General features: G+C 40.9%; 3 protein-coding genes across 7 annotated transcripts; 2 read left to right on the top strand and 1 right to left on the bottom strand.

The window, feature by feature from the left end:
- The first annotated feature begins 1,479 nt into the window (after positions 1-1,479).
- On the top strand, positions 1,480-45,470 carry LOC121851512 (SH3 domain and tetratricopeptide repeat-containing protein 1-like). 5 transcript variants are annotated; one of them, XM_042345382.1, is made up of 20 exons: positions 1,525-1,532; positions 7,221-7,387; positions 13,260-13,370; positions 13,573-13,662; positions 15,328-15,402; positions 16,080-16,207; positions 17,251-17,356; positions 17,612-17,755; positions 18,960-19,158; positions 21,292-21,365; positions 22,298-22,493; positions 22,938-23,071; positions 23,506-23,547; positions 24,494-26,191; positions 27,213-27,393; positions 29,529-29,679; positions 30,722-30,844; positions 31,726-31,876; positions 36,162-36,358; positions 37,006-40,095. In XM_042345382.1, the coding sequence occupies exons 3-20, from the start codon at positions 13,295-13,297 to the stop codon at positions 37,261-37,263; spliced, it is 4,023 nt and encodes a 1,340-aa protein (XP_042201316.1). In that variant the 5' UTR covers positions 1,525-1,532; positions 7,221-7,387; positions 13,260-13,294; the 3' UTR covers positions 37,264-40,095. The 5 variants fall into 5 exon arrangements, 4 of the variants coding, with proteins under 4 accessions (XP_042201315.1, XP_042201316.1, XP_042201313.1 ...); XR_006085904.1 differs by lacking the exon at positions 1,525-1,532 and adding an exon at positions 45,429-45,470 and having other exon boundaries at positions 7,114-7,387; positions 37,006-37,376; XM_042345381.1 differs by lacking the exon at positions 7,221-7,387 and having other exon boundaries at positions 1,480-1,532.
- An 844-nt stretch (positions 45,471-46,314) lies between these two features.
- LOC103187180 (von Willebrand factor A domain-containing protein 2-like) lies at positions 46,315-65,347 on the bottom strand. Its single transcript, XM_042345391.1, has 13 exons — positions 65,337-65,347; positions 63,586-63,649; positions 61,917-61,991; positions 60,942-61,075; positions 58,556-58,665; positions 58,216-58,407; positions 57,983-58,116; positions 56,665-56,809; positions 53,499-53,554; positions 51,524-51,631; positions 49,043-49,060; positions 48,370-48,939; positions 46,315-47,511 (listed from the first exon to the last, which is right to left on the bottom strand). Exons 2-13 carry the CDS (start codon positions 63,635-63,637, stop codon positions 46,949-46,951), a joined length of 2,157 nt encoding a protein of 718 aa, XP_042201325.1. The 5' UTR covers positions 63,638-63,649; positions 65,337-65,347; the 3' UTR covers positions 46,315-46,948.
- Positions 65,348-75,887: 10,540 nt separating this feature from the next.
- Positions 75,888-95,257, top strand: LOC103187172 (probable RNA-binding protein 46). The gene is made up of 5 exons (XM_007906561.2): positions 75,888-76,009; positions 80,081-80,252; positions 86,299-86,766; positions 91,050-91,844; positions 94,897-95,257. The coding sequence occupies exons 2-5, from the start codon at positions 80,102-80,104 to the stop codon at positions 95,097-95,099; spliced, it is 1,617 nt and encodes a 538-aa protein (XP_007904752.1). The 5' UTR covers positions 75,888-76,009; positions 80,081-80,101; the 3' UTR covers positions 95,100-95,257.
- Positions 95,258-115,076: the final 19,819 nt, after the last annotated feature.

Genomic DNA, 115,076 nt, shown 5'->3' with positions numbered 1-115,076 from the left:
GTTTTATAAAGATTCTTACAGCACACAATTCCAGGCATGCTGTACATAATAATAATAATTCTTGCATTTGATATAGCGCATTACCACAGCGCTGAAATACCTCTAAGCGCTTCACAAATATATTGCAAAGTGGAGTGTGTATTTTGTGGGTGAAACAGTGTTCCACAAACAGTCAGGGATTGAGTGACTGATTTTTTTTTGAGAGATTATTACCCCGGAAGGTGTTCCGCCAATTGACTAATGACTGGGTTCCTGTTAGGTAAACAGAAATGTGCGGAGTAAAGGAAACTTGGTCAAGGTTTTGCCCTGCATGCTGTTGACAGCCCAGCCCAGCTAGATGTATCCATGAAGAGATCCAGCTCAGCAATTTGTTTGAGGCTATGCGGCGACACCAGATTCAACAAGGACATGTCATTCAAATCACTGACACAAGAACTTTTTCCAAACTCAGTATTCAAGTGCTTTCCTGCCAGTTAGAGTGTACAAAACAGCTCCTTCCAGCAACAGGAAATGCTGACTAGGTTCCTGGGCATGAGATATCACTACTTAGACACAAAAACAAAACATTTTCTGCCACAATCGCTTTTCAAATGGCCAGGTTTCATGTGGTATTTAAAATCATATAAGGTTTAAAGCAATCTAGGAAAGTTATGAAACGTAAGCCTTGTCATGTTCTAAAATGGGCTGTACTCTGGTAATACCTTTACAGTTTAATAAGTTTTCAGGAAACATTCCTATATTAAGGAATGCAGGAAATTCATGTAAGCCATCTCTTATCAAGTAGAACTGCACCTTGTTTGGATAATGTGCATGTCTTTTGCAGGACTTTTTTAACAACATGATTTTTTCAACTTTAGGTTATGGCTTTTTTTTAAAAAAATTTACATTTTCTAAACAATTTTCAAACCTATGAATTGGAGGCCAATGGCTAGATGACTCTCTCTTTCCTTTCCCAAATAAGGAAACAAATGTATTTTAATATTCTGTGGCTATCTTTGCCAAAACAAATCCTGAAACTGAAGAAAAGTGCTACTGATTGATTTCTGCTCATTTACAAAATGAAATCTACCATTCTAACCCAGTTTGATCTACACATGACTCCAGTCCCACACTAAGTGACTGCCTCTTGATACCCTGTGTAATGGTTTAGCAAGTCACTCAGTCTGAGCAACCAGGGGCAGGCAACAAATGCTGACCATATTCTGAGCTGAGTGAGTTCCAAAAAGTACAGTAAACTCTGAATCATGTTGGGATGCTACATTGTGATAAGGAATTGTATTAAATGTAATTATTGTTATTACTACTACAATATGTTGTGCAGTAAATCTAATAAATAGTCCCAGTGAGTTCTATCTATGACAAGAATATAAAATAATGGTTTTAGACTTACTCCCATGATTTTGGATATAAGTGTTTATTTCTGTCAATAATCAACTTTGTCTTTGTTTTCAGGTTGCTTTGGTTAGTTAAATTGAACATGGTCAGAGGGTAAGAGCAACAAGATCAACATTCAACTCTGGGTGCCGAGAGAGGTAGGAACCAACTGTTTTTTTCCATGTCATTTCTGTAAGCATTGCAAACTTTAGCAGAAAATGTTGAGAGTTTTCTCTTCTGTTTAGTTTCTCCTGTAGAGGCCACCACTCATCAACATGAGAAGTTGGCAGTGTCCTCCCAGACCTCTGCACATTGCATGTTTAAGCCGGTACTACAAAGTGTAAGAAGTAGCAGAATTAACTTCTCCCACCCTTCTGTTGGTGATGCATCATTCTACAGGCACTGATATTGAATTTGGTGTAGTGTTTGATTAATTTGGTTTATTCATTCACAGGAGAGTGTCATCTATTACCTTCCATAAAGTTACTCAGCTACTGTCTTATAGTCTTACAGCAAGTGAGCGAGTTTTAAGACTGGATCATGCACCTTCACACAAATGTTATAAAATATTCATTTAAAGAGTTATCAGTGCATATGAACATAGGAACAGGAGTAGTCCATTTAGTCTGTCAAACTTATTCCACCATTTTATTAGCTCATGGCTGATCTGCAATTAAATACCATTTCTCTGCCCTTTCACCACATCCTTTGATATCCCTGCCACCAAACATTAATCTACCTCTTAAATATTTCAAAAATCGAGTTTATAATGGAAGAACACTGCAATAGAAATCTATTCCATTTGTGAAGACGGCCTTAGTCATTTGTGAGTAATGAGGTATTTTACATCTATAGAAAATGTGTAAATTTTCCAAAATATATGTGCATTGTCCATATAAATTCATAGAGAATACCAATGTGGAAGGCCAGTTCACCAGGAGAAATTCCCTTCTCTTTCAAATAAACAGAAAATGAGCAGATGATAAAATAGAGGTAAGGATTACATAATCATTTGTTAGGATATTAATTTTATTGTTATATGCAGAGGATAATACATTATGTGTGAAGAATGACAATTTGGCCTAAAAATCACATTAATGCAAGAGAGGTGTTGATCTTGTAAGCTATTTGAACTCATTGTTTCCATTTTAGTATCAAGTTTTCTCATTTTGTATCCTAGCCAAATAAATCCAATTCCTGGTCATTGTATTTATAACCTCACTTGGATGTCACTGAATTTGATAATAATTGTTGCAATATTCCATTTCAATTTAAATGCAGTCTTTCCAGGTTAAAAAAATTGGTACAGGCTAAAAAAAGGACCTAAAATCAGGAATTTCAAGCATTTTAGACCTTGTTGCTTAGATTTTATTATAATATTAATAATCCTTGCATTTGATGTAACAAGTTATCACATTGTTGTAACATCACAAAGCACTTCATGGGTTTTTACTGTATTTGTTTTTACTGTGTATTTGTAGTGAAATACAAATATTGTCCCACAAGCTATCACTTTATCCTAAGACGTTTCTTATAATTCGATTGTAGAGTTTGTGGGTAAAAAAATTATGCGATGAGTGTTGGTCAATAAAGCTATCGCTGTGGAGCTTGTTGGCACTTTCTGACATGATACAAATTAATCTCATTCTCTCATCTATTTTTTTTCTTTCCTATCTTGCTTATTTTTTTCCCCTTTGATCTGTGTCCTTTAACTGTTTTTTTCTCTTTTTTTTACACATTTCTACTTCTTCCCTCAATTAATCTCTTTCAGTTTGCTTTTTTGAAAACAAAAAAAAACATTCCCAGACTTTGCCTTTAGATCACCTTCCTCTGCAATTGAAAAAGCAGCTCTGGAAACTGTGGTATCCTGGGGTGATGGGCACAGCTCCCTCTCTCCAGCTAAAGGAAAGAGGATTCTTTTTGTTGACATAAAACAAACGCAGAACAAAAAATAATGTGCTTGACGACCTTGAATTTGTACCTTTTGTTTGAATTGGCAAATTCAATATCACAGAGTTCACCTCTCTGGAGTATAGTACATTTCACTAAACAAGGTCGGAATCAATTTGCACTGACAGCAGTATATTGCATGTAGCTTTAACTATACTTGTGACATTTAGATATAAAGATAAAATAACATCAAATGTTTTTAGATTCAGCTCAGATGGTGGTTGGGGTAGCACTCCTTCACAAGAGATAATAAAAGAAGTTTGGATGTAGAAAGTCCTTTGGTCCATTTGAGCTCACCCTTTCCAAAATAATAATCCTTGCATTCAATACCCATTTTACCTTCCTCTGTTTCAAGCATCCAACTGTTTCTTAAATTACTGTCCTGTTCCAGTCATTGATTTCCCTCTGAGTGAAGAAACATCTTCTGGTATCTGTCCTGAAATTGTCCTTTGCAACTCTTAACCGTGTCCTCTTGTTCTGCCATCTTGTGTTTCTCAAATAATTGTTCTGGTTTTACTTTCTCAATCACATTTAAAATTTTGTATACCTGTGTAAAGTCACCTGTGAAACGTACTCTTTCAAAAGGACTAAAGAGCCATAGCTTGTCTATTTGTTGCTTATTACTCATTTTTCTAACACTGGAGACTGTCCTCTCCCCTGCATCTAGGGTCTGGGTTAGACAACCCATATGTCGTGACAACCAGAAATGTATGCAGTACTCCAGGTGCGACCTGGCCAGACTATTGTACAGTTTGAACATGAAGTCTCAAGATCTGAACTCCTCATAGCTTAATGGTTAGAGCTCTTGCCTCACAAGCAAGAGGACTTGGGTTTGATTCCCAGACAGGATGAAATATTTGGGCAATTTTCCTTACTCCACATGCCTCTGTTCACTTAGCTATAAGTAGGAACCTGGTTGTTAGTTGATTGGCAGATTGTTTTTCTGGGAATAATAATCTCTTCAAAAAAATAATAATATGAAACAAATAATAATAATAATTTGGTCACTCAATCCATGACTGCCTGTACACAGTTGGCTGCCACATTTTGCCCACAAAATATACAGTCATATACTAAACTTTGCTATATATTCTGTGAAGCACTTTGAGACATCTTGAAGACATGAAAACACGCTATATCAAATGCAAGGATTATTATTACATAGCCCAGCATCCTGTGTGCCCTACTTATTGTTTGGTTAGGGAGGGAGAAACTGACTAGAGTCCTTACTTTTGGTGGCAATTCAGTAATCCCTCTCGAAACACATATTTCGAGGACAGAAATTGGCTCTGCATTATTGCACGGGCTTTGTTTTCATTGATTGACTTTTCCACCACTGTCAACAACAACAACTTGCACTTATATAGCAGGGTAGCATCTCAGAGTGCTTAACAGTGGCTGAGCCTGACTCTGAGTCAGGGTGGGGAGGGGGCAGGTGGCAGTAAGCATGGTTAAAGAAGAAGGTTTTCAGGCAGGACTTAAAATGAGTGCCATGAGGTTTTCAGGTGAGTGCGATGTCCTTAGAAGGCACACTGCTCTCACAAAGACATGGTTGAGACAGACAATTCACCCAGTGAAAAATGGCAATCCACATGCTTATTTTACCCTAATAATAATAATTCTTGCATTTGATACAGCGTCTTATCACGTCTTCTAGACGTCTCAAAGGGCTTCAGGGAATATACTGTAAAGTGAATTGACTGTAAAGTATATTTTGTGGGCGAAACACGGCAGCCAATTGCTCCACAAACAGTGTCCCACAAACAGTCGTGGATTGAGTGACCAAATAATGATTATTATCATTGTATTTTGCAGGAATTATAGCTCCTACTAGCTTTCGTTCCTCTCTGTTGTACCCTCTCAGGCACAATTTCCTCATTCCCTCAGTTCCCTTGCTGATTTATTTTATCTTCTCTTTTTCTGACTGGATCAGCTAACTTTATTTTGCTGCTGATTTTGTCCTCCCACTGTTTCACATCTCTTTGCCATTCGGTTGTATTGTTCCCCTCTTTGTTTCACTGTAGCTACGACCCTTTTGTTCTTTCTCTTGATCTGTTGTTCTGCAGTCAGCACCACTTTAGTTTTGTTCTTGCAGTTGGTGTGGGGTGGGTGTGTGCCTCGGTTAGGCTTTCAACAACAACAACAACTTGGATTTATATAGCGCTCTCCACGCTGGGCGGTGTCTCAGAGCGCTTCACAGTAACGGATCCCGGGACCGAGCCAGGAAGAGGGGGAGGGGGAGGAAGGTGACCAAAGGCAGTTACTCACCTGAACACGAAAGCTATGCGGGACTGTCTGAAAGGATCGCAGGCAGAGAGGCAGCTGACGATGCTTTCAGCGCAAATGTAGGGAATAAGATTTTTGATCCCAGAGAGAGAGAGAGAGAGAGCAGTGTTCATTTATCTGGAAGAATAGGCTTGATCTTGAGTAAGGAATTCTCTCCCCACATTAAAGAGATTCCACAAAACCAAACCCCCCCACCCCCACCCCCCCAAAAAAAAACCACCTTTGCACCTTCTGCATCTAACACAAAATCCAGATGTTCAATCCTTTATTTCTGCCACAGAATGAAACAACTTTTGGAATCCAACTCTAAAGCGTTAAATGATTTAATCCACATTCCTCTCTTCAGGTTTATTTTGGAAGAGCCTTTAAACATGTAAATGGGGAAGGTGTGTCTGACCCACAGAGGTGCTCTGAGGAGGAAATGTACAGCTCCAAAAAGTGTGGAGGGGAAAAGCGTTCAGATGGAAGTTGTGTCCCCGACCACTCCCCCCATCACTCCCCCCCCCCCACTCCCCCCATCACTCCCCCCATCACTCCCCCCCCCCACTCCCCCCATCACTCCCCCCCCCACTCCCCCCATCACTCCCCCCCCCACTCCCCCCATCACTCCCCCCCCCACTCCCCCATCACTCCCCCCCCACTCCCCCATCACTCCCCCCCCCCACTCCCCCCATCACTCCCCCCCCATCACTCCCCCCCCCCACTCCCCCCATCACTCCCCCCCCACTCCCCCCATCACTCCCCCCCCCACTCCCCCCATCACTCCCCCCATACTCCCCCCCCCCCCACTCCCCCCACTCCCCCCCCCACTCCCCCATCACTCCCCCCCCCACTCCCCCCATCACTCCCCCCCCCACTCCCCCCATCCACTCCCCCCCCACTCCCCCCCACTCCCCCCCACTCCCTGCGGAGCTGAGGTTGTTGGTGATTGATTAACCCTCTGGTGTTGGACTCGGGGAGAGCAGCCACTGGCGATGCTCCAAACAGCAGATTGTGTGGGTTTTTCCCGTAAGGTTTTACGTGTTTTAAAACTTTGCGTGTGTTTGTGGGTGAAACAACCCCTCCACCCCCCCTCCCCCCCCCCTCCCCCCCCACACCCCTCACCCCCACACCCCTCCCACCCCTCCCCCCCCCCTCCCCCCCACACCCCCAGCAGCAGCAGCAGTCAGGTCAGGGCAGAGTGGGCTCAGTTGAGTTCGCTTTGGCAGCATTTGTCCAGGAACAAGTGACAGAGACGAGAAGTTGCGCAAACACTTGTGGGAGAGGGAGGAAACTGCTCAGCGCTGAGCTGCGAGGGCCAGACTGGGCTGTGCTGGGCTGAGCTGTGTTGGGCTGTGCTGGGCTGTGCTGTGCTGAGCTGTGCTGGGCTGAGCTGAGTTGGGCTGTGCTGTGCTGAGCTGTGCCTGTGTTGGACTGGGGCTGTGCTGGGCTGAGCTGTGCTGGGCTGAGCTGAGCTGTGCTGAGCTGAGCTGTGAGAGCCGGGGGGGGGGGGGGGATCGAGTCCCCGGGCAGATGATGGAGAGTGGGGGTCAGGGCGATGCTCCTGGTGTGGGAGAGTTCCCCTTGTACACCATCGAGGAGGAGAGATCCAGCCTGATCTCTGTCAGCAGCGCCCGGGATCGCTGCTTGGAAAGCGCCCAGGAACAGGAGGAGGAGGAGGAGGAGGAGGAGGATGGATCAGGTCACTCCTTGCAAAGCAATTCCTCTGGTGAGGAGAAACTCCAGGAAAATGCAACCACAGGAGACAGCAACACATTCGTGGTGGCAGATTGCAATGGTAACACTCATGTTTTTTAATCCCCCCCCACGCACACATACACACACAAACCCTTGGAGTATTTATTTATTTGATTTCCTCCCTGTTTTGAAAGGGTAAACATACCTTTTGTGCAGTGGGAGTATTTTAAGTTTAATGATTTGTGGGAGCAAACCTGTGTGTTTCCAACGATAACTTTGTTTTACCACTTTAAAATGTAATCTTCTTGTTGTTGTTGTTGTTAAAGGTTATTCTTTGAACTGTTAAAATAACATGTTTGGTGGTGGTATAGATTTCCACCTGGGCCAGTGACCAGGCTGACCACGACATCATCAACAGCAAATTACACGAGTATAGCGCCCTTCACGTCGGAAAGACGTCCCGGGGAGCTGGACAGTCGTGGGATTTTCGGACCCGAGCTGGGAGTTGGGGTCAGGGCAGGGGGCGTAACACAAAACAAGTGTCATAGATGCAAACCAATGCGGAGAATGACTGCAGCACTCTCTGGAGTCCCGAAGTCTTGGCTCTTGGCAACCTGCGCCTAATACTTTCCGGAATTAGGTAAACAGGATGTGTCCCTCCGGGGAGAGAAAGCACATCCCGTTGCAACAATCCATCCCTGGAATTTCCGTGCGTGGGTGGGAGGCATGGAGTTCTCTGGTTTGGATAATCATGAATGTGGTAATGGGTTTCCGCATGTGTCAGACACCCAGCTGACCAAATACAAGTATGTACTAATTACCATGTGTTGTATATTTCTCCCCCTCCGCCAACACATGCTCAGCAATAGAATTATGGTTGGTCGTCAAGACTGTAATACGATTGTAATAGAACTTTATAGGATGAGATTATATCCCAAAACGTTGTGATCACTCCAGTTTTGTGTATTTGTATTTATCCTGTAAACATTCCTGTATATATGAACACACATGCTAAGGGTAGGAACTGTTTGGATATAAACATATTTTTATTGGGTGTGTATCAGGCAGACAGACATCTAAAGTGAAAGATAAGGTAAAGATCCACCTGTTATCACATCAAATGGACTCTGCTCTGGATTTGGAGTTAGAAAAACATGGTTGTGGAGTCTTGTAGCTTGGTGGTTAAAACACTTGCCTCACAAGTGACAGGCCCTGAGTTCAATTTCTGGACAGAGTGAATCGTCGGACAAGTTTCCTTACTCCACACACCTTTGTTTACCCAGCAGTAAGTCGGAACCCAGTTTTTAGTTGATTCGTGAATCACTTTTCCGGGGGTAATAATCCATTCAAAGCAAAAATAAATTTTAAAAAATTTGATCACTCAGTCCATGACTATTTGTGGGATGCTGCTGTGCGCAATTAGCTGCCGCGTTTCGCCCACAAAGTATACAGTCAATTCACTTTACAGTGCATTCTGCGATGCACTTTCAGTTGTCTCGAAGATGTGATAAGGCACAATATCAAATGCAAGGATTATTATTATTAAATCAGTCAATCGTTAAGAAGACGAGATCTCAAAGATCTAGTTAAAGCACTTTTATTCAGGCATCATTTACTCTGCATCCAGTTAGTTATGCCATACCTGACAATGGAGGCCCAAACTAGACAGTGTTTTATCTTGGATCAGCACAACAATTCACACAGAAACATTAACTCAGAAGATTCATGTTGAGAAGAAGAGCAGCAGAAAGCTTGTACTGGATGGAAGTGATGAAAGTGGACACCATCATTGTTCCAGTGGAGCAGTGCCAGGATTTCCAAGTCAGCATGGTAAGCTTGTTGGTTTTACTTGTAAAATCAGTACAAACTTTACGAATATATTATTTATACATGGCTTGCACATGTTTAACATGAATGATGCTTCAATTTAAAAAAAACTTTTGATGAAAAATGTAAACCTAACAAACTTTATGTATCACATACTTCACGTCACCATCCTTTTCTTCTTGCTTCTCATCTGTTTCATCTTTCTCAGCAGACGATGAAGATGTTCCCAGGAAAATGATTTGTCCCTGGTCCAGGGAATGTCTCCCCATTCGAGTCAATGGAGTCGCTGCCATGAATCACCTTTATTTACTGAAAGAGGCTTCTGTCTTCACCACCTGTTATTGAAGGACTGCCAACTCTTGCATGGTTTTGCATGGATGGGGGTGGGGGCAGTAGTGGGGGGTGGGGGGCAGAAAGCAGGGTGGTAAAATACACAGTGTTTTGGAGAAACCAATGGTAAACACATTAAAAAACAGTGTGACAATGAGGGAGGGTTGGGTAGAAATAATAACTGAAACACTAATTAAAACTCCACAAGGTCCCCGAGGGATATGGAAAACTGATAGGATTAGAATATGGCAATCATCAGTTTCAGTCTTTGCAAAATTGCTTTATGGAAATACCTTCACTGTCATTGCCCTTTCTCGATTTTGTTCATGCTGGTGATTGAAAAGCTGCACTTCTGGGTTGTCTGGTCAGACAGGAACAAATCTCTCAGGGCTAGGCTGGAGGTAGGAGGAGTAAAAGTAGCTTGGTATTTCTGACGTACTCCTTTGTTGTTTCAGAAACAGCTATACATAGAGAACAATTTATTACTCACAATGCAGGGCTATGAAGTTAATATTGTCTTCATCTGGAGCAGTTTCAAAGTTAGTTCACTGAATTAACTGTTTGCTTCTGGTTGCATAAGTGGCACAAGAAGTGACAGTGAAGGAAAAACAATGCTGAGACCACCAACAACAACATTTTAACAACAAATTATATTTGTATCGCGCCTTTCACATCAGCAGGACTTCCCAAGACATTGAAATTTTACATTAGAATAGCACCTTGAGAGGATGCCTTAAAGTATACTGGTAACTTGTTGTACAATTCTTTACAATTGGGGAAAGATTTGCATTAGGACTAATTGTTTCATGAAAGGAATTTCCAGGATAAGAATCTAACATATGTGAAGAATGCATTGTGGAATTTAATTAAAAACGTCTGACAGTGAGTTACGATCAATACTAAGAGTGAAACAGACATTTTATCTCATTGCAGTATCTCACTTTGCTTTTTTATGTTTGATAAATAATTAAAATTAAATATGGTCAAACCTGTTAAAGCAACTACCTCTATTCAGCAACCACCTGTTATCAACAACCACTCTGGAACAGTCCCAACTAATTTTCCATAATAAACCACCGCTATTCAGCATCCACCTGTTTAACGCAACCAGTGGCCGCTCTTTTTTTTGGCTCTGTCAGTGTACAGAGATTCTTTTCAGTGGCCAGTTCTAAGTCAATTTAAGTGTAATTTAACAGCAACAACTTGCATTCAAAACCTTCTACAGAACAATGCAAATGTAGTCGTCATCCTCTCCTCCTTCCCCTCACCTCGCTCCCCAGAAAGGTGGCTGGCAATTGGTCGGTCAGCCACGTGCGAGTGAGCATGTGTCTAATTGATGGAGGAGGACATTTCTGTTTGCAGTGTGTTTGGAGGCAACATGGCTTGAGCTCCGGGAGATGAGTCTCCTCTTATATTTAGTCTTGTTATATGAATAGTTTGGTTAATTGAATAATTTTCACTGTAAAATTGAGTATTCAATTAACAGAATTCACTGTATTAATATCCTAGAAACGCACAATATATTGCTTAGTTTTCTGGAATGCAATTTAATTGAGTATGACCTCCTTCCTGCCCTCCCTTTATTAACCCTGCCTCTCTCTGTTTACTCATTTGCCTGCTTCTTTAGGAACTGTTCAGTAAAGGGAAATGTGTTTTCATTAACTTAAAGTTTTAAAAGCCTCTGAAGCACATTACAGTTGTTAAACAAAAGTTAAAAAGCTTAGAAAAAGTACAAAAGTCATCCTGCAAATTCCTGTTAGAAGTCGTTTTGTGTTAGTAATGATGTCAGTCCGGATATGCTCTTGTCTCTGATAAGGATGTATTGCACAAATCTCTGCAATCTGCTGTCCTGGCTTCAACACTCTGGCTGAGAGATAGCAGAGGAGACAAAGATAATATTGAAAAGTGTTTATCGAAAATTATTTGCTCAAAATATCAAGTTTGTTTATAAATGTTTGAATATTTGGTAGTTTTAATTTTTTTAGCCCTTGCATTCAGGAACTTTGCTTTTTTAACAGTCAGCATAGCTCAACTATGCCAACTCCGTGCTTGTCGGCCTTCCCAACTCTTCTCTCCACAAGCTGCAGATTATCCAGAGCTTTGCAGCTCTTGTTCTCTCCCACATCAGGCTCCATGACCCCATCACCCCCACCCTCTCTGCCCCCACCCTTTGGAACTCCATCCCATATTCCCTTCGTCTCGCTCCTTCCCTTGCCTCCTTCAAGGCATATCTCAAGACCCTCCTTATCAACCATGCCTATACAAATATAATGTTGTATTGTACTGTATTGGATGCCTTTTCTTATGATATCCCATTGGAATGCATTCAAAACTCTAGAAGTGACAGAGCCATTGCACTATCCGATTCCACAAGCATATTTTTATTTTTACTTCATTTCTCTCTTTTTCGCTGCCTACTGAAAGAACTCCAAGCATCAGTGTTCAAAAGGGTTTAAAAATGAAGAATGTATTGTCTTGCTTTGGGACAGATACACTACAAGAAGATGAATCGTGTATTCAAATAATGATTAGAAGGACCTTTGAAAATCGACGGAAGTTGATTCTTTGAGACTTATTTCATACATATTCTAGTTAAAAGTGGCAAGTTAATAGAACCAGCCCAGTATAGTGAATTCAGATCTCTCAGGCTCAATAAAATTCAATGAAGATGAAAGTTTAATTTAAAAAAAGTACATGCTACAGACTTTTTGTGGTGATTGAAGAGAAGGTTGTAATAATTATAATAAATTCTTGCATTTAATATAGCATCTTATCACATTGTTGTAACGTCTCAAAACATTTCTTAGGATTTTATTATAAGTAAAAAAGGCTGTGCAGGTGAACCAACAATGCACACAGCAATGTCCCAGAAACAGCTATGAGGTGAATTATTAATTTTACTTGGGGCAAAGTAACAATGTCCCACGAGGTACAGCCTCCACATTTACATCAAACGATCGGAGTATTCAAATCTGAATTATCTGATCAATGCTAAAAATAAGATTCTGTTTTTTTAAATAAGCTGGGGTTTTAATTTCTCTCAGAACCTGATGTGTACAACAGACCATTAATAACTTTTCAGAACATTGTGTTATAGAGTTACAATAAAAAGAGAGATGTAAGGTTTGATAAATGTAGTCATGACTGCCTTTAGTAAACAGGAAGTTTAGTATTGAGGCAAAGCAACAGAGTGCATGGATCACATTTCAAGTCAGTCAACAGTTTCTGTCAGAACCAAGATAAGGGGCTCAAGCACTTAGGATACACAGGATGAATGTGTATCCTCTTCCCTGCTTCCAGCTACAGCTGAATATATTGTGAGATGGATGAGTTAAATGCAGATTTAAGTTGGCATTCTAACAGAGTGATCGGCAGATAAAACTGAAGGAAATGTGAGATTTAGAATTGTTTCCATTTTTGAAATGCCTGGAAGTTATGTGACTGAGAAATCTGCAGTCAGGAGCCAATCATTAGGCTGCCTGGAGTCAGGCATATTGACTGGAGCATCCGGTTTGGGATACTGGCAGTGAGATTGTGGATGAATACAGATGCATTAGGGATTGAAACTGCCAAGTACATTACATGTGGGACCCTTAGAGTCAACGTAGAGATGAGAGAGTTATCGTGTTAATCAGCTTGGCTTTTCACTAGAGGCTTTCCACTTTTCACTGAGGAGCCCCAGCAGTAAGTTCTTTAATTTAGTTTGAGGAATGTGTCTGCTGCAGCCTCCCTGTCCACTATTTAATTGTGAGTTACTGATAACTCAATCATTACATGTAACCATTCTGATGTTGTTTGCCAATTATTTTCTGCAGGTAAGGCAGCCTTCTGTTCTTCTGCAAGCTCCCCCATGCATTGGTCCAATTTAACCCAAAACTCTGTGGAGTCAGATGAGAATTCAGAACCTGAAGAGCGAGCAGTTCCAGGTAAACACATAGTGAAAAGCATTCTTTCAAGTAAGAGGTAATGTCGATCTGTAAGCTGATTGAAAACTCAAACCGATTAAAGAGTAGGGTTGTTGTACCAGAGAGAGAATCTCGCCTGGCTTGTAACACAGTGAATTTATTGTTTCCATGTTGTGAGGTAATTTGAATGACTGTACATTCTTTCTGTTTCAATACTTTCTAGTGCGGAGTCCGTCAGAAGAAAATGAAGTGTCTCTTTCTCTCCCTAAACAAATCTTACATGATTCATCAGGCATGGAGAATAGGGAATCAGGTAAGGGATAGGGAATTTCAGCACATCCTGAAAAGTGCCAAAATCTTATCCTTTTGTAAAGTAGCACTCAGGTGTGACAATGTTAATGATGTGAGAAAAATTGCACAGCCAATTCACTGTGCAAAAGCATTGAGTAAAAATCAGCTGGTCAGTAAAGTTACTAACCTTGATGGTCTCTGCTTCTTTTAATGAGATTTTCCTGTGTTTTTCCCACCAAATTTTCTTCTCCATTTTTCTCCCTCTCGTCCCCCTCTCCTAAAAGCATCTGACTCATTTATTCCTTTAGGTTCAGCTAATACATATCCTCATCCGCACCAAACGCTTCACACCCATCTCCCCAATCCTCACCAGGCTGCACTAGTTTACTGTCTCCAAACGCATCGACTTCAAGGTCCTCACCCTGACATACAAATGCGTTCATGACCTAGCACCTCCCTGACCTACTTATAACTCACTCCTCTGCCTGGCCCCTTTGCTCAGCTAATGCAGGCCTGCCCACATCCCTAATCCCCTCCATGCTACCATCAATAGTGAACCTTCAGCTACCATGTCGCTAATCTCTGGTACTCTGTAGTTCAATCCCTGCATCTGTCCCTCTCTTTATTTCTAAATTCCTTCTGAAAACATACCTCTTCCACTGCACCTAATGTCGCCTCCCTACCCCTTTTCCCTTGCTCGGCTTTCAACCCCGCCACTGCACTGAGCTATGAGACGTAATCCTATGTGAAAGATGCTTTAGAATTACAGATTATTGTTATTGTGCTGTGTGTACATTTCCACTGGTGAATACATTTCCTTCTGCTGCCTCACCCAAGTTGTCTTTATTCATGAGTTACAGTGACTGTCAGATGGCAATTAACCACAGAAAGACTTAACAGCCAAGTTCATTCATGTTCTCACTTGACGTTGACCCCTTTGAACCTCTAGCAAAGATCAGTAGATAATGATGAGGAGTGGGACCCAGGCTGATTTTCAGCTCTCTATCCTAAAGACAATGAAGCCAAGTTGAGGGTCCAACCCAAGGAGTCCTGTAGCTCAGTGGTTAAAGAACTTGCCTTGCAAGCGAGACACTTGGGTTCAATTCCAGGCAGGGCGAAACCTTGGGCAAGTTTCCTTACTCCACACGCCTAATCATAATCCCTCAAAAAAATAATAAATTGGTTACTTCAATGAACGACAGTTTGTGAGACACTGCTGTGCGCAATTGGCTGCCGCGTTTCGCCCACAAATATATGGTCAATTTACTTTATAGTCTATTCTGTGAAGCACTTTGAGACGTCGAAAAGATGTGAAAAGCGCTATTTCAAATGCAAGGATTATTATTATATTATAAGGTCAGCATACACTGATTCAAACTGCCAACTTTCTGATCCTGCATAAAATAGTCCTCCACTGGACCCTGAATTTATTTATGAGCCCATTTGATTTCTCTGTTTGTAAACAAGCAATGCTGATGTCAGTAACATTACCAGCCAATTTCACATGCTCCCCCTGTAGGTAAATTGTGGAGAGAATTGCTGGTCATTGTGGAAGGTGACAGTGAAGAAGAGTGTGAGGATGGGGTTAGTGCATAGCAAATCAAAAGTTGTAAATGGAGAGCAGGTAAAGAATAACACTGTAAAATGGTGCAAAGTAACATTCTCAAAGGTAAATTAATGCTTGCAGAGCTAGATCGTCCTGAGAAAGACTCACTCAACAGTTGTTCCACATTATCGCTGGTTGAAAGTGGAGTTCCGACAGGTAGGATTCTCTTGTCTTGCCACTGTTTGTGTTTAAAAACAATATTAGCTTTAATAAGATTTCTAGGTTATATTATGTGTCATGGATATGTGTTTGGGTTCATTATTAAAGAATGATTTGTTTTTTTTAAAGAAAACAAGGTTTTGTGCTCTTTAAATTTAATTTGAACTCTGAGCCACATGTTGGTGAGACAGGGGCTTAGATACACAATTCCCAGCATGTAAAGCTCCCATTGGGCCAATGAGAGAATCAGCACTTCCCCACAGTTAGAACAGGAGGGGAATCTGAGGGTAGGCCAACCCAGTTTGTTCTCTTTTGTGAGCCATTCATCAACTTGGGCAAATTAATAATAATAATAATCCTTGCATTTCATATTGCACCTTATCATGTCTTTGAAAAGTCTCAAAGCCCTTCATAGGATACACTGTAAAGTGTAATGATTGTGCATTTCGTGGGGAAAACAGCAGTGAATTGTGCACAGCATTGTCCCACAAATAGCAGGGAGTAGAAGCCTCGGCATGTCACAAAGGAGACCTAAAGGAGAGAAAGCAAATAAAAATTGTCATGCATTTTCAGGGTAAAATGTGACTAGTACTATAAATATAGACACATTTTAAAGATGTAATGTGGTAACTTATCCATTGAGAAAACATTTAATGCCATTGATTCATTCATAGCTATTTCCCTGAAATTGATCATAAAGAAACAAATCACTCGACTTCCCGATACTCAACTGCAGGAGACGCTCAGAGCAAAACTACGCATTCTGGAGAATGAGAGTGGAGAGGTTGCAGCCCTTCTCAGTGTAAGTCTGCTTGGCTTTTGTTCAAGATGCAGCACTTCCGCAGAATGCTTAAATGTGAAGCATTTTGAGTTATGTCTTTGGAGATGATAAACTGCTACAATTAAAGTACTGTATGCATGTTTTATTCTTTCTATCAATGCTTTGCATCATTGTTACATCCAATATTCTGAAAGTAGAAGCCCAGTCAATTAACTCCAATTTCTGTGAATGTAACATTGTATTTAATGAGAAAGAAGGTGCAGTAATGGTCAGCTGATGAACTGACGATGGGGGAATTAAGTAGAAAGAGGAAACGAACAAACCAGTTTTGGGACAAGTTTCATGTCCTGACCTAGATAACTGTAGCATTCTTTGCAAATGTACTAGAAGACGTGGAGGGCGCTATATAAATCCAAGTTGTTGTTGTACTTTATTATTGAGTACATCTAATATTTTTTTCATTACAAGCTGTTCAATTTGGATGCTTTGACATTTGTAAATAGTTTTCATTGGAAATATCAACAATTGTTGTGCACGTGAGCAGGTAAATTGCTCCAGTACTGATCCACCCATATCCTCTACTTTATTCCCTTGCAGTCAGCTCATCAATGAAAGAATTACCCCATCCCATGGTGCAAAACACTAATAAATGAACACAAACACTCCCTAAATTGTACCACCGATCTTACGTAGCATAAGAAAGGTACTGTGCAGAAATTTGACTCTTGTATGTTGCATAGTGAGAGTTGCTTGGGAATTAGAAACCACACACCAGTGATCCATCCTCATTAATGATGCAATGCTCTGGATGACAATAGAAGTTTAACACCATGGTAATGACATCCTAAATTCACTATTTGATTACCTGATTTGATTACATTGATTATTTACTGACACAAATGGAATGTGTTGCCACTGGGCAGAAATGTGTAAACAAGGAAGACTTGAGGACAGTGAGGAAACTTCTGTGTGAAATTTGATGAGCCTAAGATTATCAGACTGTGTTCCCGGAACCATAAATTAGCCTGTTGTAGTGATCAAGTCAAAATGCTACCTTGTTTCAGGAGCTTTCGGCCAGGCTGCTGTCAATTCACAGTGATCAAGACTTGATTTTGGTCACTTTTAAAACATTTGAAGAAATCTGGAAGTTTTCAACATATTACTCGCTAGGTAAACCATTTCCTTTTTTTCCAAACGTTGTCTTTTGGCACCTTGTCACTGAATTTCAATGATCTATAATATCACGATTTTATAGACATTTTAAGTTGATGTTAGACGTATAGTTTTTTCTCTGTTGTGGCAATGATTTGGAGTTGCTACATTCAGCCATGGTGTAAAAAAAAATGTCACTTCATAGACAGATTGATGCTCATCATCTTACAATATATTGAACCTGTATATCCCTCCTTCTCTTCCTGTGGGCAGGCTTTGTTGGCCATTGCTTAGAGAACCTGTTGTTGGACCAATTGTTCTGGCTGAACAACCTGGATGATGAAGACGTCAGGATTGAGGTCCAGACAAATGGAGAATCCTTGGAAATAATGTGGAAAGGCCTCCTCCTACAGGACGGTGAGAATGTAAACATTCCAATGTCGCAAACAAAACAAGAACTGGAATTCCGAATTTAAATAAAAAGATTACTTAACATAAATAATTAAACATTGAAACATTCAAAGGAAGATGCTCTCAATAGAGTTTAGTAATTTATTAGAACTATATTGCTGTGCTAATATTTATTTTTAGCTATAGTTGAATGATACAAGATCCACCTGTATGGTGAGCAATATGTGTGCCATTTGCTTAGGTACCCCTAAATTGTCGGATTAGGGTGCGGGCTTTCATGTTGTAACAGACTTTGGAACCAGGAATGTAGAGGATCGCTAGTGTAGGGTAACCCACACAAACCATGAAATCACTCCATAGGGGCCTGTCATTACCCCTGAGAGGGGTCGGAGCCTGGACTGTACAAAAATTGTAAGCCGCGACCAGAACTCCAAGCCAGTCTCTTGAAGGAAAGCCTCTGGTTCTGCAAGGCCAGGAAGAACAAATGAAGCCTGCAGCTTAGTCACATTGCCAGGCTGAGATGGTGTAGAGATGGCATAAGACTGTTGAGTGGCATAAGACTTTAAGAAACTGATAGACTACAGAGATGGGAATACCTGAGCAGGGTGGAAAGTGAGTGAGGTGAAATATAGATGGCAATGCAAATGTGAATTTGAAACCTGGCATGATTTTAATTCATTGTGTGCAGACATGTTGAGTTTTATCGATTTTTAGCTAATTCATTACGGGGTGCACTCTTCACATGTGCAGTATTTCATAGGTGACAGATGTGTGCGTGTGTGTGTGGTGGGTGGATTGGGGGAGGAAGGAGGTTCATAGGAATAGATGAGTAGCTCCATTGTCTGATTTGTACAAATACATTACTGTAGGCTGTTTGTAGTGAGGCAGACTGTTTGTAGTGAAGTCTGTGATCTGGACCATCTTGCAGTGCTACTTGCGTAACAAGCTGCAGAACTGTTTTGGGGGAAATAAAAATAAATTGAGTAAATTGAATGATAGATTTCTATAATAATAGGGCATGAATGTATAAATGTTACACAGCTTGGAAAAAAGCTAACAAATAGTTCTACATTTCTTCAGATATTAACCCATAACTTTAATTTAATTTATATCTTGTAACTGTTTGTGTCTAACCATTGTCCAGATTTTATTTGTAAATCTCTTGATGCAACCCAAATATTGATTATGTTTCACTATGTTTTTCCTTAAGGTTTGTTCTTTGCAAGGTGTCCATTAAATCTTCAGAAATGTGAAGAAGTTGACCTGGAACTCAAACCAAATGATTTTGTTGTTGTTGCGGATGCTAAACCCAGTTCTAAATGGGCAGGACATTCTTTGTTCAGTGGCAAAAAGGGTTTGCTACCAAAATCTTGCTTCCAAAGTCTGGAGCTTCTCATTCCTTTCCACCAGTAGGTAGCAATATTTTTCACCCACCGTTTTAAATTGGAATGAATTTAAGTAACCAAAGTAATAGGGATGAGTGTGAGATATATAGTTTTAGAGATGGTGAGTGGTTTACAAAGTCCCTTAGCGTATTGGTTAGAGACTCGCCTCACAAGTGAGAGGACCCAGGTTCGATTCCCAGGTAAGGCGAAACCTTAGCAAGTTTCCTTACTCCATATGCCTGTTTACCAAGCAGTAAATAAGAACCTGTTTGTTAATCAATTGGTGTAAAAATCCCTTAAAACAAATAAATAGCTAGATAGCTGGATGGATGGAGAAATGGATAAAGAGAGATAGAGAGAGGGAGATAATATAGATATAGATAGATGGATGGGTGGGTACATGAGTGTATGGATAAATAATTTGGCCACTCAAATAATGACTGTTGTGAGAGATTGTAGTGGATAATTGGCTGCCACGTTTCATCTGCAAAATGAACAGTCGGTTCACTTTAAAATATATTCTGTGAAGCGCTTTGAGATGTCTCAACAACTTGATAAGGCGCTGTATCAAATGCAAGGATTGTTATTATGTTTTTGCTAAACAAATCTAAAAGCCAAAAGTTTTGATTCAGCTTCCTTGATCATCATGGGGTAATGTCTTCACCTAACCGATTGGACAGCCCAACATCAGACATGTATTCATCCTCACTTGGCCTGAGAGCTCAATCGCTCTTGAACCTTCCAAATTGTAAATTCCATCCCACTTATCGGATATCTTGTAGGACACATCAATATAATAGTCCCTGAATCACAAATATGATTATGCTAAAATATTTTGTAATATTCATCCATTCCCAATTCTTCTCTATTGAACTCTGCCTCCTTTCCTCCATTATCAACATTCCCTCCAATCCCAGTACTGTAATGTAACTGCACCCATCCCTGTATCCTAAATACTGTTACCAAGAAGATAGTCACGCAATTATTTTTAGAAGGACGTCGGATCCACAGGATCCACTTCTTTTTACAGTCATTCAGAATTTCTTTTGTTTGTAATGCAATATCGACCTTCGCATTTGAACCTGACCCTGGAATGCTTGTTGTTGACATTGAGCATCAACAGTGGAAATGTGGAAACTCCAGATAACTCAACCCTGTGGCTTAACTCATCAATAGCACTTAAGTCATCAATATCCTGCACGCTCTCCGTGCAAAATATTAATAAAGGATTTCTCTTTACTTGACACTCTGCTTAACACGTAACGCGTTGCATTCTAGAAATGATTGTAAATACTTACAATGCAAAATTGATCGGATAACTTGTCCTATAAGATGGTATCTTGCATTGAAGAGGCCACCAATCCTAACCTGTGAAGGGTTGGGCGCGCATGCTCAAATGCATTGCAGAGGCCACTGCTCTACTAGAGGGCCGGATCATCCTGCCCTGTATCCTACTCTATCCTGTGACAGCATATGGTGGGAGGCCACAGCTCAGCCCTCCATAGACCAGAGGCCTCCGAGATGCATCTGAGCACAGGTCACAGGCACTCGGTGGAGGTTGGGCGCATATGCTTAGATATGGTGTCAACGGATACTGGCTGAGCGAGCGAGAGAGAACGGCACTGTGGGGCCTGGGAGCATAGGTTTTATCAAATAAACTTATACTTAACTTCAACAAGTTTTAACAAATACACTGACAGTCCTGGGGGTGAGGCTGCTCCATCACACTGACAGCTGCTCGCTCTGTATGGGCGCAGTGCTTGTTGGCGTATACATGCTCACAGCGCCCCCTGTGGGGCAACTATGCCTAACTTGCCACATCTGATAACTCATCACTGAGCAATTTTGCCTTAGAGTGACGAGTTATCTGGTATTTACTGTATTTCCTTCTTTAGTGAACACAAACAATCTATAAATTAAGGCACGTACAACATGGGAATATTTTGCAAGTTGCCATTAACATTCGGAAATAATAATGATAATCCTTGCATTTAATATAACACCTTTCACTTCCTAAGGAGGTCTCAAACATGTTTCACAGAATTTATTGTAAAGGGCAGTGACTGTGAACAATTCCCTTTCAGAATTCATATGGTTATATCTCATTATATTTTATGAAGTAATGCATTTGACAAAATTATACTTGATGTTTTCTAGGTGGTTTTTCAAAATGTTTACTGAAGATCTTGGCATACACAATGATCTGTCTTCAGAATTTTCTTACCCACTTGGTAAGATCCTTACATTTTTACACATAAAAATGTTGTTTAGAACAAGCATTCATTTTAATGTGTTATTTTTTGTGCAAATTAAATTGAGTGAAATTCCACCTGGGTCGAGATTCACTCTATTTTAACATTTCAGAGAATCCAGAATTTGGCAAATTGAATTAAGTCTTAACCAAATGTCTCTTGTTCTTAATAGAACTCACAGCAAACCAGCATTAAAATTTAGACTTTATTTAAGAATAGTTTAATATGTGGATACTCCAAAATGCTAAAAATAAAATAGAGTAAATCTCGGCACAGGTAGAATTTGAACCCCGTTATTTGCTAAATCTAGCCTATGCATTCTTCCTCAATTACAATGGAATATCCCATTTAGACTCCAGTGTTGAAGTGCACCAGTTACTGTACATTTAATAATGTAACTATTATGCAACTGTATTGAAGATGCATCAGAGACGCTCACAGGGAACTACTGTGTAGAACTAACAAGAACAACAAGTTGCATTTATGTAGTGCCTTTCTTGCAGGGTAGCGTCTCAAAACACTTAGATGAAAGCCTTAAACAATCTATCTCCATCAAACGAATCATTTAGAAAGAGAAGAAATGGAAGAGGCTCTGCGGCAGTCTGATTTTAAGCGCTCCAAGATGCTACCCACATGAAAGGCGCTATGTAAATACAAGTTGTTGATCTCATTGATGTAATGGATTAGGCCCATTCTCACAGTACTCCTCAAATACGAAAATGATAGAAGCGTGCAAATATAAGGCTTACTTCAAAGTTCCCAGGCACTATTTGAAAGAGCTATACTGTACTTGGGGTTCTTAGATGTTTGCTGCATAAGAATATTATCAGTAACATTCCATTAACACAATAGCTGCTAACCTCTGGAAAAGCTACATGTAATTTGAAATATGTTTTAATTGTTTTCTATAGGTAAGGGCTCCTGCATCGCAATGGTTGATTATGAAGGTGCTGGGCTTGAGGAGTTGAGTTTCCAAATAGGACACAAGATTGAGATCATTGGGTTGCTTATCGCCTGCATGCAGTGGTTTCTGGGCAAAAATGAAACAAGTGGAAAAATTGGATTTGTGAAAACAAATCACGTGAGACCCAAAGACTTTACTCCACTGTAAGTATTTACAGATCTTAATTTTGGGAAGTTGCAGTGGCTCACAATATTTTATTTAAAATATTTGATGGATTTAAGATAAGAAATCAGAATTCACTAAGAAAATTGGAAGACAAGATCTAAAATAACTTAAAGCTTCAGAGATATTGTTGTTGGAGTTCTGCTCGCACCTGCTTCTGCTCGAGTTGGAGAAATCACAGAGCTGGAGATAGTGGGAGGGTGTGCTAGGGTATGAAAGAATTTAAAGGTGATCCTATCGAAGGTACCGATATCTGTGTATGTGGATATAGGAGTGAGTGAGTGCTAGTAAGATTGATATGATTTAATAAGATATGTGTCCCAATTTGAATAAATGTATGACAGTGCTGCCAGTTCTGCAGTTCATTAAGATTTAAACCAGCTTCAGACAGACAGTGTTACCAAAGATTTACCATCTTTTCGTAGGACAAATGATCTGTTGTTCATTGATGAAGCAGAAAGCTCCTTTTTCACCGAGCAAGAAAAGTTCAACGAAGAAGATTCCATGAAGTTGCTAAAGCAACTGACACGGACAGACATCAGTAATGTATATCAAATGGGTGAGTCAACCTGCAACAATGTGACTAGTCTTACATTACAGTACTGTATTTGGTTCTTGAAGGGTCAGAAAAATACCACTGAAGCTACTGATCGCTGCGGGCAGGTTGTTTGTTAAATAACAACATTTATATTGTGCCCTTCACGCAGGGTAAAGTAAAGATTGTCCGTAACCAATGTTTTACCCTTTGCTGTAAAATTACAGAAAAGTCACAAATTTGCTTTGAAAGTTATTTAAGTCTCTTCTACAAATTATTGTATGGAAAGTGGCTGCTGTGTTCACAGTCACAATAACTTTACAGTAAATCCTGTGAAACAATTTTGGCCATTTCAATGACTTGATGAGACGCTACATCAAATGCAAGGACTATTGTTATTAAATGAAGTAAATATATTTCACTGGCTATTCTAATTTTTGTTTCATTTCTGAATCCAGACAAATTAGGGCCATTGAACCCACAGTACGAGGATGGAAAAGGTAATAAAATAACAATCTGCATAATATAATTCAGCTCTTAACTTAAAATGTCTTTGTCAGCCTGGCTCAGTTGCTAGCACTCTTGCCTTTGGGTCAGAAGGTTTTGGGTTCAAGTCCCACGATCGGAGCTCATAATCTAGACTGACATTCTAATGAGTCCTGATGTTGCAGTGTTTCATTCTGCTGTGTGCAAATCGGCTGGCTGGCTGTAGAATAGTCAAAAAAACTACCAACAAAAACAATGAGAGTTATTTTGTTGATCTCCTCCTACCATAGAACTCACAGCAGCAGGTTTGCTCCTCAAAGGTGCGAATCCCATAGCTGGTCTTGGTCTCAGTGACACCGATTGGGTAGTTGGTATTCCACAAACCAGCACTGAGACACTATGCTCCACCATTCAAAATACCAGAGGCAATGTTGACATTCTCAGGCCCAAACCACAGTTATTGGGAGGGAAGGAGCCTCCGATTGTGGTGACTCAGGACCACTTCACAGAACACTGACGTAACTCAGCTTATAATAAAATTCCCATGTTAACTAGATCCCACTGTAAAAATAAATTGTCGACAAAGAATAACCACATGACTGAAGTACCAATGGGGTCCCAGTGCCTATTGAACCCTGCCCCAACAAGAAAGCAACAACAACAACTTGCATTTATATAGCGCCTTTCATGCCGGACGGCGTCTCGGAGTACTTAACACTGGCAGAGACCAATGCCGAGCCAGGGGGAGGGAAAAGGCACCACATCATCAGAGAAAGGGAGGAGGAAAAGGAAAGAAAATAAAGGAAAAAATTTTTTTATTAAATTTTCCACAGTTTGACACAAAGCATTACTGGGTATTCCATAGAATTTAATGGAATTAAAGATTTAGTGGCACCGCTTCTTAGATCTAATGATGCACATGTCCACTTGCTGTAAATAACTATTATTTTTGCACAACAGAGCAACACATTCCAAGTGTTAAAGAAATGGATTTGATGAAAGCTCAGCTCAAAGGACCTATAAACAGCTCAGAAGGTACACAGTGCAGCATATCAAACAATAGGAGCCAGGCTACTAGAAAGGGCTCTTTCGTTGCTGACAACGATTCAACACTGGTGTCTGAGGAAGCAGAAGAACAGTGTTTCTGTATCAACCACACAGAGGGCTTGGACAACCCTGAAACCTTTTACCCTTTGTTGCTTTTTTTGAACAGCAAGGGATACAGCAAACACTTTAAAAAACTTTACGACTCCTGCTTTTCTTTTCTGAAGTCCACTTTTCATGGCTACAGTGACGAGGAGGAAGTGGTACATTACCTTGAGGTAGCGAGAGAGGCAGCAAGAAAGCAACGAATGCAGTGGGCCCAAACACGTGTCTGTCTTCTGTTGGGCCGAATGTGCGCCAAGAAGCACAAATTCTCACAGGCCAGAGTGTATTTTGAAGAGGCAATAAGTTTGCTGAAAGGGGAATTTGCAGATCTGTTTCTATCAATTGCTGTGTACACGAACCTTGTCGCCACGTACCTCAAGCAGAATAACAAAGAAAAATGCACCTCTGTTTTTGAGAAGATAGCAGCCTTGCTACTGGGAATTCCAGATTATATCTGTAGCACAGATATGGAGTCTGAAATCCTTAAATATGTTTTAAGGCATGCCGTATTGAACAAAAATCAGATTGTTGAAGCCAGGGCATGTTTTCTTCTAACTAAGCTTTACATACATCTTAAACAGTATGAAGATGCATTGCCTTTCATTGAACGACTGCAGTTTTTGAAAAATAGTTTCATGGTAGGAAACACCACTTCTTTGGACTTTCACTTTTCCCTTGGATCATTGTACAGTCAAAAATGTTTGCCAAACCTTGCTCTGAGCTGTGCAAAGCTTTCATGCTCACAGCACGGTAGGACGTTAGTGGATTGTTTGAAAAGCACAAACTTTGTTATGATAGATGCCTCAAAGCTGTGTGGATCAGGGGGAGCCATTCATGTGATTCCAACACAGGTAGCAACTTACCTTAAACGGGCACTTACCTTAGCAAGCAGACCTGAACAGGACAATATTTGTCGAACTATTTACCTCAGTTTGTCAGAAATCTACAAACACCACAAAGTCTACAGCAAAGCAGTTCTTTACATGACAGAAGCCATTAACACAGAAGCCTCTGTTGGTACTGAGGAAGTGATTGACGCACAAATTTCCCTTGCATGTTTGCACATTCTGAATAGTCAGCCCTCTAAGGCTATTGTCCTTTTGAACATGTTGTTGGAGTACGTTCGGGATAGTCCTGTACAGCGGGGGGTTGTTTACAATATGCTCGCTATAGCTAAGAGAAGAGTGAACAACGTCAAGGAAGCTGCTGAGAACTACCGTCAAGCTTTGTCTATCTCTGTGGAGACAGGCCTGAAATTTAACCAAGCCATTGCCCAGGCCAATTTTGGATTCCTTTGTCTCTGGTCAAAGGCCTACAGTCTGTCTGAACAATTGATATTAAAGTCAATTCATCTTTTCTCTGAACTACCAAACGTTACCTCTGATGAGAATTTTATTCACGTTCTGATTGTGCTGGGACAATATTATATTGATCAGCAATTAAAAGACAAAGGGATATTTTATTATGAATGGGCACTTCTGATTGCATTGAAAGGGAATCTTATTGAAAGTAAGTACCATATTGACTTTTTTAAAGAAAAATTGATATCCACATATAGTGTATTTTGATTTATTCTAGAAGCCTCTGCAGGTCATTTGCTCACTTTGGCAATCAGTCAAGTTGGGAGAGGGCTTGGCAAAAGTTTACACACTACAGGGGTTTATTATGCCAACAGTAAATTCATTCTGTTGTGAAATCCTGAACAAATGCATCGTTATAGTAATGCAGGTTATTTGGAATTGAGCTATAATACCAAGGTCTTAAATAATCAGGTAACAGGAGAAAAAAAAGGAGTCTCATGAAAAAAAAAGATTCTTTTTACTGAAGGTTCAATCCTGTATCTTAAACATCCAGACACACAGCACAAAATACTGTAAATCTCCTGACTTGGAAACAAGTAAAAACATGTTTGTTGTTATAATATTAAGTTATACTGCTGTGATAATATAAAATACGGAGATATGGTATATTTAGTCAGTTAATGAAAGATTGTTTTTCTTTATAAGTTATCTGAATTCTTATCACAATGTAGCAATGAAAATTAAATGACCTGTCAGGGAGACTGATTACAAGCTCACATCAAGGTTTGAATGATCCATTGTAAATCATTAGGATTTGTATTGCGCTCGTAGTTGTACCAAGTCAGAGGAACATTATACTGTAATTAGAAAAAGAATAAAAAGCGCTTTTTGTCATTGACAATACAGTAAAACCAAAATGTCACTGCAGTAACTCAACAACAATAACAATTTACATTTATATACCGCATTTCACTTTGGAGGATGTCTCAAAACACTTCACACACAGACTCCCCAAGAAGTACATTGGATAAAATCTGTGATACTGATTAACTTGTGCATAAAGTAAGAGCTCTTTCCCTCCCTACCTGTCTGGCTCCTCCACCTATCAAAACAATGGAGCACATTCACTTAAAAGAAAGCCTAAGTCCAGGGAAATGATTAGAAATGGGGGAAAGCTCTAACCAAGCACTTTCTATACTTATTGCTTCAGTTTTTCTCCTTGAATCTAGGCCAAGTACAAGTCACACAGTTGCTCTGCCAGTTTTACAGTTCTGATTTCCCGAACGAGGCCCAATGCATCATTTACAATGAGTTTCTGCTTTCCCTTACTCGCAAGCTGGCAGACAAGGAACAGGAAGGCCATGTCCTGCAGAACATCAGCCAGCTCTACCTCTCTCTGGGAACGGAACGGTATGGGATAGATTGAACAACAACAACAGCAAAATTACATTTGTATAACGCCTTTCATATCGGGAGGACGTCCCAAGACACTGGACATTCAGAGTTTCAGACCTGAGCTGAGGGTTGGGCTGGGGGAGGAGGGAGGGCGGGGGGGAAGCAGGGAGATCGAAAGCATGATCGAAGAGGAGGGTCTTGAGGTGGGTCTTGAAGATGACAAGGGAGGGGGCGAGACAGAGGGATTGCGGAATGGAGTTCCAGGGGTGGGTGGAGAGTGGAACGCCCGTCCGCTGATAGTGTGGTAAGCAATGCGGGGACATGAAACAGGCCTGAGCCTGCTGAGCGGATGAAGTGAACAGGGTGGTAGGGGGTTAGGAGGTCGCAGAGGTAGGAGGGAGAAAGACGATAGAGGGCTTTGAAGGTGAGAACCAGGATCTTGAACTGTATCCTCTGTGTGATGGGAAGCCAGTGGAGTTGGGCAAGGATGGGGGTGATAGGGTCGCAGAGCCTGGTGTAGGACACGAGCTGCAGAGTTCTGGATGATCTGCAGCCTGTGGAGAGAGGAGTTGGGGAGGCCGACAAGCAGTGAGTTTGCGTAGTCGATCCTCGATGTAATGAAGACGTGTATGAGGGTTTCGGTGGCCTGTGGTGTGAGACAGTGTTGGAGCCGGGCAAAGTTGCGGAGGTGGGGGAAGGCAGAACGGGTCATGGCGCGAATGTGAGAGAGAAAGGATAGTTGAGGGTCGAACAAGACCCCAAGGTTCCGGACTTGCTCAGTGAGGTGGAGTGTGTAACCATGGATGGTGATACTGTCAGCGTCTGAGGTGTGGAGGCGCTGACGGGAGCCAATCAGGAGAGCCTCATCTTGTTGACGTTCAACTGAAGAAAGTTATTTCTCATCCAGGACTTGATGTCTGACAGACATTCTGTCAGGATAGCAGTGGTCCTGGAGTCAAGTGTGGAGGCAGAGAGGTAGAGTTGGGTGTCATCTGCATACGTGTGGAAGTTAACCCGATGTCTGTGGATGATGTCACCAAGGGGGAAATGGTATCTGAGGGAATATTTCTGTCTGGGTATAGGCTTACGACATCTTTTTCTCAGCATTTTAAAACATGCAATTCCTTTAACGATTCTTAAATTCATTCTTAATTTTGAAGCTTTTTTTGGTATTTTGGTAGTTTGTCAAAGAGGCAAGAAAATTGGCTTTAAATCAAAATTAAGAATTATCAAAAGTTTGTATGCTCAGAAACGCTAAGAGAAAAATGCTTGCCTGGACCTGGGTGGAATTTCTACCCACTAATGTCTTGAAGATTTCAGATAATAATAATAGTCCATGCATTTGATCTAGTTCTTTTCATATCAGGAGTGCAACTGAAAATGTTTCACAGGTTTTACTGTTTTGTCTGTTTTGTCGGCGAATAGCATAGTTCTGATTGGTTTTGTTATTTGTGTGCAAATGGTAGGAAGATTTCCTTTGTAGTTACTAGGGTCTAAATTGCAGCAGTTGCAAAAGGAATTTGGCCATTCTGTGGCCAAACATCTGAACTGCACACAGCTCTGAAGTCAGAGCTGAAATCAGAATCCAAGGGAGTTCCAGAGGGTCTGCCGTGATACATATAGAATTTGTTATTCCTCACTGTTCTGTAGTTTAGGGAGATTGACCCTGTGTATGCAGTGATATAATGCCATGACATTATCAATATAAGATTAAAATATATTTATAACATTGCTTTACAAAGGGACAAATCAATTACATTTACTGAACAGAGCAGAACAGTGCTCAGCAGATGGTCTCCTTGGAGTTGAATTGGCTTCGAGGTGACATGTTTAGCAACAGAATGTTGGAATTGAGCAGTCTCGGTTGTTCAGTTCATGGGCCAAGCCGGTCCACAGTACCCCAGGGTACTGCTGATGGCACAGCCAGGCTGGCTCATCGGCAGGATTTGGAAGGGAAGACTAGTCATTGGGGGCAGGGACTCTTCCCACTCAGCTCCCATTAACCCTGCAAGCCCAAGCTCTAACTGGTGGGATGGTCCCAGCTGGAGAAGCAATAGGAAAGCTTGCCAGGCAGTGCCCAAGCCTTGGCTCTTGGTCAGATAATCCACCCTGCCATCCAGTTCTAACTCTGTTTATCTTTGTGAACTCAGAGCATTTCGGTCAGCTCTGGAATATACCAAAAGGAGCCTTGGAATCTTCATTGATCTGAAGAAAAAAGAGCAGGAAGCTTATGCCTGGCTTCAAGCAGGGAAGATTTACTACATTCTGAGAGAGAATGAATTAGTGGACCTCTACATACAGGTAATGAGAAACTACAAAAGGCACATGGGTGAGTGCCAGTGACTTTCCATCCAGCTCAGTTTAAACAAGGCTTGGAAGGTCATTAACATCAATCGTTGTATATTATATCTATTTATCATGACAAGGCTGTCAAATCTATTAATGATTAAGGATTATTTTGTGTAGTATACTGCAGGTTCTATTAAACAGAGTCAGCTACAAGGATATGGAAAAAGGCAGGTAAGTGGGACTGAAAGGATTGCCCTTGATGACGTCAGTACAGACCCGATAGGCTGTGCCATAAATTTATAAAAATATATCCAATTTAATTCTTGTGGTTGTGCAGCGTTTAGTATTGTGGAGGTATAATCAGTATCTACTGCATATCAAACACTTATCAATACTATTTCCATAGAACCATAGACATTTAGGGCATATAAGAAGGCCACTTTGTCCATTTTGTCTATGTTGGCTGCCTTAAGAGCAATCCTTTCAGTCCCATTTACCTGCCCTTTCCCCATATCCCCATTGCTGACTCTTTTTAAAATATTTATCTAGTTCGCTCTTGAAGGCCAATATGGATTCTGCCTCAACCACCACTTCATATCTTGACTGCAAAATTGTTGATCATGGAACTATAGAAAGTGTTTAGCACACAAAGAGGCCACATGGCCTATTGTGTTTGTGCTGCTGCTCGCTCCCCTACTAGAATTAAATACTCTGATCCCTTTTAATTTAAGCAAAACAGCCTGGTGCTCTGATGAGAAAACAGTAGGGTCGTTGCTTTTTTTGGAAGAATGAGATCAGATGGGCTGACAAGCCTTCTTCATCCGAACTGATTTTGTGATCTATATTCCTGCTGTTTTGCAGACATGTTACTTTTGGAAGTCATGATGTGTGCTGTGTTCTATCTGTTGTTAAATGTAGCTTATATTTAGCAGTGCATTATATAACCTAGCCTTATATCAATAGTTTACAGATGCTCAATACCTAAAAAGCTCAGTAAGAGCCTCATTGTGATTTCTCCACAATAATGCTGCTCATTGTTTAATAACAATTTAAGGTTGCACATGATGCTGCTGTCAGTACGGAAAAATTAGACTTTGCACTGGAAGTTTTTGAAGCAGCAGGAGATGTATTTTTTAATGGATCCTGGGAAAGAGAGAAAGCCATATCCTTTTATAGGGTAAGTGCTGTCTATGTATATTCTGCTTTGGCTACCTGATGTTCTTTAAATCTAAACTGTTGTAGAATTGTGTTTAATTTATCAGTTGGAAGGTTGTGTTTGTAGGTCCGGTTAATCATGTGTAAATGTTTCGCCCACAAAATATACGGTAAATTCACTTTACAGCACATTCTGTGAAGTGTTTTGAGACGTCTCGAAGATGTGATAAGATGCTATATTAAATACAAGGATTATTATATTATATTAAAGCTACAAAACAATCTAAAGTGAAGTTCACTCAGGTATCACATCACACTCTGCAAATGGAATTCATTTTTGTTTGTATGTGAGAACTAAGATTTTGAACATTTTATCCATTTCCAGATCTTTTGCCTGCTTTGATTCCAAATATCTGTAGAAACATAGATATTAAAATACAGACAGATATTATCCTTTTCCGATGTTCCCCTCCCTCTCCACTCTGTAGCACAGTCAGGCCAATTCTAGATTCCAGCACACCTATTATTGCACTGGGTGGGCTCAGCTAACTCAGCCGAATCTAAACATTGAACCAGGGATTGTGTATGACTTAGCTTCACTGTGGCAATATCAGCCAAGCCATTAGGAAACAAGGATTGGGTTCATGTCTAAAATGATTGATTTGATCTTAAGAGAGAGAAAGATCCCTGTTAAAAAAATACTCTTTTTGGGGAAAAAAAGGTTGAGTCAGTCTTAAGACTATACATTGATATAGCAAATGTTATAGATTTCATGGGTCATGAGAGACGAGACATCTTACAGTGATGACTGCACTGAAGTCTGAATGGTTTCTGTCTGGTTTCTATGTTACACTGAAATCAGCTGTAACAAATTGCTTCAGAGATCTCCCTTGTGTGTTCCAGGATCGAGCGCTTCCACTTGCCATTAAGAGTGAAAACACAAATGTAGAGCTCCGACTCTGCAACAAGCTGACAGAACTACTGATGCATGGGAAGAGCTACGCAGAAGCCCTGGAATTTGCCCAAACTGCTCTGGCACTCAGCGTGTCCCTGGGTAACCGAGATCTTTCTCTTTCTTTCCAATTCAACAACAACAACAAACAACAAATTAAATTTGTATAGCAAATTGGGGAGGGGGTTCCAAATTTCCACTACCCTTTGCGTGAAAAATTAATTCTGGTGAATCTGCAGTGCACCCCCTCCAGAGTCAATATATCGTTCCTGAGGTGCAATGCCCACTCACAACGTAACTTGGGTTTTATGAATGGAAATCCCTTGAATCTCAGGTCTGAGGGGATATGGACTGAGCTGAGGTCTCACAGTTGACATGAGGTACAGCAGTTTCACTGTAGAAAACCTAAGCACATTGCGGATTCTTTTTCCAACGGTGCACAGTCAGGGATCTGCACTCTTTAATAATACTTTTAGTTCACCCTTTAATACATATGTTTATGTTTTCATAATAGAACCACAGAATGTAATGAATCCTAGTATGTTTACCGTTCAGAAGGAGGCCATTTGACCTGTTGTGTCTGTGATGGTGCAAGTACCCAACCAGAGCCATCTGCATATCGTACTAATTCCACTTCCATCCCTTCTCCTCAAGTTGTCAGGGCAAAGATCATCTCTACTTAAGATGCTCAAATATTTAAAACTCTCATGAGTCTCTGCAAAGTGCTTTGAGATGTTCTCCTGCGTGAAAGGTACCATATAAGTGCAATTTGTTGTTGTCTTTCCATATAATGGTGTTGGAAAAGCATTCTGTTGGTGTAACCGTTGGAAAGAGAATCCGCAATGTGCTTAAGTTTTCTACAGTGAAACTGCTGTACCTCATGTCAACTGCGAGACCTCAGCTCAGTCCATATCCCCTCAGACCTGAGATTCAAGGGATTTCCATTCAGAAAACCCAAGTTACGTTGTGAGTGGACATCGCACCTCAGGAAGCATACATTGACTCTGGAAGGGGTGCACTGCAGATTCACCAGAATTAATTTTTCACACAAACGTTAGTGGAAATTTGGAACCCTCTTCTCAAATGGCTGTGAAAAATTAAAATTTTCAAGACTGAGATGGACAGATATTTGTTAGGTGAGGGTATCAAGGCAAGGGTGGGTAATTGGAGTTGAGGTACAGATCAGCCATGATCTTATAGAATGGCGGAACAGGCTCAAGGGGCTGAATGGCCTTCTCATGTTGCTATGTACCTATGTTTTTTTCCAGTTCAATTGTTTTTTCAACCACCAAAACTTTCATGGCTAACTCATTCCAATTGTAACATGTTCGCAATGATTCGTTTGCTGTTAGGATTAGTTTTAGTGGGAGTTACTTAACTGACGTCAGCAAATCAAGAAGGAGCAACCTTTAGATAAATTGAGCAATTAATTCAACCTAAGGTTACTGCATTCTTGGCTCTCACTCAGATATTCTGTAATGGAAGAGAAGAAAGTTCTACATTCTTCACTTTTTAATGCTGACCAGAAAGCAGTTTCACAAATACGATTGTGGTCTTGAAACTAATTGATTCCTGCCTGTGATCTTGAGACTAACTGAGTGAAGATTGTTTAAAATTCACCATGTAAAACATTCATTTGATTGATTATCTGGTCTGTGTACATTATCAACCCTACAAGCTCATCCAGGGTTACAGGTTGATTCTTCTACGATTGGTAAATGTACCAGCCTTGTGGTATGAGCATTTAATAAGGTTTTTCCCATTTTAATTCCACACAGTGAAGGTCAATTTTTTTTAACTAATGGTCAAAGAAATGCCAAGATTTAAAATGAACTGCTCTCAATTAGCAAAATAATTTGTTCCCATTGACCTGTGAGACCCACTGCTTCATATGATTTCATTGATAGAGGTTTTAGCTCCACACTTAGCTAGTTCTATTTTAATTATAGCACTGGTGCTTCATTCAGCTGTAATGACAAGTGAATCGACTTTTATGCTTGAGAAGGAAATGGACAAATTGATCCAGACAAATTGTTCACTATTTGAAGGATTCAGACAAAAGTTTCAAAATGAGATGGTTAGGAATGAGAAAGGAAGTCAGGCAAATTGTTTTGCACGCAAGGTGATAAACTCATTGAATCAGTTACCAGGAAAAGCCATTGAAATGTACAGTGAAACTTAGGTCAACAACAGCACGCTGGACGAGATCTCAGAGAGCTTCACAATAACAGATCCCGGTGCCGAGCCAGGGGGAGGGGGAGGAAGGTGATCAAAGGTGCAGTCGAAAAGAAAGGTCTTCAGCCGAGACCTGAAAATAGGAAGAGAGGGGCAGAGGCGAAGGGAGTGAGGAAGGGATTTTAAGAGCCTCGGGGCATAGTGGCTGAAGATACGGCTGCCGAGGGTGGAGCGGAGGACTCGGGAGACAAGGAGGATGCCAGACCCATAGGAACGACGACAATGGGCACTGTTTTGAGGAGAGAGGAGGTCAGAGAGTGGAGGGATTGGAAGACAAGGGTGAGGATCTTGAAGTCGATCCTCTCTGGGATGGGGAGCCAGTGCAGTCTGGCAAGGACTGGGGTAATCGGGGAGCGGAGTTTGGTGTGGGTGAGAATGCGAGCGGCAGAGTTTTGTATAATCTGGATTTTATGGATGGTAGTGAAGGGAAGACGGGTGAGGAGGGCATTTGAATAGTCCAGCCGAGAGGTGACAAAGACATGGAGCAAGGTTTTAGCGGCTTTCAGAGAGAGGTATTAGCAGAGACAGGCGATGCGTTGGAGATGGAAGAAAGCGGTGCTGGTGAGGGACCGGATGTGGGGGAGGAAGGATAATTGGGGGTTGAACCTGACGCCTAGGTTGCGTACGGGTTTGGAGAATTTTTGGGGGAGGTCAGGTAGGTGGAGGAGGTGAAACCTATGAGATTTTAGACGTTGACAAGAGCCAAAAAGTATGGCTTCCATCTTGTCAACGTTCAGCTGAAGGAAATTTGCGTTCATCCAGCTCCTGAGGTCTGACAGGCAGGCTGACAGAACATCAGGGGACTGGGGATTGCAAAGAGAGGTGGAAAAATAGGGTTGGGTGTCATCCGCATACATGTGGAAGTGTGCCCCATGTCTGGAGATGACATCCCCAAGAGGGAACATGTAGATCAGAAAGAGGAGGGGCCAAGGATGGATCCTTGGGGTACCCCACAGGTAACCGGGTGAGAGCGGGAGGAGAAGCCGTTTGTGCAGATGTACTGCTGGTGGTTTGTGAGGTAGGATTCGAACCAGGCGAGTGCGGTCCTTCTGAGGTGGATGATGGAGGAAAGGCAGTCAAGGAGGATGGCGTGATCGACTGTGTCGAATGCGGCGGAGAGGTCCAGGAGGACAAGGAGGCAGAGGGAGCCCTGGTCACAGATAGAGAGGATGTCATTTGCGACTTTCACAAGCGCAGTCTCTGTACTGTGGGCAGGGCGGAAATTGGACTGGAGGGGTTCGAAGAGGGAGTGGAAGGACAGGTGTGCGCGAAGTTGGTTGGCAACAACGCGTTCTAGGACTTTTGCGAGGAAGGGCAGGTTAGAAATAGGGCAGTAGTAGCTAGGGTTGGAGGGATCTAGGGAAGGTTTTTTGAGGAGGAGGGTGATGACAGCAGTTTTGAGGGGGGCAGGCACTGATCCGGAGGAGAGGGACTGGTTGATAACGTTAGCCAGTAGTGGGCAGAGGAAGGGGAGCTGGGTGACCAGCAAGTTAGTGGGGAGGGGGTCGAGGCAGCAGGTGGTGGGTTTCATTGAGGTCAGAAGGAAACTAGAGCCAATTAAGGCAAGAAAGAGGAGATTGGGGCTGAGAAGGAAGGTAGCTGGGTTTAGACTGATCCAGGATGGATGTAGGGTGTAATATATAAAAAAATATGTGCCAGCTTGGCTCAGTCCTGGAACACTCACCGCTGAATCAGAATGTTGTGGGTTCAAGTCCATGTTGGGATTTGAACTCACATAGTCTAAACTGACACTCCAATGCAATGCTCGAGGGGGTATTGCATTGTCCATTGTATAAGTACTTCACAGTTCATGTTAAACCGAGGTCTTGTCTACCTGTTCAGGTGGACGTGAAAGATCCCGTGGCACTGTTCAAACGAGAAGGGAGTTTCTCCCGGTGTCCTGGCCAATAATCCCCCAAATAAAATTGGTGATTTGTTTCACAGCTGTTTGTGGGACATTGCTGTGTGCAATTGTACTGCTGCATTTGCCTACAAATACACAGTCACTAAATTTCACAGTAAAATCCTGTGAAGCACGTTGAGATGTCCTTCCGATGTGATTCGAGCTATATCAAATGCAAGGATTATTATATTATTATTATATATGGAATATTTCCCTTTTTGTAAAATTTGCTGTTTTCTTCTCTGGTAGGAAATATGTTGAATGAACGCATTGCTTACCATCGACTGGCTATAATACATCAGTCTCTTGGGCAATGCGAGCTGGCTGAACACTTTTATTTGAAGGCCCTCTCCCTCTGCTCGTTTCCACTGGTGTTTGATGAGGAGACCATGTACTATGTCAGAGTGTATATACAACTAGGAGACATGACCTTCTATAACCTCAAGGTAAGAATAAATATTTTATTATATTATTTTATAAATATTATATTATTATTATAAATACAAAATTACAACTACTAAACTCCAATAATATATAAAAGTACAAGCTGCTCTAAAATGAAATCCTTATCCATTGCTATCTTAGCTCTAGGATAGACCTTTCCAGTGCACTCTCCTCCCTATCGCCACCTTTTTTAATAATAATAATAATAATACTTGCGTTTGATATAGTGCCTTTTCAAGTCATTGAGACGTCTCAAAGCGCCTCACAGAATATATTATAAAATGGATTGACTGTATATTTTGTGGATGAAACCAATTTTTTTTTGTAAACCAAGTCATTTAGAACTCAGACAGATTGACACCTTATTAATGACTGGAATGGATAGCCAGGTAGGATGTTGGACTAGTTGAAGAATAAGCTTGGTCCTGTAATGGAAGGATGGCAGCTTTCTGGAAGGATAAGATCAAATTGACTGAAGAGCCTTCTTCATCTGAAGTGATCCTTTGAAGTTACTACATTCCCCTAAATTTTAAAAGGAGTTGCTTTAAATGCGTTCATGATTTTGACTGATTATTATTCGTTCTTACTCACAAGTTTGAATAACAATCTAACGTCAACCGTATCTGTGCGTTTCTGTTGTTTTTTGCAGGATCCACATGACGCAGCTGGTTACTATCATTTAGCCCTTGCAGCGGCCATGGACCTGGGCAATAAGAGTTCTCAGCTGAAAATCTGTACCAGACTCGCCACTATTTACCATAACTTCCTCATGGATCGCGAAATGTCACTTTACTTCTATCAGAAAGCCAGAGCATTTGCCGTTGAACTGAACATTCGAAGAATAAATTTGTCACCAGCCAAGTATTACAAAGCCAAAGCAGAGATGCCTTCAAAGTCCCATGTTTAAGTACGAGTGGCTCCTCTGTTGCTTTGAAGTGATCTGCTGAAAGGTCTTGCATATCGTGAGTGCAACAAAGTGCAGAGCTTCAGGACTTTGATTATTGTCTTTAGATGCGAAAGGTAAGCAGCTACATTGAAGCTTCCTTTTCAGCTCACCTGCACAAACCCTGCCCTCAGCTCACTCTGCCTATTTACTGAACCGATAGCCTGACATTTTGATCCCTACCTCCAGCTGAAATACCAGCCAGAACCACCACACTTCACATCTAATTAACAATAAAAGCTTTGCCGCAGCCTCTTTGTTCAATATTCATTCTTGTTAAAAAATATATTCTTGGAAAGTGTTTGTACATAACTTGGTAACTTTGCACCTTTGTGAGCTGGGCAGTTGTAACAAGCTTATTGTTAAAAAAAACTTTATACTTAATGTGCAGTGAGTGCAGTTGGATCTGCAGTTAAAGAAGAAAATCTTCAATATTCAGCAGGGTTGAGCCAAGACCATTCTTCACTTTATAAGTGAAATTGCTCAATTTGGCTTCATGTGTGATACTCAAGGCATGTAACAACTCCTGCTAATTGTGGAAAATGGGAAATGTAGAACTGTTTTGTGAGTGAATTTCAACTGCAGCATGCAGCCTGGGAAAGCAATACAATAGTTGAAGTTTGAGATTTTCCCCCATGGAAGGATGAGCTAGACCACAGCAGCATATGACACACTCTCGACTTGTTAAAGCTGGAGTGTTGAAGTCACTTATAATAAATATATATTTATATATATATCTTGCATTTGATATAGCGCTTTTCACGTCTTCTAGACTTAATCAACTTAATTAGACTTAATCACGTTAAGTTTACTTGATAATTAACCAGACATTATACATTGGATAGGTTGACCCTAACAATTTCTGAAGATAATTTTGCTGGTTATCTGTTTCTTAGAATTTCTTTTTTTTTAAAAACAAGGTCCCTTCAAGCAAGTTGTGTGTGAATGACACTGCTGGATTTTGCAGCAGGCACAGGGCTCAGATTACTTCTGGTCAGAAAATGGCTCTGTAAACAAGCATTTATCATTGCCTCCAGTGTTTGTTTGTGGGGTAGCCTAGAAGCCACTTCCAATTGGATTTCAAGTGCCCCACAAATAACAGAGCCCCCTGCTTTATAGTGCAAAACTGCTACCAAAGCCAAAGTGAGGAGTCTCCATCAGTGGCAGTGCTGCAGTTTGTGTTGTTTTAGCTGCACCACTGCTTGCGAGCTGACACCAACAATTTACACTTATATGCCATCTTTCATGTCAAGAGAGTGTCTCAAAGCATTTTGAAAGACAGTATGGGAGGCTGAGCTGGGAAGGAGATGGGGACAGTGGAGGGTGGGGGGTGAAGTTGCAGCTGGTCGAAGGTGCAGTTAAAGAGAAACTTCTTTAAAAGTCTTTTCAAAATAGAGATAGAGTGGGGATGAAGCAAAGGATTTTAGAAGAGTTTCAGAAGACTCGTCCAGAATGATTCAAGCAAACTGATCATAATAGCTGATCTGTAAAAGTATATTTCATCCCTTTATTTGTGCAAATCCTACTATGATCATCTTTTATAATATTCACACTCACTATAGATAGCACAAACCTACATTTAGTTACATTAGGCCTGACCGAAAACTTTACTTTTACCAATGAATGCTGATTACTGGAGTTTTGAAGTTTTGATGTAATTCTTTCCCTGTCAATACTATCCCAAGGAAACTTACAACCACAATCTATGTTTCCATTCTGAGCGATAATGTAAAGAATAATTGAATTGTGGTTCATTGAAATGTTCTTAGGCCTCATGTTTGGAAGACTTTGTATAATTAAACTAAACAAGAGAAATGATTTAGATTTTCTCAGTCTATTACATGATCTAAACATTTCAGTTTTGGCATTTTCTCTGGGTAACTCTGCTTTTTTTGTCTATTTACAAAATGTAGCTGCCAGTCATTTCTTTTAGGCAGCAAGTAGGTTGCTAAAGGAACCAAAAAGGCATCCCAATGCGTTATATCATTCAATAAAGCAGACTTTTGTTTTTATTGTTGAAAGCCGATGGCAGGCAAATATTGTAGAAGACCACCACTTGGTTACTCCCAGTTGTGTTTAACTCTTTCTAACACGCTGGTGAATGTTTGGACATTTCTGCAAATTTTGGTTTGGCTCCCAAGTTGCTTTTATGCCAGAAACATTATCATATGATACTTTTGAAATATTGGTGTATAGGTTTGTTGTTGAGTGAATTAATCAAAGCTAATCTGGCATTGAGGGTTTGCACATTTTCCATTGCTGCTGCTCGTGTTGCTGAAGACTGGAACACTGAATAGGAAGCCAGCACTAAGTACTTGGAATTCTTCTTAGATTTGGATTTGCTGCTTGGAGTTTGGGTTTGATCCAACAGACTTTCATTAAGGCAGGAACCAAAGATTTTCATTAAGAGAGGATAAGAAGGGCACATCATAGGTGATATTTGCAATGTTTCTTAATGTCTTCAATATGATAAATAATACATTGATCACATTGTGAAATGCAGCTGATTTCATCCGCACATTTCATAAATTGCTGGAAATCCTCAAGCTGCTGACTTTCAAGCTGATTTGTTAGAAAGTCAGGCTGAAAATGTTAATATTCAGCCTTACTCAACACTAAATAATGTGTGATATTAATAAAAGGATAATGCTCTTGTGGAATTAGTTACAATATCTGGGAAATCTTTGAACCAAATAGTATAAAGGTGTTCATGAGCTGACGAGGTGTGTTTTTGGAAAGAGAAGTGATTGAGGGGTGAGGGTAAGAAGAGGTGGTAGATGAGTTCTGAATTATCAAGAGAACAAGACCCTTTCCTGTCCCAAAAAATGTGTGTCCAGAAGTGCTCTGTCCTTGATGTCATTTTGTAGCTATGCCATTTAAAAGGAAAAAGATGGCTTGCACAGGCTTCCTGGTGTCTGCCATTCACCTTATGAGGGCTCAAACTTGTGCTTGTTGAAAGTCAAATGACTAAGTAGTCATTATCCTCCTGATGTATGTGTGTGTGTGTGGAGAGGGGGGTGTGGTGGTGGGTAGATAAGTGGGGTTTCCTTGGAGCTGGTGACATGTTTCGTATTGGCACGCCAGAATTGAGCCCAACCTCTGTGGCAGTCACGGTAGTCCAGTTTCTGAGCCAAGTGGGTCCTCAGTACTCTCAGCACTGCTGATGACAGCACAGCCAGACTGGCTCATCGTCAGGGCTTGGAAGGACAGACCAGTTACTAGGGACAGTGACTCTTCCCACTCAGCTCCCACTCAGCAAACCAAAGCCCTAATAGGTAGGATGGTCCTGGCTGGAGAAGCAGCAGGAAAGCTTGCAGGATAGTGCTCTCAATGGCAAGCTACGCATGCAGTTTTAGATGGTTAGATTCTAGCAGTACCCCACTGCACACTCTGGGGTCCCCAAGCCTTGGCTCTTGCCAATCTGCGATTAATACTTTCTGGAATTAGCTAAGCAGGATGTGTCCTCCAGGGAGAGACTGTTCATTGCATTCCAATAAGTATCTCTGGAATTTTATGTGTAGGTGCGATGCATGGAACTCTCAGTTTGATTTAGATATCTTAAGCATGGTAATGGGTAAGAGACCTATTCATTCAATTCCATTCTCCAGTCAGTTCCCTATATTCTTATATTTTTCCTTTTCAGATGTTTATGTAATTCTCTTCACAAGAGATAGCATGTTTCATTTCACATGAGATGCCATGAGAGATTCAGAAGAAACTTGCACTTTGTCCCCTTTGATATCACCCTTTCAGCATAGCCACCCTATCACCTTCCTATTACAGCAGCAACAGAATGTGCTCACAATCAAGGTTGGTAAATTTATCAACAAGCACAGAATAACTCTCAGATGGTTGAAAGAACAAGCATTTTAGAAGCTCAGTGATAACAAGGGAAATCAGTGATTGGGTCAATAAACCTTGGAGATACTGCAGGTGCTGTTCTTTGAAGGCTAGTTTTCCATGAAATGATTTGGACATTAATAGCAATGCACATTGCTGTCTTTGTAGAACAGTTAAAATGCCAAGTTTTTATTACACTGCCCATTCTTAAGCTTGGTGCCAGCACCTTTGAGTTGATTTAGAGCCATTCAATCAGATGTTATAAAAATATAAAATAACAATTTTCTTCTGATCAAAATGTCTAAATAGAATAAATTGTCCAATTTTTTTAAAAAGTATGTAATTTTGCAAATATATGGTGTTTCATGTACATTTTTTGCTTGCAGAATTTTTTTTTGTTCTGTGCATAATGCCAAAACTTAATTATCAATTACATATGCATAGCTTTGTATGATTTCTGGAGGTCTTTCTGTGAATTATCAAAGTTCAATTCATTTTGAAAAGTACAAAATGCCCCAGCTAATCAATAAGCACATTTTAGTTTCAGCATAAATGCTTGAATTAACTTGTTTTAAATAACTGAGATAATGATTTGTTTCCAGTGAGTGAATTCACTGATATATCAGCCAAAAATCCATTGAGATTTTGTGACACATATTCAATTTCAAGATGTTTGTTCCTGATGTACTGAAATCCAGAAAAAAGGTCTGATGATTGACATGATGATGTGTTGAATAATACAGAATTAAAAAATATCCATTTAATTTAAAGTTCAGTAAACTTTGTATTTTTGTATTCCAAAAGTAAAAAAGATAAGACCTTCTCATTTCAGGTGAATAGGAACAACAACAACTAACAAATTACATTTCTATAGCAGCTTTCACATTAGGAGGACATCCCAAGGTACTAAAACAAGAGGAGTTAATCCATTTAGCTTCTTAAGCCTGTTCCACCTGGCTTAGTTGGTAACACTCTCGACTCTGAATCAAAAGGTTGTCGTATTGTGTCCAGTAGAACTTGAACTCACATAGTCTAGCCTGACACTCCTAATCATTGCTGGGGTGGGGGGGGGTGGGGTTGCATTGTCGGAGGTGCCTTTACCTCTTATTATCTTTCCTTCACAAATGTCCGTCCATCCGTCCTTTAAAAAAACGTCTGTTCTTTAAGAAGCAGTTCAACATGCAAGCATTTGCCTTTTCACTTGTAAATTGCTATCAGGTTATTAAAGGAGCGTGGAGAGGAAGAACAATGTCATTTGCTTCATTTTTCTAAACTTTCCTTATCTTCCAAAGTTATGATACAACTTAGAGCCAAAATGTCACAGAAATGTACGACACAGAAGAGAAGAGGCCTTCCAGCCCATTGTGTCTATGCCAGCTCTCTTTAGAGCAATGCTTTCAGTCCCTACTTACCTGCCCTTTCACCATACTCCCGTAGCTGACTCTTTTTAACGATAGAACTTTAAAACGCAATGATTTTGACATGAAAACTACTCAGTATTCTATCAGGATATTCACAGCATAACTTACCTCAGAATGTACCTGATTAATATGGTGAATAGTGCAAAATAGTAGAAAACGTTAGATTTCAAACTGTGATAATTATCGCGTCACATTTTTCACCATGTTTCAAAATTGGAGCCAGTAATGTTATTTTCTTTCATTAAATAATGAACAGACTTCAGAAAATGCACAGGGATAGGGGATTTTTAGTGCCTCACAATACATACAGAGATTACTTACTTAATTTGCAATGATTTTTCAGTATGCTTTAGAACAGAAATGAGCAAAAGCATATTCTTGTATAAATCCTGATAGTAATTAACTATCCCTCAATTTCTTTGAAAAGATACGAAGATATTTTAAGAGAAGGCAGTCATTTAAACTTTAGTATAATGAGCAGTCAGGCACCTATTCCCTAAATGCATGGCTGTCAAAAGATTTTTCTGGCTCAGACTGATTGATTGCGGTCTTAAGAATTTTCTAATCCAGTACAATTCTTTTTTAAAAATATGCTAAACTTATACCTTAGAGCAAGCTTTTCATGACAGACAAGCTATTTTAAATATATCTAACATTTCAGTGTGAGACCTAATGGATCTGTAATGATCAATTGAGTAATAAGAAGTCAAATCACTGCTTGGAACTTCAAGTGTTTAATGCTGTGTTTATATTTCTTGGTGTGAATTTGCTTGTTCTTTGGCCATCCAATTCAATCCCTTGAGAACTTTCAAATGATCTTTCAACATTTATGAATGTTGCATTTACAACATTTACACTACACCCCAAAACACAAAAAAAGGTGATGTAAGGTGCAAGGCTCCAGCAGAATTCACATGCAGTGATTAATATTAAATCTATCAACAGTTTGTCACAGGGCCATACAGACCTTTCAAAGCATACATTGCAAACAAATCAGATAACATTTCAATGCACTAGGGACAGTACCCCATATATTACTAGGTCATTTTTTGTTAGTTTATTCAAAAATAAAATGCTCTTCCTGCATTCTGAACAAAAAGTGGGCTGTAGAAATATTTAACTTGTGACTTTGCCTTTTTGCTGAGCATTTGTTCTTCCATGTTGAATTTGAGGTTGCAGGAGGTCACTTTGGACAGTTTGAACTCTTTAGCTGTGTTGCGTAACACAGAGGTTTAGCTCGTAAAACAAAACATTTTTGTATTAACTGTTCTGTTTGCTAACTCTTTCGTTCATTGCTTATAATGGAATTTCCAAAGAGAAGAATGAAGATATTTAATGAACAGTACATGTTGTCATCCTATTCAGAATGTGCTCTAATAAGGGAAAGCCATTTTGAAAAATTTAGCAAAAGGTTTGCCAACTGAGCACACTTGTTTAAAAATCCCAAGGAGTTATTGAACAGCAGCCTTTTTTTTAAATAGGGTAGAAATATTTTTTAATTATATACAAAAAAAACTCTTAAGAAGTTCCTAAATAGCTTTAATTTTTAACAGTTGAGAGATATGTTTTCATTAAGATCAACAAAGTTGAGGTCTGTCTCTTTTACACTGGTTTTATAACAGGATCAGGCAGAATTCTACCCTATGGTGGGCAGTAGGCCAATAACCCGACAACAGACAGCTAATTGGAAAATTGTTTAAAAATGAAGGTAATTTACAACAACAACAAAATTACATTTATAGAGCGCCTTTAATTAAAAATGTGACTGGAGAAAGCCTGATACTGATTTGGTATTGAAGACAAAGAAAGCATACACTTGTAGCAGAACTGAACCATTCCATTTTACAATGAATGTCACTGTAACTTTGTTTTTGGCAGAAGAAATAAGCACTGGAACCCAAGTGTATCATTTAATAGATTTATTTATGTTGTACATTAATGTTTATATGTCAGTGTTATGTTAAACAATGTACATGTACCCTTTGGGGAAATAAATTGGCATTTTAATATTGTACTTCGTGAAGATAGATTAAAGGAATGTTCAATACCGTGTTTCATTTGTCATTGGGTGTTCATTTTAATATGTACAAAGTTCAAACTGATAGCAGATTCTCAGGATAAACTAGAACAACACTTTCGAATTACATTTGATCTTTCACATGTAAATAAGAAAGTTGCAAAATTTTACTTTAGGTTTCTATTAGTTTCTTTTAGTAAAGCAGGTTTTTACACACTGAATTCATTGCTGTTTGTAATGAGTGCCACAACAGTGAGCTAAATCACCTTAGCCACACATCTCTGTGCTATTTACTTTTATACGTTCATGCTTTGTAATGCTGTTAATAACTAATATTATAGCAATAAAGCTATTCAAATACTAGGCCAGGAGTAGCTGTATTACTGCAATGTATATATTTTAAATATGGTCACTCAATCCACGACTGTTTGTGGGACACTGATGTGCGCAATTGCTGCCGCATTTCGTCCACAAAATATGCAGTCCATTCACTTTACAGTATATTCTGTAAAGAGCTTTGAGACGTCTAAAGGACGTGATAAGGCGCCCTATCAAATAATCAAGGATTATTATTATTATAAACTACCTAAGCATTTAAAATAAAGCAATTAAAATAAGTACTTTGGAATATCCACCCAACCTGAAAGGCACTATATTGAATCCAAGGATTATCATTATTTCAAGTAAAAAATAAAAAAAACACATCTTAATTCATTTTGTCATATCCTTATCCCCATTCTACCTTCTATACTTAATTTTCTTTTTTTTTAGTTTTTCTAACACATTTTAGTTTCCTTTGTATTTTCCAGCCATTTTCTAAATGTAGTAATGTTTTATTTTCTTCTTCATAGAATCATAGAAATATACAACGCAGAAGGAGGCTGTTCATCCCATTGATTCTGCATCTGGTCTCAGAGCAAGCCATCCATCCAATCCCATTACCCTGCCCTATCTTGGTCAGAGAGGTCTGAACCACCAGGCATCACACAGGGCTCACACACTGGATACTTGATGAGAAAATGCAGCTATGATCCAGGCTTAACACTAATAACAATTTATATGCAATCCTTCCTGCAAAGTCCAATTGTTTTTGAAGCTCATACCACTGGAGATAAAAAAAATAATAAATATGTGTATCTTGTGCCGATCGCTAAAAATAGCAATCTTTTCATTAGGTCTTTACAATGGGAAATCTCTTAAAATGACATCATGAAAAAACTGTTGCTTTCAGTGTAAGAGATCCCAACTTGTTAAATCCCAAAGTCATACGTGGGATTTCTGTTGATCTGCCAATCAGTGAAATCTACACCAATCCTGATATAATTTTAATTTAAACATTTAATCTTCTTTGTTGCTGTTACTGATCTGTTAACAACTTGCTCTGTTCTATGTTACTCTCTGTGTTGTGTAACCTCATCAATAGGATGGAGGAAATCTGGTCCAGGTGCTTGAATTCCTCGCAACTTCCAGTGCTCGGAATGCCGCTGACTGCAGCTTCCTCAGATGGCCTGGAGCCAGAAGCTTCACTGCTTTGTTCCCTTGACATCAAATCTGTCAGATCCAGTGAATGGGTCATTTCAACTATGAGAGGTCTCACACCTACCCCCACCCCCTGAAGCAACTCCTAATGTAGTCACTCAAGGAAATGAGCACCAGATCCTCAAACTGTGGCAAAGAGAACCATGTGAAAGAAAAGGAAGAATTTGCATTTCATAGTACCTCAGATGTCAAAACAGTTCAACAGTATAAACTGTTTAGAAGGATTTTGAAAGCAGCGAGGGAGTGTGTGAGGTGAAGCAATTTAAGAAGAGAGATCCAGAGAGAAGTAAATGGCGGAAAGCTCACCCACTAATGGTTGGTCAGAGGAAGGGGATGTGAGTTAGCAGAGTGGAAGGGGTGGATAGGTGAGTAGAACTGCAGGAGTTCACTGAGGTAGGGTGGGACAAGGGATGTGTGTTTTTGAAAGTTAGACTGAGGATCTTGAAATCAATAGGAAATCGGTGGAGCCTGGTGAGGAAAGAGACAAAGGGCTTGCATGCTTAGTAATGGAAAAGGTACAGGCTGTGGAGTTCTGGATAAACTGGAGCTAGGAAGGCCAGCAAGAAAGGCTTTGGAGAAATCCAAATAAATGTGATCAACGCATGGAAGTTAGCTTTGACTCCATTGAGTTAAGAGGTGAGTTAAGGTTGAACGCAGATGATGTTGCAGAGGTGGACCAAAGTGAACTTAGTCAAAGGTTGTAAGGAGAGCTGAAGATCAAAGCAAACATCAAGATTGTACACAGGCTCTGTGAGCTGGGATGAACAGTCGGGAAGCTACAAGAGGAGGCCGAGCAGGAAGGCTTTGGTTTGTTGACATTCAGTTGAATGTCTTACCACTTACTTTCACAGATTTTTCGTACCAGATTCATTTCAGAATGTTTAACATCTTCATAGGACCACAAAGAAATCATGGACTTTGGGTTTCCTGCAATTCTAAGCAGTGAGGCTGATTGAGCATTCCCCACTCCTACTGCTATTATTATGATACCATTTTGTCTCAAGTGTTCAGCACCGGCCAAAGCGTTGTCTGTGCTCTGACCATTCGTGATTAATACAACAACCTTCTGAACTCCTGGCCTCACTCCCCTCTGGATGCTCAGAGTATCCTCCAAGATATATTGTAGAGCCTTCCCAGTGAGAGCATTCCCATGCAGGAATGGGGCTGAATTGATCGCTCTTTTCATTTTTCCTTCACTGTCAAAGGCATCCAAGTTAAAGAGGGTTCGGGGTTTGTCACTGTAGATCACCATCCCAACCTGCGTAAGTTCTCTGTCAATATCAAAATGGGATATCACATTCCTCACAAAGCCTTTTATGTAACGGAAATTCTGTCTTCCAACATTGTTCGAAGCATCCACAGCAAATACCAAATCCAAAGATTTGGAAAAGCATCCTGTTAAACAGTGACGAAACAGCATTAATTAACTAATTGGTGCTATACTGTCCACTGTACACAAATTATATAAAGTAGGTTTTGCATTTGCCCTCATTTGCATTATTATCACAAATGGTCATCAATGTGAGATGCAGACGATCTGTGTTAAAAATTGTCAAAGTGAGGAGAAAATCAAGTTGCAGGTGACACAGAAGAACAACTCTACACTATTGCTAGTTGCTCAGCTACACTCTATTCAACCATCAACATATTTAGTCACATTTTCAATGGCCAGATAGAAGTGGTTGTTGTTAAAGTTGTACTAACTGCAGTGTCCGTAGAATAAAATGGGCTTCATCACATTTGGGCTACAAATAGATGCAATTCTTCACTCCCCCTCCACCCCACCCCTTTTCACACCAGCACATTCTCCATTAACTGTGAATGAGGGGAATTCCAGAACTGTATGTTCTCGCTGGTGTGTTTTAATACATCACTGTAATACAGTTGTTTACAGAGGATATAACTGATAGAGGAATCACTGAGAGCCAATGTATTTAATACAAAGAAGGCATTTTAATTTTTTGCAAAGCACTGATGTAGAGTCATAGACTCTTACAGCACAGAAAGAGCCCATTCTTCTACCTATCGTGCCTGTGCTGGCTCTTTGAAAGAGCTATCAAATTAGTCCCACTCCAGCGCTCTTACTCCATAGACTTGCAAATATTTCCTTTTCAAGTAAATATGTATTATAAAGTCTCCATACAGCCTGCTAACAGACTAATCAGCCTTAACCAGCAAAGAATAAGCATCATCAGTCTCACATTAGGGATCTATGCTGAAGAGCAAGATACTCAAATTAAATTAAAAACTTACCAGGTGTGTTCAATCCACATATTTTGTTCCTCAGCTCTAAAACCTTATTGTGCAGCTCCTGGGCTCCGTTAAAGGTAAAGGCCATCCTTGTGTCTCCAGCTATCTGGATTAGTTCATTTATCATACTGCTTATCCCAACAGAGAGGATCAATATTTCCCTCTCTTTGGCATACTGTGCTGGGAAGATCAGAGAGTCACGTGATTTAGAATTGGACAGCACCATGAGAACATGGGGAATACTGTTTCTGAAGCCGTCGCTGGTCTTGAAGCCATATTCAGCGACATACTGCAAAGCTCTTCCTGTGAAGGTGTTGCCTCCTTTGAAGCGAATCCAATCGATTGCTTTCAGCAAGTCACTGAAGGTGCTGTACTGTCCCATTCCAATCTCCATACGAACACTGTCACTGTATTGGGCGAACCCCACTGAGACCATGGCTGATGAAGCCATGATAGACTGAAGAAGGAGTTTAACAAAACCTTTTGCCTGATGGAATCCTTCGAGGCCCATATTCCATGATCCGTCCACCAAAAAGAGCAGATCGACAGTACAGTCCGTAATGGCAGCGGGTTCTGCATTTAGCACATAAATACATAGGTTAATGAGATCAAGTCAATGCTACACTCTCTGCAATGGCACATTCCACTGAATCAATTGTTTTATTTAGGTACTTACTCAGGTATTTGTTTCCAGCTGTGTGATAAAACAAAGATATGTTATCAGCAAAGAAAAGTGTTTCATGAATCTTATACTACTGTTCTTTGTGTGGATTTCATATGAAGATAAACTCTCTCCACTAGTGGTGCGTAACAAATACACATCCACTTACATTTTTAACAGTTCACTGCACACCCAAAGCATGTCCCAGGCTCCACATCAAAACACATTTCTTACGCTTGGTTCACAATACACATATTCCAATGTGAATGTAAGCCAGTTAAAATATCCAAAGGTTCAGATCTTCATTATAGATATACAACAACAAATTACACTTGTATAGCACCCTTCACGGCGGGAAAACATCCCAGGGCACTGGACAATCAGGGATTTTGGACGCAAACTGAGAGTTGGGGTCAGTAGGGGTGGAGGGCAGGGGGAGTGGAAGAGTGACCAAAGGCATGGTCGAAGAGGAAGGTCTTTAGGTGGGACTTGAAGGAGGGAAGAATGGTTTTGAGGCAGAGGGATTGCAGGATAGAGTTCCAGAGTGTGGGGGCAGAGATGCTGAATGCCTGACCGCCATTGATATATATTATATCCTACATAGCTGTAATGTCACCACAGCATAACTGTGTGAAATAATAACAATAATATTCTTCCATTTTAAAGAGCATCTCTCAGGTCAGGAGGATGTCTGAAAGTGCGTCACAACATATTCTGTAAAGTGTAGAGACTGTATATTTAAGGATAGCAGCCAATTTGCACAGAGCAATGTTCCAGAAACAGCCATGAATAACTGATATTATCTGGGGGATTGCTGGCAGGAAGACTGGGAGAAACACCCTTCTCTTTTTGAATCATGACGTGGGATCTTTAACATCCACCTGGGCAGGCAGACAGGACCTCATTCAAAGGATGCCCGCACCAGCAGCACTGCATTCGAGTGTCAGCCTAGACTTTATGAGTTTAAAGTCCTGACGTAGGGCTTCAACCAATGCCCTTCTGATTCAGAGGCAAGAGGGCAAACAGGCTGACCACTAAATGGTATGATATAGTGATGCAAAAATAAGATTAACATCAAGCATCAATTAAATCACAAACCCTAACCCAAATTAATAGTTAAAAGTTGCTGAATTAAACTATTTGGGATTTACAACAACAACAACAAAATTACACTTGTATATCACTTTTCACGTTGGGAGGAAGTCCCAAGGTGCTGTTCTAAGTATTCTTCACAGCTACAGGTTGAGTTATGTCTGTCCTAATAATACATGTGGAGTCCTGTTGCAAGTGAGAAGACCTGAGTTTGAGTCCCAGGCAGGATGATACGTTGAGCAAGTTTCCTTACTCTATACGCCTTGTTTACATAACAGTAACTAGGAACCCGGTTGTTAGTCGATTGCCGGATTATTTTTCCGGTGGTAATAATCTCTCCAAAAAAATAATAATAATAAAATAATAATCATTTGGTCACTCAATCCACGACTGTTTGTGGGACACTGTTGTATGCAATTGGCTGCCGTGTTTCGCCCACAAAAATACAGTCAATTCACTTTAGAGTATATGCTGTGAAGCGCTTTGAGACTTTTCTAAGACATGATTATTATTTATTATTTAATCGTGGAGTCCTGTAGCTCAGTGGTTAGAGAACTCGCTTTGCAAGCGAGAGACCTGGGTTCGATTCCCGCCAGGGTGAAACCTTGGGCAAGTTTCCTTACTCCACACGCCTGATAATAATCCCTCAAGAAAAAAATAATAAATTGGTCACTTCAATCCACGAATGTTGTGCGCAATTGGCTGCCGCATTTTGCCCACAAATAAATTCACTTTACAGTCTATTCTGTGAAGTGCTTTGAGACGTTTAGAAGACGTGAAAAACACTATATCAAATGCAAGGATTATTATTATTATTATTTATTATTGCAGCAAATAGGCTCAGTAAAAAACGTCATTCCAAGTTTTCTGCCATTTGCATACCAGGTCAATATTTAAAAATATTTGGAGAAGCCTTGTGATGAAATGCAGATGTGAGGGAGAAGGGAGGGACTAGAGAGATACGGGAGAGGTGATTAAGAGGGGTGTATGCTCATTTGGAGTATAAACACAGATATGGACTAGTTAGATAAAATATTTCCATGCTGTAACATTTTATGTGTATCTATGTCAACCCACAACTGGGTAGTAATCAGGATTCTGACTTATTCTGAAGTTGCTGGGAACACTCTGCAGGTCAGGCAGCATCTATGGAGAGGAAAATGAGTTAACATTTCAGGTCAATGATTCATTTTCCTCTCTCCATAGATGCTGTCTGACCTGCTGAGAGTTCCCAGTGACTTTCTGTTTTTATTTCAGATTTCCAGCATCTGCAGTATTGTGCCTTTTTTCTGACTTCTGAGTTTAACTTTAGTTGAAATGAAACTAGTGGAAACCTGGTGTATTGTGTCACTCTGAGGAAGAGAAACATTGGGAAGTCATAGACCTTATTGGAAACAGACCCACCACAGTTTTTATCCCCCCCATACCCAAGGGGACACAAGCAGCTGTACTCATCTACAGTCTCCATGATGCAGGTACCACCATTCAGACATGGGCCTGAATCACAGGGATCTGCAATAGCAAACACAAGCAAAATCATGTTGTCATATCTGTGGAACTACTGTGACAGGAAAGACAACCAATTCAACAACAACAGCAGCAACAAAATGACATGTATTTAGCGCATTCCAAGTCAGCAGGACGTCCCAAGGTGCTGGATAGTCAGCGTTTCGGACCCGAGCTGGGGATTGGGGAGGGTGGAGGGCAGGGGGGGGAAGCAGGGTGACCAAAAGCATGGTTGAAGAGGAGGGTCTTGAGGTGGGTCTTGGGGAGGCAAGGGAGGGGGCAAGGCAGAGGGACTGCGGCATGGAGTTCCAAAGGGTAGGGGCAGAGTGGCAGAAGGTCTGCTCACCAATGGTGGGGCAGGCGAGGTGGCGGACATGAAGCAGGCCGGAGCCCGCTGAGCAGAGGGAGCGGGCAGAATGGTAGGGGGTTAGGAAGTCACAGAGATAGGGGGTAACAAGGCCATGGAGGGCTTTGAAGGTGAGGACCAGGATCTCGGACTGTATCCTCTGTGTGATGGGAAGCCAGTGGAGTCGGGCGAGGGTGGGGGTGATAGGGTCATGAAGCCTTGTGCGGGAGAGGACATGGGCTGCACAATTCTGGATGGAGGGAGGAGTTGGGGAGATCGACAAGCAAGGAGTTTGCATTGTCAAACCTCAATGTTATGAATGTGTGGTTTCGACAGCCTGCGGTATGAGACAGTGGCTAAGCCAGGCAATGTTGCGGAGGTGGGGGAAGGCAAAGCAGGTCATGGCACGGATGTGGAGCAGAAAGGATAATTTCATCTTAACTCTAACCCCAACTGTAAATTCAACCCATTCACCAGAAATAATATACCAAATATTTGGTGGCCTCAGATCATTATTAATTTGGGGTAGTAATGAAGTGTCCTTGTTAACTTGGTTTATATTATTTCTTCATCCAAGTTCACTCCAAATTTGAATTTCTTGGCCTTTTGTCCTACTGCTTGTGGTATGCTGTTCCATGGATTAGCTGTTTATCTACAATAGTAACTCACTTCTGCAAAGCAATTCAAGACATTTCTTTTACAGGAAAGCAGCTGTATAAATATAACTTGTTATTATTTCTTTCTTGCTTCTTTTGCTTTGTTCTTTCTGCTTGTTTCTCTTTGCTGTAGGGGACAGCTGTGTGTCTCTTGCCTCTGAAAGACCAAGTGCTGAGAGTTTCCATCTCTGACTGTGGGGGAAGCACCTTGCCTCCACTTTGGACCACTTCCATGATTTTCCAGCTGAGGTTAGTAACTCAAAGCTGAGGTCCAAATTGCACTATGGTGAATCAAACTTAATATCTGTTTGATACCTGCTCCTTGCTGTGAGGAAGAGCCTCACAATATGACAATGAAGTTGAAGAAGGTAGTAACAACAACAACAAATTACATTTGTGTAGCGCTTTTCATGCCGGGAGGACGGCCAAGCACTTTTATACTATGGTATATATTGCAAGATTCACAAATGGATTAGCAAATAGAGAATCCTGGATATCTCGCAGTAGACCCTCTGCAACCCTGGTTCATGCAATTCAGCATGATCAGCTGTTGAGCACAGTTCCAGATGGATAGCTGTAACCCAGAATTTGCTATTTATAAATCCTTTTTGCAAACTAACAATTTATAACCTTTTTCCTTCAATTTCATTGTCTCATAATGATGAGGATCTTCCTCACAGAAATGAGCATGTATTACCCTGGGCCACTGTGCTATATTACGGTAGCAAGTTACAGAGCAAGATAATCGGGGAGTGGCGTGTAGCAAGAATAGACCTAAAAGCAGGAAGGGGAGCTAGTGCAAAATAGCTTAGGAAAAACCTTGCCATAGGGAAAATATAGGTAAAAATTGATACGCAGAACATGCATTTACCTGGGCAGACAGTGCGGTGGCATCGGTTTTGAATCCTATGAAATACCCTTTTCCAACTAGAAAGATTGAAAAATTCCAATTATTAATATTAGGACCGCTCTCCTTGATCAGCTATTTAAAATAATCCTGACTATGCAATACAGTGACAAATGTGCAGATCACCAGGTATATTATTTCATATATATATATATTAATATAGAGATCTGTAATTGTTTTGTGAAAATACTGAATTGTCTACCCACAGGGTGTGAAATAGCCTTGCAGAAATGAAGCATTACATTTTCCACCCTATAATAATCCAACAACAACAACAACAACATTACATTTATAGAGCACCTTTCACGTCGGGAGGACGTCCCAAAGTGTTGAACAGTCAGGTGTCGGGGCCCGAGCATGGGCTGCAGAGTTTTGGATGATCTGCAGCTTGTGAAGGGAAGAGTTGGGAAGGCCGATGAGGAGAGAGTTCCCATAATGAAGCCTTGAGATGACGAATGCGTGGGTGAGGGTTTCGGGAGCCGGGTGGGGGGGGTTGAGGCAGTGGCGGAGGCTGGCAATATTGTGGAGGTGGTGGTAGGCAGTGCCGGTCATGGTGAGGATGTGGGAGAGAAAGGACAGTTCAGGGTCAAACAAGATACCCAGATTCCTGACTGGCTTAGTGAGGTTGAGTGTACAGCCGTGGAGGCTGATGCTGCCAGCGCCTGAGGTGCGGAGGCAATGGCCAAGCCAATCAGGAGGGCCTCGGTCTTGCTGACGTTGAGTTGGAGAAAGTTGGCCCTCGTCCAGGACTTGATGTTGGACAGGCAGTCGGTCAGGACGCCAGTAGTCCTGGAGTTGAGGGTGGGGGCAGAGAGATAGAGTTGGGTGTCATCTGCATACATGCGTAAATTTACCCCATGTCTGCGGAGGACATCACCAAGGGGGAGCATGTAGACGGTGAAGAGGAGAGGACCGAAGATAGAGCCCTGAGGTACACCACACGAGACAGTGAGGGGGCTGGAGGAGAAGCCGTTTGCTACAACAAAGTGGTAGGAGCTGAATCAGTCAAGGACAGAACCTTGAAGTTTGAGGTGGGAGGAGAGGCGGCGGAGGAGGATTGAGTGGTCCACGGTGTCAAAGGCGATGGAGAGGTCGAGGAGGACGAGGAGGCAGAGGGAGCCCTGGTCACACATGGTCAGGATGTCGTTTGTGATCTTGACCAGAGCAGTTTCCGTGCTGTGGGCAGCACCCTAACCTGATAGGAGGGGTTCATGTAGGAAGTGAGAGGAGCGGAAAGAGCGAAGCTGGGAGGCAACAGCTCTCTCAAGGACCTTGGATAGGAAGGAGAGCTTTGAGATGGGCCGGTAGCTGGATAGCTGTGATTGGTCGAGGGAAGGTTTCTTTAAGGTGGGGGTGATAGTGGCTGTTTTGAGGGGGAAGGAACAGTGCCAGATGACAGGGAGAGGTTAATGATGTCGGCGAGTAGTGGGGCAAGGAGGCGGAGCTGGGATTTAAGGAGAGGGGTGGGGATCAGGTTGAGGGAGCAGGTGGTGGACTTCATGGAGGTTACTGTGTTGAAGCAGAGGAGGGAGTGACAGGTTCAAAGGTGTGGAAGGAGGGATGGGTAATTGTCGGATGGGTAATTGTGTGGGGTGGGAGTAGGGAGGGGTTGGAAGTTGGGAGGGCAGTAGCAGCTGAGTGGATTCCCTTGATTTTCGACTCAAAGAAGTCCAGCATTTTCTCGCAGTGGGAGTCAGAGGAAAGTATCTGTGAGGCGTGTCGGGGAGGGCGGAGGAGCTGGTTAATCGAGAACAGGAGCCTGGGATTGCCTTTCACCTCTAGCATTAACCTGGAATAGAAGGATGATTTGGCTGAGGCGAGAGCGGAGCGATAGGTTTTGATGATGTCCAGCCAGATGTGGCGGTGGACTGTTAGGCCGGATTTGAGTCAAGTGCGTTCGGCAGCCCACACCTGTCCCTTAAGCGAGCGGAGGTGGCTGGTGAACTAGCGTGAGGATCGGGAATAGGAGGCAGTTGAGGGGGGCAAGGACGTCGAGTGCGGTGGAGAGGGTGCGGTGGAGAAGAGTGAGTGCAGCGAGCGGGTTGCTGTGAGAGGGGGAGGAGATCAGAGGACTCCAGGGCAGCGGAGAGGGATTGCGGGGAAATCTTCTTCCACGGGCGGTAGAAGATGGTAGTAGGTTTGGAGGCAGCGGGGAGAGGGATATGGGAGTTGAGGGAGATGAAATGGTGGTCAGAGATGGCCTTGTCAGTGATGGTGACATCCGAGACGCTGAGGCCCCAGGTGATCACCAGGTCATTAACAAGCAGAGAAGTAAGTAACAGAAACTCTGTTTATAAGAACATATGATGGCATGGAATAAAAAAGGCAATTCAGCCCATCAACCTCACTCATTCCACTGAGTATGAAAAACTTATCCTGTTATTTGTTCCACTTCATCCATTCCACTCACTGGGTGAAAGCTCAATACTCCTTGATCAGCAATGGGAATGAAGCAAAAACTCCAGAATACTTAAATTCTTAAATATCCCCAATTCCACTATTCAAATCTATCCAGGTATCCTGCATGCAACATTCCTCCGCTCCAGGCCAAAAAACTGACCCAGCAGGTCTGAGGACCTCTGAAGACCATTCATAAAATCACAAGCAAGATCTGATGATAAAGGCCCTTACTTGATCTGATTTATCCCAAATGTTTTTCCATCATCAAGCTGCTTTTTAAACAATTCCAATGTCCTAGGCTCGATTGCTCTTCCTGGTAACCCATTCCAGCTGTTTAGAGTCTTCTATGTAAAAAATGCTCTTTTGTTCTAAAATTACTCTTCAAAAACCTCAACCTGTGTCCTTTGTTCCTACTTCCTTGGCATATTTGCAAGTATTGCTCAGGGTTTACTTTCTCCATCACATTTAACACTGTATGCACCTCAGAAAGTACAAGTGAAATGTACAAGTTCAATGCCCTCCTAAAACTGGAGCTTTTCTTAAAATGTCTTTAAAAACTCATTTAAAATATTCAGGCTTTCTGTCTTTATGGATTTTTTTGTCCAAATGTGCTAGATATATTTGAAATTGCCTTCATTCTGCAGCGTCCCTATCAGGAATAAAATCAAATCAAAATAACTAATGCGCAAACTAGGTTTACACATTGTCATCAAGAGCTGTAGACACCAACTTGTAAAATGGACAGAATGTAGCCATGGGTTTTCCATGCTGCTTGCCACCATCCTTTTTGCTTTTCCAACAAACATGCTTCCCATGATATTCTTTTTCTGCGTCCACTGTTGTTCTCAGGCAAAACTGTGACACCACCCTGCAGGCTGTATAAACCAGAGAAAATTGTAACTGAACTATCCTTGTACTTGTTATGCACTTCAATGCAGAATAGAAGTAAATCGAAAAAAAATGACAGCAGTGCTGAAACAAGGATTCATGCATTTCAAGAGGCTTCTCATTCCGAGTGGGGTTAAGTGTAACCAAAAGTGATTGCGTCATGAAATTAAGGTTTTGTTGGATTGGATGGTATAGTGGACAAGCACATTTATATTTCATCTCCGGTATCTGTTTCTATTGTCTGATGGAATTAAGTTCTCCTTCAATTTGTTGTCTATAAGTATTTTTTAAATAAAATTGTTTGCAGCAGTCTCAACCTATTTTTTCATTGGTTTGAGCAAAAGCCTGTGCCTAGATTAGCAATCTGATTTATGAAGGTCACAGGACACAAAACTATAACAACCACTTGCACTTGTACAGTACTTTTCATGTAGGATGAATGTCTCAAACTACTTGCTAGATAAGTGATCCGACAGAGATTTATTGGCCACAGGCAAAGTTAAAGAGATATGTTTTTAAGATGATTTTAAAGGCAGTGGGTCAGGAAGCAAGTTTTTTGTTGTGAAAATGTAGGAGAAAGTTATTGGCCACAGGCAAGATTAAAGAGATATGTTTTAAGATGGGTTTAAAGGCAATGGGACAGGAAGCAAGGCTTTTTGATGTGAAAATGTAGGAGAAAAATTGGACGAGGAGACATAGTGGCTGAAAGCTTGGTGGCTGCTCGTGGAACAGAAGGACTGAGGAGTGATAATAAAGCACAATTTGAAAAGTGGTAAGACAGGCAGAATAATAGTGTGAAAGAAATGACATCAGAATGGAGGGATTTGAAAGTCTATAATCTTAAAATCAATCCAATTGGAAGTCAATGGAGCTTGGCAGTGATGGGAACTATCATACACCAAATGCTAAAAATAACCATTTTTTCATTTTATGTTTACAATATGACACTCAAAGTGAGAAAATGTCTTAATATCCCTCGATGAGCATCCAACCTTACTTAAAGGAAAACACTTCAACTTCTATATTGACCCCTATATATGGGCAAGCAAGTTCTTTCCAAAATACAATATATATATGTGTTTGCATGAGGAATGGACATATCATACATGGACATTACTGGAGTTTGCTGTCTTGAAGCTCTAGAGATCTATGTTGCCTACCTGGGTGGATGTCAGAACAGACTGTAGACTGAGTCAGTGTAGTGAACAGACCATTGATTGCATCGTCATAGTTTTCCGCATAGAACACATGTAATTCACTGGGATTGCTGGCTAAACTTTTCAGATCTTCCCACCTACAAACAGCGCAACAGTGAGTCAGAGAAAGACTCATCAGCTTTACCGAAGAATACAATCAGCATCACAGAGATCACTAAACACAGTAAAACACTTACGATGGATGCTTAATCCCAACAGCAAATACGGTCATTCCACTGTTCCTGGCCAACCTCAATGGAAGTGTTGCATTGTCTTGAGATTTACCGTCGGTGAGAATCACAATTATTTTCGGTGCACTTTCCCGTGCTCCGTGAAACCCTTTACGTAAGACGTACTTCATTGCTCTACCAATTTCAGTACTTCCACCCCTATGTGAAACATGGAGAGGGGGCAAGAGAGGAATGAGTTAATGCTTTTGAGTGAGATGATGCAATGAGATACAAAATGACAGTTGCACATTCCAGAAAAATATCTCTTGTGTATGTCAAGAGTTTCATCTAAATCGGTCAGACATGCCTGAAGATAATTCTTTTGATAGCTTCTTTTGCTTCCTCTTTTGTCGAGTAGATCTCCAACCCAAACTCTAGTTTAGGTTTTGTACTGAACTGGATCACTCCTATACGCACCTGTTCAAAAGACCATAAGATGTTTATAATGGCACAATATTGAGCAATAACAATTGGGAAATGGGCAGATGCTACAGCATCAGTTTAGAATAACAGATTACATCAACAATTAAATAGACTGACCGGCATCATTTGTATGCTAAATGTGCTCAAACTTGAGTGTTTTCCGACTTGTTAATAATAATCCTTTCATTTGATATAACGCCTTATCACGTCGTTGAGACATCTCAAAGCTCATCATTAATATACTGTGAAATGTAGTGACTGTGTATCTTGTGGGTAAAACACGGCAGCCAATGTACACAGCAGTGTCCCACAAATAGCTATGGATTGAGTGACCAAATTGTTGACAGTTCGTTACCTGAAACTAACCCCAAATCGTACAATTCATAAAATACGATCATTAGATCCACGTAAAGACAAACATAAACTTGCAAATTGATATTTTCCACAGACTATACTAATTAATGGTGAGTGTCAGATTTAAGATACAATATACATTACCATAATCTAACTAACTGAATGCATTGGAACATGGAATGTATAGGACTAGAAACGACTATTGTAGTTCATCCTGCTCATCCCAACATTTGAAAACCTGCTGACTTGATACTTCACAAGAGTAACATTTGCAAATTGTATTGATACCTCTGTTGAGGAGCTGCTCATACACCAAGGTCAAGCAAGGTGAAATCCAGTTAAACTTCGATTCTTGATTAAATGAGATTTGAGGATAAGAGGACATGAATTCAAGATTGTGGCGAAAGGAGTAGTAAAGGTTTGGAAGGTTGTCTTCCAGAGGATTACTTGGGCATGGAATGCTTAGCCAAGGGTAGTTGTTAGCGTTTGTTAGCACATTTAAAAAAGATTAGAGGATATGGATTTGAAAGTCCTGTCACAACAGGGAGCCTTCAAATGTGGCTCAAGTTGATAGGATGAAAGACTTCTTTCTTCTGACTGTAAAGTTTCTGTGTGAACTGCCTTTTGAGTTTGTGTTGCACATCAGTTCATGGAATAAAATTAATAAGGTGGCACTAAATTTATAATCTGGTTAGAAAAACCATTGGTATCGGTAATATGAAACAATATAACATTATTGCAGTAAGGCATTTTCTTGTAAGACTGGAATCACATTGTTCAGTGTAGTTTAGAAGCAGTTTGAATGTATGTAAACTACACAACACCTAACTACAACATGTTTGTCGATGACATCAATGGGAAAATTGGTCCATTTCTCAATATTGTCATTTCTTAGGATGATAAAAAAAAGCCCAATTTGAAATGATTGCTTTAAATTCAGTCATCCATGATAAATTTATAGCGTTTGCCATAATATCACAGATTGGGGGAGAGGGGATGGGGTGGGCGGTGAAAACAGCCTAACTCAGTCTTAGTCCACCTGAAATTAGCATATCAGAGTACTTCAACAATTTACGCATATAGGACGTAAGAATAGGAGGCACATGCGCTCTCTGGATGGGATAGAACTTGCCAGGGGTTGAAGCTGAAAGAGATCTAGGGGTGTTACTTGATTTGGGATTGTTCTTTTCCATTAAATGTGACTCACACAATTGAAGCTGTCCTGGAAAAATAATCAATACAAAGCACACAATAATCAGCAAATTGTAAAGTTTGAATTGACTTGTCATTTTAAAACTCACAAAAAGATCTCAATGTCTACATGCTACTATTTTTCCTGTATTCCATGCTAGACTCTTTGTTGTCAAAAAAGGGAGCTGACAAAGTCTGTGAGGCTACAAAAGAATTGTTCTCACATTCCAGATACACACCCAGTACTGGTGGGAGAGGGGTAAGTGAAGGAGAGATAAATCTGCCAGTGTCTTGGTTCTTGATACCTATGGGACGTATGTGATTGTGCAGGGGGTCACTGTCGCTTTTTAAGCATAAATAACTTGTTTACTTCCGGGTTTTACAATAAAATATAATGTAACAAAAGCTGAAGTTGCTGGAAATACTCCAGTTATAATGTAACTGGAGTTCTGTCAGAATAATTATGACTTGTTATTGGTTCTAAAGGTTAACTGAGTCTCTTGAGCTTTCACTTTACAGATGCACTAAGATTGCACTACTAGGCTGCAAACAATAAGTGGCAGTTTAATTTACCACAAACATATTGACGGTCAGTGGACCTTATCAAATAAAGTAAATCATCAGCATAGATGCACTTTTATTTTCCCATATCTGATATGAGTCATTTCAATACAAATTTTAAAACTAACTTTATTGTATTAATTTTCTGCAGATAGACCTCTTACCCTGTCAGGATTAATGTCGAGAATATCACACAACTTGGTGGCAAAACGTTTTGATCTTTCGAAGCTTCCTTTGCCAATGCTATAGGATCCATCCATCAGCAATAAGACATCAATAGCTTCTGAGCATTGAATTACTAAAAGAAAATAGGAAAGATACAATTTAAATTTAGAAGAGTCAATTCGTCATGCAATTTTGATAGTTGTACATTAAAGACTGACATATCCATTTGAATTTATCCATAATTTCAAACCAAACTTGGCGGATTAATGCTGCTCTTACAAGCAAAATTTTAGGTACATAGGAATGGACAAGATCAGAAAATACTATTATGATCCATCTAACTAGTTCCAATAAAGAAATCAATCATACAATACTCTATCTCTCATCCCCTGCAATTGATTCTTCACCAAATACATATCTAATTTCCTTTTGAATTTGCTGACACAATATGTCTTTCTGAATAGTTCAATTTAAATATTCATCACTCTGTGGAAAGAGATTGCATTGAATTATCTGTTCACTTGCCTTCTTTGGGGACGTTGCTCTATCAGACACAGAAAAAACATCATTATTGTCACATTGCAAGGAATGAAATTATAGATTTTGTATGTACTGATGCAATTTACATCACCAGGATATGATGCTTGTCAATTAGTGAACAACAAGAGCAATCCATTTTTAGGGTTACACCCTTATCTTTACTATAAGTATAGAAGTACCTCATAGGTATTTTATATATTTTACATTGTTGGCTTTAAATGCAATCAAACAGATAATTGCCTATCCATCTTACTGTGTTTCAACTGTCACATGGCTGGGATTCATTAGATATTGAATGCTTCAATCTATTTGTAATAAAGTAGAAGCTAGTCTGCTTGACTGGACTTATTTATGTACCTCCCAGGTGAGATTCACACTTAGCTTTTGTATTACACTAATCTGAAGTTTCAGAACAGTATGAAAATTCAACTTACACTTTCCTGAAGATAAAATCTTTACTATTGTCTCCTTGTCAGCCATTAGCTTCTGCATGGCACTTCCTGGGGAAACTGGTCATAGGGGGAAAAAAAATTATAGAGAATAAAGTTGCAGTTGAGATTCTGAATTTCTTTTATATTGAAATTTCAGGTTGGATTCAAATTTATTTTTGTGGAGTCCTGTAGCTCAGTGGTTAGAGCACTCGCTTTGCAAGCGAGAGACCTGAGTTCAATTCCAGGCAGGGCGAAACCTTGGGCAAGTTTCCTTACTCCACACTCCTAATAATAATCCCTCCAAAACCCAAAACAATAATAAATTGGTCATTTTCAATCTACGATTGTTTGTGGGACATTGCTGTGCGCAAATTGGCTGCCGCGTTCGGCCACAAATATACAGTCAATTCACTTTACAGTGTGTTCTGTGAAACGCTTTGGGACGTCCTCCCGACGTGAAAAGCGCTATATCAAATGCAAGGATTATTATTATTATTATTATTATTTTTATGCAAACAATTCTTACGGTAATTAGATGCACTAGGAAGACTTGTAACTTTACTGGGACACTGATGGGTTTTAATCTACTTCTAAAAAGGAGAGATTAGAATTTTTTTTACTATAGAGAGTTGTTGGGAATGTGGGATGCCCTGCAATAAAAGGGTTGTGGAGGCAGAGTCCACCGTGGGTTTCAAAAGGAAAGTAGATAGATCCTGTATATGAAAGTTACAGGTGAAAGGGTATGGGCAGAAGGCAGGGTGCAATAGGATTGAATGAATAGCTCCAAAGACCAGTGCACACTTGATGGGCTGAATGGCTTCTTTTTGTGCTGTAAATTTCTATGATTCTATAAATCCTCTTTATCAATTGGCCACATCATTTCAGCAAAGTTAAGCATCTGACTCCAGTGCTCCAATTTAACATTGCTTGGAATGCAGCAATGCAAACAGCATATACACTACATGAAAACTTATGAACAATTCCATGGTTCTTAACAGATTCTATTGTAAAATCTCACATTTTCACCCCAATATTACAATAATAACTTGTAATTTATTAGCACCAGCATAAATGTTTCAAAGTGTTTTGTAAACTATTAATGAGGTTAACGATAGAAGTGAATATAATACAGGCAAAGTATAGGCAAAGTTGTTATAAAGGACAACACTTCGTTAAATAATCATTAGGGTCCAATGTCTCAGGTCCCACACTTGTGTGTCAGCATAGCTCAGTTGGTAGCATTCACACTTCTGAGTGCACTGTGGTGGTTTTGGTGGTAGCACATATATCACCCCAAGAAGATAAACAGCGGCATCTGGTAGTAATGCAGATGTTGATGGCTTTATGTAACTTGTGGCTAACAATGCCAAACTGTAGTCAGGCTTCTGGAGTGGAAATTGTTCTTATGAGCTCCAGCAACTTGTCAGGATATTATATGTGACTAGCATTGGATCTGTCATGGAGAGTTTTATACTATCACTCAATACAAATAGAACCATTTTTTCAGCAGCAATCCTTCAACATAGAGAGCACGAACACACATTCTGAAAAAGGTTTTAGATTAATGATGGTTTGTAATAAAATTTCAATGACTACATACGCAGCACATCATAAAACAAATAGTTATCTGACAGTTTATTTCGAGAAAATGAAGTTGAAAAAATAATCCTACCTAAAACCATGAGTAAAAGCCCAAGACAGAAACTTTGACTGAGATGCATCATCTTGAAATGTATCTAATGGATAGATACAAAAATAAAACACAATAGATATTAATCAATACATGATGTTAGCTCAGCTCATCATCTTCCGCAATGGTTCAGTAATTCAATTTCCAATATCAATGTGAAACTGAATGGAGTAGGGGAACTTGCTCAATGTTTCACCCTGCCAGGAAATCAAACCCAGGTCTTCTTTTGGATGCAGAAACTCAAAAAGGAAAAATAAGGTTATATTGCAGCAATTGAATGAAATGTTATTTACAGCAAATATTGGTCAGAAATATTTTCAACAGCTTGCTTCATCTAGAAACCAAATTTTACAAATAATTTATCATCTTTGCATCTGGTGTGTTTGGTACTTTTGTGGGAAACATTTTCAAAGCAAATTAGCAACATGAATCCTATGGGTTCTGACTTTGTCAGTTAATGTTTCAATACTTACAAAAGAGTTGGGAAATTTACACAGTCACTACACTTTCCAGTAAAATCCTATGAAGTGCTGTGAGACATTTTGATGAAATGAAAACTTGCTATTTGAAATCCAAAGATTATTGTCGTTATGATGATGATGATTGGGACCTCCAAAAGTTGCTAAAGTACAAAAGAGTGGCTGAGAATGAAAACTGCTGTATGCTTTCTTTTGCTGTCTTGTCTGGAGAGCTCCCAGACCCTACATAAATGCAAGCGAGGTTGCTTTTTGTTATGTTGTTTAAAAAGATATTTGAGAGCTCTGGTATTCACGGGTAGCCTTTCGGTGGAAGCAGAACACTTGGAGCAGCAGTAAAATCCCAGGACTGTTGAAAGGGATGGAAATGGCACATTTTTTGGCCCCTGGTTTTTGATGCACTTGAAATCCTGGATCACTCTGTGGATCAGTAGTCTCCCTACTCGAGGGTCGCCTTCGTCTCAGTTGCCTCTTCCTTTCTCCTTGGTCATAATCATAATCATAATCATAATCATAATCATAAGCTAGTTTGAGGAGCCAGTTCTCATGAGCAACCAGTCAGTCACACCAGTGGATTCCCCAGTGCACCATCACCAGAGAGAGACAGAGAGACACACACAGTGAGAGGGGCAGAAACTATTTAAACTATTTGTGACAAACGGCCTCATGTTTTTTTTTGTGTGTGTGTGTGTGTTGATGAATAAAATCACATTAAATCGTGAAGTGTGACAGTAAAATGACAGCATCATTTCGGTGCCAAACAAAACATTGACTGCGGGTTAGATTCAAAACACAGAGCTATGTCCCTCTCTGGGAATAAAGCGACTGGAGATGTCACTCAATAACATCGAAGGCTTCTGCAGCAAAGTGAAATGCAGGTTCCCCTGGTCTTTGGGGAGATATTAAATGATTTGAAATGACAACGATCAGTGAATGCAATTGTCACGACGACTGAAGACTATTTTGTGTCTGATGCATTGGGGCATTGGGTGGGAGAAGACATGAACAGTCATGGATTTCACCCCCGACGTTTGTGAGCATAAACAACTGAACCTCCTCCACAATCGCACCAAGTTTCTCAACACAGTCCACTCTCATTTTTTTTTGAAAAAAGTTGAATATTACTCATAAATTACGAGCCGCTGTGTTGTGGTTTTAATGCAACAGCAAAACGTGAGGTTAAACAATTTAAACAGGTCGGGATGACTGTGCAAAGTGTGTGTATATATATATATACCTGAAGAGTGAGAGACTCACCTGTGCAATGCCCTGACCATTGGGGTGGATGAGGACCTGCCACTTGCAGAGCTTTACCTTCTTGTCAGTTTCTGGCTCATGTTCCCACTTTGCAATGCAAGTCAGGCAGAGAGGGATAGAGAGAGAGAGAGAGGGGGAGAGAGAGAGAGAGAGAGCAGCCCTGAACCTGACCGATCTGCAATTCATCTGCAATTCACTCAAATTCCTACTGTCACTTTCTTCTGACACCTGTAACGCACTGCAAAGCCCTGCAGTCACCCCCAGAGGTTGAGCGCACACCCTCCTTTCGCTGATAAAGCGTCGACGAGAGAGGAAACATCTTTATTTATTTGCGTGGCTTTCATCCAAGAGGTTTAGGAACAAGGCTTATAGGTTTATATTTGGGTAACACAATGCATAAATCATCTTTGCATTTGATACGTGAAATGCTTCCACTGCTAAAGGTTATTTTGTTTTGTTCATTTATTTTTCTTCCACTGCCAGGATTTGATATTGTTGCATCTTTCTTTCTCTGCTAATGTTTGTGGTTGGACTCAAGTAAGCAAGACTAGGCTTTCACTGTGATATTTTTTGTAGCATTGCTGAAATATGCACCATGTGTACACTGTGTATAGAATAATAAATATGCTCAACGGTATCGATATTGTGGGAGACTGAGATACACTGAATAACCTACAGGAACAAAGTTCCAATATCAAAATCTTTTTAACTGTGAGCTCTATTATCTTGGCAAACACCTACCACAAAATACACAGTTAAGCCACTTTACTGTATATCTGGTGAAGCGCTTTTATATATATACACAAGTTGTTATTATTATTATTATTATTATTATTATTATTATCTGGAGCAGGCACAGGAACCTGAAGGAGTTGGGGACTTTGATTTGGGGGCAGATGCTGCCTATGCTTTAACTATATAAAAAAAATCATTAGTCTACCCATCATCAGCTATTAAGATATAATATTGCACACTTAATATTTCCTAGAGCTACAGTACAGTCAGCCACAGACTCTAGTCACTGCTTGCAGAGAATCCTAGCAAGACTAATGTCATGGTGAATAGCACATGTGCATTTGGGAATGATGAATATTCAAATCAACAATGACAATAAATTATTTTGATCAGACCTGGAATCATATTTCTCTGGAATTCATCTGTAATAGTGAGCTCTTACTAATTTAATCTATGTAGGAGGCCACAATTGTTGTTCTGAGTTACTTATGCATAGAGAGACAGACACAGATTAAATGTTACAATGAGTATGTCCCTTCATTCAAAACCAAATATTGGCAAAATACATTGGCACACTTCACACGTCACACACGATCAAATAGATGCATTAAATGATCGGTATGGAATTATCCTGTGTGTCAGCCTGGCTCAGTAGTAGCACACTTGCCTCTAAGTCAGAAGATTGTGGATTCACACTCCAAGGCAGTGCTGGAGGTATGTTTCTTTGTCGGAGGTGCTGTCCTTCAGAGGAGAGGTTAAACTGAGGTTGTATCTCCCTGTTTTGGTGGGTGTTAAAGATCCCATGCCACTATTCAAAAAGAGTGGGGAGTTTCTCCTGGTGTCCTGGCCAACAATTCTCCAAATACATTTGGTCGCTGTTTGTGAGACGTGGTTGTGCAAAAATTGACTGCCGCACTTTGCTTGCAAAATACACTGTCAATCCACTTTGCAGTATATCATATGAAGCAATTTGAGACATCACTACACTGTGAGACATCACTACACTTGAAATCTTGATTTCAAGATCCTCATCCTCACCTACAAGGCCATTCACGGCCTTGCTCCCTCCTACCTCTCCAACCTACTATCCCCCTACCTACCTGCCCGTACCCTCCGTTCCTCTGGCTCCGGTCTGCTCCACGTCCCCCGCCCCAATCGCACTACCATCGGTGTTCGGGCTTTCAGCCTCTCAGCCCCCAGGCTCTGGAACTCTATCCCCCAGTGCCTTCGCCTTGCTTCCTCCCTCTCCTCCTTCAAGGCCGGTCTCAAACCTTTCTCTTTGACCGAGCCTTCAGCTCCCCTCTCGACTCTCTTCCCCCTCCTCGCTCCCTCCCTTCCCTCCCCTCACCCTGACCATTTCCCCCTGCTCAGGTCATGACCCAACTGTGCAGCGCCTTGGGACGTCCTCCTGACGTGAAAGGCGCTTTATAAATGGAATCTTGTTGTGGCTGTTGTTGTTGTGATATGGCACTGTATCAAATGCAAGGATTATTATTATGTCACATTGGAGCCAGTTCAGCTCTTACGACATCCCGCTCTACTTACCTCCCTGCAAGAATAGACACTAATTGGTCATTTGTTATCCGACAAGCCCAAGTTTGAGTCCTCACTTGATGGATGGTAGGTACCAGAAACTTCCTGCGAGCTTCCTCTGAATCACACATGCTACCAGTACATCTTGTATCTGTCTTTATATACTGATAAAACGACAATGTCTGCGCTTCAAGAAGGATCTCAATAACCAATTGATGTAGAGACATGATTTATACCTCATTGGAAAGGTCTTGCAACTGGAAGTGTCGTGGGCATATTTGTTTTCAGGTACCTCCTATCGTTCATGAGTTATTTTCAGTTTTGTGTTATTTGCTGCAGTTACACCTGGTGGCCGCCGAGTCAAAGTGGCGCTGTGGCATCGTGCATCAGAGAGCATGTACTTATGTACACACAAACTGCAGTTACACCTGGTGGCCACGCCAGCTGACCGTGGCGCTGTGGCATCCTGGGTCACAGAGCACGCATTGTAGCCAAGCAGTGGGAACAAAGTAAAGAACACAGACAAAGCTAAGCCGCGGCAACAACAAAATAATTACATAAGAACATAAGAATTAGGAGCAGCAGTAGGCCATTCGGCCCCTCGAGCCTGTCCCGCCATTCGATAAGATCATGGCTGATCTTCAGACCTAACTCTAATTACCTGCCCTGTCCCCATATCCCCTAATCCCTCTATTTTTAAAGATGCTCAAGGAATGAGTATCTACAGCCTTCTGGGGTAGTGAATTCCATAAATTCACTACCCTCTGAGTGAAGACATGTTTCCTCAACTCTGTTCTCAAAGGCTGACCCTTAATTTTAAGACTGTGACCCCTGGTTATAGATTCTCCTACCAGGGGAAACAGACCCTCAGTGTCTACTTTATCAGCCCTTTAAGAATCTTATATGTTTCAATAAGATCTCCCTTAATTCTTCTGTACTCTAGAGAATACAGCCCTAGTTTATTCAGCCTATCCTCATAGGTCAGACCCCACATCCCAGGAACTAACCGAGTGAATCTAAGCTGCACCCCCTCCAGGGCAAGTATGTCCTTTTTTAAATAAGGAGACCAAAACAGCACACAATACTCTAGGTACAGTCTCACCAAGGCCCTATACAGTTGCAGCAAGACTTCCCTACTCTTATACACTAAACCTTTTGCAATGAACTCTAACAGGAGTCCTGTAGCTCAGTGGTTAGAGCACTCGCTTTGCAAACGAGAGACCTGAGTTCAATTCCAGGCAGAGGGCGAAACCTTGGGCAAGTTTCCTTACTCCACACACCTAATAATAATCCCTCCAAAAAACAAAACAATAATAAATTGGTCATTTTTAATCTATGACTGTTTGTGGGATATTGCTGTGTGCAATTGGCTGCCGTGTTCGCCCACAAATATACAGTCAATTCACTTTACAGTATATTCTGTGAAGCGCTTTGAGACATCTAGAAGACGTGAAAAGCGCTATATCAAATGCAAGGATTATTATTTATTATAACATGCCATTCGCCTTCTTAGTTGCTTGCTGCACCTGCAAACTAACTTTTTGAAACTGGTGTACAAATCCCAAATCCCTCTAAACACTAACTCTATCTAATCTCTTCCCCCTCTAGAAAATAATCTGTTTTTCTATTTTTTCTACCTAGGTGAATAACTTCACACTTCCCCACATTAAATTCCATCTACCACCTACTCGCCCACTCCCCTAGCCTATCTATATCTCGTTGTAATCTTTTTGCATCATCCTCAGAGCTTACTCTCCCACCTAGTTTAAGTGTCATCTGCGAATTTAGATATGTTACATTCAATGTCCTCGTCTAGATCATTGATGTAAATTGTAAATAGCTGAGGCCCAAGCACTGATCCTTGTGGCACTCCACTAGTCACATCCTACCAATTCGAGAAAGACCCATTTTTCCCTACTCTCTGTTTTCTACCCGTTAGCCACTCTTCAATCCATGCTAATATGTTCCCATTAATCCCGTGGGCCTTAACCTTGTGCAATAGCCTTTTGTGTGACACTTTGTCAAATGCCTTTTTAAAATCTAAATATACTATATCTACTGGTTCCCCCCTATCTAACCAGCTAGATACATCTTCAAAAAACTCTAAAAGATTAGTTAAGCATGACTTCCCTTTTGTAAAGCCATGTTGACTCTGCTTAATCTTGTTATAGTCTTCCAGGAATCCCATACCACCATATTTAATTAAGGACTCAAGAATTTTCCCTACCACTGATGTCAGACTAACTGGTCTATAGTTCTCCATCTTTTCTCTCCCACCCTTCTTAAATGGTGGTGTTACGTTTGCAATCTTACATTTTAAAATTAAATTTTGAAAGTGCCGAGTCCTCCGACTGAGTTGTCCCAAAAGGAGACCTCCCACAGGAGTTCTCCCAGATAAATATAGATAAAGACAAAATGTCTGTCTGTGTGTCAATCTACATTCCATATTGGATCCTTTGGTTGCAAGCGAAGCTGCAAAGGGTACAGGTGGTATGAAATATATTCCTTGTGAAAGTAGATTAAATTTATGTTTTAATTTCCACCCAATTTAAAGGTTTAAATTTGTACTATTGCATATTGCCTCATACTTGGAACCTTGGAAGCACCACTTAATCAAAAAAATTGATTAATTCAAATTAAACTATTAATGGGAACTTAATCCTATTTAATACGATATCACATAAAAACTGTCGACAAGCATCTTGGCTTCAAGGTTTACTGAGGCAACCTGACAAATTGCTGTTTTAACAATGTGTACATTCCTTGCTTTGAATATAGCATTGCATAAGACTCTTCTGTGTTAAGATGTGCATCAGTGAAAACACCAAATGTAATTCATGACAAAATCAATTACCTGAAGAAAATTGGACTGACCTAATAAAAAATGAGAAAACACCGAAGGCAACTAGGTTTATATAAAATATAAAGAAACTTTTCTTTCTATTCTTTTTGAGTCTTTCCAGTACATTTTTATGTATGTCATCTAAACCGTATAATAGAGTTCTCCTTACTTAAGCCTCTCTGTCATTTTGAGCAATGAGCAGCCAAGTAAAAACATCTTAAAGCATTCCACTCACAGGGTTTGCTGTGAGGGTCAAAGGTTCATTACTTTGAATATCTTGTCAGCTGCCCATAAACCACTCAGGTTAACATTCTCAGATTACAAAATTCTTTTCAGAAACAATTTACATTTTCTAATGAAGAATAAAAAAGCAACGTTTATTTGCAATATTATATGTAATGCTGATACAGTCTGGTATTTCCATTTATTCTACATATATGTGATACCTTTTGTTAGTTACCAAAATAAAATATTTGTAAACTGTATAAAACAGTTTGATTGAAGTAGGGTGTATGGGATTCAGACAATCTGGTTGCTGGTCAGAACTGGGAAGCTGATTCCCTCTTTAAGTATTCTAGAGTTGAGAATTTCAATAACTTATCAGTTCACAGCAGTGCAAGCAATGACCTGTTGAGGAATTTGCAGATTTCTTTGGCAAAAGGAGCATGAAGGATTTCATAAAAAACATATTTGTATTGGAAATATAGAAGTTAATAACTGAGAGTTCTAAGAGCAACATTGCAATTTGAAACAGTAATGTCCAACTTCTAGAGAAAATAGGCATTTTAATGGACACAAAATACAACTAGGGAGATCATTCCACAGGAAATACATTTTAAAAAAGAGAAAAATGTAAAACAGAAAAAAAAGTTGAATATGGATCATGGTAATGCAACCCTGGTGAGACATATGTCTTGAAGAGGCTGTACGCCCAATAGTTTCTGCTCCAACTAAATAGTTGGCTTAAGGTACAACTCGTGCAGTTTTCATGAAATAAAGCAGTGGTGGGCAACCTACAGTTCACAAGCTCACAAGGCCATCGAGAAGCCCACCCGAATAATCGCATGTCCAGTGGATATAAGCTAAGTAACTTGGGCTCCCAGTCACAATAAAATTACAATTGTTTTGTATGAAGATTCAGATGAACAGATCATACACAGAAAAAAATTGTTATTTGCAGCAGCTAACACATAAACCTACTGGGAAAGTGCACAGTTCAGTGAATTGGATCAATATATCACATGTACAGCTTGTAAGAATGAGAGGAGGTAGAACAGTGATTTAATGTTGTAGGCACTTTATTGATGAGTGATGTAAAAGAACACTATCAGGCTTTGGGAATTCAAATCATTTAAGTTCTTAAATTAATTGTTTTAAATTGTACTCTGTGTATGGTGTGTGTGTGTGCTTGGGAGTTGGGGTGGGTGGGGGGGTGGGTGTCAAGTTATTTCTAATACATATACAATGTCTTTTAATCTCATAAGATAAAATGTACTCTTAGATTTGTTTCTCTGTCTCATAAGTACATAGGGTGCATTTGTGAGACACTTTTAAGTAGAATTTGAATCATTTTGGAAAACATAAGCAGATTGCTAGAATCACATAAAATGTTACTATTGAGAAACATTACTGTGCGATAGCCTGAAAAAAATAGATACCTTATTCAGATTTTTTCTTGAAAACCATGGTTATCAAACTCTTTAAGCAAGAAATTTTAATTATTTTATCAAATATACAGATCAATTGAGTGAATGCTCGTTTATTTTTTGTTGTTGTTGAGAAATTATAACAATAGCAATGGAGAACATACAATGGAAACATACAAAAGCAGCTTCAACTCCAGCAGTAGAAAATGAAAGGTTAACAAAACATTCATATTTATACCACCTTATCATGTTGAAACATCTCAAAACATTTTGTGAGTAATCAGTATCACGTGTAGGGCCATAGGATCTTCAATGTTCAACTGGAAACAGGTAGATGGGATTTCAGTTTAAAGTCTCATCTGAAAGACAACATCTTCCCAAAGTGAAAGGTGCTATGCAAGTATAATTTGTTGTTGTTGTTAATGGTACTGAGGCTACAGAAGAATGCAAAGTAAAGCCAAAAGATTTCAGGCACGCCTCTTGATGTTCATTCCAATGATAGTTTTAGTTATAACCCTTCATACTTGCAGATATAGAAAAAGAGAAACTTACTATAATGCAAATATTGGTACAAGCACCTCCTCAGGGTATATTATGTCAGAGTGGATTAAACAAAACATAACCTTTCATCTCTCTTACCTAGCTTTGAATCCAGTACACAAGAATGAGATGATAGTCTCCTATCTGTGATGGTTGTCAGAGCCCCTGGTGAGATTGTCAATCTCAGTGTGGATTCCAGATCACTTTTTCTGTCCTCCCTCTAGCAGTTGACACAGTAAAGACTGATTGAAACTTACCCCATAGAAGAGTTCAGAGTCCAGCCTTGTAGATATCAAACGCCTTTAACATCACAATGTTTTATTCCAGGGCTTTGTATTACTTTATTATTTTGTTAGTTATCTGTCTGCTTAGAGCACAACCAAGTGATTTTGTTTACAGTTGTTTTTTTGTTTTTTGATGCGTTCTGAAGCAGGTATTTCCACTATGATATATATCCATTATTCAATAATGTTGTTGTAATTACCTATTTATAACCAAACATGTCTGGCTATTTAGAGGGCAATTTACTTTACTCTTTAACTAACTTAGATTTGTGGATGATTGACATCTCAGTTAAAAGGTTACTATTCCATATTTCAAATAAACTGAAATGCCTTTTTCAAGTAACAGATATTTGTTTAGTTGTTGATATTGTTAAAACATGTTTCACTTCAATTTACTAGCTTGTGTCTCTTCCTTTCCATTTCAATGTATTTCTTTCCAGATTCCCAAAGCTACTGACACCTTTATGCTCTTTGCTGCAGAGCTTCTTATAGTTTGATCCAAAAATTTACATCAAATCATAATTATATATTCCTGTATATTGTTTAACATTTCACCATTGCTGCCTATTGTTTTTTCTTTTTATTACTTTAATTTTAACTAGGTTTCTAATCTTTAGCTATCTCCATTCCTCTTCCCCCAATACATTGTGACAGCCTCAGATAAGATCACGCTCCCACTTACAAGAGTTATTCTCCTTAACAGTGACCATGCCTGACCTTGGATTTTAAGTTCTCTTCAATCCCCTTGGCAAATGCTCTCATAGTGTCTGAGGTCACGGGTGAGTGATTGCTTCAATAAGCTGTCACATTTCATTCTGGGATCAGTAGAACTAGTGTTACCTTATGCTTAAGTAGCCAAACCATTCTAACAAGTCAATTACACACACACTACATATTTTTTTCTTATAACATCTTTATTTGCTTACTTAATTCGGAAAAAGAAGTGTTTTTTTCTTTTTCATTTTGTGTGTTAGCAACAACATCACCAAGCTCATACATAACGGATAAGACCTGGATATATTGGTACAGCAATATTGGTAGATTATAGAATGAATATCTAGTCACTTATAATCTCCACATCGGTTAGTACCTCGAGGATCTCAGGTCTAATCACTCAGTGCCCTGGATTCCAGTATCTTAGCATTTTAGTCCTGACACTGATTTCCCTTGAATCTGCTGCGCGCAATTGGCTGCGGCGTTTCACCCACAAATATACAACAACAAGATTGCATTTATAGAGCGCCTTTCATGTCGGGAGGACGTCCCAAGGCGTTGAACAGTTGGGTCGGGACCCGAGCAAGGGGGAAATGGTCAGGGTGAGGGGAGGGAAGGGAGGGAGCGAGGAGGGGGTAGAGAGTCGAGAGGGGAGTTGAAGGCACGGTCAAAGAGAAAGGTCTTGAGACTGGCCTTGAAGGAGGAAAGGGAGGAGGCGGAGAAGGCACTGGGGGATAGAGTTCCAGAGCCGAGGGGCTGAGAGGCTGAAGGCCCGGCCACTGATGGTAGGGCGGTTGGGGCGGGGGATGTGGAGCAGACCGGAGCCGGAGGAACGGAGGGTACGGGCAGGTAAGTAGGGGGATAGTAGGTTGGAGAGGTAGGAGGGAATGGCCTTGTAGGTGAGGGTGATGATCTTGAATTCGATCCTCTGGGGGATGGGGAGCCAGTGGAGGCGAGCGAGAGTGGGAGTGATGTGGTCCCGAAGCCTGGTGCGGGACAGTACACGAGCTGCAGAGTTCTGAATGACCTGCAGCTTGTGGAGGGAGGTGGCGGGAAGGCCGGTGAGGAGAGAGTTCCCATAGTCCAGCCTTGAGGTGATAAAGGCGTGGACCAGTGATTCAGCAGCGTGAGGGGTGAGGTAGTGCCGTAGTCTGGCGATGTTCCGGAGGTGATGGAAGGCGGTGCCAGTTGTGGCGCGAATGTGAGGGAGAAAGGACAGCTCAGGGTCGAACAGAACCCCGAGGTTCCTGACTGGCTTTGAGAGGTGGAGAGTGCAGCCTTGGATGCTGATGCTGTCAGCGCCTGAGGTGCGGAGGCGCTGACGCGAGCCAATCAGGATATGCAATCAATTCACTTATATTCTGTACATTCAAGTATATTCTGTGAAGCGCTTTGAGACATCTCGGAGACGTGATAAGGCCCTATATCAAATGCAAGGATGATTTTTGTTATAGTGGTCTGTCCTTCCAAGTCCTGCCAATGAGCCAAGCTGGCTGTGCTGTCATCAGTATTGCTTTGGAGTAATTGTGGACGCTCCTGGCTCAGCAATCGAAGACTGTGGAGCCAGTCCCCACATTGGGACTTTGAACGTGTTGTCCAGGCTGACATTCCAATGAGATGCTTAGGGTCCCTCATTGGAGGGCATTGCCGTACCTCAGGTGAGACGTTAAACCAAAGTCTTACCTGTACCCCGCCTTGTCTAACCCCACCATTGGCGGCCTGGCCTTCAGCCACTCTACCCCCACCCTCCGGACCTCCAACCCCCAGTCCCTCCGCTCCGCTCCGCTCTCTCTTGCCTCCTTCAAGACCCTCCCACCACTTTGACCGCGCCTTCGGTCACCCTCCAACCCCCCCCCACCCTCCCTGCCCTCCACCACTCCCGATCCCAACCACCAGCTCCGGTGCGGGCGGATCCATGACTGCCCGGCGCCTTGGGACGCACTCCCCACGCGAAAGGCGCCACACAAATGTAAGTTGTTGTCGCTATTTATTATTGGTGACTCCCACGGTCGACCGCACAGGGCACCCCCCCCCCCCCGCCTCCCCGTGACGTGTCCGGGAGGCCAGTCTAGGCCCCTCCCCCCCCAACTCCGCTATGACATCACTGGGCGTTTCCTCTCCCTCCAACCGCCCGCTTCGATTGGTTCACCGCCACCGAGTGAGCGGAAGCGAATGGCGGATTTGCTGCCGGCTGATTGGCCTGTCCGTCCGTCAATCAGTCAGCGTGAGGCAGCTGGGGTGAAGGCGGGAAGTGGGTGGTGGGGAGGGAGGGAGGAGGCGGGGGTGGGGGGAAGGTCACCGACGCGACGATACATAGGAGACGGCGGCCGCGCAGAGAGAGAGAGAGAGAGACGGTGCAGACGCTGAGGGAGCAGAAAGGTCAGCTCGACGCGACTTCGCGGCAAATTCGATTTCTTTTGTTTATTTTTTTTTGGAGGGAAAAGGGTAGGGGGGGTGACGGGTTCTTCCTTTTCCTCCGCACGAGAGAGAGAGAGAGACCGTTTAAAAAAAAAAAAAAAAAAAAAATTCTCTTTATATTTTTGGAAAGAAGGATATGAGAGATGAATAAAATGGCCGCGCCGACAATTGGCGCGTGTGTGAAAGCCACCTGTTGTTTCCCTCGTGTTCTGTCGCCTTCCCGTGTGTTGCGGGGTCTTTCCCTTTTATATATATATATATATATATACGTATATATATATATCCCCTTTTATACATGAAACTCCTCGGTATAAAGCGAGAGGCGAGCGGTTTAAATTGGCCTCGTCGTCATTGTCCTGAACGTGCAGCAGCGTCGAGTGATGTCGCAGTTGAATTGATTTGGAGATCGTCTCCCTCCTGTTTCTAAGAGCTATCGGCTGTGAGCCAGAGAGCGGCGGACAGGAAACCACGGGAGGGTCTGTAGGAAAAGGCTGAGCAAAGCCCCTGCCCCCCCCCCCCACCACCCACCACCTCAGCCCGACCGAGCCTCGGGCCACGCGGCCGCACTTCTCGCGCCGCTCCCGCCCCGCGCCCAGAGCTCAACAGAGACAGAACACACAGCCGTTTAACTGGCGACCCCACACCCTGTACACACCCACCCCACTGTGTACACACCCTGTACACACCCACCCCACTGTGTACACACCCTGTACACACCCACCCCACTGTGTACACACCCTGTACACACCCACCCCACTGTGTACACACCCTGTACACACCCACCCCACTGTGTACACACCCTGTACACACCCACCCCACTGTGTACACACCCTGTACACACCCACCCCACTGTGTACACACCCTGTACACACCCACCCCCACTGTGTGCACACCCATCCCACTGTGTACACACCCCACACCCTGTACACACCCACCCCACTGTGTACACACCCTGTACACACCCACCCCACTGTGTGTACACACCCCACACCTTGTACACACCCACCCCACTGTGTGTACACACCCCACACCCTGTACACACCCACCCCACTGTGTGTACACACCCCACACCTTGTACACACCCACCCCACTATGTGTACACCCCACACCCTGTACACACCCCACTGTATACACACCACACCCTGTACACACCCACCCCACTGTGTATACACATCACACCCCGTACACCCCAGAGTCCTGTAGCTCAGTGGTTAGAGCACTCGCTTTGCAAGCGAGAGACCTGAGTTCAATTCCAGGCAGAGGGCGAAACCTTGGGCAAGTTTCCTTACTCCACACAGAGCCTAATAATAATCCCTCCAAAACAAAACAATAATAAATTGGTCATTTTCGATCTACAACTGTTTGTGGGACATTGCTGTGCGCAATTGGCTGCCGCGTTCGCCCACAAATATACAGTCAATTCACTTTACAGTGTGTTCTGTGAAGCGCTTTGGGACGTCCTCCCGACGTGAAAAGCGCTATATCAAATGCAAAGATTATTATTATTATTATTACACACCCACCCCACTGCATGCACACCACACCCTGTACACACCCACCCCACCGTGTATACACACCACACCCTGTACACGCCCACCCCACTGTGTATACACACCACACCCTGTACACACCCACCCCACTGTGTATACACACCACACCCTGTACACACCCACCCCACTGTATATACACACCACACCCTGTACACACCAACCCCACTGTGTATACACACCTCACTGTGTATACACACCACACCCTGTACACACCCAGCCCACTGTGTATACCCACCACACCCTGTACATGCCCATGCCACTGTGTATACACCCCGTACCCTGTACACACCCACCCCACTGTATATACGCACCACACCCTGTACACACCCACCCACTGTGTATACGCATGGCATCCTGTACACACCCACCGCACTGTATACGCACCGAACCCTGTACACACCCAACCCACTGTGTATACGCACCACACCCTGTACACACTCACCCCACTGTGTATACACACCACCCTGTACACACCCACCCCACTGTATACGCACCGCACCCTGTACACACCCACCCCACTGTGTATACGCACCGCACCCTGTACACACCCACCCCACTGTGTATACACACCACACCCTGTACACACTCACCCCACTGTGTATACGCACCGCACCCTGTACACACCCACCCACTGTGTATACGCACTGCACCGTGTACACACCCACCCCACTGTGTATACACACCACACCCGTGCAGCGTAGCTTTACTAGGTTAGTACCAGGGATGAAGGGGATGAGTTACGAGGATAGGCTGACCAATTTGAGCCTATATTCTCTAGAATATAGAAGAATTAGTGGGGATCTTATAGAAACCTATAAGATCATCAAAGGGCATGATAGAGTAGATAGTGGGAGATTGTTTCTCCTGATTGGAGAAACTAAAACCAGGGGTCACAATCTTAAAATCAGAGGCAGCCCTTTCGCACTGAGTTGAGGAAGAACTTCTTCACTCAAAGGGTAGTGAATGTAAGGAACTCACTACCCCAAAGGGCTGTTGACGCTCAGTCCTTGAACATATTCAAGACTAAGTTAGATAGATTTCTTATTGCAAAAGGGATTAAGGGATATGGGGATAAGGCAGGGTTATGGTATTAGCTGGAGTTAGATTAGAAGATCAGCCATGATTGAATGGCGGGGCAGGCTCGAAGGGCCGAATGGCCTACTCCTGCTCCTACATGTTATGTTACACCCTGTACACACACTCCACTGTATACACACCACACCCTATACCCATACACCACCGTATACACACCACACCCTGCACACACCCACCCCACTGTACACACATTGCACCCTGTACACACACCACTGTGTACACACACCACACCCTGTACACATTACACACAAACCCACTGTGCAAACACACACCAAAGTGTATACACCCCATATACTGTACATCTTGTACACACATATCATGTATATACATACCCAGTAAGCAGTGTACACTCCCCCACTGTATACCACCACAGTATGCACACACTGTGTACATATGTACAACCTGTACATAATGTATACACCACCACACTCTACACACAGTGTATTCACATCGTGTACACACCTCTACACTCTCACAGTGTACGCATCCTGAAAACACAGCCACTTTGTACACAAGTGTACACACACACCACAGTGTATACCCCCCACCTCACACACAGTATACGCACACACACCACAATGTACACACACAGTGTATATACTTTGTACATACTGTTTTTGTTCACGTGGAAGTTACCAGGCATGAGAACGTTACTCTTGAGAAATGGAGGAATGCTCTTTTCTCTCTGACTAAAGTATATTTTAAAGAAATCAGGCTGAGTAATTGCTTTTTCGGTACTTTTTTATTTTCCTTAAATATAAAAGACAAATAAAAATGGGTCAGGGCACGGGAAGGATGTTTTCAAACACTGCTGCTATTATGCTTGCCTACAAGAAATACACAATGACTTCTATATTTTACAGTATATCTTGCGAAGCGCTTTGAGACATGAAAGGTGCTTTATCAAATGCAAGGATTATTATTTTGTTTATGGATGTGAATGTGTAACTTGATTAGTTGTATGATTTTAAGAGTTAAAAGAGTAATGCTGATATAAAAGAGTAAAGTAATGTTCAGTCAACTGCAAACAGTTTACTACAATTCAGTTGATTGGTGCAGTATAGTACAGCAAAACACCAGATAACTTGTGACTTCAGGATAAAAGGGCTAAGTGACGAATTATCTGCAGTTAAGCATGTGCATAAATACGTAAATTAATGCAGCTGAGATATTGACAGCATGATGACTGAAATGGTAGTGACATGTTAAACCAAGCTGAACTTATCAAGAATTTACAGTAACTACTTTCTAATAGTCTGAAAATAGATGAGAAATATCTGTTATTTTCAATATACTTGATATCACGTCATGGCTATAATGAATAGTGGTGCAGAAATATATAGAAAACTATTCTGAAAACCCATTTTGTCTTGGGTTTTTAATATAGATTTGAGTACTCCCTGTGATCATGACAGCAGAAAACCTAGACGTGACAAATGGGTCCAATAAACTTGGATCAGCGAACCAGAATGAAGCAGCATTGCTTGCTCTGATGGACCAGACTGGCTACACCATGATACAAGAAAACGGACAAAGAAAGTTTGGTGGACCACCACCAGGTAAGAGCATCATATTAAAGAAATGCAAATGTTAGAAGGTAGACCATCCTCACAGCTCCTTTTTCTTCCTTTACTTCGTCACATACAAGGCATCCACAAGTTCTTGTAAAGATGCAATGTCCACAGCCTTCAGTACAGTCTAGGAAACTGGCATGCTAACTTGAAAGCCAGGAAAAATGTACATTTGTAAATATTTCAAAATAATCATTTTATACTCTATTTTATTTGATTCACGTATAATAACATTCCAAATCAAGATGAATAATTAAATATTTCTATTTTTTACAGGTTGTGAAAAATGGAAATACAATTGAATATCCAGCAATAGATTAATTCATTCAGTAATGTTTGGATCTTTATGTGGAGAAATGGTAGAAATTATAAGAATTCATTTGAAATTGTATTGTGTCATGAAGTGGGCTAGAGAATACTTTTACCCCCAAGACCTGGATTTGAATCAAGCCCATACTAGTTCTTTAATGAAATAACTAAGAAAATAGATAAATAAAGGTAAGGCTGTGGATGTGATATTCTTGTTTTTTCAGAAGGCTTTTGATAAAACGCTGCGTAGGAGGCTTGTTGAAAAAATGAAGGCAGATGGCATAAGTGGAAACAGCAGCGTGGGTAGAAAGTTGTTTAAAGGATTGGAAACAGATGACAGGAGTATATGGTTGTTCCTCAGAATGGAGAGATGTAATTTGTGGTGCTCCCTAGTGGTCTGGCATGTATTAGGATCAGACACTGTTATTTTCCATTTATAAATATTGTGGATTCTGCTGTAAGAGGCACAATTCCTAAGTTTGCAGATGACAAAAATAGGGAGTGTATCTAACAGTGAAGAATATTGTATGCAACATCAGGTGGACATAGAGAGGTTAGCTGATTGGACAGAGAAATAGCAAATGAAATTTAATGCAAATAACAACTTGCATCTATGTAGTGCCCTTCATGGAGTGCACAACAGCAGCGTGGCCTTGACCCAAAGCCGGTGTGGAGGGGGGGAGGTGGCCGATGACTGAAGGAATGGTCAGAGGAAAATTTTCAGGTGTGATCATGGGCAGAGAGCGATTGAGGCAAAGAGTTTCAGAGATTCTGGGTATAGTGTCTGAAAGCATGGCTCCAATTTGTGGGGACAAGATACGTGCAGCAGATCTGTGCCGATTGAAACAAAAGCAGTGGGGTGTGAGCAGATCAGAGAAGTAGGGAAGTGCCACTCCGTGAAGTGATTTGAATACAAGAGTGAGGATCTTGAAATTGAGCCATTTTGAAACAGCGAGGCAGTGGACCCTGGCAAGTACTGGTGTGTGCAGAGCCAAATATGGTTGAGGACACAGACAGCAGAGTTTTGAATCATTTGAACCTTGTTAATAGTAGGACTAGGGGGATTGGTGAGGAGTGCATTAGAAAAATAGAGGAAGGCAGGTAATGTGGAGGTCGAGGAAGGCAGTCCTGGTCAGGGCTCAGATGTGGGTTAGGAAGGATAAGTGCGGATTGAACCTTGCGTGTTTGTTTTGGATTTCTGTTGTACCAAATATTATATTTGGTAATATTTGAATGCGTTTGTTCCCTCGTGCATGCGTTTATCACCTCCCGCTTGGATTATTCAAACAGATTTCTCACTGGTCTCCCGAACTCACCATTCACAAGATCCAGCTCATTCAAAACTCTGCTGCCCGCATACTGACCTGGACCAAACTTCATATCTACATCTCACCAGTTCTGTCCAGGCTCCACTGGATCCCCATCACCGAACGGATAGACTTCAAGATCCTCACACTCGTGTTCAAATCTATTCATTTCCTGGCACTTTCCTACCTCTCCAACCTCCTCACTCCCCAATCCACAAATCGGTACTTCCGTTCAACTGGCACCGGCCTCCTACTCGTCCCTCACACCCTCTACTCCACCATCGCAGGTCACGCTTTCAGCCACTCCGCCTCGAAACTCTGGTACACTCCCTCAATCCCTCCGCCTTGCCCCTCTCTTCCCCTTTTTCAAGTCCCATTTGAAAACCTTCCTCTTTGGCCATACTTACGGCCACCTCTCCCCCCCCCCACCCCCAGCTCGGAGTCAGGCTCCGCCACTGTTAAGTGCTCTGAGGCGCTACCCTGCATGGAGGGCGCTACATAAGTGTAAGTTGTTGTTTATAATTTTTTTTAAAAAAGGGATTGAACCTTGCGTCAGGTTTGCTACAGGCTCAGTGAGTCGGAGGGATAGGTATGGAGGATTAAGAAGTTCTTAACTTCACAAATGAAAACTGAAAAGATAATCAGCTTTTTATATCAGAAATGGAAAGGTTTTAAAGTTTAAAAAGCATGCTACAATTCTATTCCAGTTATTCAGTGCTAGTAATGCTTAAAATAATAATAATAATCCTTGCATTTGATACAGCGCTTTATCAGTTCTTCTAGATGGCGTCTCGGAGCACTTTATCTGGAGGATTGTTGGCCAGGACACTCGGAGAACCCTTCAATTTTGAGTAGTGCCACGGGATCTTTAACATCCAACTGAACAGAACAAAGGGACTTTGTTTTAACATCTCATTGGAAAGACGGCACCTCAGACAAAGGAGCACTTCTCTTAGTAGCCTAGACGGTGGTTACTTAATCCATGGCTGTTTGTGGGACACTGCTGTATGCAATTGGCTGCTGCGTTTCGCCCACAAAATATACAATCAATTCACTTTACAGTATATTCTATGCAGTGCTTTGAGACGGCTGAAAGACGTGATAAAGACCTTTGAATTGCTCAGCCTGAACTATAACATTGCTGCTTCTCCTCATGATGATCCTCGTCAGTGGACTAACCATGCCTCGCTGCTCCCCCCCCCCCACTGTTCAATTCCTATCCTTGCTTGACCATTCCACAGCCTCCCTCTACTCCAGCCTGCGAATCCTCCATCAGGGCCACCGTGGCAGATGCCGCAGCTGTCCAACAGCAGCCACTCTGACTGCTCTATCCCCCATTCTCGTCGCAAGGCTGATCGGTTCCTGACCACGGGTAGCTAACCTCTCCCTGATCCACATCCCCACCCTCCCTGTCAGTCCTCACCCTCGCTCCTCACATTCCACCGCCAACTGTCCCCTCACCATTGGTTTACAAAATGTCTGCTCTCTCCAACAAAACACTGACCATCCAAGACCTCATTGCCGACGAAAACATTCTCACCCTCACTGAAACCTGGATTACTCCAGGCGACATCTTTCCCCTGATAGAGGCCACCTGGTTTACTGTAGTGGCGGTATGGCTCTCATCTCACGGTCCCCACTCAGTCTATCCCTTTACTCCTCTGGAACCGTCCCCTCTGAGCACCTTATCCTTTACCACCCCTCCAAACTTTCTCTCAAAATTCTCCTTATCTATTGCCCCCCCCCCAGCCTTCCCCCACCTTCATCCCCAACATCTCCACCCTCCTATCTTCCCTAACCCTCTGCTCCAAACGCCTCCTCCTAGGCGATTTCAACCTTCACTTTACCCCCTCCTGCTCTACCTCTGCTGACTTTTTCTCCCTTATCACCTCCCTCAACCTCTTCTTCCACATCCACTCCACCACCCACGTTCGCGGTCAACCCCTTGACCTGGTGATGTCTCGGGGCCTCACTGTCTTGGACCTCATCATCATTGACAAAGCGATCTCGGACTATCACTTCATCTCCCTAAACTCCTCAATCCCTCTCCCCACTGCCATCCAACACCTCCACCTCCTCCGGCCCCTGGAAAAAAATCTCCCCCCCTCCCTCTCGGCTGCCTTGGAGTCATCTGAGCTCGTTCCCCTCTGAGCTTCCTCCCTCAATGACCTCCTCTTCTGTCACTCTTTCCATGCCTCCCTCTCCTCCACTCTTGATTCCCTTGCTCCCCTCCCTTCCCGAACCGTCTCCTATTCACGTATGTCACCATGGTACACCAGCCATCTCCGCTCCGTTAAAGCACAGGTGCGTGACATTGAATGCACCTGGCTTAAATGAAACTTAATGGTCCATCGGCAAATCTGGCTGGACCTTATCAAATCTTACCGCTCCGCCCTCGCCTCCGCTAAATCGTCGTTCTACTCCAAGACTATCTTAGAGGCTAAGGACAACCCCAGGCTCCTCTTCTCCATCACAAACCGGCTCCTCCACCCACCGTCTCACTCCTCACCCATCCTCACCTCAAATGCCAACTGCGAGGGGATCCTGGACTTTCTCGAATCCAAAGGCGAGGGGATCCGCTCAGCTGCCTCTGCCATTCCGTTTACTACATGCTCCCCATCTCCCCCTCCCAACCGGCCCGTATACATCCCTCATGATCCTCTCTGTCCATTGATTCTGTCCATTGACACTCCAACCTCTCTTTCCTCTCCAAGGTCCTGGAATGAGTTGCTGTTTCCCAGCTTGGCTCCTTCCTCTCCCGCCACTCCCTTCACGAACCCCTCCAATCGGGTTTCCATGCTGCCCACAGCACAGGAACAGCGCTGGGCAAAAAAGACAAATGACATTCTGTCCATCTGCAACCAGGGCTCCCTCTGCCTCCTCGTCCTCTTTGACCTCTGCTGCCTTCGACACCGTCGACCACTCTATCCTCATCCACTGCTTCTCTCACCTCAACCTTCAGAGCTCTGTCTTTGACTGGTTCAGATCATACCTCTCACACCGCCTCCACTTATTTCGACAAACTGTTTCTCCTCTAGCCCCTGCACCGTCTCGTGTGGTGTTCCTCAGGGCTCTGTCCTTGGTCCCCTCTTCAATATCTATATGCTCCCTCTTGGTGACATCATCCACAGACATGGGGTCAATTTCCACATGTATGCGGATGACACACAACTGTACCTCTGCCTCCACACTTGACTCCAGGACCACTGCTGTCCTGACAGAATGTCTGTCAGACATCAAGTCCTGGATGAGAGCTAACTTTCTTCAGTTGAACGTCAACAAGACCGAGGCTCTCCTGATTGGCTCCCGTCAGCGCCTCCACACCTCAGGCACTGACAGCATCACCGTCCATGGTTACACACTACACCTTACTAAGCCAGTCCGGAACCTTGGGGTCTTGTTTGACCCTCAACTATCCTTTCTACCCCACATCTGTGCCATGACTCGCTCTGCCTTCCCCCACCTCCACAATATTGCCCGGCTCTGCCACTGTCTCACACCGCAGGCTGCTGAAACCCTCATACATGCTTTCATTACATCGAGGCCTGACTGCAAACCACTTGCTTGTCGGCCTCCCAAACTCTTCCCTCCATCGGCTGCAGATCATCCAGAACACTGCAACCTTGTCCTCTCCTGCACCAGGCTCTTTGACCCTATCACCCCCATCCTCGCCCAACTCCACACTGGTTTCCCATCACACATAGGATACAGTTCAAGATTCTGGTCCTCACCTTCAAAGCCCTCCATGGTCTTGCTCCCCTCTACCTCTGTGACTTCCTAACTATCAACCATCCTGCTCGCTCCCCCTGCTCGACGGGCTCCGGCCTGCTTCACGTGCACCGCCTTGCTCGCCCCACTAGCAGGGGAGCCTTCTATCACTCTGCCCCCACCCTCTGTAACTCCATCCCACAGTCCCCCTTCCCTTGCTTCTTTCAAGACCCATCTCGAGACCCTACTCTTCGACTGTGCTTTCGATCATCCTGCTCCCCCTCTGCTCTCCACTCTCCCAGATCCTGACCCCCAGCTCCGGTCCAAAACTCTTGTCTGTCCCGCCCAGCTTGATTGCTGAAAAGTATTAGGAAAAAAAAGGGGAACTTCACCATAGAGTATTACGAAAATCAGGGAAAAGTGATCCCTTGATTCCTATTGCACATTCCTTAATACCTAGTTAAGAGTGATAGTACGAAGTCTTAGAATTGTCATCTGCCCATCTTGCTCTCTAAATTAAATTTGATGCATGAGCGAGGGACACTGGAGAAAAGGCAACCAGTTGAAAAATAGGTTTCATGGAATCCCAAAAGGAAGCAAATCTCTTCATTTAGCTAACATGTCTAATTCATTGTAAAAGTGAGTACTGATGCATTTGTTTGTAATGTTGGAACACAAAATATGGTACTTATTACTTTATCTTATTACAGGTTGGGAAAGTCCACCTCCACCTCGTGGATGTGAAGTATTTGTAGGAAAGATTCCACGTGACATGTATGAAGATGAATTAGTACCTGTTTTCCAGAGAGCAGGAAAAATTTATGAATTCAGGCTGATGATGGAATTCAGTGGTGAGAATCGAGGCTATGCTTTTGTAATGTATACTACAAGAGAAGAAGCTCAGAATGCTATCAAAATGCTGAACAATTATGAAATTCGACCTGGAAAATTTATTGGTGTCTGTGTTAGCTTGGATAACTGCCGACTCTTCATTGGTGCAATTCCAAAAGAAAAGAAAAAAGAAGAAATCCTTGAAGAAATGAGGAATGTAACGGAAGGGGTTGTAGATGTCATTGTTTACCCAAGTGCTACTGACAAAACAAAGAATCGTGGATTTGCCTTTGTAGAATATGAATCTCACAGAGCTGCTGCCATGGCTAGAAGAAAGCTTATCCCAGGTACTTACTATTTATTGTATTTTAAAAATAACCTGATAGATGAGCAAAACTTAAAAAATCACCAAACGTAAAAATCATTTTGGAAAAAAAAGCTTTTTTTTTCTTTCAACAAAATAATTGTTTTATAAGACAACCTGACAAGTTCAATTTGTTGGTTTCCTGACAATACTGTTTATCTAGTTCCTATTTTCAGACAAATTGAGATTCTGTGGAAAATTTACTGAATTTGGTCCCAATGTTTTATGCTTTTTTATGAGTATTATCTTAAAAGTATTGTCATACAATACTGGGCTGCTTCTATAGGAAACCTGCTTGTCAGCCATCTTCACCACAACCATTTGCTATAAAATATACAGTAACTACACTTCACAGTAAAAATCCTATGAAGAGCTTTGAGATGTTCTGACGACATGATAGGACGTTATATCAAATGCAAAGATTATTTTTTTTAACCGTATGGAATTTGCTAACTGATGATTTTAGAGTTGATATTGAGATCTATGGATCTTTGTCAGTAACTGTATAGCTTTTTACCCTGGATCTACCCTACTCTGTACTGTTAGTTAATCTCAGATTAAGGCAATTAAACCAATACTATTTGAGGTATTCTTAGTTATGGAGGGTAGAATCAACCAGACTCTAGTGCTCTCTCTCTCGATGGCTGGATGTGGAGTCCTGTAGCTCAGTGGTTAGAGCACTGCCTCTCAAACGAGAGACCTGGGTTCGATTCCCGGCAGGCGAAACCTTGGGCAAGTTTCCTTACTCCACACACCTAATAATAATCCCTCAAGAAAAAAACTCAATAATGAATTTGTCACTTCAATCCACGACTGTTTGTGGGACAATGCTCTGCGCAATTGGCTGCCACATTTCGCTTACAAATGTACAGTCAATTCACTTTACAGTGTATTCTGTGAAGCGTTTTGAGACGTCTAGAAGACTTGAAAAGTGCTATATCAAAGGCAAGGATTATTATTATTATAACCTGCTATCATTCACTGTCGAGGCTCATAAATAAAGAACTGGCACTTGGCAGAGAGTGGCTGGCACCTATGAAACCGGTTCATGCCTCAGGAAGGGAGGAAGAGAGAATTAAAAAAAAATGTCTATATTGTTAAAATATAGGCTCATTTTACCACTCAGTGTGATGGTACTTATTTTTGGATTATTTGTGGTAACAGAAAAATCAAAAGTAGTAACACTTAGCAATTTTTTTTGGTAAAACTGCACTACATATTTGCTGGAATCCTATCCTACAATTATGTGTGTAGGTGTGTTAAAAATTTTAATTAATTTTTATTGTAAGAATAATAGCAGTTTCTCATTCACTCAGCTGAATCCAAACCTGTCTTCAATCTATAATAACAATAATCCTTGCATTTGATATAGGTCTTATTACGTCATTGAAACATCTCAAACCTCTCACATGATATACTATAAAGTGTTGGCAAAATGTGGCAACCAATTGCGCACAGCAATGTCCCACAAACAGCCATGGTATGAGTGACCAATTTTATTTGAAGGATTTGTTAGCCAAGACACCAGGATACACTCCCTTCTCTTTTCGAATAGTGCCCTGGGATCTTTAACATCCAACTGAACAGGCAGATAGGACCTCGATTTAAGGTCTCATCCGAAGGACGTTACCTCCGACAATGCAACACCCCCCCAGCACTGCACTGAAGTGTCAGGTTAGACTATATGAATCCAAGTCGCCCAACATGAGTCTTGTACCCACAACCTACTGACTCAGGTGGGAATGTTACCACTGTACCAGGTGGCTTCATTCAGTTCCCAATAGGGGTCAATTGTGAACTCAAGAACTGAAATCCTGACTCATACTTTCCTCACTAACCTAAAGAGTACTGAGACTAATTTTAGAACCTCGATTGCTGTACCATTTTATCTCATCCTTCCAGAATATCACTCTGCTGTCTTATCACAGCATCAAGCTGTGTTTTTTTAAATGAGCCCAGGATTCTAGCCTCAATCACCCTCCCAGGTAAACTATTTCCGTGATTAAATACCTTCTGGATAAAGAAATGCGTCCTAGTGTCTGTCCATTCGATAGGGGCGGAATCTTGCTGCTCACCATGTTCAGCATTGAGATGAGTGAGGCAATGGAAAGCAGAAAACACAGAATATGGTGATCTTAAAGATGCGAGTGTAGGTCATGTTGAGTAATAGTCAGATAAATTTGCTTTTCTTCAACATAAGTTTGCTCATTTAACTTACTAAAGATCAATATTTACACTTGCAGTATGAGATGCTGCATTGCATGAAGAAAGTAGTGGAAAGGTGGAACTGTTTGATTTTCTTTACCAAATGTAGCTGTCTTCCTGATAAAGAGGTATATTAAAAAAGAAGTAAAGATGCATATTGTACTGACTGGGAAGTATTTTTGACAGCTATGAATCCACAAGATAAGGCTAGATGTAATGTGGGATGTAAAAAGTTTGTTCATGTCCGTAATAGTATGGCTTGTGTTGATGAGAGCTGGATCCAGAATGAAGAAGTAATAAAAAAAAGCTGTTTGCACTAAGTTATGCTCTATAAATGTAATTTTGTTGTTGTTGTTTGTTGTTATACAAATAAGTTTTTAATGAGCAGGGCATGTGTGGCTTGTGGCTGAAGATCAGTACTCACAAGGCAATTGTATAATAATATTCATAATCCTTAAACTGGGTATAGCACTTCATCGTGTCATCGAGACTTCTCAAAGCACTTTAAAGGGTATATTGTAAAGTGGATTGACTGTATTTTGTGGACGTATATTCTGTGTATGTATTTTAGTGGGGTAAACACTATGTGGAGAATCAAAGCTGAGATTGTTGGACTCTTTATAAGATCTGAATAGAAGAGTGATGGTCGACAGGTGTGGCAATGTAGCATCTTGGCCAGTCTGGTTATCTTGGCCAAATTGATTATTTATAGTTATGGTATAAATCTCTTATATAAGGGGCATCATATGTAAGGTAAGACAGGATTAGTTGGTAGCATGTTCACCTTTGAGTCAGAAGGTTACGGATTCAAGCCCGATGTCAGGATTTGGAACCCATATAATCTACGTTGATGGTGCAATGCCTGGGGTGTGCTGTATTTTCAGAGAAGCCTGCTTCGGATGAAAGGTTAAACTGAGGTCTTGTCTGGCTGTCTAGGTGGTCGTTAAAGATTCCAGGCATTTGTGAAAAGAGAAGTTTCTCCCAGTGTCCTTGCCAACATTCCTCCAAATAAAATTGGTTGCTTTTGGGACATTGCTGTTTGCAAAATTGGCTGCTGCGTTCACCCACAAAATTCACACAATAATAGAGTTTATTGTGATGCGCTTTGAGACGTCTCAATGATTACTCTCAATGATTATTCTCATACTTAGAACACTCTTGTCCACACGATCGCCTTATGTGTGAAATGAATTTATTATGTGAATATTTTCTCTTTCATGCATGTTACAACTCAATAATGTTTCTAAATTATTTGGTCATGAAATGATAGATATTACAGAATAGAAGACGGTCATCAGCTCATGGTGTGCTAGCTTCTCTCCTTGTGCTAACTATTTTAAAACCAATTTCCTGTCTTCACTGATGGAATAAAAGTCCCTTCTGTTGACTATAAGGGACAAGTGGATATTGCCCTTGTGTGTGAGTTCCAAGCCACCAAAACTGTCTTTTACTTTGTAGAAAATGCCAGGCTGCATATGTGAATTCTGCACACATTGGCAATGCTCAAGGGAAGATTTATCCTTAATACAAATATGTGATGGCAGTACTCCCAAGGGTTAAGTGTAATAATGTAATCTCTGGGTTAAAATAATGATTATAAACAGAATATGTTATCTAAATGCTTTAGTTAGATTACTACTTTGCAGTAATTTCCTAAATATTCATTATTTGAATAACAATAGCAAATTTACAATTATATAGCGCCTTTCACGTCAGGAGGATGTCCCACTAATATCAACCTCTATAAGTACTAATCAACAGTGTCTTGGAACAACGTAATTAATAATAATAATCCTTGCATTTGATATAGTGCTTTTCATGTCTTCTAGACGTCTCAAAGCGCTTCACAGAATAGACTGCAAGTATATTTGTGGGCGAAATGCGGCAGCCAATTGCGCACAGCAGTGTCCCACAAACAGTCGTGGATTGAAATGACCAATTTATTATTGCTTTTTTTTGAGGGATTATCAACCCTCAAAAATTCTAAACTAAAAAGTATTTTTTAGAAGTTAATAACTTTTTTCAAAATAAAAAATACGATACGTTGTGGACTCTTTTCAGGAACGTTTCAGTTGTGGGGCCATACTATTCAGGTGGATTGGGCAGATCCAGAGAAAGAAGTCGATGAAGAAACTATGCAAAAGGTTAAGGTATTGTACGTGCGAAACCTGATGATACTGACAACAGAGGAGACTATCAAGATGGAGTTTAACAAAATCAAACCTGGAGCAGTTGAACGTGTAAAAAAACTCAGAGACTATGCATTTGTACACTTCTTTGACAGGGATGATGCAGTTACTGCTATGAATATGATGAATGATAAGTGTATAGATGGTGCTAGCATTGAGGTCACCCTTGCAAAGCCAGTTAATAAAGATGGCTCTTGGAAATACACTCAAGGTAGTCAATTTAATCTTAATTGTGAAAGTCAACGACTGACGTTTACAAACAAAGAGGATGGAGGACAAAAAACCCCAGGAAGATCGCCAAGTTTACCAGCACGTCTGAATGGTCATCACAGCCCATGCTCACCTGAACTGGAGAGGTGCACTTATCCTCTTTTCCCAGGAATAAAGCTTACACCTTTAAGTATATATGCATTAAAGCCTTGTCATTTTCAGTCCTCTGTCACACATTTGGATTATTACTGCAACAAAAATAATTGGGCACCGCCTGAATACTACCTCTACTCCACTACTAGTCAAGATGGGAAGCAGCTGCTTGTTTACAAAGTGGTTATTCCATCCCTTGCAAACAGTTCGCAAGGTACACTAAGCCGTTTCATGCCTGACAAGCTCTGCACGATGCTGGAGGATGCTAAGGAATTGGCAGCACAGTATGCATTAACACATTTAGGTAGGTTGTTATTTGCTATTCATAATGAATTTGAATGTACTAAAATATGATCCATTCAAACATAACTGAATATAGTGTTTTGTTTAGATATTTGACCACAATACTGTACTCCCCATCTGTGAGCAGGGCTCCTTTAGGCTCCCTATCCTCTTCAGCCTCTAACACAGTTGATACGGTCAGCTCTGCCAACCAATATATCCTTCTCCACGGTGTGTCCTACCTGCTCAGCCCTGGCTGCGTTCTCTCTTGGTTTCACACTTACCTATCCCAACGTCTTCATTTCATTTTCTCCGATGGCTTCTCCTTCCCTTCCCCTTAGTGATATCATCCACACCCACCTTTCTTTTTGCTTCTCCCCTCCATTTCAGGACCACTGCTTTAATGACCAAATGTTTTTGCCCCGGCCAATTGCTTCTCAGCTCAACCACTGACAGGGGATGCTCCCTTTACCTCATGGAGCTGAGATGGAACCTTGGTGTTTCTGTCCCTCCTCAAATATCCTTTAAACTTTACAGCTGAGCTCTCGTTAGCTCTGCTTTCCTCTGCTTCTGCAATATTAGCAGCTCCCTCCGCCACTGTATCTCTCTCCCCCACCCCCCCAAAGTTGCCAAGAACCTCATCCATGGCTTCATCACTTCCAGTCTCGAAAACTCTGCTTGCTGAATTCCCCAGTTCCTCCCTACACAAACTACAAAAATCTGCCGGCTGTTCTCCTGCACCACAGGTCATGGGCCCATCACCCATGCCCTTGTTTTATGCTATTGGCTCCTCAACCCCCAGCAGATAGAACTCAAGATGATTATTCCTCACTTACAAATGCCTCAATGGCCTTACTCCACCCTGCCTTTGCGAATTCAGTGCTCTTGCTGCTCCATCCACACAGCAAATGCGTCCTCTGCCTGATCCACCCGACCATCGTAGAATTATTATAATTATTAATTCAGCCATTCTGCCCCTGTTTTCTAGAACTCCTTTGCCGAGTCCCTCTCTCCCTGCTTTCAAAACTTGCCTTAAGACTGTGCTTCTGGACACCTTTCCCTTCAGTTCTCCCCCCACCCCTAACCCCTGCTTGGACTCCCAGCCAGTTGCACAAAGTGCTTCAAGACTTCCTATCTTCAACAAATAATCGTTAACTATTATATAATAATCTTGCGGTTTTATTGCAGATATTAACACCTCTGAATATATGAATGTTTTGCTGAGATTAAAAGGAAGTTTAGTTCATTCACGTGTTTTACATATAGGTAAAATATAGATATATGGTCAGACACAAGTTACAGATCTATAAGCCCTACATTTTGATTACATGCTGTTTATAGCAAAGTATATTGGTCTCATTGGGTTTGTTGAAGTGATTATTCATATGTTGAGAGAAATGCTAATTTGAGTCGAAACAATGTGCTTTCTTTGGCGTATGATTGAGCGAGGGAAAGAGGTTTCCCTATCTTGACTAATATCCCCAATAGTTAGGATCGTTATCTTCCACTGGCTTAGTCAGGTTACAGTAGTTCATTTATTTCTACTCCTGCAGTGGTTTGAGTAGTTTGGAGAGGTAATGGCGACTAGGTCTTCAGGAAAGGGATCCAGAGTCTCTGCTGTTTCCCCTATTCCAAATGGAGGACACACAATTCATACTGATTGGGACTAGCAATGAAAGTTACGTTAACTTGCATGCTGCAGATAGTCGGTGATCCTTCCTTGTCTTATGGGCAGTCCCTATTGGCAGAGCCTGGTCCTGAGGGTCCATTTTCTGTGTGAGTGTAAAACCATATTGCTGGTTGTCTCCTGGAATGGTTGATCATAAATTTAAGAGAGTAAAATCTTCAACTGACCTGGTATATTTTGTTGCATGTGGTGATGGTGTGTGTTTTTTCACACTTATGATTTGCCCTATTATCTAGTGACCCAGGTCTTTTACTTCAAACTTTCTGTTATTTTCTGGAAGTGAAAATCTTTATTCTTTGTCTTCATACATTGCTTCAGGTGGGATTTCCTTTTATAAAGGTGTGTATAACAAAGTTTGCTATTTTTAGTGAACATCGTTTGATTCAACTGAAAGTTGTAGCATGTTAATTTGTGAATGTTAGAGTACTTTGCATATTTTTATGTGTTAAAATACCACAGTTAATAAGTACTTATGAAATATGTGAGGTCGATCTGGCTGCAACATCTGTCACCCCATTGATCGCTAGGGTTGATTCGGCTGATCTGGCTGGCTAGGCGGGTGTCCCCCTTCCCTCACAGCTCCATGTGCGTCCCTCCCGAAGCTCAGCGCTCGGTCGCAGAGGACGACCCCCTAGAAGAAGGGCCGCTCCCGCCGGTCTAGGGTATATGACGTAGCTACTCCCCTGCTATAGACCAAACCTCCAAGACCATTTGTAGGATCACGTAGGGAAGTCAAACTCCTCCAAGGCTTCAAGATTACAAGAGTCAGGAGGTTATGATTAACCTATATAAAACACTGGTTAGGCCTCAGTTAGAATACTGCGCCCAGTTCTGGGCACCACATTATAGGAAGGATAGTAAGGCATTGGAAAGGGTGCAGAGGAGATTTACGAGGATGGTACCAGGAATGAGGGACCATGATTATCAGGAAAGACTAGAGAGGCTTGGATTATTCTCATTGGAGCAGAGAAGGTTACGAGGAGATCTAATAGAGGTCTTCAAAATCATAAGGGGATTTGATAGGTTAGAAAGGGAAAAACTTTTTTCACTGGTGGGTGTGTCGGTGACTCGAGGTCACAGATTCAAAATAGTCTCTAAATGAAGCAGGGGAGGTGAGAAGAATTTTTTTCACGCAGCGAGTTGTTCGAATCTGAAATGCATTGCCTGAAAGGGTGGTCGAGGCCGATTTAATAACTACTTTTAAAAACGCGGTGGACGGGTATTTGAGGAGGACGGGTTTGCAGGGTTACGGGGAAAGGGCTGGGAAGTGGGATTGACATTAATTGCTCTATTCAAAGAGCTGGCACAGACTCGATGGGCCAAATGGCCTCTTTTTGTGCTGTACAATTCTATAATTCTATAATTCTATTTATTCATGTATTTTCAGACTACAGTTTGCGTCGGACCAATTCTGTGAATAGCCTTTCTCAAGTTGGTACAGCTCTTCCTGTTTCCGCATCCAGCCTGCTTCAGTATACATCCAGGCCTTACTCGTATCCTAGTTATCCATTGTCACCCACACTACCTCTTGGTAACAGCAATCATATTGGACAGCGGTTGTATGTCTCCAGCCACGGATCTTTCTTCTAAAAAAGTATTGTAGGTTGAATAACAAAATATTGTAAATGTTTTTTTTTCTTGGAGCACAGATTGACAGGTTGACTTTCTCAAAAAAATTTTGTTCGATTGTTACACTGTATGGAATTTATTGAAGCACAAATGTGTAACCTCTTTCTGTGTATTAAAGTTTTATCAAATTGTTTTTACATTCTTGTTAAAAATTTGAGAATGCTGTTCTGAATTTGTCGTTTTTTCATCGCAGTGACAAATTAATTGCCTTTGTTGTCCTTTAGCTATCTTAGTGCTTAACACCTATGGCATGATTAATGTAATAAGGTGAAGATTTCTACTAGGACTTAACTATAGCTGGAGTTCACTGTCACTGTTTCACGCTGTTAAGCTTCACTTTTCTCTTGTTTTTGCCATATTTGGATGTTCTGCTTGTTGAGAAGCAAGTATTTATATTGCATTTGTTAAATTGTTGCAATCATGTGTTCAATTAAATACTACTAAAACATTTTCTAGTTTGCTTTTTTTAAAAAAACTAAAGTACTTAAAACAGATTAGTTTCTTCAGGATGGAAGGTTGTAACACCAGATGGAGCACTGACAAAGTGTATGTTAAAAAACTATTGATGCTAGAACTAAAGTCACAAAGTTCAATCATCGCACATATTTATTTTAAACTAAGAAAAGTTATTAGTTTTAGTTTGTTTGATATCATTTTTTGTGTGTGAATAGTCAAACCATCAAGTATTGTTTGTACTTGAAGTTATCTGCGACCTCCTAACCCCCTACTATCCTGCTCGCTCTCTCTGCTCTGTGGGCTCTGGCCTGCTTCACGTCCCTTGCCTCGCTCGCCCCACTATTGGTGGGCAGGCCTTCTGCGACTCTGCCCCCACCCTCTGGAACGGCATCCCGCAGTCCCTCTGCCTTGCCCCCTCCCTTGCCTCCTTCAAGACCCATCTCAAGACTCTTCAACCTTGCTTTCGATTTCCCTGCATCCCCCTCTGCCCTACATCCTCCCTGACCCCAACCCCCAGCTCGGGTCCGAAACTCTTGTCTGTCCAGCACCTTGGGATGTTCTCCCAACGTGAAAGGTGCTATACAAATGTAATTTTGCTGTTGTTGTTGCCATCCATGTATTACAGTAATTCCCAACTGTATGTATTACAATGTATTATTGTATGTATTTCAGTAATCCCCAGCTGATATTGTACTCAGTGTTTCTAGTTTGATTAGGTATTGGCCTTGGTCAGTGAAAACAATGCATACCAATTATATTGGATATAGCTATCCAGGGATGCTCTGCATCCTTGTTGTCAGTCATGTCACAGAGTAATGTTGTTGAGGAAGAGCTGACTCTCAACAATCTTCAGGAAATTAAGATTTTCATTACAGGAAAGTATTTAATTTTACACTACAGCTTTGAATAGAGTGCACCCCAAAGCTTTATTTTTCCAATTAAGTTGAAAATATCTCACCCAATCTCATAAACCATAGTCGTAAACAATATCTTCATAAACTTAGAACATTGCAGTGTCAAATTGGGAAGTGATGTGCTACCAATCTTATTAATCATGCAAATACAGTACTTCTATATCGAGCAAGCAGCTCAATTTTTCCCATCCCTTCCTCTGGCAGGACAGCAGTTGTGAAGCATGACATCCTGAATTAGCCTAATTTGATACGTTTATCAATAATTTGACCTCCTATTCCGTTTTTCAGATGTAGAACTTAATAATAATAATAATAATCCTTGCATTTGATATAGCGCTTTTCACGTCGGGAGGACGTCCCATAGCGCTTCACAGAACACACTGTAAAGTGAATTGACTGTATATTTGTTTAAACTTAAACTTTAAACTCAAACTGATGTCAGAATTCTAATGCTGCATTTGCTTGTGATCTTAACTTTAATTATATTTTATATCAGAATGCATTGGAATGATGAGTTTCAACTTTGGCACTGAACTCGCCTGTATCTCATTTGGTACATGTCTGAAACAGTTCTCAGCTTACTGTGAGTTCAAGCTCCATGTTAGAACTTTGAGCTCAGAGTCTTGAGTAATTCTCCAATGCACTGCTAGAAAGGTACATAGTTCAAGGTGTCTTTTTGATGAGACGTTAAAGCAAGGTCCCATCTGCCTGTTTAGGTAAATGTTAAAGATCCTGTGACACTACAGGAAAAACAAAGGGAATTCACATTAGCCGAGGCAGTATAATGAAAGCCAAAGCAACTGAAGGCAATTAGTGAGAATGCAGTGAAGTAGGATTTGTGTGTTTATTAATGAAATACTTATTGGGAAGGACAGAAAGGACTCATGGGCTTCATTTGATCCAGCCAACGAACATTCTCATACATACCATTCATATCTGTGGTTACTGAAAGGTATGGCAAACAGACTCATAAAGTTGATCGTAGTGCAGTAAAGATGTGTTTACATACAGGAGAAACTCCCCAGAGCAATGGATCTGACAGAATATCTGAAAAGAGGACCAACCAATAACCAGAATGGTTGTGGGTATGACCCCACATCCCAAATCCATCTCATTAGTTTAGCTCTGAACTCAACAGGATGGCAAGTTATCTTTTTGGGGGGGAGTTTTACCAGTATTTTGCTAACCAGTATTCCAATGTTGCAAACTATGGGCCAGAGATTTAACTTCCTGTTCAGTACACCCAATTGTTGTGGCGAAGTACTTTGAAATGTTCATTCTACATGAAAGCACTTATGCAAGCAGTTATTTTTAGTTTAGATGGGAACAGAAGTTCTAATGGATAGTGATGGTTTTCTAACTCAACAAAAAACAAATTCAAATTAAAGGATCCTGAATATATTTTAAGAAAATAAAATTAAGTAACATGTTGTCAGATGTATTTCTGCAAGACTTAATTGTACTTGATCGAGGAATTACCTCATATGATTTGTGGGAAACACTTCTTGACCGTTCATGTTAACCATCATTCACTTGATTTCACAATTTCCTATTTTAAATGTCAATAGTTTAATTTGAATACATTAGCTTATGAACTATCTACACTTAGCAGAAGTAACAGTAAAAATAACAGTAAAACATTCAGTGGGCACATCATTTAGTGTGATATTTATGGCATAGTTTCTGTCCAACCAGCTTTGTAATAATACTAATTCTTGCATTTGATATAGCGCTTTTCACGTCTTCTAGACGTCTCAAAGCACTTCACAGAATGTACTGTAAAGTGAATTGACTATATTTGTGGGTGACACGTGTCCCACAAACAGTCGTGGATTGAAGTGACCAATTTATTATTGTTTTTTTTCTTGAGGGATTATTAACAGGCGTGTGGAGTAAGGAAACTTGTCCAAGGTTTCACCCTGCCGGGAATCAAACCCACGCTTGAGATGCGAGTGTTCTAACCACTGAGCTACAGGACTCCACATATTCAGTCTTGGTAAATTTTCTTTAAATGAGAATCAACCATTGTAAAAGAACTTGGAATGGTAAGCCACTCTGCCAGGAAAAGAAATGTTCTGGATATTCCACAAATCTTATATTGTACATAGATAATTCAGTGTTCTATGCACTTCAGACAAGTGCTCAATAATGTTTTTTAGTTTGAATTTATCTGTTGGTCAAACTAATTACAAATGGACAGTGTTACCTAATTATTCTCAGTTAATTAAATTTGAGTTCAATAAAAGCACATGTTTACGGAATGTAATTTACATACTGGAATATATCATTGTAAGGGTGTATTTAAACATAAAAAATAATTGAGGAAAATGACTGACAATGATTGTGACTTGTTAGTTTGTCACCCGCTTGGCTCGTGCCTTTGGTTTGATCACTAATGTGCCTGTAGCTCAGGTTTCTCCTGCTGAGCCTTTCATTTGCATTCAATTCCCCTGCCCTCATTCCATGCATCTGATGTTCCTCATTTTTTTTATTTCTTCCCCCTCCCCCAAGCTGCTAAATCAATATTCTTGCAAACCTATTTTTCCACTGAATTTTGCTAACGGCGCAATTTAGGAACAGCTTTTCAACTTTCTGGGCCTATTCCTGTAGTTATTAGATCATGCAGATCTCGAATACTATTTCCCTTCTTACTCCTGAATGCCTTTAGTTTAATAACCTTAGTGTCAACCAAGCTGATTGTAGCATTCTAGGGTCTGAGTCAGATGGTTGTGGGTTCAAGCTGCACGAAGGCGTTTGAGCTCACAGTGTAGGGTGATGCTCCAGTGCAATACTGGGGGCGTGCAGTATTGTTAGAGGTGCCGCCATTTGGTTGAGATGTTAAACTGAGGTTCTGTTTGCTTGTTCAGGTGGGTATTGCAGGATCCCATGGCATTGTGTGAACAGAAGAATTTCCCCTGGTGTCTGGGTAACAGATAACATTTTCCTTCATGACAGTTTGGGTACACTGCGTATAATTGCCTGCTGCTTTCGCTTAGGAATATACCGTCACTCCACTTTACAGTGAATCCTTTGAGATGTCTTGGTCACGTGATAAAATGGTATTTGATATAAGTCCCCAATTATTTTTAATCTCCCTTTTAAACATCTCAATTCTGCCTTTGGCCTGTAAGGTTCAATTAAGTTCTGTGACCATGTGGTGCAGTATGAACTGATACAAATTTACCTTTAAGCAGTAAAGTTTAATAAAATGTTAGTAGCGTTATACATATAATCAAAGTTATGCTTACGACTGTGTGGTACAATTCACAGCAACAAGTTGATTAATTCTTGTGCTATGGAAGAGATCAGAGGAACTGACTTTGTTGAGTGCGTTGATCATAGTTGTCGATAATTCAATCTTCTGTTGTCTTACTTCAGGTTTGGTTGCAGTTAGCCTCTCTATTCCCAAACTCTGCTCTTGTGCCTTCGTTGAGAATTATTCTTACATTTATACCTTTTTAAGTCATGTACACATCGACCTTGTAAAGACATCTGGATTTAGCTGTACTAAAAACATCTTTTGATCAAACCGTCTTAAACAGTCTTATCCCTGACTGATATCCGTAGTTGTCAACATCTTTCTTTATTAAAACTCATACAGCTTGTTTCAAGCAAGTCTTAAGTCCCAAGGTAATGAGCACAGATTTAACAGTTAATTTTTAACGTCCATTGTGCAGTCAAATGTAGTTGTTCCTTAAGTTGGTTCACTCAGACCCTTGTTTTCATCAACATCCTTTCACTCATTTCTCCTTGGCGGCAACCATTTGTATCTGTGTCATAAATATCCTTGAAGGTTTTCATAGTCATCCTTTATCAAGCAAACAAGTCCATGATACTTTACATTTTTCTTTGGTCAATTTATAATATATGTGAATTCTGGGATTGCTTACAGGCATTCTGGGGGATTGAATTCCATATTTTTCATAACTGCTGCTTTTAAACCATGCTTTTACTATTTCAACAGTAGATTCAAGAGATTTTAACAACAACAAAATTACATTTCTATAGCGCCTTTCACGTCGGGAGAACATTCCAAGGCGCTGGACAGACAGAGTTCCATAACCAGAGCTGGGGGTTGGGGTCGGGGAGGGTGGAGGGCAGGGGGGGAAGCAGGGTGATTGAAAGCACGATCGAAGAGGAGGGTCTTGAGATGGGTTTTGAAGGTGGCAAGGGAGAGCGCGAGGCGGTGGGATTTTGGGGTGGTGTTCCAGAGGGTGGGGCAGAGTGGCAGAAGGCCCGCTTGTCAATAGTGGTGCGAGCGAGGCGGGGGTCGTGAAGCAGGCTGGAGCCCGCCGAGCGGAGGGAGCAAGCAGAATGTCGCAGAGGTAGGGGGAGCAAGACCATGGAGGGCTTTGAAGGTGAGGACCAGGATCTTAAACTGTATCCTCTGTGTGATGGGAAGCCAGTGGAGTTGGGCGAGGATGGGGGTGATAGGGTCGCGGAGCCTAGTGCGGGAGAGGACACGGGCCGCAGAGTTCTGGATGATCTGCATTTCCCTATGGAGAGAGAAATTGGGGAGGCCGATAAGCAATGAGTTTGCATAGTTGAGCCTTGATGTGATGAAAGCATGTATGAGGCTTTCAGCGGCCTGCGGTATGAGACAGTGTCGGAATCATACAACGTTGCGGAGGTGGGGGAAGCCAGAGTGGGTCATGGCGCAGATGTGGGGTAGAAAGGATAGTTGAGGGTCAAACAAGACCCCAAGTTTCCGGACTGGCTTAGCAAGGTGGAATGTGCAACCATGGATGGTGATACTGTCAGCGCCTGAGGTGAGGAGGCACTGATGGGAGCCAATCAGGAGAGCGCTGGTCTTGTCGATGTTCAATTGAAGAAAGTGAGCTCTCATTCAGAGGTTGATGTCCACAGACATTTTATCAGGTTAGCAGTGGTCCTGGAGTTAAGGGTGGAGGCAGAGAGGTACAGTTGTGTGTCATCTGTATACATGTGGAAGTTGACCCCATGTCTGCGGATGATGTCACCAAGAGGGAGTATATAGATATTTAAGATGAGAAGATTGTTATAATATTATTGATAATCATTTTTTTATTTTTTATCACTCCATTACTGCTTTTGTCAAAAGAGTTGAAGATAGAATCCAGAATAAGCCGTAAATGGTGAAAGCGGAGGAACTCGTGGAAGTCAGAAGGTTACTGTGAGCAAAATCTTGAAAATAAGGTTGCCTCTCATTTGGGCAGTAGCATTTGTGAAAAATCATTTATATTTGAAGGATGAGGAAAACTGGTGTAGATTTGTAGTCTTAAAAAATTATATGCCTTGGATGCCAGACGATGGCACTGCAGTTTTAAACCTATTAATAGTATAGTATGTGCGTGGAAGAATTTGCACAAAATGTACTGAGCTAGTCCTTTTCTGGAATAAATTTGCTGATCTGTTAGACGTTTAAAGGTGCATTGAGAAGAATTTGATTCTAAAAAGGTGAATAATTGTAGAGTTGTGCTATCCATTTATTAATGTATTCATACATTCATGCAAATGATCAGTGCATCACTAATGAGAAGGAAAATTAAATTAGCAACAATTCAATCCCATTGTAAGAAAAGAATAGTGGTCATCTGATTAATGTGCAAGTAAAATGTGAATGTAAATATGGCAAACCACCAATGCTAGGAAATTGTCATTTTTTCGGGGTCATCCAGGTGTCTGACACATGTGGAAACGTCACTATTCTTAAGAGTATGCAAACCAACTGAGAGTTCCATTCATCCCACCTACACGTGGAGGTGTTTTTTGGGGGAATGGAATGAACATTCTCTTCCTGGTGGAACACATCCTGCTTATCTAATTCCAGAGAGTATTAGGTGCAGGTTGTCAAGAGCCAAGGCTTGGGATCTCAGAGTATGTGTTGGGCTACTGTTAGAGTCTAACCAGCTAAAACCGCATAGCTTGCCATTGAGAGTACTGTCTGACAAGCGTTCCCCCTACCTGTCAAGGCTTTGGCTTACAGGGTTAACAGGAACTGAGTGGGGAAAGTTGCTGCCCTCAATCTACCCTTCGAATTCCTGCCAATGAGCCAGGCTGGCTTTGCTGTCATTAGCAGTGCCCTGGAGTTGTGAGGAACTGGAACTAGACTATCGAGACCACCGCAGAAGGTTGTCTCAATTCTCACATTCTGTTCCAAGGAGACTCCACTTTATCTCCCCCCCCACCCCAACCCCACCCTTCAAGAGCTGAGTCACTTGTTGGTCATGTATTTTATGTTTGAAATAATATGAACAATTCATTTGTATTTTAAATTAGATGCCCAGAAATATGAATGTTAAAAGCTAAGATACTGACAATAAGCCTAGTTAAAATAAAATGTGTTACACATCTTTACTTTGTATCTGAAAAAATACAGGTAAGCTGCACCGAAGACCCCACAGTACAGTTTGTCAATATTTGGAGAAAGGTTACCCAGCTGTGTGCCAGAAAGTAGGTACCTAAAAGCTGAGTGGAATATTGCTGAGTAAAAATGTATAATTTGAAGATAACTGACTGAAATTAAAATTAAAAAGCTCAAATGCAAAGTTGACATCAACAGCCTAACAGGGAGATATTTTACATTGGTCTTTAAAGTAGTGGTTTGCTACTGTATATTAGTTTTTTTCCCCCATTTTCTATGGATATATTGCCTCCTCATCCAGCAAGGGGGCACTTCACATATTCAGACAATTTTGTAGACTTACTATGATTTGGTTTCTCTTACTTGCCGCAGGATTAGATGGCTTAATGGATGCCATTGTAAGCTCATCACATCCAACATGTTGAATATGCGATGCTAGGAGAAATATCAAGGTATTGTAAAGTAGCTTGTGTTTTTATGGAGCCTTGTTGAATCCAAAAGTCTCAAAACACTTATTGGGTAATTATGCGTTTAAGCCTCCAAATCAGAACTCAAGCTCATGTCCTAAAACCATGTGTAGTTTTTCTTCCTAACCTCTCTCCTTACACTTTTGATAATTACTTTAAATCTGTACCCTGAAGCTACTGACTCACGAAGTGGTGAAAATAATTACTCCCTGTTTATATTTTTAAATCCATTATAATTTAAAAATCAGATCTCCTCTCGACCTCTCTTTTCTAGGGAAAACATTCCCCTTTACCACAGGCTTTCCTCATAAGTAAAATCTCTCATTCCTGTCACCATCTTACTAAATCTCTCAATGGCCGTGGCATCCTTCCTATAGTCAATGATATGCACAAAATGGGAATGCAATATCCTAATGCAACCTAACTAAGAATTGACTTCATGGCTGTTTGTGGTACATAGATGTATGCACATTGACTGCGTTGTTCCTCTTAAAAATAGTCACTATAAATTCTGTGAAGTATTTTGAGATGTTGATGACATCACATGCCACTATATCAAATGCAAAGAATATTGTTATTCCATATCCCTATTTATACAACCTAGGATTCCATTTTTTTAAAACAGTTTTATGAATTTGTACTCCCAATTTTATAGTTGTGTATATTAACCTCTAGGCCACTAGGCTCCTTAAGTCCTTTAAAATTGTAAACCTTTGTTAAAAGAAACAGAGGGAAGCTGAGGAGAAATGTTTTCACACAGCAATTTGTTTGGATCTGGAATGCATTGCCTGAAAGGGTGGTGGAAGCCGATTCGATAACAACGTTTAGTAGAGAAGTTGATAATTATTTGGGGAGGACAAGTTTTCAGGGCTATGGGGAGAGAGCAGGATGTGGGATCGATTTTGATAGCTCTTTTAAAAGAGCCGGCACAGACATGATGGGCTGACTGGCCTCCTTCTGTGCTGTATAACTCTATGATTCTATGATTTAATGTATATCTCATCTCCTTATTCTACTTTCCAAATTTATCACATCGGACTATTCAGCACTGAATTCATGTATCAGGGCAATCTACTGGTTCATGTCGTCTTGAAGTAACTTACGGTCCTCTTCACAATTTGCCATACTATTTGTATTGTATGTTTTTAGATTGTGACTCCAAAACGTGAGTTCAGATTATTTATACAAATAAAGTAAGTGGGACATCACCATTTACATCTCCCAATCCAAAAAAAACATTCATTTGCTCCTACTCTCTATTTTTCTGTCCTTTTAGCCAACTCTATCCATGCTGAACAATTCTGTTTCTACAAATCACCTTGTTTTCTTTGAATAACAACAAAAACTTGCATTTTTATAGCACCCTTCGGTAGCATCTTGGAGCTTAATAAACCTCTTAAGCAGTACCTTGTCAATTGGCTTTTGAAAACCCATATATCAATATTTTATTACTTGCTGAAAGAATTCTATTAAATTTGTTGAGCAAGACTTGCCTTATATAAATCTATGCTGGCTATCATTAATTTACCCTTTGTATGTCTAAGTGATTATTAATATTAGCCCATATTACTGCCTCTGAAAGTTTACTCCTTTCGCCCACAAAATATACAGTCAATTCACTTTACTGTAAATTCTGTGAAGCGCTTTAAGACATCTTGAAGACATGATAAGGCGCTATTCAAGTGCAAGGATTATATCACTATGTATATGAGGTTAACTGGTCTGATAGTTATTCAATGTATCTCTCCTTTCTTGAACAGAGGTGCCATCTCCATCCAGTCTTTGGCAAAATATTCAGATACAAGGATATTTGACATTTTCTACCAAATAGGGGTACAGAAAGCTAGAGCAGAAATTGCTATTTGACTGGAGTGAGAATAGAAACTAAGATGTTACAATGTTCATGCATACCATTGTTAGTTTCTTTCAGACAACTTTAAAGACAAAACACCAACTTCTCTGTTCATTCAACAATCAGAAGTTGCTATAATTGTGTTTTTTCATATGTCTGTTGTCAGTTTTACTATTTCAAAATTGTTTTCCTGTGAAAAACGATTGAGGAAGGCTCTGAGGAATTTGACTTAGTGCTTGGGAGCAAGGAAAGAAACTGGACAAATCATAGATTTCTTACAAACCTAATGTACACTCCATCAACTCTAAATTTGTCAACTGATGTGAAGTTTTACATGTAACAGATTCCAGGTGATGATACTGTCTGAAAGTATTTCACAAGTGAGAGAAGCTGTGATTGAAGCATACCACTGATTTTTTTGCAAACAGTTTTGTATTTGTAAGAAATTGAGGTAGACTAGTCAACTCCTGCCTGAAATTATATAACTATGCACATAGTTTATAGCTGCAACAGCTATTGGGTTCCAGGCATAAATATGCAGGTTTGGCTTAACTGACTAAAATCTCTTGGATGCACTTTGAGGGAATTCAGCTAAGTTTAATAAGGTATTCTAATAATAATAATAATAATAATAATAATCCTTGCATTTGGTTATTTTCACATAATTGCCTCCAGACTGCACAAATTATTTTTGCTGGAAAACAGGTATTGTTATAGATATCGGAAAACAGATTTATGTATTGGTACATTCAAGTATATATTGCTGAACTGAAAGTGATAGACTTGGATAAATCAATATTAATTCATAGAATGTTGCCTGTTACAGTAGTGCATTGAAGGATTTTGTGTGAGAAATCACTTCATCAGAAAGAGAGTATTTATGTTCAATGTTTTCATCTGTCGTGCGAAATAAGAAACTGAATTCTGAAACAGCTGGGGATTATTTGCTTGAAACGATTTGTCAGCTAGCCATAATGAATACCATGATGATGTAAATGCTCTTTTTAAAAAAAATTTCTTACCATTATGAACCAAACTATTTTACATCACTGCTAGGATTAGGCAGTAAAATTTAGACCATTAATCTGTTTAAGATGAATTTTTGATTATTACAGGTTTTATTTTAATTTCCACTGGTGCACAAATATAATTTGTATGCTTTTACTGTGCTGCGATCTGTGACTTAAGTATTTTATAATGTATCATACTGACGTACTGAATGCACCATTTCTCATATCTGTGTGATTGTAAACTTTACAATGCATCTAATTGTGCAATATTGCGAGGACAGCATTTGATCATGATGCAGAGGAATCAAGATTGAAACAGGTTTCATTCAGTTTCTCTGATATTGCAGAACACATTAAATGCAAAAAACTATCAAGTAAAAAATCACCGCATAGTGGGAACAATATATCACTCATCTCATGCTAGTGTTTTCATTTAATTTCATCCGAGCGCCTTGGGACCACCTCCCGATGTGAAAGGCGCTATACAAATGTAATTTTGTTGTTGTGTTTGAACTTCCTAGGAAAAAAATAATTATGAAAGCCAAAGACATCTGGCGATAACAAAAAAAATGCCCCAAATCAGTAAAACAGGTTACTAAGATTCTTCAGTTGAATGCCAACAAAACTGAGGATCTCATACTTGGCTCTCTTTTCCCTCAGGCGCTGACCACATCAACCTCCATGGGTGCTTGCTCCACAACATGAAGCTGGTGCGGAATCTGCATGTCTTTTTTGACCTTTGGCTCTTTTTCATGCTTTATATCTGAGCTCTCACTTGCTCAGTGTTCCCTCACTGCCACATTACCTGCTTTCACTTTTCCCTCACTGTCTCTTCCCCCACGCTGCTAAGATCCTCATTCACATCTTCACCACCTCCAGTCTGGATTATTCCCATGCCCTGTTTCCTCGATGACCCAGCTCATCACCACAAACTGCAGACAATCCAGAATTCCAGTATTTTGAGTGAAGTGGTTTTATTATGTCAGCCTGGCTGCTAGTATAATTCTTACCTCTGAGACAGAAGGTTGTGGATTCTTGTTCCATGTAAAATGCTAAAAATCTAGGCTGACCCTCCAAATCAGTGCTGAGGAAATGCTGCATTGTTGGAGGTTCCGTCCTTTAGATAACGTTAAACTGAAGACCCGGCTGCCTTTTTGGGTGGCCTTTAAAAATCTCACAGAACCATTCAATAATAATAATAATACTCCTTGCATTTGATATAGCGCCTTATCACATCTTCAAGACGTCTCAAAGTGCTTCACAGAATATACTGTAAATTGAATTGACTGGATATTTTGTGAGTGAAACATGGCAACCAAACACGCACAGCAGTGTCCCACAAACAGTCGTGGATTGAACTGACCAATTTATTATTGTTATTTTTTTGAAGGAATTATTATCCCCGGAAAAGTGATCCGCCAATCGACTAACAATCGGGTTTCTGCCTACTACTAGGTCAACAAAGATGTGTGGAGTAAGGAAACTTGCCCAACATTTCGCCCTGTCGGGAATCGAACCTAGGTCTCTCGCTTGTGAGACGAGTGCTCTAATCACTAATTACAGGATTCCAAGAAGCGAAGGGAGTTTCTTCAGGTGTCTTGACCCCAAATAAATAAATACATTTGGTCATTCACTTCATTACTGTTGGTGGGACATTGTGAACAAATCGGCTTCCATGTTTGCCTGCAATACACTATCAATGCATTTACAGGAATATTCTGTGGAGCAATCAATGATGTGATAATATTCTATGTCAAATACAAGGTTTATTTTATTTGTTACCTCTTGTGTTTACATGAATTTCAATAATTTCAGGCACTATACCAAATGCAAGGATTATTATATTCAATAATTTCACAAAAACTTAGTGTATAAAAATGAGCAATACAAATACATAGCCGTAACACCCTACATGTGTGTGTGTGTCTGGTAGGGGTGGTGGTGAGGGGATTGTTAAAAGTCATCTTTTTTAGAAAAGTGTTAGTACAACAGATAGAATATTAAAAGTTTGACACTGATTATCCATATCATAACTAGTTAAAAAAAAACTGCAGTAGTTTTTAATGCTAAGAACGGGTGGTTTGAAAAGGATTGGTGAGTAGACTGACGGTTGGTAAATTTACTGAGTTTGGTATTGTGAGCTTATAAATGGACAGTGATCATTGAACAAAATCAATTTTCCAATTAGTAAATTTACTGAGCAGTGGAGAGTGAGATCCATTTGCCTTTCAAAGTCATTAAATATACTGAGAAACACATTCCTGTAGCCTGGAATGATTTCTAAATCATTCACATTTTAAAGCAGGTATTCAATGTAGTTCAAGAATAATTGTATTTATTAATTGCAATAATTGTGTGGAGTCCTGTAGCTCAGTGGTTAAGCACTCGGCTCACAAGCGAGAGGACCAGGGTTTGATTCCCTGACAGGGCGAAACACTGGGCAAGTTTCCTTACTCCACACACCTCTGTTTACCTAGCAGTAAGTAGGAACCCAGTTGTCAGTTGATTGGCAGATTGCTTTCCCTTCAAAAAATAAAAATAAATAAATAATAATAATTTGGTCGCTGAATCCACGGCTGTTTGTGGGACATTGGTGAGCAGTTGGCTGCCGCGTTTTGCCCACAAAATATGCAATCAATTCATTTTACAGTATATTCTGTGAAGCGCTTTTGAGATGTCTCGAAGATGTGATAAGATGCTATATAAAATGAAAGGATTATTATTATTTTCAGCAAATCAGCAACTTCCATTTATATAGTGCCATTCACATTAGAAGGAATCTCAAAGTACTTCACACAGCTGATGAAGTCCGAGTTGGGGGTGGTGGGGAGAGAAAGGTAGCCAAAAGCACAGTTGAAAAGATAGGTCTTACTCTTAATGCAGGATTTAAACGTTGGGAGGGCGTATCTATTACAAAGTATCTACTGCAGTTCTGTTTTTTTGGCTACATCAGTCTTCCTGTTAAGCAATCTGATTATTTCATTCCTAATGTACAAAATGTGTCTAATGATGAGATCCATCCGGGAAATAACATCTCTTAAAACTGATTAATAGTGATGCAGTATTCGATTGATTCTAATTCCCTGATACTGACGCGTTGTGTTCAAGCACTGAATACTAGAACTAAGTATGGTTGCAAAATGTTCCAAATACATGATAATTCTGTTGATATTTAGAACTTTGTTCAGTGTGCTCATTTAATATCACCCTCTTCCCAAACTTCCCCATTCATTCCCAATTTAAATGAACAGTACGCTTGCTGTACTGCCACTGTACCTTTCAATTTAGTCATGATGGAATTAGCCTTCCAATGTTATCTGAATGCCTGAAGTATCTGTTTGCTGTACCACATACTTGAGGAAAGTCCTTTCATTCTGGACTATGATGGAAATGCTATTTTGTTTACAGTACATATGCAAGAATTGGATGACATTGCAATGATGATCATTCAAGTGTTATCAGTTATTTATGGCTGTACATCATGGACAGTATAGTGGCAAATTGATTTGCAACTGTTTATCTTTTAACTTCTCAGCCTTTAATCTTTTTCCTGCAATGCCGGTCCACTTTCTTAAGTAAAACACTAGTTGTATCTTCTTATCTTCTTTTGTGTTTTTGATCATGTTTATGATCAAGCGCTGTGCATAAGTTGCAGCTTGTGAATTTGTATTCATTATGTTTCTATTGAAATGTCACATTGCAAAGAAGACTTCTACTGTATCTAAAATGTCCCCATTATTTGTAATTCAAGTTGTGGGAGGGAGAGTATATGCCATTAATGAACACGTTTAAAAATCTTGAAATGTATTCCAAGGGACTAGAATAAAACCGAGTGCATTGAACAATTAACAGTATCAACGACACACTGAATAGGGTTTTGACACATTCATTTACAACTTGTCAAAGTCAATACAGCATGTAACCAGATATTTCTAACAAGGTGCCAATTCGTGCTCTCCCATCAATCTAGGCAGAAATCTTGCTCGGAAACACGTCAATCTAACATATGCAGTAAAATCTTTCATGGAAAAAGTCCGCTGGATCCTGTGTTATTCAATGTTTGATCATACTCACTGCTTTTCAGCGGCAGTTAATTGAATTTTGAATGTTTTTAATTGACCATATTAAAAAGCATATGTGGAAAACTCGACCCAAGCGAATGCAATTTTGGAGAAGAAAATGTAATTCCTTGTTTCCACTTTAGTGCTGGAATTAATTTCAAATCATGTCACTTCCCTTGCAGTATAAATGAGAGCAACATATTCATGTGTTTCTTTTCACAATTGCTTTCAAAGTAAAACTCAGCTTTGATCTCTTCCGTATGATTTCTCATTTGTCTCAGATATGGTTTCCCTTTTGTACGTATAATTTTAGAATTCTTAATACTGATTCTTGTACTTTAATATAGTTTACATAACAGTTTTCTTGGTTTTTGGTGTAATATGTCTAAAGAAGTGTCTGCATGCACGGTGTTTCTCAAATACCAGCTGAGAGTTATTAGCTAAAGTCTCTGAAAAACACAACCCAGCATTTCAGGTTAGGGAGTTCATTTAGTGTTTAATGTTGCCAAGATTGTTGAGCTGTAAATCCACAGAGGGGACAAGGTGGAGGAATTGCATGGAGTTCCATAGTTTCTGTGTTTGTGAGGTGGTGGTGTGTGGTGGGTGAGAGTGTATCATAGGAGATCACAGAACTATGATGGTGTAATTTTATGGAGGCATTTAAAGGTAAGGATGAGGATCTTAATCACCCAAAACTCTGTAATATTTTAAACGAACTGAAATAATTCATAAAACTCAGAATGAACGCGACAAAATTATGATTAAAGAGGAAAATGCAGTCATTAAAATAAAAAGGTCAAGATGAAATCAAAATATTGAAAGAGGAAAAAATCACATAAAGCAAGAAAAGAGAAAGAGTGCAGCAAAGCAGGAGTGTGAAACTAAAAGACGTCATTTTCATTGTACAGCAGCTGAAAAGATGGTTGATATAAAGTTTAAGGTCATCTGGAATTAATATTAGTTGGGGAGATATGTACTGAAGCCCAACAAAAAGGGGAAATCAGCCATGAAAGAGTTTGAAGCTCAATTCTTAGCATCCAAGCTCCAAAGAAAAAAAAGTATTGAAGTTTCCTCTGCAGTGACTTGTTTTAAGTTGACTTGTTTTAAACTGTATCACATAGTTGGCATATTAGTACAATGTTGCCTGAAGGAACGTGATATTATGAAAATGTTAATTACATACTTCTGCTTTGTGATGATACCAAAATTTAAAGCTTGGGTAATATAATTTTCCAGGCCGTTACTCATTGAGATGTCAGGCTAGCTCAGTTGGTAGCACTCTCTCCTCTGAGACAGAAGAAGGCTGCAGGTTTCAAGTCACACGTCAGTACTTTGGGACTCATATTCTAGGCTGACGTTCCACTGCAGTGCAGGGGAAATGCTGCTTTGACAGAGGTGCCATTCTTTGGTTGAAACATTAAACTGAGATTGTATCTGCTTGTTCAGATGGATGTTAAAGACACAATGTCCTGGTCCACAATCCCCAGATAAAATTGGCAGCCTGTTTTTGTGAGATTTGTGTATGGGTTTAGGCTGTCACATTCATACAAAAATGTTCTCGTGATCGATGTTATATCAAATGAAAGCATATTTTTTGTTTAAACACGATTCATTTTATGTTTATAAATTTATAATTTGTGGATGTATTGCAGCTTTTCAGTGTGATTTACTGAACTGTCAATAATAATCCTTGATATAGGGCCTTTTCCATCAGGAGAGCAACTCAAAGGAAGACCAATTCTGCTCTGAAATTGTATGACATAAATATTGCATGCTCTAACCATTTTATATTTATATATTTTCTATCACAGTTAACCTTGTGCCACTTCTGTGGACCACCGACTTTTCTTTTAATAGAAAGTTTGATTGGCTCATCTGCTGATACAGAATACTAAACACCAGAGCACAGCACTATCCATACAAAGCACTGCAAAACAAGTGTCCAGATCCTGAGCTCACAATCCCAAATGTGTCACTTTGGTCCTTTGTACAATATTTTTGAAAAGGTATAAGAAGCAGCAACTATGTTTTCTGCCTCCAAGTCGTGAAAAACTGTAGAGAACAAAAAAACACTTTCCTCATCTGTTCTCCAAGTCTGTCCAATTCACTCTTTGTCCTTTTTCTCACACTTTCGCCATTTTTGGAAACTCTTCCTAATCTGACTTCCTTGGCTGACAGAAGAGCCTTAAATTAGAGCCTCCGATCCTTTTCTGAATACTCTATTGCACATTAGTCTCCACTTTAACCTTATGAATAACAATCTGCATATATATAGTGCTCTGCATATGTCTGGGAACGCTTAACAATGACGGAGCTTGACGCTGTTCTGGTAAGAAAGGGGAGATGACCATAGGCACGGTTGAAGAGTAAGATCTTGAATTACCACCTGAAAATGGGAAAAGAGGGGGCAAGGTGGAGGGATTGAGGCATGGAGTTCCATACCTTCGAGGCATATTGGCTGAAAACATTGCTGCTGATGATGGAGCGGAGGGGACAAGGGATGTGCAGAAGGCAGGAGCTTGATGAGAAAAGGACGGGTAATGAAGTATGGCTTGAGCAGGTTTGGGAGGTAGGGATATGCTAGGACATGAAGTGAATTGGAGATAAGCATGAGGATCTTGAAAACAATCTTGAAATATTTATCCATCAAATGGACTCGTGCTGTATTTGCAAAACATGGGAACCACCGTGCATTTGCTACATTGCCATATAAATCTGTATGCAGTACAAATTCAAAGTTAAGCCAGAACAAATTGTGCTGGAGCCCTATTCTTGACATAACCATAAGGAGGTGTCTTCAGGAGAAGTTTTATTCACGTTTGCAGACTGTAAAGACGGCAGGTGCAAATTGAATTGGGTTCCATTCTTCTATTTCTTCCACAAAAGCTTCCAGAACTATGAGAAGCACATTTTATTTTGTGTTATCAAAGAACTGACAAGCTCTTTAATAACATTAAAAATCTAACACTCAACTTCAGAAGTTGAGTTATATATGCAAAGAGATGTGTAGGTGAATATTAGGGTTACTGAAGCCAGGATGCTGGACTAACTTAAAAACAAATACAGCTTGACGCTGAGATGAGAAGGCAGGAGGGTGAGTATTCTGAAAGGGTCAGATAACATGGGCCAAAGGACCATCATCCAAACCTGACTTGTGATCTCTTTTAATTATTTGTGAGGGATGCACCATTCATTTTAAAATGCATAAAGCCTTGCATATCAAAGAATCATAGAATTATGCAGCACAGAAGGAGAAAATTCGGCCCATCCTGTCTGTGCCGGCTCTTTGAAAAGAACTATCCAATTCAATCCCACTCCCCCGCTCTCTCCCCATAACCCTTAAACTTGTCCTCCTCAAATAATTATCTACTTTTCTCTTAAAAGCTGTTATTGCATCAGCTCCCACCACCCTTTCAGGCATACTTAGTGCTTATGTTAAAAAAAAAAATTCTTTCTGAGTTCAATTCGATTGCTGTACATGTAGAATTGAAAGGCCTATTTAGCAAAAATAATGACAGACTAAATTACTATAATAATCTTTAATTTATTCCGGGGGTTTCAATTTGGCATACTGTATACTCTTTGTTGATTTAGCAGGAAGTACTTTTGAAAATAAAACAGAAATAAATACTGTGGTTCATTCTAACTGACGGAGAATCCAGTTTAATTTTACAATGATAGATTTTGCAGCATCTAAAAGTCCAGGCAGAATAACGATACTGTATATCAGATGGATTTAAAAGATTGGTTGGTAAGAACAACATGCACTTTCATATAATAATAATAATAATCCTTGCATTTGATATAGCGCTTTTCACGTCTTCTCAATGTCTCAAAGTGCTTCACAGAATACACTGTAAAGTGAATTGACTGTATATTTGTGGGTGAAACGCGGCAGCCAATTGCACACAGCAGTGTCCCACAAACAGTCATGGATTGAAAATGACCAATTTATTATTGTTTTTTGTTTTTGGAGGGATTATTATTAGGTGTGTGGAGTAAAGAAACTTGCCCAAGGTTTCACCCTGCCTGGAATTGAACCCAGGTGTCTCGCTTGCAAGACGAGTGCTCTAACCACTGAGCTACAGGACTCCAATATCCCTTATCCTATAAGATATATCACTTATCCTATAAGATAATGTCTCTAGCTAAACTCTAAACTTTTACAAAGTTTAAATCTCACAATGGTTTGAGTTGATCACTGCTGTAAGGGCCATCATATCTCATGGTTCCTCCATTTACTTAATAAATAAACCCAGGCCTAAAGTGACAAAGTCAAAGTGACTTCAAAGTCGAAGTATTCCCTAAAAATGTCTTGGCATTCATGGGTGCTGACTATGTGACATTCTTTTTCCACCTACTATAAAAGCTGAAACATTTCCTAAAGAAAGAGAAGCACAACATTAATTATGTAAAAGGATATATAGGAGAACAGTCTATCATCTCTCAAGGTTTGTGCTCTCATGAAAAATATTACATTGTAAAATATACAAGTAGGAAATCTACCCAATACACCCTTCATCCTTCATTTGGATCCGTCCTTTGGATACGTAGTTAAACCAAGTTCTCATCCGCCTGTTCAGGTGGATGTTAAAGATCCAATTGCACTATTCACTTACTCCATGGCTGTTTGTAAGACATTGCTGTGCGCAACTGGCTGTCGCATTTTGCCCAAAAATATACAGTCCACTTTACAAAATATCCTGTGAAGTGCTTTGAGACATCTCAATGATCAAATGCAAGGATTATTATTATATTATTATTATCTCCTGCGGAAGGAAAACATTTATGTATTTGCTGTCTAGGCTGCCTGGTAAATTTACCAAATTTACTGA

Source organism: Callorhinchus milii, unplaced genomic scaffold (assembly GCF_018977255.1).
Source record: "Callorhinchus milii isolate IMCB2004 unplaced genomic scaffold, IMCB_Cmil_1.0 Scaffold44, whole genome shotgun sequence".
Taxonomy (NCBI): Eukaryota; Metazoa; Chordata; class Chondrichthyes; order Chimaeriformes; family Callorhinchidae; genus Callorhinchus; species Callorhinchus milii.
Note: the sequence above shows the minus strand (reverse complement) of the source record. Positions and strands in the feature narration are given on the sequence as shown.

Coding starts and splice junctions, on each gene's coding strand:
- LOC121851512 (XM_042345379.1), top strand. CDS start 7,123: ATGATGGAGAGTGGGGGTCAGGGCGATGCTCCTGGTGTGGGAGAGTTC. Junction 19,159..21,291: donor CTTCTCATTCCTTTCCACCA/GTAGGTAGCAAT, acceptor GATGTTTTCTAG/GTGGTTTTTCAAAATGTTTA. Junction 23,548..24,493: donor ACAGTACGAGGATGGAAAAG/GTAATAAAATAA, acceptor TTTGCACAACAG/AGCAACACATTCCAAGTGTT.
- LOC103187180 (XM_042345391.1), bottom strand. CDS start 63,637: ATGATGCATCTCAGTCAAAGTTTCTGTCTTGGGCTTTTACTCATGGTT. Junction 61,992..63,585: donor GCTTTTACTCATGGTTTTAG/GTAGGATTATTT, acceptor CCCTATGACCAG/TTTCCCCAGGAAGTGCCATG. Junction 58,117..58,215: donor GTTGGGATTAAGCATCCATC/GTAAGTGTTTTA, acceptor CGCTGTTTGTAG/GTGGGAAGATCTGAAAAGTT.
- LOC103187172 (XM_007906561.2), top strand. CDS start 80,102: ATGACAGCAGAAAACCTAGACGTGACAAATGGGTCCAATAAACTTGGA. Junction 80,253..86,298: donor GTTTGGTGGACCACCACCAG/GTAAGAGCATCA, acceptor ATCTTATTACAG/GTTGGGAAAGTCCACCTCCA. Junction 91,845..94,896: donor GTATGCATTAACACATTTAG/GTAGGTTGTTAT, acceptor ATGTATTTTCAG/ACTACAGTTTGCGTCGGACC.